Source organism: Mastigoproctus giganteus, chromosome 12 (genome assembly GCF_048544385.1).
Source record: "Mastigoproctus giganteus isolate SK-2022 chromosome 12, ASM4854438v1, whole genome shotgun sequence".
NCBI lineage: Eukaryota > Metazoa > Arthropoda > Arachnida > Uropygi > Thelyphonidae > Mastigoproctus > Mastigoproctus giganteus.
The window spans coordinates 111,887,288-112,031,466 of NC_143586.1; the positions used below are offsets into that span (position 1 = coordinate 111,887,288).

A 144,179-nucleotide genomic window follows, 5' to 3' on the forward strand; every position below is an offset into this window, starting at 1 on the left:
CACCGCTCCAAAATTTCTGAATCCAGCACTCTGCATTGAAGCTGCATCCACAGTCCCATGGAACATCTTAGATGGATGTGAACTGAGCCTCGCAATCGATCTAATGATCAAATGGATCAATACCATCGCCCTTCACACGGCTACCAAGACAGTCACCATCACTTCGCGCTCCAGAGCGTGGTGGACTCCTCAGCTCAACCAAAGTTTCCACTACAAACAATCACTACACGCCAAATGGAAAGCTTCCGGCGATGTTCAAGGCCGCATTTCATTCTCGAAAGCCAGGGTCGAATTCAACAGAAACAAATCAGCTGCAATTAAAAAGCACCTCGAAAGAACCTCAAAAAGGGAGAAACCATTATACAGAACAAAGGCTAGTTCTTCCAGCAACATCGACCCAGTTGACTGGCTCAACTACGTTGCCAGATTTTCTAATCAACCTCCAGCTCTACTTAACCTGCCACTCTTCAACCACTCTCATCCCACTGATAGTCTCGCTTCAATCCGAATTTCCAAGCAACAACTGATGCAGGCCATTAATACTCTCCTTCTTACAGCAACCACCGGTGACGATGGCATCCTCCAGTTCATAATCAAAATAAACTTAATATCATATGCTTAATGAATCAAAATGCTTAAGCGTCTTCATCATCGTTTCACTCCTCAACTTATACAACAAATGCCTCGAAGTTCATTTCTTTCCAGTGGAACAGTTACTTTGTTCGGCCCCTTCCTAAGCACCAACAATCGACGCTCCCAAACCAATATAGGCCCATCGTTTGCGCCTCTATATTGCTAAAAATTCTGGAGAAAGCACTGCTACCGTCTGTCGCCCATCAAATTCTCTGTGACAGTCCTCAGCAAATACACTATGGGATATCAGGATGGTCAACTATAACTAACCTTGCAACAACCACACTGCACATCTTAAAAGCCTTTGAACAAAGACAGGAATTGTCAGTTATACAGTATATCTTGGCATCCATTTCGCATTTGATGCCATCTATATACCTAATCTCCTACGTCTCAGAAAACTACTTCAATTTTCGCAGCGATGTTCTCTGGTTCCTATAATCTCTCCTATCCAAGAGGACCATTGTTCTAAAGATCGGAACAAAGACCTTCACGCGGCACATAACTGCCGGTGTGCCTAAAGGGGGGGGTTTCCTGTCTGGCGTTCTCTTCTCAGCAATCATGGTGCCGTTTGTGACCAACAAATGCAATTGGATCGTTTGTGAACAACAAATGCAATTATGCTGACGATGTCAAGCTCCTTACTAGGACATCGCCATCCAACTCGGCAGCCGAAACCACTCAGCAAATCACTAGCAAACTGCAGGACATGGCTGACTACTTGAATATTTCAACTTCCAAATCAACCCCCTAAAATCGGCACAAATAATTTATTCACTAAAGGGCAGCCCAACAACGTTGGAGCCTGTGCTTAACGGCTCCTCAGTTCTAAACGTTCAAACGCACAAAGATCTGGGGGTCGTTTTCGACTCCAAACTATCTTTCAACAATCACGTAAATCTCATACAGTCGAGGCTGAATTCACTACGCTGGGTCGCCAAACAACAGCCGCTCCACACCACCGACCCACAACTGGTAAAAAGATACATCGTATCAATCCTTTACCCGAGAATACTGTGTGCTTCAAAGATATGGGCCTCGGCTGCCAAATCTAACTTTAAAAGAATATTCTCTGCCGAATTCTGGCTTCTAAAATGGGACAACAGCAAACTCTACCTTCCCTCAGCTCTCAGATCAACGCAGTTGGCAGAAGCCCTTCAACTACGTAGGCTTCGATCCTACATCGGAGAAAGAAGGTTCACCATCAAGATAGCCACCGGTAAAATTACAGTAAAAAAACAAGTTCGTGCACTTGTTTCAACGCCAGAGGCCATCTCAAAGTCCAGTTTTAGATCAGGAGCACTAGCATGGCGATTGCGAAGACATAGCCGTTTCAAATATCGATCTTGGGATGGCGTAGTCACTCTCTTACGGCCTAATCCAGGTCTTCTCTTCACATCACCAGTTTCACGCTTTAATTTCAGCACCCAAGATACTGTTGACTGGTGGCAGCCTATTTTATCAGCGATAGCACGCGTAGAAAACCTTCCCTGGGACAGAGCAACAGCTACGCTTTTTTTCCCTGGTGTCAACTGAAGAAATGGAGCCATGCTTACACCTCCGCAAAATAGGATACTAATGAGCGTGTTGTAAGATGCAATCTTACATATACATAAGTATAGGGTAAGAATTAATAAATATAAATACAAATTAAAAAAAAAAAAGGGTCAGAAAGAATATATAACAGGGTTTCAGTATGCGACGGAAAACTGGGTTCAAATATTGCATGAAAATGGAATAGTAAATAAGTTCATTCTTGGAAAAAAAGAACAATCACGACGGAGTGGATTAACGGGAAGCGTTGCTCTAAGTGGAAGCAACAATGGATGGCAAACTACAGGGGGGGAGCTATACCGCATATACTGAGTAGGTAAGTTTAGAAGAGAGAGAGAAAACTTTCTAGAACTTGTAAATATTATACTGTCCTGAACTACGGAAGTTGTACTGTCCAATCGGAATGAATCCAAGAAAATGGTAGAAGGGCCGATGACCGATTAAGGAGGAAGTTGCTGAGGACTGGGGGGGGGGGGGGAAGTGATTGGCCAGAGAGAAAAGTTGAGAGAAACAAAGAAAAAGGCGCGAAAAAATAAACGGGTGAGGAAAGAGTTTTTGGGTTGAAGACAGAGAGAGAGAGTGCCGTCTTGTGAGAGTGTGGTGGTCACAAAGAAAGTGCGGTCTGGTTAGGGATGCAGTTAAATAAGTGGGATTAATTTTGGTAAAAGAGGCGAACACGGAAAGGACGAAATAAGAAATAGAATGAGGAAATGAAAAGCTCGAGCGATTTTCTTATGCAAGGAGAGGTAAAACGAGGAAGGAGAAGGTCAAACCAGTATTACACAGCAACCACAAAGAAGACAGAAAGCCATAGGAGTCTTGAAGGAGGGAATCTTATCGAGGTAACGTAAGGAAGGCATAATAAAGAAAGCGAATGTAAGTCATTTTTTGATTATGAGAAGATTATAATATGAGAAAGACTGATGGACCTATTCGCACCTGGAATTTATACAGGGCGAAGTAATATGTTAAATATAACTAATAGAATAAAAGCAAGGAAAGTAACCCTGTTAACTAATAGTAGAGAGAAATAATAAAGAATATGTAAGCCCTCTATGAATTAAAGGCATTGATAAGAAGAAAATTTTAATTCTGAATCTCATCAAGAGAAGTTTAGAGACTGTATGTTATGTTACCACTAGTATTAGAGGTTGAAGAATATATACATATGTATCTTAGGTATCATCCATAAGTATAAAGAGAGTGAAAGAGATTGCGTTATCGATTTTATATTTCTTAATTTATAAGGCAAAGGGAGCCATAAATGTATATACATATACGTAAATTTTGATAGCCTTTTGTGTGTGTGCGGAACTGGATAAGACAGGTAATTGTAGAACTATAAGTTTGTATTGTAGACAAACAACATTATATGTTTATGTACCTACAAGCAGATAAAATAAGTATCAAATATATGTATGGCGAGATTAATGAAGCATAGACTATCGAGGCGTCTATTTTGTTTCTGAACTGCTATGTATAAGTACAGCAGGTATATAGAGAAAGTTGTAACCTCCATTTGTATATATCCCAGTTAAATACTGTAATATATGTAAAAGTTTAGAAGTGAAAAATTAAATTTCTGTCATTATGATTACTGTTTCTAAGAGTCTCATTATTCAAGAGAAACACACTTCTTGAGGATAAAACTCTGATTCTATTTTGGCAGGGAAAATTAAGAAAGAAGCCTCAAGGACTAGGATCTTCTGATATATATATATATATATATATATGCAGACAGGTAGCTTGTGGGCTTTAGAGTTTGAGGTACCAGTTGCTTATTGAATGAATATCATATATAAAAGGGTTTAATGCAACTACTGTAGGTTCTAAAGCAGTCTGAGTATATAAGAAGGGCACACAAATAAAGTTAGGCCTAGACTCAGCTCCCGCAGTGTACACCCTTTCAACGCCGTATTTATATAAATGGCTGATGTAATACCTTGCAATTACTGTGTGATGTAATAGAAGCGTAATCTGACGCAACACCTTTGCTTTGAGACAAAAAATGACTGTAATCAAACAATATCTTATACTTTTCACTACAAATGTTACTTTTTTTTAAGGTGATGCAGTTTTTTGTCCGCCACTGTAGTTTACTGTTCCGCTGTAGAAGAGGCACGTATTCTGCGCGTCGTGATCCGTCGTTGCAGTTCTTCCCAAAGGTGTTCGATTGGATTGCTTTACTCTGGATCAGCCAAGCAAGTTAGTATTATTAAAACAAAGAGATGCAAGGAAGCCAAGCTTCTGCTGCAATCATCAAGAGATCTATAAAGGTATAGAAGTGAAAATAAAGTGGATCAATTAGTCGTTCTTTGGAGTGGTGTTCAAGGTCTTACCTTCTCTCTCCAGGAAACGGAGTCTTTTCGTCCTGGAAACAACCAAATCCATCATAAGAGGAGAATTGGCAGACGCTATACTCACATTAAAACATAATGTTATCTATCTTTGTTGAGATGTTCGAAATAATATCTTTATATTAATATTCTCGAAATAATAATCTAACAGAAATTTGCCACCTTTGATATGAGTTATAGATTGTCAGGCTTCCTTGCATCTGCTGGTCATAAATTCAAATTGCGGCGGTGGTGGGGGAAAAGTTAGGTTGTACTGGATCGCAGAAAACTTTCTTTCTAACTTTCCTTCTGGATCACAGGAAACTTTCTTCTAGCCAGCGAGATATTAATTATTGTAATAAGTTGCCTCCATAAGTGATTGAGACTGACAGTTTGGACAAATTGAAAGGTCAGCTGGATAAACACCTACGTGATAAGGGAAACACATTGGATGTTTATTTTATTTAATTCATTTATTATTATTTGTTAATTTTATTTAATTCATTTATTATTATTTGTTAATTTTATTTAATTCATTTATTATTATTTGTTAATTTTATTTAATTCATTTATTATTATTTGTTAATTTATTATTATTTTATTTTATTTATTTATTATTACAATAATTGATATCTCGTTAATTAATTATTGTTAAAATAACAATAATTATTATTATTATTTTTATTTTTATTTTTTTTTTTGGCTAGGTTAGCAAAAATCTAGACTTTTATGCACCATATGGCTAATAATAATTATTATTTTACCTGCTCCACCTCTGCACCATCATCAGTAAATCGGGCAAATTTCCCCTCTTACAGAATTATGTCAGAATTATTAGCTATTTTCTACTTCTTGAAATCTACCTGTGTAATTTATCATTACTTTCGTGGTTATACAGGGTTTCCAGATTAAGAAAAGCTACATTCATTTTGTGAGATGGCTTTTTAAGTCATCTCACAAAATGAAACGCTTAATTCTGAAAAGAATGCGTCGCTTTTAGTGATGCGAAGAAACAGTATTTCAGTTCAAATTGCCTGAATGGATTACTGCTACTATTCGCTTTTCCTGTCCCCATTATAACAGCTATTTTCACTTTCGCTACTGTCTACGCATGCTGCCCACTGACGCAAAAATAGAACTAGTCGTTAAGCTCATTAGTTACCGAACATAAGTTCTGAGACGTACACATTAGCATTAACATTAGTTGAGACATATGATGCAAGAAAGCAAGCTTATACAGCAAGTGCCTAGTCTCCAGATGCTGTAACTTGCAGAATCTAAGCCTTTCTTCGTAAGGCTTGAAATGAGGCTTCTAGACCTGTACGCAGTACTTAAGGCATGGCAAGACCATTGCCTTTTACAAAGGGATAATCACCTCCGTGTCTCTGTAGCAAAATTCCTATATATCATCGACAAAACTCCATGACCTGCTCTGTCAGCCCGTCTGCATTACTCAGAGAACTTCATATCTCACTGGACAATTACCCTTAGGTCATTTTCATTTTCCACGTCCCTGAGTGTAACACCACACAGTTAGTAAGTTTCTTTTGGGTTGCTACTACCCATATGCAGTACTTTGCATTTGTCAATGTTAAAATTCAGTTTTCACTTCTCAGCCCATCTACTAACTTTTCTAGACCCTGTTGCAGTAGCGTACTGTCTTTAGTGTCATTAACAACCCTGCCAACCTTTGCATCATCTGCAGACTTGAAAATTAAACCTGATAGGCCTTCGTCGATATCATTGATAAATACAGAAAACAACAATGGGCCCAACACCGAACCCTGTGGAACTCCACTAATAACATTTGTCCACGTAGAGCAGTATCCATTTATTATCACTCTCTGCCGTCTTCCACTCAACCATCCCTTTATCCATAGCAGCAATTTGCCCTTAATGCCATACTGCTCCAGTTTGTACAGTGGTCTACTATGTGCAACATTATCAAAAGCTTTCCTAAAATCCAAGTATATGATATCAAAATTATTTTTTGCATCCAGTTTCTTTGTGACAACATCATAGTATCCAATAAAATTGTTCAGACAAGTCTTCTCCTTAACAAACCCATGCTGTGTGTAAACTGTAACTGAAGTCTTGTCTAGATGATCCTGCAGTACTTCTTTAACTAGTGCCTCCGTTAATTTTCCCGGAACAGAAGTTAAACTAACAGGTTGGTAATCACTCGTGTCACTCTTTGTGAATAGGAGACACATTTATACCTCTCCAGTCCGTGAGGACCTCTCCTGAGTCAAAAAAAACCCTCTGATAATAATGGCTGAGGGTTTCTTACTTCCTTCACCCCTTCTTTAATATAACTGGATAGATTCCATCCACCCCAGGTGCTTTGCCTGCGTTTAAATTCAACAATTTCTCCTTCTCCACTTTGCTCTCAGTTATTACAAAATCACTTAGCCCCCTGTTAGAGTTTGATAAACTTCTGGAATTTCCCTCTTTGAATAACTCCTCATGTGTTAATGTAGATGCAAAATACGTATTCAATTTATCAGCTACTTGAGCAGGATAATCAATAGTCGAACCGTCTGTGTTAATGGAACCTATCGATTCATCCCCTTCCTTCTAGAGTTTACATAAGTAAAGAACTCTTTGCTATGTTTCTTTACATCCTTTGCCAAAGATTTCTCGTAATCTGCCTTTGCCTGCCTAACCTCCTTTGTGACTTGATTACAGACTGGCGTATATCTACCGTAGGCTTCTGTGTCGCCTGATAATTTATATGCATCCCATGCATTTTTCTTCTCTGCCACGAGCCTCATTAATTCACCTGACATCCATTTAGGCCTGAACCTTCCAAGAGTATGTGGACATGCATCTGATTCCGAGAAAGTGTCTTAGAAATACAGCAGAGGCATGTACCGAAATATCCAACTCGACACTGAACAAACTACACACCTTTCTTGTCGAATTTTTCTAATCGACTGCGTGATTAGAATAATTGTCAATATCGTCTTTGCGCATCGTGGTCTGTATTCATCAAATGCAAACTACTGAAAGGAAACGCGTGCGTGACAGAACTGCATGCTTAACAGAAATGGAACTAAAGTGGTCTCTTTTTTTTTGGAATGTGAGCATAGCGAGATTAGTCAATTGTATGCATCCATTGCAACACTCTTCTTTACCAAAGTCAAAAATATGAATGAAATACCAGTACATTATTTAACCTGCAATATGTTTTACACAATCACTGCATGCACGTGAAGTGGACCACACACTTCGTATTACTATAGCTCGGGAAAAAGAGGTCAACCCCCATCCCAAAGGACTACAATCATACTTAAGAAATATCTTGCGTGTTACATAGAAATATTTTCTAGAAATTTCCAGGAGTGATTTGCAGTTCTTCGTGACACGTATTGTTATTACAAACCACATAACTACAATTGTTGACGTACATATAAGCTTTCACTGCTGCTATGGGCAAAATTTGTATTTGTGTAACTACAACATGTTTGTGTACACTTTGGAGTGACCACCTATCAATTTCTTCGCTTCGCTTACTTGACCTTCACTTATTATACTGCACTTCGTCCTTTTCCCACGGTCCGCAATTATATTATTTGATATGATAAGATCTTATAGTGAAATACCGTGATAAAACGAGGTTCACAAAGCGTTTCCTCTATTTTACCGATTTCAGATCGCTTGAACATTTTTCATAATAACAGTTTATTCCTAGACCACTGTGAATCTACAATGCGGTCAATGGCGAAGTCAATTTTTAATTAAGTATATATACGAGCCAAATGTTCTTATTGTTGACCAACTAAAATTTAAGGTTGCAGATTCAACATTCATCGGTTATTTTTAAAAATGCACAACTGGAGAATGCACTGCGAGTAATATACGACCTCAAATTATGTTGTACTAATTTGTCAGATGACTTCAGTCTCCGGAATCCATCTTGGATTAACTATTAAAGTACATCGATTACAATTAAGATAACCATATTCATGATTTACAACATACATTACACATTTGTAAGTTACACAGTAACTTACATTAATTTGTTATTGTAATTGTTATTGTGCTTAGGCAGTTCCAGCCAATCTTTTGGCATCATCCCCTCCGTCTGTCGTCCAGACTAAAGCAGCATAAAGAACCACCATCTAGATCAGTCAAAGGCATTTCAAAAACTTCTTCCCTACATGTTTCGCTTGTGCAGGATCAATGTTCGGGTTACTGAACATCATTAATGGATTCGCACAAAAAATTTTTTGTAGGCTATTTAATTGACTGATAACACTTTAGAATTGTTCTTCTACTGTATGACATCTCTGCTTCAGTCTTCTTTTTTTCCCAGTATTCTGCTTTCAGTTAGAATGGGGGAAATTGTAAAGATGTTTCTCGTTATTATTATTATTCGTCTCCAAAGTGCGACTAAAAAAAAAAAAAACTATTATATTTAGGCCACCCGAATAATTAAATTCATCTACCGTGCTGTGTGTCTTATGTTTGTTAATTGCGTGTGTTCTATGGTCGAGTTGTCTGTTTTGCTGGACGAAAAACCCCAGTTTCTGAGGGGAAACCTTGCTATCTGCTCCTGAGACCGACTAACTCAGCCACGGAGTGAAAAAAAGCCCATTAAAGTTCCTAGGGTCATCGACGGGATTCGAACCCGGGCCTTTTCCACCCGGTGTGGGGAGGACGGTGACGATACCACTGTGCTACAAGCGCAGACTCCAAAGTGCGACTGCCGGATTGCTGTACAGAACAGCCCGTGAGATGTGAAAGGCTAAACTGTGATTCTATCAAGTCATCTCAAGAGCCAGTATTCCACGCCAAGAAAAGTTCTGATACTGCCTTTAGAGACGACTAAATTTGTGGTGCTTATCATGGGATGGGTTCGACACCTTTGTTTTTAATACACTATTTCATGAGCTTCTGATGCGAGTATTTTTTTCCTTATGTACTCGAAATGCAAAATGAAACTTTGTCCTTCATCCCATTTGAGTCCCAGTTCCACGTAAGGTTAATTTTTGGGCTAAGATGCCATTCGCCAGCACTGATATATTATATTTGTTTCTCTTGTTTTTAAAGACCATTTCTGTTGTCTTATTTCCATTTTGGCGTAATCCAATGCTGTCCAAGTATATCTCAAGTTCTTTTCTCCGATTATTTGCTTATTTAATACAGTATTTTTATTGATTCAATAAAAAAATTCATATTATCTGCATAAGTGACAAATTGTTTGAAGTTTTGTGCTATGAAAGGTTCTAATGCTAGTGGAAAGAAAGCGGAGAACAAGATGTGGGGGATTTCCATCACTTGTGAGACTCTTGATTGACTTGATAAGTGGAGCTCATGTTTCCTTTTTTCACTGTGATTTGCCGGTATCCCGAAGTACGCTTGTTAAAATTAAGGGGATTTACTGATTACCATTGAAACGGCAGCAGAATATCGTCAGTTTTCTCGAGACATTTTTCCTAGAAGCTTTTCCGGGAGCCGATCCTATTTGGAGGACCAGAACGCAATAACCCAAATTGATGAGTTGTTGGTGTGAGTCCAAAGCTGAATAAAGGAAATTAAAGCGATTGAATAATGTCCAAATATTGTAGTCAGTCAGTCAATTTTTCGCGAATTACTGTTTAAAATTAAAGTTTAAGGAAATATCCTTAAAATAATAACTGAAATCTCTGAAATCTCTTTTAAAAAGTTAAGGTTGAATAAATACAAGTGCGCTTGAATACAGACTTGAAGAACGTTGGTCATGCAGCACCTTCGGTATTGTTACCGTTTCGACATGGTTCTTGAGAACACAAATACCGAAATGTTTCTCTTGACACAGTTTCTATTTAAAATCCAAATAACGCAATTCGCTTTATATCTCTCAAGAAAGACTTCAACGCATTGACACGAGGTCGCTGTACTCTTTCAAGTAATGCGAATTATTTGACTGCAAGTTCACATTTACATTCTGTCTAACAAAATATCACTGTGTTTCTGGATTCTTGAATTTATGAGGTGTGGTCCATATATCCTGATTCTTCCCACATTTTTGACTCGCTTCTCTACCTCTCCAATATGGTTCGTTCAAACAAATTCTCATTAAAGTGGCTAGTTCATATGGGGAATCTGCCCACCAGAGACTTTTAGTTCCATAAATCTGATTTATGGAAAATTAAAATTATCTATTTAAAGCCAAAGAAATAAAATTAAATTTCGGAATAAAAAATCACGTCAATGGGTTACTAACAATTGTATTATTCAACTTTCGATAGCGGCAGGCGCAGGAGTATGAAAAAACTGTATGTACCACATCTCAATGTTCCTCAAGTCTTTGTCGAAATATCTTTCTACACAAATTTAGTTCATAGGAGAATAGGTCCCCACCCAACAAGGCCTTACTTTCTGGGTGTAGTTTAATTAATGCTTCAAATCAAATGACATAAACTTTTACACACTGAATTTCCAATTTTCATTAGCATATAATCGATAGATTAATATAACGCACCTTACAAACATTTATAACCCTCATACTGTAGTAATCAAATGAAGGCTGCAAAGATATATTATGTCAATGCCTGTTCGGATATACTGCACCTCTGTAAATCAAACGCTTTTGACATGATAAGTTCCATGAAACAGCATCTCTATTCTACCACAATGCCAAAGATCCTCATTCCTCTATTGCTGCTATAGTTACAACATTACGACGCATTCTTTGTAATACAATACGAAACTTTCACGGGAGAAATCAGAACCGCACGGCCGTTAAGAGGGAGGGTAGATTACTTTCCGCTGTTGGCAGTTTGGAGTCCAAAAGGGGTCACTGACTGATAGTTGGCAAAACCGAAGAGAGGGATCATTGGTAACAAAATGACGTCATCTCACGTTCTATGGCAACACGGAAGTAGCCGTCATCATTCCGTTATAATTTGCCGCACCGGTTGGAGGGGGTACACTTTCCTGTCCCAGATCGAATGGTGTTGCCTCAGCTGGCAGGGATATTAGTCAGTTTGTGGTACCTTTCTTAATGGATCGGATATACTGAGACCTGTTAATGAGGATTCCATATATGACTTAACTGTGTAGACAAACTTTGTTGTTTCACTGCATCACGAAAGACGGAAGATGGAAATATCGGATAACGTAGAGTAGCATGTTCAGTGAATGAGATGCAAATTACCTTTTCTTTTCATCACAATACAGTTTCATTTTTACCTGACCTCATGCGAAAATGAACCTCTCATTTGCCGGATGTGGCTATTTGGGTATATACCACATTGGGGTAGCAGCCTGCTTCCGCCAGCATTCTCCAAATGTGTTGAACAATAAAACTACCGGAGCTTCGGTTGGAGCCCTGGTTGCTGCTGCCATGTTATCAGGAGTTTCCCTGGGTAAGTTCTTTTTTTTCAAAAATGATCATTAAAGGATTAAAGATCACCGTCATTTTTTTTTCACTTGGTGTGTTACTTTCGTAGATTTTCAATACCTAACTGCTTAACTAAAAAAATGCAGAAATGATTTGTTATTCTTCTTAGTTCTTACATTTTCTTAATGATTTTATTTTTCATTCTAATAAAATATTGATTTGCAGTTATTTTTCTTATTGGCATCTTTGATATTTGTACTGTCTCTGACACTATTTTATCAGGGATAAAGGAACACTGTTCTATCAATGATTGGGGAACACTATTTTTTCAGGGATAAAGATGAATATAGAAATAAACTGTAATATGAATTTTAGTTTCAATAATCATCAGATTTGATTTTGACACGGTGTTTCTTATTTGTAAGTTCTTAATTCTTTGACGTTTGTTTTGTTACTAATTGTTTTATATTAATCAGAGTTTTAAAAGGGACTTTAACAACTTTCTGAAACGGTTTGCTTATAAATATCAATACCCTCTATAAATAACTATTGGAGCGTTTGAACAATTAACATTTTTAGCTAGAATTGCTGTATTATTCCAGCGTATAAGTCGACCATTGAAGCATTAAAAACTGATCGAAACGCTGAATTAAAGGCGTATGAGGGTCAGAAAGAAATGAATTAATACCAGTATATTTAATTGTGCAGTGTATTAAAATGTTATTATGTAAATGTTTAAAAGAAAGAGAAGAAATTATTGAATTACAAAGTGAACAGTGGTTCTTAATTTCTATTATTTATTCGTAATGTTTTTTTTTATTTATTCTTAATGCAGATTTTATGGTAATATACCACTAGCAAGGTACGAAAGATTACCGATTAATATCCAATTAAGCACGAATTTAAGGCTAAAATATAGGTCAACTTATCCGCCGGAATATACGGTACTCACTTTTTAATTTTAGATCTCCTCAGCCACAAGGAAAGCTATATTGTGCATGTATAAATAAAAGCAACAATTCGCGCCATTAAAAAAAAAAAAACCTTGATATTAACTATTTCCACTTTTCGTTTTGCTTACTTAGAATATTGTTTTTATATTAGTTTTTCTTAAACCTTTTTTAAGAAAAACAAATAATCTTTTCGTATTTTTTTAAACAAAACTCTTTCGCTTCATGATTAGCCATGTCTTTCAAAAAGAAAAGAGAACGTAAAAAGAATAAATATTTTATTGTATATATATATTATAGAATATTATATATAGAATATTAATTAATAGAATAAATATATTATTCTGTTTATGTAAAGTGCTCTTTCATTTATGATAAACTTTAGATATATAGGAAAAATGCCTTCTTAGTATTTGCATATCACTAACGCTATTATTCAAATACTGTATGTAATGAAATAATTTCTATTTATTTCAAACTCTTCTCTATTCCATATTCTTTATCACCTAATTATCTTCGTAGACGTCTATATTTTTTCTCACTGCACATAAGCTAGATTCTAATTGATGTGAACAACTTTAACAGATTCTCTTCACTTTCTGATTTTCTTTCTTTTTTACTCTTATTTAGGTCAATACCTTCTAAAGTAACTATCCACTAGAGTTTCACAAGTAATTTCACAAGGGTTCCTGTTTTCCTTGACCTAATAGTTTGCGTTATTCCTATTTCCGAACTTCCCGAAAGATTTCGTTCTGGTTCATTGCTTGGATACGAAAGAACCACTTTCTCTTTTGTCGGTTAATAGGTATATTAGATACCAACCACACTGAAATTGAATTAGAATTATAGGTGCGGTTTATAACATCCGAATTTTGCATTTAAGTTTTTTGCTAGGAGCATTTGTTTTTGTTGCTTGCATGACTTCTTATAGTCTTTACGTCCTTAAAGTACGCTGTCATTCTCTTTTATGTGCAACTCGTTTCTTTCCTTCCTTCTAGAGACAATATGATACTCTAGCTTTTTGACTCATTATCAGAGGCGGACTTAACGGCGGGCGCACCGGGCGCGCGCCCTGGGCCCCGACTTCTGAAGGGCCCAACGCAAAACCCCAACAAATTAGTTAAACTAATATGTTCAACTATTAGTTCAAAACTTTGTGATTATTATTATGCTATTATTAATTATATTATACATATATTCAAGTTTTATTGGAAATAAAACATTAATAGTACATAATATTTTTTACTTATTTAAAAAAATGGTTAACATGTATTTTTATTTTCCCTGTCTCTCTCTTTTTTTTAAGGGGCCCAATATTTTCTCTGCGCCCGGGGCCTCAACCGACCTTAATCCGCTGCTGCTCATTATGTCGTATACCGATTTTTCGAAGTTAATTCGATTTTCTACAATCGTTTTTTTTTTTTTTTTTTTTTTTTTTTTGTAGAACTTTTATTTCTATAAAATAATATTCGGAAGTCATTCTCAGGATTCTATAGACTGCTCAATTTCAGCAAGTGTAAGTTAATTCTACTTTTCTTTCGAACCGTTCATTTCACCCAGTAGCATAACTAGGATTTTTGACTCCTATGGCCAAATGGCAGAATGATGTCTGTTTACTTTCATCATTTTAATAAATTTTTTAATAATTTAATTTTATTATAATGTTAATTACTTTATAAAAGTACATTATCTTTATTAAATTATTATCAAAATCCTGGAGCTTTTCAAATGACCAATTTAGATAATAGCAGTGAAAGCCATCTTTTTAAAATTAAATATAAATTCCGTTATTCCTAACTCAAAATAATATTTTCGGGGATCGGCACCTATGGACTACGGTCATATTAGCCCTATCTTAAATCAGCCACTAGTCTCAGCCTTCAAAGAAAAATTAGTTGTCTGGTGTACTGTCTCTGCTGTGTTGTCCACGCTTTATATTTACATGCATTTCTTTCCGTGTTTCTAGTCTTCGCTTATAGGGCAGTTGTAGAGGTCAGTGGCATTGCTGACGTTAACGGGAATAGCAAATCAAAAATCTATTCTTCGAAAAACTGGCAGGCAAGAAATATATCTTAATCAAATCTTCGTCTTAATGATAATAAGAATTCTCATGGATAAAAGTGTTCCAGATGGTCTTTCTGGAACACTTTTATCCATGAACATTATAAACATTCAAAGATTATAGTAAAATAAGCTTTATTCAATTACATGAAATGTATCTCTCTCTCTTTGAATAACCACTAGTATACCACCTGTGTGTTTTTTTTAAATTTAGTTCATTCAGCCTATTGACTAAAAATATACCTGGGTTCGCCATTAAATTGGCCTAGTTCCTCAAAGGAATGCCTGAACTAAGGAGGACTATGGCTAGTAAAGACGCTGCTTTAGCTACATTCTGGGAGGAGAACCTTGATTTTTTTAAATATAAAAACAAACTTATTTTTATTTTATTTTTTATTATTTATTTATTATTTTTTTTTTTTTTGCACGATGAAATACAATTAAAACCGTTCTCAAAAGTGGCACAATTCAGGAATATGAAATGAGGATTAGTGAAATACAGGAATATGAAATACTATGCGATTCGTAATATTTATGTGGACATATATTATTACTATGGACGGCTCCTAGAATGTCAGTTCAAATCCGGCTCGTATCACTGTAATTTTACAAAAACTCTCTAAAAATAGGCCATACATGTAGGGGTGTTACGTTTGTGTAGTTGTTATTATTATTATCTGTTTATTTCTCTTTCCTGGGTGTCACAGCATGTAGCTAGAGGATGTGGTTACATTATTTCAGTATTTACAAGCATATTTACATGAACTTATTTACAGAATCTGGAAATGAAAAAACACAGAGCATGTGATTAATAAATTAATTATTAAGTAGTTTTAATTAATTACTAAATAATTGGTAAAAGCTAAATATTATATAAATTATTAAATTAGTTTTCTTATTATATTTGCACCTGCCGGTACACATTATCAAAGATTTCTGTCCTATACATTTTGTCTGTACATAGTTTCTCTGGATCTATGTTTAAATTATTAAATAACTTAACAGTATTTGCTGGGAAGAATCTCCCCAGAGAGTCCAACTGAGTCAATTCGCACTTGAGATAGGGAATTCTTCCCTATTTATTCTCGGTCGTATCATCCGAGGGCGAGTGATCACATTTCCAACTTTCGGCGCATCTATTCTCTTCGTTAGTAGCTTTGCCAGAGGTAAGATGTTTCTAGTTAAGATGATATACTTCCAGGGTGTGATGTCCAGATTGGCATACAAGACCACTCTTGAAATGGTAAACGATTTCCCTGCGATCCTATTTAGCCATCTCAGGCCCCAGTATTCCACCCCTAAGAAGGCCTTGATGTTGTTCTCGGGGGCCGATGACCAGATAGTCGATGCGTACAACGGATTGGTGTAACGCATTTAAGGATGTATTGATTCATAAGATGAGGGCTTCGGAGACCGGTAAGTTCCTGTCTAGTGGTCCAGAGTGCTGCGTATGTCTTTTTCCTAATGTGTTTAATCTTTCATCCCACTTAAGGCCAAGGTCAACATGTGCGGTGGCTCTTTGAACTCTGGTATTGTTCAAAAAGATTGTAATTCCGTTTATCTTATTTTTGTTGGTGAAGGTCATTTGGGCAGTTTTCTTTTCATTAAGTTTCAGACCAATGTAGTGTAGTTAATGCGTGTTTTGTTATTTTGTGCTGGCCGCTTGGCTACCCAGAAGAAGCAATCACTTGGAAGGCTGCTTCTGAGACTCGTCCACACCACCGGAAGGTGGGTCAGTTTCAGGTAGGACGCTTTGGGTCTCAGTTTATCAGACAACAACAAAAAAAAAAAAAAAAAGAAAAAGAAAGAAAAGAGAATTGAGGGAAATAAAAATAAAACTGAAAATAAAAGAAAGTAGAGAGTAGAACTCCATCATAAAATTCTTAACACTTCCCTCCACTGAACTCTTATGCACTCTCTTCAAAAGTTTTTATACTATACATATTCTCATTCCTTATATAAATTATTAACTATCCACTCAAAAAATTTAAAACACACTAGAACTATCCAAAGGCATTCGTTTCAGCAGAAATTTCCGCCTTTTAAACACCTGATTGGCGAACAAATGAGAGCATTTAGATTAAAGGGAGTTTCAATACGTTAGTGTCTTGACCAGGAGATATTGTTCCCACAGTAGTTTCAAGTTCTTTCCTGATGACTCCAACTATCGGCCTCTCCACAAACATGACTCCAACTATCGTCTTCTCCACAAAACAAGGGAGGCGTATCGCTCAATCCGAACTTATACAGTTTCTCATTTAAGTTGCACATAGGGTTCGAGGATCTGTTCTTGGTGTCTCTGAGTAGTTACGGTACCCCTTTCAAAAACATAAAGAGGGTATGGCCATTGATCAATATTCCGCCCAACGAGAACACCGCCTCCACCTAAGTGTCCCTTTCTCTAACGTTGGAGAGATGGTACAGCATTTCTCGTTTTCACCAGATGAAATAACGTCCAGAATCTGTTTGTAGGCTAAAACAGGACTCATCCGAGAACAGAACTGTAACCCATTTGTCAGGGCTCCAAGTCATATGTTCATGGAACCAGTTTCGACCAGCTCTGTGGTGGTTTGGGGTTAATGGGATACAAACCACTGGCTTCTTTACGTAGAGTACACTTGAGTTGAGCTTTCTTAACACAGTCCGGTTGGAAATGTTTTCACCGCAGCAACCTCAAGAGACAGTTGATGACAGGACATCGGTTCCCGATGTCCTGTCATCAACTGTCTTGCTGATAGCGGTCTGTTCTGGTCGATGTAGTCCTCGGGTGACCTTAGCCAGCTCTTTTAGTTCCTGTCTCCTGAAACTGCTTTCGTTGTGCTGAGACAAAGCTGCATGACACATTAAGTCAACGTGCTACCTCCGCCTGCATTTGCCAGGCTTCGAGTCTTCCAACGGCCTGCCATCTCAAAGAATCATCTAAAAGAGATGACTTGCCATCCTAAGTACTGGAAATGTGGCTATCCCACTGAACAAGCCAAAAAAACGGGAATGAAGTGATGTGGTCCCGTGTTTTTACTGGTATGAATAATTTGCATACGTTTGTTAATGCGATCCTCTGTAAGGTAGTAGATCGATTTCTATTGGATACTCGGAATTTGCATGCCAGGATGTCTGTTATATCAAGTATTCGCTTTCGGCAACACTGTTCGCAATAAAATATTCATGAAAAACGTTTTGATCTATTAATTTTGTCGAGCAGTGAGACAAAATTAATTGAATTAGTGAGAGAGTATTTATGATTGCTTTTGTATAAGTATTCTTAATATTAATATATTTTGTATGTAACTGCTCAACCTCAGTAAAAGGCCAATGCAGTTAGTATCTTCACCGATCCGCATGTATCTGTTTTCACAATTCACTAAACAGTGAGCTGTGAAACAGAAATTAGATAGTTCACTGAACCACCAAGAACAAACAAAGTCTATCTATAATTCTCTCCTTATATGTCGACATGTATGATTCTTTTATTCAAGATTCCTGAATGTAATTTGTCAGTTCAGCAGCCGTTTTATTTCAAAATAATTCCGGTGGATTCGGAAAATCCAAATTAACAGTGTCTTAAAAATTTGTCCAGTTAATTTTTCTGAGAGAAAATCTAATCAATTCTGGATGTGATGAGAATGAACATGTACCAGTGTGTTGATTTAACAAAATAAACTCTCGCACGATGATCGCTAATAAGTCCAATGTGTAATGACTGACCATTCTGATATCAGAGTTGCAAAAATGAGGAAACCAACTAAACATATATATTTGAATCGCCTGTTGAGGTACTATAGGTTGTATACTGGTTAGGTCTGTTACCCACATGTTCAATTGCGACTGATTAAAAAGTCTTCTAAATTACGACCTGGAAAATCTGGGTTGTTATTTATATCATAAGCTCAATTTGGCATTAACATCTGAGGCTATAAGAATCTTTTTATGACCTATAAGTGTAGTAGCATATTCCAAGTAATTAAAAGAGTCATTAAAATTCTCTCTAGGAGGACAATATAGAGAGATTAAATAAAACTACAAAATAGTACGAGTATGTTATTAGACCACAAGTAGCACATGCAAAGCAAGGCGTGTTGATCAGTGTAACATCGATCATTTGTTTAAAAACAATAATGCAAGTTTTTGGATTAACCGATACCGGTTAAATTACCCTTGCTTTTATTTTAGATTTCCAATTTTTTTATTTTAACAGAATACGGTTCTTGTATTACTGCAATATCAATAGAATTCTCCCCAGCAGATGCCATTATCTCATCAGCTACAACTCTGGAATGTTCGCAATTTATTCGTAAAATATTTAGTTGTAGAACTAGATTGATTTTCTCTATCAATTTTAGTGTGTACAAGCTTTTTCTAAAAAGCTTGTACACACTAAAATAGTAAAGATGTAAGCATGAGAAAAGACTAGTAGCAGATGGGTTACACTTCAGCTCCGAGCACACGGGAATAAACCAAAACAACGGGTGGCTGTTGGTGTGAAAATTGGTGGCTCTGAAAGAACAATACGGCAGTAGACCGAGTTTGTCGGAACATTCCTTTGATCGGTAACATCTGGAGACGAGATGGGAAGTGGATACTTGACAAATGCTCGGATTAGAATTAAAACTGGAGTCTGGCTGTCGGTAATGGTAAGTTTTGTGGATCTTATGAAGAAAAGGTGCTAAGGAACCTGAGGGTTGCGGAAATGGCGGCGGACTTCAAAGAAACAGGCAGCCTGAGAAATTTACAAATTCATTAAAATGAGAGGTTGGATCGAGCACTGAAGGGACAGCTTGGGAAAGGATAACATGGGCGAATAGGGCAGTGAGAAAGGTTTGATAAAATGAAAAGATTGGTTAAGACCTTGAACCAGGGTGGGCCTGAATTAGGAGCGGTACAGAATTGAGATGAGCAAAACGAGAGAACTGGGGGAGTGAAAGAGGAGACAAAGTTGAGTTTTTGTCGGTGTTAGTAAAAATGGTTTAGTGCGAGACAAAGTTGAGGTATTTGTCGGAGTTAGAATGAGTTAGTAGGGATAGAGTTGAGATTTTTGTGAGTGTTAGTGTAAATGAGTGTTGAACAGATTGGGCGGAGAAATGAGAGAGAGAGAGATGCCCTGTGAAATTTTCTTCTTGTGAATGAGTTTTTTAAAAGGATGGAGCAAGGTCGTAAGCGGAATTAGTAGCCCGATCAGACAGAGCAAAGCCGCGAATGGAAAGTAGCCCGACCAGAAGGACAAAGCCGCATAATTAGTAGCCCGATCAGACGAAGTGGAGCCACAGAATTAGTAACCCCATCAGACGGAATCAGGTAGCGAATGGAAAGTAGCCCGATTAGGTGGAGAAAGGCCGCAGAAGGAAAGATAGCAGTCGTAGTAGGACCGTACGACAAAGTGCCAGCCCAGTACAGACTGAACAGTGAGTTTAAGCAGAGTAGCAGAATTGTGACCCGCACGAAGATTCCCTGGAGCCCCTAAGATGAATGCCCTTGGCAAACGATGAGGACAGTCCCAAACAAGGAGCGGAAGGCCCCAAGAAAGAGAAGTTCGGTTCGTAAAAATTAAGTAAATGACTAGTTATATAGTATTCTCCCTCACAAGTAAAGGACTGTAGGAAACCTAGCATCCAATTAAGTAGAACGTTTATATATATATATATATATATATATATATATAATGTAGAGATAAGTTAAATAATAGTTGTAGTTTGACGGTTATAACTACGGAAATTGAGAAAAGAACTAAAGGGAAGGAAAGGGGTGCTTAATGATAGTTATGGTTTTGATTAATGTATAATTAGACATATGTAGAAAGGTAAAGAGAGAAATTTGATATGTGTTATTAGTTATTGTCTAACATATATATATGATATATTTTGGAAGGGAGGGATAGAGAAATACAGAGAAAGGAACAGCCTTCTGAATGTAGCTAACCCTTGGGACAAGCATTAGTCCAGAAATTGATGTTAAATGTACGATTTACCTTGATTAGAGAAAGTTTGTGAAATTATATTCCCCAAGACAAAAGGGGGACTCTAAATAAATCAGAAGTTAAGAGGGAAATTCCTAAATCAATTTATAAGGTAATAATTTGACTTACTTAGGAGAAAGGGTGTTAACTAAACCTTTTAAGTATTTATTGTTCATGTGTGAAGAAAGAAGAAACTAAAGCAGTTTTCTGTAAGGATATTAAGTTTTTTGTGTAGAAAGAAATAACCCTTCTAGTGTAAACCCAATGTACTAAATTGCATATATATCTGATGCTACATAGGCAAGTTTGAATAATATTAGTATGTGCTTGAGTTTTGATCACTTTGTCATGTTGTATATATATATATGTAAATAAACTATGTTATATATTAATTAGTGAGTTTGTCATTCTTGAGCACTCAGTCTTTCGAAAGGAATTATACGTAATTGAGAAGTTCCCTTGAACCTGAAATTCTCCCGTGAATCCAAAGTCAGATGTGTAAGTGGGGATAAAGACAAGGGGTCTATATATCTATTAGGGAACAAAACAAGAATACTTAATATTAATATTAAATAAAATCACAAAAAAAGAAGTAAAGACATTCCTCACCCCCACACTCTTTTATATTCGTAGCTGAAAGTTTCTTTCGCGCCTCTTACAATTTATACACAAGGGGATCCTCTTTATTCGGAAATTCGTGACAGCATGGTTTGTCTGTTCCACAGTTTGTTTCGACCGAAAACCTGGAAACTTCAGTTTTTGGTCGAAACAAATCTAGGACCCCTTTACTGGCCCTGTTTTGCTGGGGCAGTACGGGGCTCGTAGGTTTTGGTTTCGACCAAAGAACACTCGCAATTTATGGACATATTACACCTGTGCAGATGAGTTAGTTCTCGTGTGGCCGTAATATGACAGTTTCTTTTAACCGTTTCTGTAGTTTACTATTAATCTGTAAACGACAAAAGGAAATTGGCAATATTGGCTTTCAAAAAATTTAGGAAAATATACAGAGCTAAAACAAAAGCACGCAGAGGTGATATCTGTACTTGTAGTTAAAAATGACAATGATTTGGCAAACCATTTACCTTTTTATTTGTGATTGCCACTTACACGCTGTTTAAAAATGCACCCATGTGGTCGTACGTGACGACCACGTGGGTGTATGTTTCGTAGTGCAATTGCAAGTTCTAGTTTTTTTGCTAAAAATCAGTGTAGCGTTCAAATTTACTGAGGCAAGAAAGGGAATCGTCTCATTCAGTTCTGGAAAACGTATTCGATAAAGACTGCGACTCTAGACTTTAAAGCACTCTAACCTACAAAAACAAGAAAGAAACGCCGTAACTGACTTGATAAATTCTTTTTCCACAGATTTTCTTTAATTTTTTTCTAAAATTGAATTAAATGCAATATTTTCATTTATTTAAATTAAGTGGATAAAAATTATCTCATTAGAAATCTTAATTCTAAAAGATAAATGTTCACATTTCAGATAACTTTATGTTCGAAGAAATTTCACTTACGCTTTTATGACATTATTCAGGGATAATTACGAAAATTTTCTCTTCATCAGTGATATATTGCTAAGTATTTGTACTTATTTTTAAAATACGCAATTTTCTTTACTTGGTAAGGAACAAAAAAAAAAAAAAAAAAAAAAAAATGAAGAATTCGCATTCAGGAATGCGAAAACACAATTTTAACATACTTTTGAAGACTAGGGGTAAGACTAGAGGTTATGGGTTACATTAATACAGTCGTTATTTAACCCATGACTATTAATTGTTGAAATTTAAATTTCGCTAATTAATTAATTCATAAATTGATAATTTCTCAATGTCTTTCGAAAGTTTATTTAATATTAACATTTACGAAATCTACTTGTCGTTTCATAATATAATTTATTTCCAAGATTCAATAATTTATTATATGTTATTAAACGTTTTCAACGTATGTTGATTCATAGTGGCCTCGAGTTTTGCATCTATTAAGATAAATTAGATATAGTTTGAAAAGTCAAGTCTCAACTAGGAATCGAGATTTATCTTTGTCACCAGAGCAACCAAAGAGCAGCGTTATCATCTCAATCCCAAAGAAGGAGGATCACATAAAACTACTACAATAATTCCATTAGAAGCAGGCAACAGAATAATTGCTGTGCAAAATTCAAGCAGATTTCTTGGAGGAAATACAATAGAACGGATACCTTGTGTTTAATAGTTAATAGATGGTAACATAAGTAGCAATTGTTTGTTTGTTATTTGGCTTTCGCAACTAAGGCCATATGCTCCGGGGATATGCGGTGGTCATTTCCTGACCTTTCCGCATTCTCTGTATTTGGTTATAAGTAGCAACATCTTGTTCTTAATTTGATTGATTTTGCTAATGCCTTCTACTCCATAATAAGCGTTCCTCCTCAGAGACCATGGGATTACCGATAAGATTGTTGAGAGAGATTAACCAACCACACATAGTCCCAAATTAACCCTTCATGGCTTTAAGGCTTTGGGTTTCATAGAGAAGTTTCAAGATTGACTAAACATATTGAAAATACAAAAAAATGAGTAAATTTTAATAAATAATAATATTAATTAATAGTAATAATTAATAATAATGAGAAATAATAAATAACAGTAATCAAGTCAATCAATCCTATATTCAAACTCATGAATTCTAACTCCGGTAAACTGATCCTTTTTGAAATTACCACAGGTGTATTCCAACGTTTTAGCTGTCTCCCTCTTTATGATTACAATAGATTACATCTTTGAGAATCTGGAAGAAATTGGTTTCTTGCTATCATTGAAAATGTTCAGAATCATACCGAATAAAGGCGCTTTCCTTGCAAATGATGTTCTCATTGATCTTCCAGATGATCCATTGACATTCCAGATGATTCATTGATCTTTCAGGTGATCAGCGTCATTTTGATAGGACAGATATCTTAAAATTAATCCATCCAAATGCAAAGTGAAGCAAATCATCTTAATAACAGACTCAATGATATTCAAGAGAAAACTTCTTGATAAGGGTGATGAATTGAAAAGTTGAAAAACTAGCACTAATTTGGAAGTGAGTGTGATGACAACCACAACCAAATTAAGATTTCTGATGGGATCTAGTCTTGCGGTTTATTTATTTATTATTATTTATTCATTTATTTATTTTTATGATCCTGGTTACCATCATCAAACGAATGATAGCTAGCATAAATCAAAAATTTTGGAACAATCTGCTTGCGCTATCACTTTGTATACTCCTCTCAAGCCTATGTGTCTAAATTCAAGAATCCTTGAAGAAGCTCTTAGGAACCCCATATCAAGACCTTTGAAAAGAATCAGTTGAGCTTGCTCGGTCGTGAACTATAGCGTAAGTGCAAAGCGTGTTAGTTGTCTGACGGCACAAGGGGTTTCCCCATCTCCGCGTTGGGTACTTTGTGTGTGTAGCAAAGAACTCTGCGAAGGCCAGAGATTTAAAAAGTGTGTGGGGAGAGGACGGATGGCGTAATGGCATTCCACATTTCCTGGGCACGGCTTGTTATAATCCTCCCCTGCACAAACGAGATTGCAGAGATGACTCAACAATTAAGCCGATATATTAGTGTCCTACTTTCGACCAACGCATTTCTGAATCGAAAGTATAATTCGTGTCACATAATAGGCAGACATGGTATCAAAACTATCTTAGGTTGCTTGGCCGAAAACAATACTGACATATCCCTTCAAGGCTGACTTCTTTCTTTTCTTTTCTGTTTTTTTTTTTTTTTTATTTCTGACTTAAATTAATGAAAAATTTAAGCTAGTAATAAAAAGCGATATTATATAGAATTTCTATTTATTTTTATTCAAATAAAGCATTTAAAAGTCAGCTTGGGTTATGTTGCAATCTAATCTAAAAGATGCATAGGAAAGTCATTTTGTGACCAAATGGATACATCAACAGATAGGTTTAGATTTTCTTTTATGCCATTTTTAACCTGTTCTGTGGAACCAGTAGTGAAATGAACAGGCTTCTGCGAGTGAGTTGTTGGTCGCCATGTGCTGCTTTCCCGCTGTACTGGAGCCAGTTAGTTGGAGCTGTCCCAGTTATATGTGATCGTCTGGATCTCTTGTTTATTCCTGTCTGCGGTACTACCTTTGTCTCTTGTAATTTCCCTTAGCCGTGTTCCCTCTGGATATGTGGTGGGATCGCCTAGCGACAACCTCAGCCCATGAGTGTGGGCCAGAGTTAGTATGACAATAGGCTTCCGTATGGATTTCATGATAGTTTTTAATAACATAATTGGGATGTCTAGTAGGTGTAATCATGGATCCATCTGAGATTTGTTTTGGTGTGTCACTTTGGCGAGGTGTGCGTGTTAGACCAGCTATTGAATGAGCTGGGGGATTTTCACCCTCAACATTACTTTTATCAATTGGTTCTTCATAGGTTTTTTTCTGATTCCGCATTGGGTTCTTTGTCAGTGCGGGAGTGTAATGGTGTTCAGGTACATCACTTTCTTTAAGTGTCCTGCCATACTGATTGACAGGGGTTATCATTGGGCTGCCGCTGTAACTGAATAGTGAGATTTTGTTAATTTCTTTGGTTGGCAGAGAAGAGGCAAACGGGAGTCCTATATCTCGGCCAGGTTTCAAAGGGACACTGTAGCGGTACGTTTCTTCTGGCTGATTAAAGCCAACTTTTACCTATTACAACTTAAATTACAGTTTCAAGTGCAAACAGTCCCTCCATAAACAATGGAAACAGTCTGGTACAGTATATGACCGAACTCAGTACTCCAAAGCTAGAGCACTGTTTAACAGACTGAAATCGCAAGCCATTAAAGAATATACTGACAAGACCTTATCCAAAGGCAAAGTGCCATATACCCGTAACTCTGAACCAGATTCCAATTTCAATCCAGTTGAATGGATCAACTATGTAGCCAGATTCCAAGACAACATCACACAACCATATGATTACCAACCAGACCCCATTTCTAGTCCAGATGATGAGCTGTTTTCCATTCAAATCGATCGACAGCAGCTTCGTCAAGCCATCAACTCGCTGCGTCCGTCAGGCACCGCTGGCATCGATAAAGTCCCGCATTTCATCGTAAAGTGCCTCAGTCCATATATCCTTGATCCTCTGCTCTACCTGTTCAACTCCATCCTCTCTCATAGAGTGTTTCCTGCATCCTGGAGCAAATACAGTCTTGCCCCACTACCTAAAGTTCAACTACCAAGCCAGCCGAAGCACTATAGACCAATTTCCACTGCATCCACGCTCCTAAAGCTACTGGAAAAAGTCCTTCTTCCGCATATAACACGCCATCTTTTTCCACAATCATCAAAACAACTCCATTATGTTCTCCCTAATAGATCAACTGTCTCCAACCTTCTGGCAGTCCAAACGGAAATCTTAAATGCATTTGAGGCCAAATCAGAAATGGCGGTTGTTTATGCCGATATTGAAGCTGCTTTTGACAGCCTCAACATCTCAGCCCTTCTGAATCTCCTAACCAATTTCTTTCGGATCAAAGGTGACGTTTTCGCTTTTCTGCACTCGCTCCTCCGGAACAGAACAGTGTACTTCACTCATCGTAACCTCTGCTATACCCGATCCATCAATGCTGGTGTGCCGCAAGGTGGCGTTTTATCAGGGTTACTTTTTACCGCCCTCCTTATTCCGTTTGTGTGTAACAGAGATGATGTCATTACCTACGCCGACGATATAAAGTTCCTAACGGAAATACCACCATCAGCCGACAGAGGAGTGATCACATCGGAAATCTGTAATAAGATCACAGCTTTCTCTAGCCATCTCAACCATTTCGGTCTCACTGAACCCCCAAAAATCCGTTATTATGGTTTTTTCTCTGAAGAAGTGTCCCACATCCATACAACCCTCACTGCAGGGTGCAGTTATTCCAAGTGTTACTAAACACAAAGATCTCGGTGTAACCTTCGACCCAAACCTTAGGTTCAACTGTCACATCGAATGTGTTCTACGCAAGATCAACCGAATGCGCTGGATTGCCCGTCAACATCTTCTTCATAACACAGACGCAAGAACCACAATCAGATATCTGGAAACCATTGTGTATCCTACCTTTCTGTATGCCTCTGAAATATGGGCATCCGCATACCTTCTCTCATGAAGCCCATCTTCGCCAGTGAATACTGGATATTGAAGTGGGCAACCCACAAGCATCGACTCCCCCCTCAGCAGAGGACCACCAGCATGGCCGACCAACTCCAAATCCCGCGGCTGCCTCAAATAATCAGCATGAGGAGAACTGTGACCACAGCCAAAATGCTAGTTGGCAGAATCAACTCCCCCGACTTCTGGGATATATGCCAGTGGCATGTTCCACTTCCTTCCTTACGAGCCACCCCTCTTCTTCAGCTACAACGGAACAGGCTGAAGATCAGTGACAGATTCCTACCTGGACAAGTACTTCCTACAGTACAAGCCCTGCTAATGATCGGAGTTGACCTCCAGAAATTCGCTTCTGATCGCAATTACAGGCGCTCGTTGGCCGAACTTGTTCCCCTTTTGTTTGGCCCCTGATGTCGACTCATACTCATACTGATATCTCCATCTGCTATCTCCTATGAGGCGCATAACGGCACGTCGCAGGCAAATCCACGAACTGTTTCACAAGAAAATGCAATACCGAACATCAATTTGGCACTGTGAAATATTCTGACTTTTGTGAATATGCTTAAATATGTGCTTTGTACATATGAACGTGCACATACCTTGGTGTACTGTCTGCCTCACAACTATGTACATACTCATATCTATTGAATGGCTAATGCTACGTTTTTAATTGTTATGTTATCTTTTATACTGTACAAATTTTTATACTGTACATATTTTTATATTACCCCATATCATTGTCAAGCCCCTGGCCTCCTGGCTGTGGCGGGCACATTATTGTATCTGTATCTTTACTGTACAATAAAGATTTTCTTCTTACGCAAGGACTGCTGTATAATATTTGCTGTCCTACTTCATTTTAAATATGATAGGGCCTCTGACTGCATGGAAAAACTCCATGTCCCTTCAGAATACTTTTAGGATACAGAGTAGAGTGAAGACAAATAACTCCAGACACATGCTACTATCAAAGAACAATTTAATATACAGGTAATAATAATATTACTAGGTCTTGATCTTACATTTTCTTAATAAGACACAGTCCTCATCGGAAACATATACATTTTAAAATACAGTCTTCCTGAATAACATGGATATTTCAACACTCCACTTTGCAGGAGGGATCTACACAGTTATTAAAATATCTCGTACACTCCAAGTATAACACTCATACAAATTCCATAAAACTCGGCGCTCTAATGAGTTAATATATTCATCCTTAACAATAGTCTTATGAACATATAATATTCCTTAACAATCGTCTTATGTAACCCGTATTATTCCTTAAGAACACAATGCCTTCCGGGAGTTCCAGTTAGTACTAATTCCTTCTAGTTCGAATAATTTTGCGCGGGAGACATTATAAAAGAAAATTTGGCCACTTACTTTCAGATTCACTTGTTAAATATTCATCAGCCGAATTAATTTGTTTATCTGGATATCTATTTTCTTGTACCTTCTCCTCGAAATCTTTTCTTTAACGAACTTCGGCTTTAATTCCCAAAAGCGGGATCCCTTCCTCACGTTTTATACCATTTCTCTACCAAACACTTCCACGTGCACAACCCTCACTTCTCTACCTACCACCCGACGCCTCTACACAACGAAAAAAAACAAAGGACTCCCCTGGTTTCCCTTAATTCTTTTTTCCAGGAAAAACGGTCATGACCTACTTGGGGTCAAAATTCTCTTCCTTTTCTGCGAATTTCTCTCCTCCTCCTCCTCCTCCTTTCGTACCTTCTTAACCGATTAAATACACAATTCTATTTTATTTAAATTGTTGGCGTATTTAATTAAATGTATATATTATTATTATTATTAATTAAATTTATTTATTTTATTACTGGTAAGCCAAGGCTTACAGTACATTTCACGGTCGGGCTCTTAAATACTTCAAGTTGGCTTTTCAGTTGGGATACTTCTTGGAGGATCTCTACGTTTTGCGCCGTAGGAACTGGTTTTCCGAGAAGAGGTCAGTGAAGCTTTCAGAAATTCTTTCCATCTTGCCTAACATGATCCTTGAATTATCTGTTTGTCGGGCTGCGATAGTTCTCGTGTGCTCAGTGATAATGTCTGTAAGGCTTCTAGATATTAAATCATTGATGATTACTTGGTCTAGGTTGATCTTCGGTCTTTGGAGCGTACTGGTTTGTGTGCTAGACTCCTTAGATGCGATCTCGGTTCCATTGTCGTTAATAGCACAGTCATGAGGAGGTTGAGCAGGCGGTAATGATGTAATTGATGGGGATTTATCGAAGTCAGTGGCTAAGACGTCTACTTTCCGTGGATTTACAGATTCGTTATCTGCATTGATGATGCTCTTTCTGTTACAAAGATCGCATGTCCACTTTTCGCCCTTATTTATTCAATTTCCATACCACTGTACGGATGCACGGCTTACAAAAACCCCTCTTGCACAAAAGGCAGCTGAGAAATACAGTTGACCTCACCTTACAAATTGCACAGATACTTTGATTGTTTGTCATTTTAATGTTGTGTTCTTTTTCCAAAGCTTTTAAGTTCAGTTTCCACAAAGCGCGTGATCGAAGATAAAGCTATACCAAGTGTTCCTTAATGAGAATGCTGGAGGCAAAGATTAACTTTACTTCCTTTTAGTAGGTTACCCTTGGGAATTATTGTACTATATTAGGCACACCCTTGACAACGTACAGAGAAAGGGTTAGCTTGACGTTGTGCTATAGACAACACAATAGCCCAGCTTCTATACCCTTAGCAACGCCGACCGGGCTAGCCGGGTGAGTAAAGTGCCTGCCCAGCAACCCAAAGGTCGCGGGTTCGAAACCCGCCTCGGGCTTGGATCAAAGTACTGCAAAAAACCTTGGGAGATGCACTATGGCCACAGAAGCTGATGTGCCCACAACTACCCTTAGCAACAGTCTTAAATAAAATCTAGTATAAAAGATTACTTGGTAACCATCAAATTCAGTTCATAAAATTAGAGAAAGACATTAGCATTAATGTCTTTTATACTGTGCTTTTACCTTTCTCCGGAAATGAAGGAAGAAGGTTCAGAAGGGGTCACGCATTCTTCTTTCCCATATCCTGTCAGAATAAAGGAAGCGATGCCATTGTACCAAAGTCCTATAATATGATCTTGGATATCCTTACTAGTTTAGTGAGGGCGTCCAATTATAGTCTATTTTCTTTTTAATTTATTCCTGGTTTCAACAAATGAAAGTTCGTCTAGTTTCTGAAAGTAGCCACTTCATATGCTGAAATAACATGAAATAACAATGACTATGCGGTCGCCTTAGCTGAACGAATCGACTAAATTAAACTCGTCATCAACAGTTATTCTAGTTATGAAGGGCTGCTTTCAGAAAATAGAGCAAGTAAAAGGAAATGGATTACAAGTGAAATTGAATTACAGCGCAAACTAAACTGAGAAGGAGCGATGAAGAATGTTTATCTCAGAGGACGAACACGAGTTGAAACACAGGTTCTTCCGTTGAAAGGCGCCTCCGTAGCCAGGTGGGCAGGAGAAGTAGTGCATAGCGCACGCTTCTTGATTAGACTGGGGTTCGAGCCCGTGCCCACCAAATACGGAGGATGTGGAAAGGTCAGGGAATGACCACCGCATATCCCCGGAGCAATGTGGCTTTAGTTGGTATGTTCCTAAAAAAAAAACCAAATAACAATAACTTCCGTTGAAGATGAGGAAAATTGGTTGTGGTGTATGTATATCGTACTTTCTGGTTTGACTTTGCATTTTTCTGCGCATTTTTCCAGTCAACAACCACTGATTGAACACAACTGAGGCAGGCTGCATGGACATATAGACCTTTGAGATGTTCCCATAGGCACCAATAATCATGCATCGCATGAACTATGCTGCCCAAGGGAGGACGTTGTTTCCCCGGGCACACTCTCTCTCTTTGCGGGATTACTAACAATTATGCTGCTAATTAATTAATTGTCTCTTGTTTTTCGTACAGTAAAACATGAATTGCTAATGACACCACCGACGCTGTAGTCACGAGAAAAGAAATTGTTAATTCAAGGTCATTCGATAGCTTCTCTCCCCGCGTTGCACTCACGTTTACAATACCCTCCTCCGGCCCTGTTCATCAGCGAACCGTTGGTTTAAGAACAACGAATTATGTGGGTGGAAAGATATATGGAGTGAAAAGAAGGAGCGAATGGATGACCTTGAACCGCCATCGTTGATTTTCCCTCACTATTGCAGACAACTCTAATTAGAACTAAATTCTTTCCATACTAACTAATCCATCGTCATATTACTAAGTAACCACGAGTTATTTCGTTTAAATTTCTTGAGGGTTTCTTACATATCGGGAAGTCTTATTCTTCTGGTAATTTGATGGGGTAGTACATAAAAAAAAAAAAAAAAACCACTATTTTTTGACGGCAATTATAATAAATCAGCAGTTATCATATATCATGAGTCTCAAGTCAGGTAGTTTGAGTGGGATCAATTAGTTGACAGTGAGATGGAGTCTGTTCTTATCACTAAAGAAACACTAACAGAAACAGCGTATTAACTACCTCTAAAACACTAAGAAACAGCGTATTAACTCCCTCATGCCAACTAACACAGCTGGAGTTGATGGAGTCCCTCACTTCATGGTAAAGTGTCTCAGCCCTTACCTAATTGAACCACTCCAAGCAATTTATAGCTCTATACTTGCTTGCCGAGTTTTCCCCGAGAACTGAAATAAGTAAGCTGTAATTCCGATGGCGAAAATTACAAAGCTTAACCGTGTGGAGCACTATAGGCCAATATCTACTGCATCTACCCTGTTAAAAGTACTGGAGAAAGCTCTATTGCCAAAGTTGTCGAATCAGATACTGGCTGGGCAGCCTCAACAAATTCATTATTCAATAACTGCAAGATCTACTATTACTAACCTCCTCACAGTTCAAGCCGCAATACTAAATGCTTTTCAAGCCAGAAAGGAAATTGCTATAATTTATGCCGATATAAAAGCAGCCTTCGATGGTCTGGATGTACATGCCTTACTTCATCTGCTCCCAACATGCCTTCCAAATAAAAGGAAATTTGCTGAAGTTCCTACAGGCCCTAATTACTTGTCGGTCATTTTTTACCACACAGATAGTCAGATCCCCCAACGCCAACTCCATGCAGGAGTTCCACAGGGTGGAGTCTTATCTGGACTCCTCTTTACCGCCATTATGATCCCGTTCTGCAAAGGTAGGGATTATGTATGCACTTATGCAGACGATATTAAGATCCTAACACCATTCCAACCGTCCATGACCAATAGGGCATTGAGTGACCAGATTAATTATAAGCTTCTGAACTTATTCGTATACTTAGACAAATTTGGCTTGGCCCTAAATCCACAGAAGACTGTAATCATGGTGTACTCGCTCAAAATATCGCCTACGCTCGAACACCCGAAACTTAATGGCAAACCTATCCCAGTTGTTGAGACGCATAGAGACCTGGGAGTAACTTTTGATACTAAACTTACTTTCAAGTCTCATATTGACCTGATTGTAAAGAAAATGAACTACTTACGTTGGGCAACAAAACAGCACCTCTTGCACGTGAAACAGACTACAACAACCGCACGATATTTAAGAACCACGGTGTATTCGGCCATTTTGTATGGCGCAGAATTGTGGGCGTCAGCCCTCCCCACATTAGGAGATATATGCGAGTGAATTCTGGCTGCTGAAGTGGGCAAACCATAAGCACCATCTCCCTCAACAGTTAAGAACCACGCAGCTCTCTGAACAGCTTAAACTTCAGCGTTTACCAGACATCATTGCCTGGAAACGATTAATAACTACAATCAAAATGATGACTGGCACGATATCATCACCATGCTTCTGGCAGTTTTATGAGTGGCACATCCCGCCATCTGCATTAAGAGGTACAAAATCCTTGAGAATGAAGACCAACAGACTGAAGATGGCCGACAGATTTATACCCGCCAGTGCGTTAGAATCAATTCAGTTCCTAACACATATCGGAATTGACCTACTAAGGCTCATAGAAGATTCGAAATATAGGAAACAAACCGCAGTGTGGTTTACTGTTGCCTAGTAGTTGTGGGAATTTCTGTCAAGAACTGTCTGTACGCAATTGAATAATGTATATCTCGAGCAAGTTGATTCAGTGGGTGTGATGTTAAGATGAAATTGTATTATATTTGCCAGGACTCCAAACAGAAATGCAGCGATGAGTAATGCAGTTTATATTTCATCTGTTCCTGTATATTTAACCTTTCTTGTATATTTTAAACATTCTTTTATTCACATTTTATGGTAATCCCCTGGCATTTTCTGCCGTGAAGGGAATTTGTCTCTTACCAATGTACACCTATATTTTAAAATTGGTAGGACAAATAAAGATTTATTTATTTATTTATAAACAACTAACTGAAAACAAAGAGCTGCGAAATGTCTGCATGCTACATAAAAGTGGAAATATTTTATATTTCAATATAAGTTACTGATTTTATCTTTTATTTCTAGGGATAAGCAGCGCTTCCCTTTTACGTATCTCGCTGAGAGCACAAGCAAGAACACTGGGACCTCTTCATCCTGGTTTTGATATTATGCCGTTAATCCGAGAAGGTATGGACAATATACTGCCCGATGATGCTCATCTTCGATGTAACGGTAAACTGCATATTTCTGTTACCAGGGTAACTGACGGAGTAAATGTGTTGCTCAACCATTTCGATAGTAGGGAGGACCTTCTTCAGGTGACTGAATTACATGAATTTCCACGTCAACGTTTGCCATAACAAATAGCCATTTTAAACATGAATGAGCTCTAAAGCCTATGTGCTCACACAAACACACAAACATGCGCGCGTAGACATTAAAACTCATTCATGATTAAAATGTGTGTACAAACATAATACAAATTTAAAATATGTGTGTATGTACAAACATATTTAAAATATACATTCTTTTCCGTTTATATACTCTGTTTTACCAAATGTCACGGGACATGCTTTTGACTGCAGGAAACTGCGTGCAAATAGGAATTACGAAAGTGTGGTCCCAAAATTTATTTCAAACATGTACACCAAATAATGAGCGCAAGAAAAGAGCTAAAAGAGTTTCAGAGCGGAAATGATAATCGGATATCTTGTGGGGAAAATGTATGTATATTCAGGAATTAAATATTTCCAAATCAAGAATTGACAATATGTTGAAGAGTTAGGAATCCAATGGTCACAAGGTTGGAGTAGAATCAGGGTGCAAAATGAAAGGTTCGTTAATACAATCAGCTCCCACCCATCTTAGCATGGGTGGGAGCTGATCATGATTCGAACCCCCGCTACTGCGAAACACATGATTTTGTTCATGATTTTGTTTTTGTATGATTGCGTCCTCTGACTTGGTGGTCGTGCCGGAGTATAAACAGAACATTACCGATGCTCTCCAGTGGGCTCACGTCCACTCCGAGCCCTGAGTAAAATACTAACTGACAAGAGCTGACACATCTAAAGACTTCTTTAACCGATCTCGTCATCAGAGGTAAAAGATTCTGAAATTAGATCTGCGACCGGCTACAGGTGTTTCCACGAGACGTAAAGATTTGCACGTCATGTAATTTCACGGAACAGCTGCACCCCACAAACCTATGACAATAAAACAAATGTAAAAAGTGTGTATTTATGTTGTTCACACCTAACCTGGACGAGTTCAACAAAACTGGGTCCTATGGAATGAAGAGTTACATGGCTCCTCAGTCTGATGGATGCTGAGGACGCCTGGGAAACACTTACTATCCAAGTGTGTTGTTTCAACCGAAAAGATGGGAGGAAGCGATACTATGGTCTGGGACGTTTCTAATAGTTTGGACTAGGGCCACCGTTCGCACTGCATAGAACCATGAGCACCGCGACCTACAGCGATGTTCTGGACACCTTCCATCATGACAACGCCCCATGCCACAAAACGAAGAATGTGAATTCATAGCTAGAAGAAAATAACATCGGATAACTGCAGTAATCAAAACACAACGCAGTAATCCAATCCCAAATGAGTTTCTCTGGGACAGGGCAATGACAGCCCTCTGTCATTGCCCGTCTTTTAGTGAATGATGTAGAGGACGAGAGAAACACTGCGTTCTTCCAGAAATTAGTATAAAATCGCATTAAAGTAATCATTGTGATTAAAGATGGGCCAAAGTTAACCACTGATTTCTTTGAGTAAAAGCATGTTTGTGTCCCCGTAAATTTTCGTAAAACAGTGTATATTGTATGTGTGTATTAAAATGTAATATAAAAACTATAAATCAATTTTATTTATAAAAAAATTCAACTTTTATGGTTGAATTATAGTATTAATATATGATGATTCAAGGTAAAATATCAATTGGTTGTGTTTTGGAAACTGAATGAAAGAAATGTTCTCACAACCACACCGAAAAAATACTATACTTTCTCGGCGAAGTGTATTTTTAGCATTGTATTTACAATCCACAGCCTGTTAAAAGCGCTTAAGTATATTAACGAAACGTATATTAACTAAACAATGTTATAAAATAAATATTCTGGCAAATGATGCATAAACGAATGAATGCTTTTATCTGCATTGTGTATAATTTAAGTTTTTATGCATCATAATATTTTGTATTTTATTTTACGTCGCATCAATCACGTATTTTATTTGTATTTTTTATTATTGTTATTATTTGTATTTTGTATTTTATTTTATGTTACTTTTATCTCGTAAATAAGTAAGCCTATCTTTTAGTTAAGCTTTTTATTGATTATAAATTTCCAAGAATTCTTCACGGCTTTATGCGCCGCTAAAGTAATCAGAACAAAAATTTACGGGTTATTTACCTGCCGTGGATAGGACAGTGGTTGCGGTTGCTGTGATGGACTAGGTTCGAATCCTATCAGGATGGGAGTAATTTTATGTATTTTATTCACAGAATTAAATGTCGGGCGAGGGTTGCACAGCTTTACCCCTCAAGAAACTGGAATAAGTATTTCATTCGGCAGATCGACAACTGAATTATATTCGCGATTTACAGACACAATGCGCTTTCGTCTCCATTGTATGCTTTGGCTCAAAAACAAAACAATAACATAGACTTTTAAACAATTTTTCGAACTTCCAGGCAAGCACATTACCCATTTTGAATTTCTCAGGCAAGCACATTACCCATTGGTCAGTACGGGTTTGTCTTAATACTGATGACTGTCGTTCTGTGGATATTATTGGGATCAAAGCTATTGTATTATCTAATAAAAATGACGGATTACCCGTGAATATTTAGCATAACATTCAAAATCCAGACTTTTATTCAGAACGTGCTATGTCCCCGAAGATTCCTGATTTATGAGGTTCAACAACTTTCTACTTCTCCGTCGCTGTCAGATGATAGCGTCACTGGAATCTTTCACAGTTGATACGCCACGAGGGTAGCGCTATGACTCCTTGTAGCCAAACAATTTCTAACATTTCGGATTAGGAACTCATGATTCATTCGCAACAACTTTTCCCTTTTTCGCATTTCTGTATTTTGTTAAATGATTAGGTTCTCCTATGGAAGCGGACTTATGGAACCTCGGCATCGAATCGGAGGAATTTATTTGATCCACTTAATACGTGCGGGACACACGTCTACAAATGCGCATATAGGTGTGCAACATTGGGGGAAACAATATACTGTATATGAAAGTGAATGTTTGACAAAACTTGCTGTACAAACGCGTGAAGCGCGTATAACTGATTCCTACCCCCTTTCAAATCTGTACAGCTCAGCTTCAAACAGTTTCCTGATCGCGTAAGAATCCAGGTGTTTGCCGCAGGGAGTTCATCCGAGTGTTCTGTTGTCCGAGGCCAGCAAGGTTTACAAGTTTCGCAAATAATCCGAGGACGATTGTCGGTTCACTGCAGACATGCTTGGAGTTGTAAAACTATATCATGCAGTTAACGGAGAAATAATTACAAAGGTGAACGAAACCTGCAGGCAATCGTCGTGTTACACTTCGTGAAATAGTAGAAGTGGTGAACGTTAAGAGAAATAAATGAGATATTGTATGTACCGTGATGCTTTTTTGTGCGGATAAATTAATTTTCAACTTCTTTAAGCTGGCGATGTAGACTGTTGAGTTTATTTGTCCTTTTGGTTTGACATCTACTAAAATGACTCCTCCTCTTTGCGATATACTCACTATCGTGTCCAAGTATCATCGTAAAGGGGGCTGGCATGACTACCAGGTTTTGAGTGTTTTTTTTTTTTTTTTTTTGTTTAGGTAGACCTAGGAACACTTATGCACATGGTTAAGGGGTATATGTCCTCTCTGTTCCCCCCTGAATACGCCCCTGCGATGTACGTTACTTCGAAGCCAGTCTGTAGATTAATTGCTCTCAGTGCTGGGATGAGGTGTCGCGCAGAGGCATCTTCTCTGCGCAAGGTTGGAAAGTATTAAGAAATTTAATGGTGTGTATTCATGATATAGATAGTCGGAGCGGAGGAGGAGGAGGGGTGGCGTACTTTTGAATACCTGTCTCTGGCGTAGATAAATCTCGTCCCGTTTCTGACTACTCACCTTATTTGTAGAATGTTTTAAAAGTCCGCAACCAGAATGCTTACAGCATCGGATAAGGATTCATCCCTTATAATGTGAAAAGAATCAAATATTCCTTGTTAGCTAATGAATAAATATTTTTACACATTTTGAATCTCTTTCTGTATTTATTATATTATATTATATTATATTCAAAATTCTCTTTCTGTATTTATTATATTCGAATGGTCTAATATTTGAATTTCATATAACTGAAAATCTTCGATTTTTTTTTCACTCGGTATTGAATTAACTATTCTGAGATCAGCATTAACATTAACATTAGTTGAGGTTTATGATACAAGAAAGCAAGCTTATACAGACATACAGTCAGAAAAAAAAAAAAAAAAACCAACTTCCCATTTCACTCATCCGGTCACCCCAAATGTTTGTCCAGTTCGGCCTTAAATTTATTCAAGCTATCAACTTCCACAACATCAGATGGAAGTCTGTTCCACCAATCAAGTACCTGCTGGCCAAAAGCAAATCTATTCTACAACTGTCTTTCCTCAATTTGAATCTATGCCCCCTCATGTTCTTAATCTGAGCAAGCGGAAGTATTCCATCAGCAATGAGCCTACTCACACCATTCAAAACCTTATACACCTCAATCAGACCACCTCGCAGGTGCCTAGTCTCCAGACGCTACAACTTGCAGAATTTAAGCCTCTCTTGGTGAGAGCACCCCTTTGTTCCTCTCACCAAGTTTGTTGCCCTTCTCTGTACTCGTTCTAGCAACTTTACATTCTTCATGAAATGAGGCCTCCAAGACCTGTACACAGTACTCAAGGTGTGGCCTGACCATTACCTTATACAAAGGGATAATCACCTCCTTGTGTCTGCTAGCAAAATTCCTATAAATCATTTATAAAACTCCATGACTTGCCAGAGCAGGTCATGGAGTTTTATTCTCTGTCTCCTCCCACTCAACCATCCTCTTATCCCATTGTAGTAACTTGCCCTTAATGCCATACTGCTCCAATTTGTACATCAGTCTTCTATGTTCCACAGTATCAAAAGATTTCCTGAAATCCAAATATATGATATCAAAATTATTTTTTGCATCCAGTTCCTTTGTGACCACCTCGTAGTATCCAATCAAATTGGTCAGACAAGACCCCTTAACAAACCCATGTTGTGTCTGAACTGTTACTGAAGTCTTGTCTAGGTGATCCTGCAATGCTTCTTTAACCAGTGATTCCCTTATTTTCCCCTGAACACAAGTTAAACTAACAGATCTGTAATTACTCGTGTCCCCTTTGATCCACCTTTGAATTTGAGATACATTTGCACATCTCTAGTAAGTGGGGACTTCCCCCGAATCCAAGGATGCTCTCATAATTATGGCTAAGGGTTTGCTTACTTCCCTTGCTGCCCCATTCAATATAATTGGATAGATTCCATCCACCCCAGGTGCCTTTTTTACATTTAACTCTAACAAATTCTCCTCCACTTTGCTCTCCATTATTACAAAATATTTTAGCTCCCTATTGGAGTTTAGTAAACTACTGTCCGCCCATATCTTACAGAATTCCTCGTGTGTGAATGTAGATGCAAAATACTCATTCAGTTTGTCAGCTATCTGAGCAGGATCATCAACAGTCGAACAATATACATCAAGTGGACCAATCTGAATCGTCCCCTTCCTTCTAGAGTTTACATAAGTAAAGAAGTCTTTGTTGTTTTTCTTTGCATCCTTTACCAAGGATTTCTTGTAATCAGCCTTCGCTTGCCTAACCTCCTTTGTGACGATTACAGACTAGCGTATATCTGCCATAGGCTTCTGTGTCACATATGAGTTTTCAACCATAAAACCCTTATGCTCCCCGCAAAAAAAAAGTAAGCCAAACTTTAGAACAGATACATGATAGGAGCATCATGGGCTTGGTTTGTCTTTAAAGAAACCTAATGAAGAAATCCAAGGCTTCTAATTTAATCTAACCAAACGGCGTACTTTCTGTAATAAAGCATCTTTCCGAATTATTTCACAATTAATTAGTTTCCTGAGTTTATCAAGAATTAGCACAAGAAGGTGTTTGACATTTACCTTGTTTTATTGTCGGTATCCTAGAAGTAGTTCGTTATCCACTACGACTTTCCTCTGAGGTAGACAGCAAAACTTAGAGAACAATATTTCTATTATTATTATTCCCAAGGAATCGAAATTCTTTTGAAAGCGAAGCAAACAATAATTATCCAGGGAATTTGCTGCAGGAAGTATCAGGGATCGCTACTTAGATGCAGTGATGTAATGTCGTTATCGTTACGTTTACTGTGTACAAATTCTGAACTACAGTACTACTTAAGCGAGAAGGTGGGATCTCTATACGTTGAAATGTTCGTGACCGCGCGTGCAATGTGTAATGAATAAGGAAAGCACACTTATTGAAAAATACACGGCTAACATTAACAAAAGATCGTTTTTTGAGAACTACTGATCATCTTACGATTTCTAGCAAGGGAATGGAGTCTTGATTCTTTAAATGTTTTTATTAATGCCTTGAAACGTTGTTTGCATCCATTAATGTCCAATCGTTTTCATAATGTGTCAAACTGCATTTATTGTATAAACTCAGCCGAATGTCGTCGGGCTATAACGCTTTATTAATTAGTTTATTTTTGTAAATAAGGAAAAATATCTGGTTTTTTTAACATGTACAGATAAACAGATTTTTCTAAAAAATCTGTTTACCTGTACATGTTTTGTTCTATTGCTGCAGTACGTGTCCATCTTTATACTTCAAAGCTTATTTATAAAGGTGGGACCTCACTACAGCAGAACAAAATCCTGCAGTTTTTTAATATTTCTCAGAGGACCATAAAGGGCAGGGAGGAAAATAGGCTGGCCGAACTCAAAGAAGCATCCCAATGCCAAAGTTATACATTATATTTCATTATTTCATTGGGTCATTGAGGCTGTTGCAGACATTCTCTCAGATATGCCAGACAAGCAATACTTGCTACCTGGGAGTCTAAAACACTGATGGAACTGATATTCGGGTGACACTCAAGTCAAGTGTACCCAATTTCGGCAAAGTCTGGATGGTCTGTGACAGTCAAAATCCTCTGCTTGCACCTTCATGATGGTGGGACTGTTAGTAATCCTAAGTATAATCCCCATGCGCATGCACACTGTGGGTGACTACCCAGGTGTCAACCAACGTAAGCAAGGGTCGAAGTGTGGCGCCCACATCACACGGAGGAATGCCGCCCCTCTGTGTTACCAGGCAATACTAGGTGGCAGACAATTCTCATCAATCTGTGCAATACCACCACTTTGCTCGAAGTGGTGGAACCCATGTTTAGTCTCCAGATCTAAGATCCGATCAACCCTTCCCCATCTCTTCCATCATGCAGTATGACTGATGACTTTTGAGGTTATGATGAACATCGTCGTGAGATCCAATATTCCTTACATTTCGAGGGTACAGCTCTAAAACGGTGTTCGCAGATCGGCCGCTAGTTAGTACACCGGATCGAACCTATTGGTAACTCCCTAGGAGGCTTCCGGATCAGCTAGTCACGCAGTGGTTTTCAACCGGGGTGCCGCGGAAATCCTGGAATGTTGTTGCGGCATCCCATGGTGCCGCAACAATATTGCAGAAGTACCACGTAACTTGGGTTTAAGTTACTTAAACTTATTATTTTTTAACTGATATGTTTATTTAATTATAAAACGGTGTACGGTATCTTTTAATTTTCTGGTGACCTATAATTGATGTTTACTTAGTACCTCTATATAAAGAATAAAATTATTATATACTGTATACATATAATTTGAATTAATAATGTAATTTTTATAATTATATTATTCTAATAAGTATCATATAACATATATATATTTTTAATAATATATATATATATATATATATATATATATATATATTCGATTCTCTCTCTCTCTCTGAATATATATATACAGAGAGAGAGAGCGAGAGAGAATCGGATCTAACCGGCAGAAAATTGAGTAGGGGTGCCGCAAAATAAAATAAATTACTTAGGGGTGCCGTTATTAAAAAAAGGTTGAAACCACTGAGCTAGTGTATAATATTGCTACCTGTACTATACCAAATAGTGACTGGAGGGAGTCCAAGTACTGAGTATGCGGGGGCATTGTCGAGGCCACATTATATCAAGGATCTGGGTATATTCTTACCACATGTACGCCATATCCAAAAATTTCATTATTTCATACAGCATGACCCCCCCCCCCCCACTTTTTCTTACTATTAAATACACCACAAATTTTCAAACTAATAGAGCAAAAACCTATCTGCGAAAAGACTAAAACCTCCCAAACACTTCCTAGTCATTTCACAAATATATGTCGTCTCAGTTCTAATCTTGATGATGTCCCTTTCCACTTACAGTCTGCCAAACCATGTAGTTTTTCTCAGTTATCGGTTGATTCAACTACTGCTCATTTCAGTTGCCCAAATTATTCACTGTATGATTCTTTTCGCCTCAAAGTATATGTCCTCATATGTCCATCCGATATTCCCTGTCAGAGACTTGCCAATTTGGAATCTCCTCTCTTCAATCTTCTCTGGCTTAAAATCTATCTACCTCATTATTTCAAATTCATCTGTTGTCTCTACGGTTTTCTCAACTCCACCAATCACTTGGAACTCTTTGCAACTTGACTTTCTCCAATCCAAGTTTCCTAACAGTAAGGTAATTTTCCTAGGTGATTTTAATGTTTACAACACCAGCTGGCTTCCATTTTCTAGTCACACCGACCCAGCAGGTCGAAATGACGAGGCTTTTGCAATTACTAATGACGTCGCACAGATTGTTCATTTACCTACCAGAATACCGGACAATCCTAACCATACAGCCAACACACTTGATCTTTTTCTCACAAAGAACCATTCTAAGTAAACTGTCGAAGGGAATGGTCGTTTAGGCACCTCAGGTCACAATTTGGTGATTGTCTCTTCTCCAATGGAGCCTTTATCTCATGGCCATTCCCAACCTCGTGTTGTTTGACATTATAAGAATGAAAAATGGGATGACCTGCGAAATTTATTTTCTTCTTTTCCTTGATCGGATTTCTGTTTCAAAACTTCTGATGTCAACGTTTGTTCAGATCGTGTCAGTGAAATTATTCTTGCAGGAATGGAATCCTTTATTCCACACTCCACTTTAAAATCTCGTCCTTTATCTAAACCTTGGTTTTCCAATAAATGTGCTAAGGCTGTTCGAGAGAAGAATGTTGTATATCATAATTTGCTTGTTTTCCAACTCTTCCGTTTCGTTTTCTACCTACACCAAAGCTCGCAACTGCAATTGTCAGCGGAATAACTCCCAGTGAAAGTTTGCAGACTGTCTCAATGTGTTGCAGCTTGTATATAATAAGTATAAAACCTATATACTGTAATGCAATATAAGCTCTGTATAATCAATCTATTATAATAACTATAAAATCTATTTATTGCAATATTAGCTGTGTATATTGCACTGTATGTATTTGCTGTGTACCCACGTAGTTTTTTTATGTATTGAATGTAATGTGTCCAGTTAATTGTAAGATTCCTCTGGTTGCCTGTAGCGGGAATCATGTCCTACGTTTCTACGAATAAAGAATTTTATTATTATTATCAGTCACATGGACAGATGATTCTGGGTACTCGTCCCACGGGAAGGTGGACCAGTTCCAATAGTGCTCGTACTGTCCCAATTCGAGACGCTGACCCACCTGATGTAGTCAAAAGGTGGGCCAAATCCTTCTGGGGGCCCACTCCAGAGGGGGGAAAAACACTTTTTTTTTTTTTTTTTTTTTTGTTCAGTTATACATTATATACAAAATTAAGACAAACGAGGTTACAATCAGTATAAAATTAGGTCCTAATTGAGGTCCCATTTCAAGACCATGAGAACAATTATGAGGTAGTGATCCCGATCCGAGATGATCCAGAAGATAAAACTGTAGATAATAGCTGCCGTCTTTTCTCAAAAACTTCTCTGGCAAAAGTTTGAAACGCCCGAAAAATCTCAGAATTCTGGATAAGCAAAGATTCGTGGCCAGGCTGTAGAACAGAATAATTTGTGAGAGTTCTTCTCTGATTCTCGTAGTTAGTAGATGAATACAGTACATGATCCCAACTCTCTGTCTCACCGCAAAGACATAAATCTGTGGTAGCCAACTTGAACCTGAAGAGTCGCTGATTTAATGATCCGTGTCCTGTGATAAGACACCATGGGTCTTCCTTGCCACCTGTTACACTGCTCCGACCATGCTGTAACTCCAAATCCCTTTCTTCCTCTGCCGTTTTTAATTCAACCCGCCAATATAGTTGCCAGTTTTCTGACCATGCTTGAAACCTACCTATTCATATGGTCTTGAAGGGACCTTGCCTTGAGCCGATCATTAACCCCCCCCATCATATCATCTACAAACTTTGGCATTACGCCCTCCATCCCTTCGTCGATGGCATTTCGGAAAATCTAAAATAACAGTGGTGCTAGAACCAATCGTCAGGGGATCTCATGTTGCGCCAGTCTGAAGAGTAATATTAATCAGAACTTGCAGCCAGCCAGCCACCCACCCACCCTGTGATCAATCTCAGAATCTTACCTTTGATTTGAACATGTTTCAACCTTATAAGTAACCTCTCATGAGGGACTGAGTCAAATGTTTTGCTAAAATTAAAATAAACATTGTCGAAATTAATTCCTACTTCCAGCTCTTGAGTAATTGTCAAAATAACTATCAGTTTAGCAAAACATGACTTTCCCCTTAAAGGAAAATCTATTTTTTTCCCATTAAGATGGAAAAAAAATAATATTGTAGTCTAACCATACAATAATATTGTAATCAAGTGTCCTTTCTGGTGATTACTTGCAGTTCCGATGCTAGTCTTAAGTCTGTATAACATAATTTTGCCTAGAAACATCTCACCCCTTCTTGTCATTTATCAGCTGTTGCCGTTTTCATAACACTTCTTGATTGTTGTTAGCTAGGATATCTCATCTTACTTTCTCCGTGATAATCTCATAATTTACTGTTATGACTACGTTTCTGAGAATTCTGTTGGGCGTTGTACTGTCTTGTTGTCCGCTATAAGCGTAAACAGGATGATCCAGATTTGCTTATAAAACATTTATATACAAGTAGCGCTCTAATATATCATTTTGAACATAGCTGACTGAAATAAAGGAAAGTAGGTTTTTATATAACTTCCGCAGCCAGAAGCTTATTAATTTTAAATTTATACGGAGTAGCAGGTCATTGGTTTTGTGATCCAAAGTTGTACCCTGTGTGTGTGTGTGTGTGTGTGTGTGAAAAGTAATCTAAAAAGCAACGATTTATAGAGGTAGTTTTCAACTATCTCGAATTTATAAGCTTGTAGAATTCATAACCCATGCCTTATTGGGTTGCAGTAGTTTGCATCCCAGTAAAGCTTGTGATTAATCCTAGAATGCATTACTCTTCTGTCAATGAATGAATGAATCATCTTTGAACAATAATCCATAGACTTTGAGCCAATATTTTAGAACAATTTCTCGTTTGCGTTTGGATAAATTCTAATTTCCCTGTTTAAAGAAGTTATTAAGGGCAAAAACAACGTTATATTATAAATATAAGGCGTCTATTTTCATACTTCTCTTATGAATATATATATATAATATAAAGAAAAAATATATATACTGTATATGTATTTTTCTTTCTTTATAAATGTTTTCTTTACTTTTTACCCTCAGGCTTTGACTTGCAGCTGTTTCATTCCTTTCTACTGCGGGCTATTCCCTCCAAAGTTTCACGGAGTGGTAAGTGTATCTTTACTTTCTTCGTATACTGCACAATATCCTCTAAAAACAATTCCTTAAAAAGTACCTTAGGAAAAAAAAAAAACTTTGTATCTTCTGTTCTCTTACTTTTAGTATCATTATTTATTTATTTATTATTATTTTTTTATTTCACTGAGGTTTTATTTACAAATCTGTTAGCGCATACGAGGTGTGGCAATGAAGTTCCCGGACTAGACCTGTTGCGACCATGTTCGATGAGTTTGAAAATAATGCAAGTGGTATATCGTAATTCAAACTTCCTCCAACAGATGGCGGTACAGATATTATCCAATAGATCGACAGCTCGCAAATAACAAGCAGTTTCGTTAGTAATGCCACGTTAAGTTCACGATTTTGCAATGGAGCAACAAACGAATATCAATTTTTGCTTTAAACGAGAAAAATCTGCAATAGAAATGTATGAAATCTAAAAACAGTTTTTGGTGGTGAAACGTTAAGTCATGCTACTCTGTTTATACGTATAAGTGGTTCGAAGACGGATGCAAGGATGTTCGAGAATGTTACCAAAGAAGTGGACATCTGTAAACCTCTCGAAATGAACACAATGTTTAAAAATTCTGGAAATTGTGGCAAGATCGTTGTTTTAATCTCAGAATGATGGCTGATGAGTTGGATATATGAAAAAGGATACGATTAGTTAAATTCTGCATGAAAGTTTAGAGAAAAGGAAGGTTTGTGCAAATTTTGTTCTTCTTCGTTGCTTCTGCTCAACGGATGAGCAGAAGCAACGAAGAGTGTCATCATGCGAAGACTTCATCCAGACTTGTCAAGAAAATCCTAATTTCCTAGATTGTATTGTCACTGGAGATGAGCGTTGGATGTTTCAGTACGACCCAAAGATAAATAGTCAGAGCATGCAGTGGAATTCAAAATCATCACCAAGGTCCAAAATGTTTCGTTTACAGAAGTCCAGAATCAAGACGATGTTGATCGTGTTTTTCGACAGTCATTTTTTTTTTTTTTTTTTTTTTACACACTCAAATATTATGTACAATCTCAGGAAACATATTCAATAATTTATATACAATTTTATGCACATTCTCATATATAATTATCCTAGCACACACATATATATATATATATATATATATTGCCCAAACTACAGTAGAGAAATACAGCACAAAACACATATGTGTCCTGGTATCAAGGGTGACCCGTAGGCATAGCCCATCTCCACCTAGTGGATCTGTATTGAATGTAGGACCTCTGCAAAGGAGCAGCCAAAATCGGGGCAGCTGCTGCCTGGTGTCCGCCGTCCCCAGGCACGAGTTGCCGGGCCTGGGTTTTTTTCTCCTCTTACATGCTAAAACGCACATAATCCCGCACCCACTGGAGGTAGTGCAATATCAGTGGATGCGAACAATCAAACTCCCAGGCTGCCCAGGCCTGGGAGCACGCAAAAAAAAAAAAATAAATAAATAAAATAAATAAATAAAATAATTGAAAGACAAGGCCGAAACTTCAAAAACCCGTTGAAGTCATACAGCCGAGAAACGATTTTCAAAGAACCCTGCAGTTTTCAATAGCATTATATTTTTCGACGAACGGCGTGATTCATAAGGAATCACCTCTGCGTTCTACGTACAGGTACTTCAAAGACTATTGAAGCGTATTTCCCTGATGAGGCCGCAATTTCAAGAGAAAGGCACCCTGGTTCTTGCTGCACGAAAATGCCTCCGCCCCAATTCCGCACTTGTAGTGAAGATATTTCAGACGAAACATTGTAATATACAGTGTAATGCACAAGCAGATTAGCCGTCCACCTTACTCTTCGGATCTAGCACAATCAGACTTCTTCCTCTTCCCAAGGTGGAAACTACCATCAAAGAAAAAAAAAAAAAAAAAAAAAAATAGATTTCACGATGCCGAGGAAAAAAGAAAAACAAACGTAACCCGCCAACTGGATATCATGTTTTTGGACGCACCTTTGCTGACTCTTTTCAGAAACTTTTAAAACACTGTCATAAGTGGATTCAATCAATTAGTGATTGCTTTGGATGAAATTAAAACTATTTTGGGCTCCTCCACTTCGTGTTCTTTTTATTGCACCAGCCCGGGATTTTATTGCAATGTTTTGTATATTTGCAGAGCGACTTAAAATTTGGACACCATTCTGTGATGTAACATATAATAAAATTATACAGTGATCGTTTTAAAAAGAGCTATTGCAACTTGTAATAATAACTTTCCTTTCTCGGAAAACACGTATGAGGAAGCATTACTTTAAATCGAGGAAGGACAGTTACAGGATAGATGTGCGGAAGTTTAGTTTCAGCCAGGAGATGGTTGATTGTTGGAACAAACTTCCATCTCTTGCGAAAGTGAGGAGTTTTAAAAATTCAAGGAAGAAGGGATGGGACTTGATGTGTTTTTTTTTTTTTTTTGTTTTTTAAGGCTGATGTTGCATACACTTGCTTTGTTGCATCATTTACCACTGCTGGTACTAATGCTAACTTCGGGTATGATTAATTTTGTGAATTTGGATTTTTTTCTATGAAAACTTCAAACACGAGAGGTATTAGAACCTATAGTACTTAGTACCGTGCTTGGGTTGGAGGTTGAGAACATGAAAGAAGATATTTGTTGACATTGGACTTGAACTCCTGCAGACTGTAATTTTCATGAAAGACATATGGAGGAAGGTTGTTCCAGAAAACGGCAGTTGAATGAATAAATGAGGAAGATGAAAAGTTGGTTCTGTGAGTTTGAAGTTGGACAGTATATGGACGTTGGCTGGTGGCGGCACGTGTTCGGGCTGTTTTGAAAGAGTAAGCTGGAATTATAGAAGCCGATTCAGAAGAACAGTGCCCATGGAAATATCTGTAGAAAAGGCATGCAGCAGAAACAGTAAGTCTATGAGACAGAGAGTGAGAGACTCTGTTAGAGAGGGGTCATTAATTAACCTAAATGCTCTCTTCTGAATGGAATCAAGAAGCCTGAGAGAGGTTTTGGGGGCACCTCCCCAGATGTGGGAACAATATTTCATGGTAGGGCAGATTTGCGATTTGTACAGAGTGAACAGCTGTTTGTAAGAAAAGTAACGCCTAGAACGAAAGAGAAAACCAAGTTTTTTAGATGCAGAGGAAGCAATATTTGTAATGTGCTTGTGCAAAGAGAGATTAGAAGTCAGGGTAATTCCCAAAAGAGATATATCATTTTGCCTAGAAATCGGAGGGTCACCAAAAATAAGCATAGGAGTAGAAGAATCCTTTTTGCGAGATGTAAGACAAGACTGAGTTTAAGAAGGATTGAAATCAACTAAGTTGTCTTTGCCCCACTAGAGAATTACCTGGAGATCAGCATTTAAGGAATTGGTATCGGATATTTGAGAAGCTGAAGCTGATTGAGCAGGACAAGGTTTCTCAAAATGGAAAGTGAAATGCAATGTGCTATCATAGGCAAAATATAGATAGGATTTCCAGTCAATGGAAGAAGGTCATTAATATACAAGAGGAAAAGAGTGTGGGAAAGAACTGAACCTTGGGGAACACCAGTATTAGTGGAGAGGTTAGAAGACAGAACCATCTAACATAACCCTCAGTGAACGGTCAGAGAGAGTGAGAGAACTGGGCAAACAATTAAAAACAATAGTTGGCAAACAATAAGATGGATGCTTGTTTAGAAGACCTTTATGCCAAACAAGATCGAAAGCCTTTGAGATATCAAAAGCAACTGTTTGTGTTTCAGTAAACTTTCCCATTGAATTTGTCCATAAATGAGTAACATAACCCGGAATATCACCAGTGGATCGACACTGACGCAATCCATACTGGCGATCGTTGATTCTAAGTAGTTTAAGAGTTGGGATTAATTGATTTCTCCATTACTTTACAAAGCGTAGAACTAATTGCACTGTAATTAGTCCAATTGAACTAACTGGACGATAATTGGATGGGAGGGATTTGTCACACTTTTTAGGAACTGGCTGGATATGAGCAAATTTCCAAGCAGAAGGAAAAACAACTTTGGAATAAGAAAGTGAAAAAAGGCAGCAAAGAACAGGAGTAAGTTCAGGACCACAGGTTTGGAGAACAAGTGGAAAAATACCTTCTGGACCTGGAGCTTTCTTTGCATCAAGATTTGTCAAATTCCTTCTGACATTCTTTTGACGGAAGACCACAGGAGGCAGTGAATGGAGCGTGTGGTGAAAATCTGGAAACTAGGCACTTGAAGGAGATGCAATCAAAGTGTTTAAGGCATTAAATGGATTGAATAAATGCTGATGGCATCCTTACTTTTTCTGAGCCAACACACGCTAAGGGACATAATTTACAAGATCATTAATACATGAGTTGGAAGAAAAATGAGATGCTAGTAGGTCAGCTTTATCCTTGGCTGAAGTGACAACGGAACCATCCGATTTTGACAGAGGTGGGAGCAGAGATGGGCAAAAGTTGTGGCCAATAGCTTTGGCAAGAGACCAAAATGCTCGGCTACCATTAAGGGCAAGAAGCAAGTGTTCTACTCTTAGTCTGTTCAAAATCTAGTTCGGACTGATTAATAACTGCTTTACAATTGTTGCGAGCTGTGGTGTAGGCAGAAAATGAAACTGAAGAATTGGAAACAAGCCAATTACGATATGCAACGTAATTGGACAATCTCTGGAACAGCCGTAGCACATTTATTGGAAAACTAAGGTTTAGATAAAGGCCGAGATTTTAAAGTGGAGTGTGCAATAAAGGATTCCATTCCTACAAGAATAATTTCACTGACACGATCTGAGCAAACGTTGACATCAGAAGTTTTGAAACAATAATCCGACCAAGGAAAAGCAGAAATGAAATCTCGCAGGTCATCCCATTTTGCATTCTTGTAATGCCAAATAATACGAGGTTGGGAATAACCATGAGATAATGGGCGCCTCCGTAGCCAGGTGGGAAGGAGCAGCAGTGCGTAGCACACGCTTCTTGATTAGACCGGGGTTCGAGCCCGTGTCCACCAAATACGGAGGATGCGGAAAGGTCGGGGAATGACCACCGCATATCCCCGGAGCAATATGGCCTTAGTTGCTAATGCTCCTAAAAACCAAATAACAAACATTAACAACAAGCCTCCCGCATACACAATACTCGGACTCCCTCCAGTCACTATCTAGAAGAGTAGAGGTAGCAAGATTATACATTAGCTGATCCGGAAGCCTCCTAGAGGGTTACCATTAGGTTCGGTTCGGTGTACTAACTAGATTAATTTGTGGTTAACCATAGTCTGTTTTTTTTTTTACTTTTTATACTTAATTTTTTTACTTTTTATCCGTATTGCACTGTAGCATACAAAAAGAATTGCATTTTTATGCGCAAGAATGTGTGCTCATAATGCATATTGCCTGCTGTTTTCATTTGCGTTTAAAACAAGGCAAAACAATTTTTTCATACCATTTGAATATTTTAAACACCAACAAAATAAAATGAGCCATCTGGAAGATAGTGAAATGGTTCAAAAGAATCAGAATCTCCTAAAGCGTGAAAAGATGTCAACATATTTTCAAAGACGCTTAGACGTTATATTTCACTTCCTTCTCTGACGAAACATGGTTTCATTTTTAACTAAATATAAATTTAGAATACTGGTATATACAGTTAATATGGCCATAACTATATACTAATATGGAAAATTCTCATGAACCTCTCCTACATCCGGCCATGATCGGAGCTTGAGGAGAGATCGATCTATTGTACAAAAACCGTAACCTCAAAGTGGTAGAATGAAATAGCAAATAGCTCATCATTTCTTTGAATACCGACTCAAGAGGAAGTTGTTAGAGCTATATAGCGACATCTAGTCTCCCCCGTGTGATTTTTAACAACCATAGAATATTGATTTTTTTTCTAAACCGACCATCAGCCTCTGCATTACCCCTACCGCGCAATGTTGGACTTGGAGGTAAGCCTCTGCTATTTTCACTATTAATTTTATGGAGACAAATATGTCAATAGTTTCAAAAGTTCAAAACGATCGCTCTGTAGTTACAGTGAGTTGATATCTGCCATAAATTGAAGCCTAGTAAGGATCGAAAGCTAAAAGGAATCGAGATAAGGGCACTAATCCCTTCTCTCCTTTGCTATAGAGCAGGGGTTCTGCTGCCCCCTTCTTCCGCCTGGTGAGGCATGGGTCTGGCTCACTGACTTGCTGGGATCGCCTTCTCTATTGTCCCCATACTTTGTCTAATTCGCCAGTGTACGCTCCACACAATTTATCAATTAATAACTTTCAAATTTAAATCGCGCTTACATAAACCTCTCTCGGCCTTTTATATCCTACGGTTAATCCCCTCCCCCTTTTTTTTTTTTTTTTTCCACATAAGCCATTGTCACTGAAATCTTCGGAAACTAGGTGGCAGAGCCTGCCAGAGTACAAAATAAAATCTACTGGGCACCTGACCTGTCTCCCCGGGGCAAATTGCGGTAACGATGGATCCCAACAGGGGCCCAACGGCTAAATGATCAGAAGAACAACCATACACAACACCATCCTTCCACTCCCCACACTCTTTTGAATCTCTGGCCTACACAGAGTTCTGTGCTACACGAACAGAGTGCACAACGCGGAGATGGGGGGAACCCCGGTGGCGTCAGACAACTAACAAACACACTTGCACCTTGCACTTCTACCTGCATCCTGCGGGTACAAGCCTAAGGATCACAAAGATTTCAGACCCGTTTCTGTCAGTTGCTCTCTACTAAAATGTAACGATGTACAGTATATTTGTAGCTGTTCAGTATATTTCAGTATACTGTACTTGTATTTCCTGTTACTTTATACTGTGCGCAAAAGTATATTATATATAACTATGTATATTTGTAAACGTTATGATTGGTTGTTGGGTTTTAGGAGCACCGGCGACTAAGGCCAGGTTGCTCGTTGTATATTGTCTGTAAATTGCATGAGTTCTGCGGTCTATTTTCTGTTTGTTGGCCGAAAAATCCTAGTTTCCGGGAGAAAAAACCATGCTACCCTCGCCTGAGACCGATTAACTCAGACACGTTGTGAAAAAGGCCCGTAAAATTACTCCCGTCATTCGAACACAAGTCTTTTCGACCCGGTGTGGGGATGAAGGCGATTCTACCAACTGTGCTTCTTACGAGGGCTGTAAACGTTATGATGTACTTGTAGATACAACTATATATATATATATATATATATATATATATATATATATATATATATATATATATATATATATATATATATATATAGTCCTCATAGGCTGCATTCGAGGCAAGCCTTGGAGCTAATAAACGGATTTAATAATAATAATAACTTTGATAGCTAATATTTTATTGGGAATGAACAAAAAAATATCAAATTTGGAATCCTGTAGTATGAAATATAAATACGGTTAACTAATGAACTGACATGAAATAAAACTTCATTAACCTTAGATGATTTTACCACACCTTCACCCACCAACACTATGATAAAAAAAAAAAAAAAAAAAGAAACTTAATAGCATAAATAGCATGAGCGGGAAAGTGGGCTTGCGTCTGGTGATTTGGATAAAGGAGGCAAGTGTTAAATAACATACCCTCATTTTTACTATGAACGAATATGAATTTTTATGAGTTACATATTCAACTGTATCCAGCTGCGACCCCGTCTAAGATGCGTTTGACCTCCTGTGGGGGGGGGGGATTCGCGACACAGTTTGAGAAACCCTGCTATAGAGCAGAAATTAAGCAGTGTTCTATTTCGTAAAATAAATTAATAAGTAGAAGTTAACAACAATCAGAATAGAACATTTTCCGAAAACGACCGGCTATCTTGAATAAAAACATTACGAAGTAAAAATCCGACTGATAAAAATCATTATTGTGATAATTAAAAAAAAATCTCGCATTTTGAATCCGACAATAAAATTAAAGACCACCTTTATTGTATCGAAGAATGGATAATGAGTAATTTTTCTCGAATATCTTTCAAGAAATAACTGGGATATGGCGAAAAAGATAATGCCTAAATAGATACGCAATTTCCATACGTGGTAAATAAATTTATTTCCTATTTATCCCAACATTTTCTATTTTCTAATTAGCCCAAACATAATTATTTTCTGCATTGTTCGTTTTATTCCCGTTTGCTTATTTCTATTGGTTAACTTGGGTGTCTTTCTACCATTATGTCAAATTTCAAGCTCATTAAAACTAAGTAATAATTATCAGTTATATTAATAAAATAAATAATTAATTAAAACTAAAAATAAACATTAAATTTTAGAAAACAGACCTTGCGCGTCGGGCTGCATTATATCATCCAAGTTTCTTGCGACGACCGACTAACTGGTTAAAATAAATTTATTAAAACAAAAAATAAAAATGATATATTCATAAGACAAAACAGAAATAAAATAAGATAAAAGCGTTAAAATACAATAAGATAAAAGTGTTAAAATATAATATAATAAAAACATTAAAATACATAGTAGCCCTCAAAGCGAAGTGCCTCTTCATCAGCTAGTCTGTGAATGGTTTACTTCAGCATATATTAATGGTTACAATAGCTCAAGTCAGCTGGGCATGATCATGGATCACGAGTCTGGTGTCCGTAGAGCAGAATTACGTACACGTGATGGTCGCCAGCGCTTATCGCACTGCAATACAGTACATTCTATAATAGGGTGTACGTGTACTGCCCTCGTGCGATTCATAGTATTATTATCGGTGGCTATGCGCAGTGCTTCAAGCCATGAGCGCTGGCGGTAATCACGTGAATAGTCGACGATTTCAATATCCCGTTTGGGATCAAGATTGTGCTGCCCAACCCAATAACGCTCTAATAAACGTTAAATTTATTAATATCATTCCAAATATTGGATAGTATTTTCTGGTATCTAATCCACCACGCTTTCCCATTTCCACTTGTGAGTGGTTTTAAAGTGTTCCATTATTTTCCCCAATGACAGACTGTTTATTTTTGTAAATGACGCTGTTTGATGGAAATAACACTTTCAGGTATTTGTAATTATGGCAAACCCCCTTACGATAGATTATGGATTGTTAACTTGCTAAAATAATGCTGTGCATGATGGGATTTTTTATATGGAAATATAGGAGGACATAGCGTATAGTGTGTTTAGGGTCTAACGACACCAGGGGTTTCCCTCATCTCCGCGTAGTATACATTGTGGTGTGTTACAGAACGCTGTAGAGGCCAGAGGTTTAAAAGTGCATGGATATTGTGGTGTATAATGTTTTGTACCGTTGTTCATCTCGTATTTTAGCCGTTGGATCCCAAATGGTCCCATGTTTAAGAATTCCTAGATTAGCAATGAGGCGTCAATGTATGTTATGACTCTCAACTGTGTGTTCTAAGATCGCTTTCTCTGCTTACGGCAAAAAAAGAAAAAAAGTGCAATTCTTCCAGATGCTGGTTGATTCACCCTTTGAAATTGCCTCGGTATATACATTTCTGTAGTTGGCAATACCACATTAGAAATATAGAAACGATAACACCCGTACATCCGACAGTAAAATGTAATATTTAGTAAAATTAGGGGGAAAAAAATAAAAATTAAGATTTTATCGGAAAATCGAAATTGCACTTACCTTTCGAAATCAACCTTTTGCATTTGGTGGAGATTATTATTATTAGTAGCATATGACGAAAGGAAGTAAGCTTATAAAGCATTAGCCAAAAAAAAAAAAAAAAATCCACATCGTTTGTCTATCTCCTCCAATGATTTGGAGGAGATAGACAAACGATAAGTTCTTCATTGAGCTTATTCTAACTGTCCACTTTCGCAACACCAGGAAGTTCGTTCCAACAGTCAATCACCCACTGGCTGAAGGTAAACCTCCTCACATCTATCCTACAACCGTCCTTCCACAATTTCAATTTATGCCCCACCCCCCCCTCATGTGTGTGGTCTGAGCAAGAGGAAGAATGCCATCAGCACTGAGCTTGTTCAATCCATTCAAAGCCTTAAAAACCTCGATTAGATCTTTCAGGCGTCTCATCTCCAGATGCTACAATTTGCAAAAACGAAGCCTTTCCTGGTATGAGTACCCTTTTGTTCCCTTTGCCAATCTGGTTGCCCTTCTCTACACCCGTTCCAGCAGCTCTACATTCTTCCTAAAACGATGCTTCCAGACCTGTACTCAAAACGTGGCATAACTATTGTCTTGTACAAAGGGATAATCACTTCCTTGTCCCTGATAGCAGAGTTCCTATATATCATAGACAAATTCCATGAGCAGTCCTGGCAGCCTGTCTGCATTGCTCAGAGAACTTCACATCTGACCGCATCTCCCAAGTCTTTTCATTTTCTATTGCCCTGAGTGTAATACCACATGGTTTGGTTTGTTTATCTGGATTATTGCTACCCATATGCAGTATTCTTGCATTTATTTATTCCAAGGCACCCATTCGTCAGAGGATGGAAATGGGACCAACAAGCTTTCCCATAGTAATGTACAATGGGAAAGCGTGAGGGATAGACAACAAATGCCATCAAATATTAGCAAAATCTCATCAAAATCGTAACTGACAAATGGACATCAGATACCAGATGGATAGGTACCATCATTATTAATAAATGTCAATGAAATGTAAAACTTAAAATCGGGGAAATGCAAATGTACTGTCGGAAAAGCAAAACGTACCTGTCTGTTAAGTGAACTGTCGGCAAGTGAAACATGTCTGGCAAATCGTAGTTTTCGGGAAATCGTACCGTCAGGAATGGGATTGTCGGCAAATAGACTTGATCCGCATCTATTTTACAGGTGATGATTCTGAAATGCCGCACATACCACACGAGATTAGCTCTTGGTGGGGAGGAGGGAATGTCACGAGCGACTGTGTCATAGGAGCGGAAGCTGTTCAGATTAATTTCATTAAAGTAATTAAAGCGAAAGCCATTATGTAAAATTTCATCATATTTTTGTTTTTGTGTATGTATTAATAAACAATCCACATGCTTCGTTAAGCGAATTGTTTATATACTGTAGGCGTTGCTTTGTTTTTGCTATATTATATATATATATATATATATATTATTTATTTTATATATATTTTGTTCACCTACTGTTATTTATTTAGGTTAACTTTATGTTACCTTGGGCCACTGACTGCGTATAGGTGTCCAGGGATCTTAAGTTAAACTAGAGTGAAGTGAAACATCTGACATAGACACAAATATAATTTCAACATGTTTAATATAAAATTTTCAAGCATGAGGCTATACCATATTGTTACAGATAATAAGATTAACTTAACCGTGTTCTTTTAACTTCACAAGCAAGTTATTTATGACATATAAACCTCTCTCTCTCTTTTTTTTTTTGTAAACACAATTGCTACACTTTTACAATAAATCCAATTCTCAGCAAGGGGTCCTTGCTACTTCATTAAACATTTTTATTCTAGAAATCAGATAAAATCCCCTTTTTATTATCCTTATTAATTGAGTCTTTTTTTAGCAGGAACACAGAATTTTCCTTTAGTTCCTGTATATTTAGATTTAGTTCCTGTATATATTTAAATTTAATTCCTCTTCTCAGGACAAAACTAGACATAGTATGAATAAAGTGTACTTACAATACTTTTTCCCATCGCCAGGTTGGGCCAGTTCCGTTATCAAAGGACGATTTTACCATTCTGGGGCTTGCAATTCGGGGGATCCCTTTCTTATTCTTTCTCCTCCCTTTTAGTACTATCAGACCGGACTCAGGTGCTAGTGGACCATCTGGTTTTCATAACCTTACACGTGTACTTAACTACGGCTAGTCGAAAATCACCAAAACCCTTTTAGCCTAACTCTGCTCATACTCAGCTAATTTTCACTGATCCAAAATCCTTTTTGGCGTGCTCCCCGGTACACAACTACTACACAGCCTCCAGACACCACCAAAGCTTCAGCCAAAGACCAACTCATTTTCCCGCCACTGAATTCCTTTATATACCAAATTATGTTATACACATAGGTAAAGAATGGTCAGCATTATTCGTATTTTTTAAAAAATTGTAATAAAGGATAAAAAAATTAAAACTGCTTAAATTCATAACTATGAGGTAATTCTCTTTCTGTGGAAAAATTGTTGTACATAATGATTGTACAACAGTTGACTTGAGTTTTATTTCTATATTAATTCGAGAAATGTCACGATGGAGAATTTTAACAATCTTATTTGTTGTGTATTATCTATGACTCAAAGTATCAACTCATCCTTTCTTTGGTTCTCTGCAATACCTTTGCCGATAATTTTTGTCTCTTTTTCTTTCTTCAGCCATACATGGATGGAGGCTTCAGTGATAACCAACCTGTTTTGGATGACAACACAATTACAGTAGCACCTTTTACCGGTGAAAGCGACATCTGTCCTGAAGATGACAGCTTGAGTATACTGCAGATTAGTCTGGCTAACACGAGTATTTCGGTACGTAACACCTTGGTCCGCATTATTTTTCAAAGTCATGTGGGTCACTTTGAAATTAGTTAATTTTAAAGAGATGTTTTGCCTTGCAAAACCAAGCGAATCGCCATTTAACAGCTTGCATTAGCAGGTTTCATGCAAAGATTTCTAAAAATTTTCTTATAGTCACAAGGATTAAACTATTCTCTTTCAAAGCCTTTTTAAGCTAAGAAAAATTATAAACCAGCATTACTAGAAAAATAAGCTAATGCCTTACACAATATAAATGAAAAATCGTGGTTTAATTCTATGGAATTTAATTTCACAAGTATTGGGTTAAAGGATCTATTATGTGTTTAAAAAAATAGGAATAATTTATTTTATTTTTATATTGCGGAAATCTTCTATTACAACAGTTGGTAAACTTTAGGTGAGCGTTTCTCCAGAAGCAATGTAGGTATTCAACAATTTTTTCTTGTTGAATACCTACATTGCTCCTGGAGTAATATATCATACACCATTGTCTTCAGTGCGCCATTTTGAAAAAAAATAAAAAAATAAAAACTGTGTGTGTGTGCCGAGGAGGCATCATCATCATCAGCCATTTTCAATCCACTGCAGGATGAAGGCCTCTCCAGCAAGAGCGGAAGTTAAGTGAAACTTCTTCAGGCGAGCATTTATCACTTGACCGAGGATCTCGTATTGACCGTGTGTATGAATGCCACAGGGGACGAATCGGCATGAATGGGGGCTCGGAGATATGAGACATTCTGTTACCAAATCTGGTTTCGGCAAGTGCTGTTGCATCGGGTGATATTTAAAACCATTTGACTTCGATAGAGCAGGAATCACTTTGTTCTTGAGAGAGCCACAACAGCTGTTACAGGCCGACATTTGACTTACATCCTCATTTGGAAATGCTGTTTAAGAAGAGCGTGATCTCGAGCTGCTACAATCTTCACATCGTTCTTTAACCAAAGCAGATCACACACTGAACAGAAATCATTATCCACGAATGTACGTTTTAACTGTGTGTGGATGCTTCGGTGTTTCTTAAAATCGTTAAATACGTAGCGGGCGTAAGCCCGCTACGTATTTAACGATTTGATGGAGTACTTCTGGCAGCCAGTTTTGGCTTCTTCTTCCCTTTTCGTTTACGACCGGGCTTCGAGGATTCTACATCGTTTTCATTTGCAGTATCATCTTCCACGACTCCTTCCCAATTCACTTCTAACATTTGTGGGGCGAAGTAAGGCTCTGCAGATGTGGATGAATCTTCTCCAGCTTCTTTGTTCAACTCCATCACTCTCTAATTTTTCCGCTGTCGAAATAGCTTAGATCTCTCCTCTGTACTCAATGGAGGTGGTTTCGGTGGTCGCATTACACGTATACGTGCTCTGTACTCCTTACAACACTCACTATTAGTCTTCTGCATGTTGAATTATAAATTCTTTTCCGTCGAAATTTTTTTATTAAATACTGTGGACAATGAGGAAAGAAATAGCATGACGCAATCAGTAGGGCTACTGATTGGATAATGCGTTGCTGAGCAACTCATGTACCAACCGGAGTTGATGTACATGGATCATGTACCAACGAAGTGGTAAAATGGTTGGGGGGGGGATAAATCATTTCGTGTCGCATTTTCTTGGCGATTTTTGTCAATCCACGGACGCATTGAACGTGTACTTGCCCTATACGCCTTAACAACGCTCACTACAGTGGACTCCCGCTTTACGATTGGTTCACTGTACGATCAAATCACTTTATGATGGACACTCCATAACAAAATACCGTTCACTGTACGATATGTAGTAAGCACAGGTCATTGTGATCACGTTTACGAATTGAATTTTATTAACGGCGATTCCAATAAGTGAAAATAGGAGGAATATTATCCATGGGCTATAAAAGTAAAGGTATAAAGCACAGATTTACACTTTATAACCTTACCAACTAACAAAATTAAATGATAAGTGAAAATTGGAAAAATATTTTCCACAGATTAACAATAGAAAAAAAAAAAGGAAGGAAGGCAGAAAGTCATTTATGCCTGGTATTCCACGTGGTCACCCTCCCGATTACTAACCAGGCTTAACTTCTCTAATAAAATGAAAATATATACTTGTATGTCGTTAACTAATGCATAGCAGGCTCAGCACTTTCAAAAGACGCTTCTTGGGGCTTATTTTTAAGGATGCCAACATTAGAATGCCGAACGTTAAATGACATCGACCACTTTAAAGAATAAATCCTTCGAATGCAGACACTTCAAAACTCCGACACCATCAAAACATCGATGCCTAAAATGCCGACACTACAAAATGCTAACTGCTCTAAAGTATAACTGGTCCAAACATGAACTGGGCAGAATTCCACCAAAAATGCCGACAGTCTGTAAAATGTTAAAATGCCAACCGATTGGTCCACTTATTTAGTCTCACCTTCTGGGCAAACACAGTGGTGCAGTAATCCTATTGTGCAGGTGGCGATGCAGCACCACAGCCCTGAGCCCAGAGGAAGAGGCCTAAAAGGAGAAAGTTACATAAAAAATCAAATAAAAATTAGGAAGGGAAAGAGCAAAGAGCAAAAAACAAAGAGCAAATATATTACTAGGGTAGAAAATAAACTATTCTTTCCATATAATAACAATAATAATAATCGGTTGGTGAAGCATCCAGGTTTCGCCATGAAAACTTGGATTTATCATTTCATTATAACTCACCAACCTCATCAGAAAAACTTCCGTTCAGAAGTGTTTAAATAATAACATAACAACAATGTAATCTGATCCTTTGGCATTATTAATCTTTTGCAGTTTTGATGGGATGACATTTTGAAATGCCGGCGCATTGAACAGTCTGCCTTTTAGCAATTTGGTGTTCTGCTCCTTCAGGTGTTTTAACTGCGTCAGCGTTTCCAACTTTTGGTGTTCCGGAGAGTCGGTATGTTGACTGTCAGTATCTTGAAGGACCTATTCGATGTTTTGACTGTGGACATTTTTTATTTATGGTGTTTTGGTTGTCTGTAATTTTAACTAGACCCAATAAGGATAATAACTAGATTCATAAATTCATTTATCAGAAACATAAGATTTAATAAGTAAGGAAGGTTTCTCTTTCTGATAAAAGATAGGGGTCCGACTGCAATAGCACAATTATTGAATTTAGGGAGGAGAGGGGGAAAGAATAGGAAAAAATTTCTGAAACAGAACAGAACATGTAATAATGCTTTTATAATAATCTTAGGGAGGGGGAGAAATAATTATCTCTCTCTGAATCGCTCCTGTGAAAATTACAAGTTAGCTTCGTTTTGAACTTTCTTTAGTTTGGTTCAAATATGGCAGTCACCAACCTTGTAGAAACTGATTTTACACAATTTTGAGAGTTAAGATCCAATATTATTCTGCTTACAGTTGTTACTAACCATTTGAACAATTCCATTTCTGTACAGTACATTTCTCGCTCAGACCACGTATAGCATTCAAAAGGATGAGACATATTTTAACTGTTCATGTTTCCATAACTTGAATTTCTCTTTGAGCTTCCTGTTACAGCTTATAAATAGTATTCTTTCAGATCTGTGCAAGGCATAGAGTGGAAATGGAGGGCATACAGATATTGAACTTGCAATGTAATGTACGTGAATTCAAATCTTGGCAACTCTTACTGCGAAGTCTGCTGTGTTAGCCAGCAAACGACATCACTAGGATTTTCTTTCAGGTTTAAAAAAAAAACCCATACAGAAATGAATTTTGAAACAGTATATATGTATATTCATTTCTTGTTATTTCTCTATGAAAATTTCTGCTGGAGTAAAATACTGTCCAGTAAAACTGGATAACTGTAACATTTGAAGTGTTAATAGCATCTGGTGTTCAAATGATTTCAATAATATAAAAGATATCTAAAGAACTGTAAATTCGGGATGGGAGCGAACAATAAACCAGTAATCGAGCAAAATGTTATTTTCTCATTAACGAATTTGAAATACGTACGGGAAATAAATCCATCTACCATGAAAAAATTGATGTGGTTGTTTTTTAGCAACTGACTGTTAAAAAGAAATACCTCAATTCTCAATATGCGTGTGCCAAATAATCCTTTACTGTTCAAGTTGTGATTTGTACTTTACTTGTATAAGTCAGTCAAGGAATAACTGTTTCTGACATTCGTATCTACGTGTCTACGTGTAACGGCATTTATTGTATATATATTTAAAATGTTTTACTACGCTGACCATGAAGTTAATGAAGTACAGCTTTACACTGTATACACTTTTACGACTTTTTTAAATCCTTTTTAAATGTGGCCATAAAACAGTACCATAAATTCTTCTTTGTGAATTTCGTGTGTTCATAACACTTTATTTATTTAGCTAACTTCCTGATCATAGTCCAACGATAAAGTCTGCGATCCTCCAATTGTTCACGTTAGAGATCACTTTAAGTCTCTTTCAAAAACTTCCAAAGTTGGTTTCCTAATTGCACGCTTTTTCACATTAAGACAACATCGCTTCACGCATCAAAAATGAAATCCAAATAGAGCATTTCCACTTTTGTACCTAAGATCGTCGTTATGGTACGATTACAGAAAGCACTAGGCTTGCTTTATTGGAGTCGGCTTAAGCTATAAAAAAAATTAATCATACAAAGAGTCTAATTAATTTTCAGGATTATTCCGTGATTATTTTTAGTTTTAAAACTTATTGCATAAAGGCAGGCCAATCATCAGGAGTTATTGCTGGAAATGGGTAGTTGTGGAAGGCGTTTGGGTATTCGCAATTAAACAGCAATAGTTAAAATTCTCTGAAATATTTATCTGAACCAACCGCTCTGTTTTTTTTTTTTTTTTTTTTTTTTTTGATCCCAAGAATTGAAATACAACAGTCCGAAACAATTGGGACCGAGAGTATTTCGAATAATCGATTTTAAATTCATTTTATCTACATAAAAAAGCATAAAAGGAGAGCAGGAGGAAAATTAATGAAAGAAAATTAACTAATTTAATTTATATGATTTACCATTATTACGTACTGTACATACTTATAATGCTTTCAAATATATTGTCAATGTTTTTCTTCTTGAAAGATGTAGCTCTTTTTTAAACCTGCAAGATTTTGAATTTTCTTCAAATGTATCAATCGGTTCGCGATCAGCTCCTTTCCGTAGTGCGATTCATTATAATCGCCTTCATTTTTGTCTGATTTGAATTAATGTAATTAGTGGTAAAACTATTTCCTTTTCTGTCAGAAAGTGATAATGTGGGTCGTTACGAAAACAACAGCTAACACGCAGTCCATGTGTTAGCTGTCCTTAGTTTTGTGTATCTCTATCAAAATGCTCAAAAGATAAAAATGAAAAAAAACTGGATAATTGAAATTTTGGATAGCTGGAATTCTACCATACCAATTATGTTTATAATTTATTATTGGAAACTCTGGAAAATCCGGCACATTTTGTAAAAAAAAAAGTGATTGTACAGTTCCGGAACAACTGGCACTTTTATCAACGATCGTATTAGTCTTTAAGAATCCATACGAGAAAAAGGGTGGTTGTTGTGGCTGGTGATACAGAAAGTGTACGAACACGTGTGACCAGTTTGACCTCACTGTAGAACAGCTGAGAACGAAGAAAGACAGAAAATATCCAGTCTGAGTACAGATAAAAAAGTATGCCTCATTAAATCTGTGGTTAATCTCAGGTACACAAACAATAGATAAATTCTACACAACCAGGGTTGCGTAGAATTTATCGACTACTCATACAACTCGTCAGCTGCATGACAAAGTTATAATGGAGACAAAAACGAAACTTAATTTCCCCAAGTGTGCTATATTTTAAAAAGGTTTTTTTTAATACTTTTAAGCAAGAGAATGCAATAAGTAAATTTTTCTGTTTATACTCCGGCACGACAACCAAGTCAGTAGAGTTTACAATAAATCGTCAATACAAATATTTATCGTATTTAGTAGTCACGGGCTTGAACCCCGGTGCACTCAAGGAACGCGTGCTATGCACTCTCGCTCCTGACCACTGGGCTACGTCAGGTCTAGGACGTGCCAAAGTAAATAGGACTAACCTAAGGAATTTAAAATACATATAATTTTTGAAGAAGTGTTCTTTTCAAAGAGAAATAGTGGCGTTTGGGTGGCTTCACCGTATCTGATTATGCTCTGTTGAAAAAAATTTAAGATGGAAAAACCATTAAGAAATACTCGTATTAAATATTAAATATTGCCTAAAGACTTGAAGGAGATAAATATTGTCTTTAAATGTTTGAAGAGATGGAGACGCTAAATAATGTCTTTAAATATTGTCTGAAGACATGTAGGAGCTAGAAAAAGCCCATAACTAGATGCAGCAAACTTTAATAAGCCCGGAACTCAAGAACAACTCAAGTGGAAGCCCAAAAGAGGAAGTATAGTGAGGCCGAGAAATTTGAAGATCGCCGGCCAAAATTTAACAGTGAAAAATTGATTTTGATTGTTTTTCATGAGAAAGAACAATTTACTTTGTGTTCTTTTTTATTTACTTTGTCTTTCTTGATAATTTTAATATAATTAAGCGCGAAAATATTGCTAGAGATATAAATATAGAGATATTTCTCTTCATATTTCAGATTACACCAGGAAATATGTATCGATTCACTCGCATATTATTTCCTGGCCATCCAGAGCTTTTAAGCCAGCTTTGTCAACAAGGATTTGACGATGCTCTCAGGTTTCTGCAGAGAAAAAGTAAGTTATATTAAAACTAAATACTAATACATGAATTGAAATCCTGAATAATATTTTATGTACTTTCTGTGCTTTGTTGATTAGCTACCAACTATGCTCCGATGCTTTCGCTCATACTTTTTTTTGTTTATCAATTACTGTTAAATTACTTGGTTACTTTTAGTAAATTTATAATGGTTCTTAAATAGTATGCTAATAATATAATTTGTAACGAAGAATTTAATAAACAGTATAATTCAATGTGTTATGAAAGTAATATGCTCAAATTAATAAGAGGATGAATCAGTTTTAAAATTAAAAAGTAATTAATATGGCGATATACAAATAAAATGCAAAGTATTTCCTGTCCAATAGAAAATTTAGAAAAAAAGTATTGTTTTATTTATTTCTTTGATTCATAACCCTCATATATACAAAAATACAAAAAAAAACAGACACTATATAAAAAAATAATTTAAAAAAATTCATAAACGCTACCTCAATCTTTATCCTTCTGATTACTCTCTCCGAAACTATCCAACTCCGATCTTGATTACGCACGGCTTAAATTGATTATGACCAGAAACCCCCGGGATCACAGCGGAAGGCCCCAACCCGGCCTCAGCCCTTAAGGGACAAAACTTTTCGACACCGTCGTGATAACCCGGTAGGAAACAAACTGACTAATGTGAACTTTCCTCACGCTATTTATTACTGAGAGATTACTTGTTAATACGCATGCGCTCAAAGGTCCACGAATCAGAGATGAGAAGAGGTCTCCGTATGTTAATCGCGTTATTTTTGATTCTCATTTCTAAGGTTTCTGCAATTAAAAGTCTTGTGCTAAATGTGTTGTATGTTCAGAACCTTGGCTTCATTAAACAAGAAGAAGTGTCCTCGTTTATCGAATGTAATGACAGTTCAAACGCCGTGACCCTCGTTGCCCTAACCGACGCAGCATGTTGCTTAAGATGAGTGTCCAAAGGGCACCTTGTAGACCCCACATACGAAGAGTCACAGGGATATTCAGGGATATTCATGTGTTGTTGTGGCGGATCCCAGGGTTTCCCCCATAAGCTGCTATTGTACTTCTTGTGTTGAAGCTTATGCCAAAACCGGCCAATTGTATGTAGTGTGTTGGGCGTGTAAGTGTTATGATGTGTTCTGTTGTTATATACGAAGAGTCACAGGGGGATATTCAGGGATATTCATGTGTTGTTGTGGCGGATCCCAGGGTTCCCCCCATAAGCCGCTATTGTACTTCTTGTGTTGAAGCTTATGCCAAAACCGGCCAATTGTATGTAGTGTGTTGGACGTGTAAGTGTTATGATGTGTTCTGTTGTTATGTTATCGGCCGGTACCTGGCTCTTAGCAGGTAAGAAGCAGTAACACCTGGTCACTACGTCTCCCCCCCCCATCCCCGCCACGTGGAGGCGGCCAGGATCAATTATCTCCTGCTGGGCAAGCCCAGGGCATAACACCTGAGAGTGCCCGAAAAAGAGAATGAAGTGGAAAAAGAGGAATACAGAGGGAGAAGTTTGGGATCTGGGGAGGTAAATGGATAGAACAGAGGAGAATCAACAGAGGGACTCTCCAATAGTTAGAAGTGAGAAGAAGTAAAGCAAGAATAAAGTAGGAAGAAGTGGAGAAGTGGACTAACTTCTCTAACCATGGAGACCTATCTCATGGAAAATCCCATCCTAGGAAGTAGGATCAGCAAAACATCTTAATTTACAGTTTGCCTAACCCCTTGTAGGCAGAACGTCTTCAGTTGTTGAAGAAATAATTGATCTTCTAACAAAAAATACAGTGAAAGCAAATTCCACGAAATCTGGAAAGCTCCACAGAAAGACACTATGTGCAATATGTACAATATCCTCTTCTTCAGGAACACAGCAGAATATACACTATTTACAGATTCGTCCAATGTAATGCCAGGGTAATGCCATAACCTGGCCCAATAAATAAAATGTTTCAGGGTTAACGCAAAAGTAATATACATGTTCAAATCCTAGATGAGATCACATTAGGCAGGGTTCAAAATTATGTTTTAAAAATTTCTTGCCTAAATACAAGCTCTAAGAGAGCCAAAAAAGTCTAAGATAATCATCCAAGATAGTTAATAACAGAGTTACTAGGAAAAGTCTGTAATATGAAAAGTCACAGTGGTAACATGTCACTCACAAAGAAATATTAATTCCAAAAACTATGAAACGCTAAAGGCCAAATAATATCTCGATGAGTAGAGCAAAATTCCTTATACAATAAATACCTATTCTGCTGAAAACAGTTCCACATCAAGAACAAGTCTATTATAAAATCCAGGAAAGTATAGTGTAGCACTTAATGATACTAATCAGTTGCAAATATAGAATCCAATCAAAAATGAGAGATATTTCTTTCCTAATCCAATAAAGGATCCAAGAAATCGCAGGAACAGTAAAATTAGGACCTAATTTCGGTTCTTCTTTTAAATGCACGAGAAGCAAACACATTCATAGCATTAAAAGCTGTCTGAGACTCAACCAGAATTTTATTGTTGCTGGAGTCCAAGTTAGGAACTACACTAAGTAGGTCACGTCGAAGATCGTTATAATAATGACATTGATGAAGAATATGGTTAACAGTTTCTTCCTGGCCACACAAACAAGATGTTGTTGGTGAAAGTCCCAGTTTGTGAAGTTTACTATTTATACTTCCGTGGCCAGTTAATATAAACATACCATATAAGCCCGGCGAAAACCACTTTAACTCCTCCTTTTTAATTTCCCTTGCTACAGGCAGAAAGTCCCTTGTGACTGCACCAATATCAGATGAAGACCACTCCTGCTGCCATTTTGCAATAAATATTTGCCTTAATCTTGTCTTCTCAGTCTTAATGGGAGCACTTAGATCTAATTGGATGTTATCATAGGTCAATGGTATTTTCTTCAAAAGGTGATACTTAAGGTAGCGGTACTGAACTTCAAAATGGACAGGTAGTTTCCCAAGCAAAGCCTGAAGAGCCATCGTGGAGGTAGTTCGACAAGCTCTTGACATGGTTAGGAGGGCAGCCCTCTGTGCTTGTAACAGTTGCTTTACTACAGCAACCTTATTAGCTCTAAAGCCCCATGCACCAGCTCCATAAGAAATTATCGACAAAAACACACAATTATAGTGAAGTCGTAAGGTTTGACCTCTAAGACCCCAGTCTTGTCTTGTTATCTGTTTAATTCGGCTCAGGAACAATTTAGCCTTTTCTTTCACATACTGAACATGTGGTAGGAAACTGAGAGCATCATCAATATAAATGCCTAGGTATTTGGTCTTCGATAAGTACTTAATGGTTTGTTCCCTATATTTAATAACTGGAGGTCTTCCATGGTCAAGCTTTCCCTTAAGCAACATCTGAGACGTTTTTGCAATAGAAACCTGCAATTTATGTGTACGAAGAGTCACAGGGGGGGATATTCAGGGGATATTCATGTGTTGTTGTGGCGGATCCCAGGGTTTCCCCCATAAGCCGCTATTGTACTTCTTGTGTTGAAGCTTATGCCAAAACCGGCCAATTGTATGTAGTGTGTTGGTCGTGTAAGTGTTATGATGTGTTCTGTTGTTATGTTATCGGCCGGTGCCTGGCTCTTAGCAGATAAGAAGCAGTAACACCTGGTCACTACGTCTCACCCCCCATCCCCGCCACGTGGAGGCGGCCAGGATCAATTATCTCCTGCTGGGCAAGCCCAGGGCATAACACCTGAGAGTGCCCGAAAAAGAGAGTGAAGTGGAAAAAGAGGAATACAGAGGGAGAAGTTTGGGATCTGGGGAGGTAAATGGATAGAATAGAGGAGAATCAACAGAGGGACTCTCCAATAGTTAGAAGTGAGAAGAAGTTAAGCAAGAATAAAGTAGGAAGAAGTGGAGAAGTGGACTAACTTCTCTAACCATGGAGACCTATCTCATGGAAAATCCCATCCTAGGAACTAGGATCAGCAAAACAACTTAATTACAGTTTGCCTAACCCCTTGTAGGCAGAACGTCTTCAGTTGTTGAAGAAATGATTGATCTTCTAACAAAAAAAAAAAAAAAAAAAAAAAAAGTGAAAGCAAATTCCACGAATTCTGAAAAGCTCCACAGAAAGACACTATGTGCAATATGTACAATATCTTCTTCTTCAGGAACACAGCAGAATATACACTATGTACAGATTCGTCCAATGTAATGCCAGGGTAATGCCATAACCTGGCCCAATAAATAAAATGTTTCAGGGTAAACGCAAAAGTAATATACATGTCCAAATCCTAGATGAGATCACATTAGGCAGGGTTCAAAATTATGTTTTAAAAAGTTCTTGCCTAAATACAATTTATGTGTGGTATTCACTCACAAAGTAATATTAATTCCCAAAACTATGAGACGCAAAAGGCCAAATAGTATCTCGATGAGTAGAGCAAAATTCCTTATACAGTAAAAACCTATTCTGCAGAAAACAGTTTCACATCAAGAACAAGTCTATTATAAAATCCAGGAAAGTATAGTGTAGCACTTTATGATACTAATCAGTTGCAGATATATAGAATCCAATCAAAAATGAGAGATATTTCTTTCCTAATCCAATAAAGGATCCAAGAACTCGCAGGAACAGTAAAACTAGGACCTAATTTCGGTTCTTCTTTTAAATGCACAAGAAGCAAACACATTCATAGCATTAAAAGCTGTCTGAGACTCAACCAGAATTTTATTGTTGCTGGAGTCCAAGTTAGGAACTACACTAAGTAGGTCACGTCGAAGATCGTTATAATAATGACACTGATGAAGAATATGGTTAACAGTTTCTTCCTGGCCACACAAACAAGATGTTGTTGGTGAAAGTCCCAGTTTGTGAAGTTTACTATTTATACTTCCGTGGCCAGTTAATATAAACATACCATATAAGCCCGGCGAAAACCACTTTAACTCCTCCTTTTTAATTTCCCTTGCTACAGGCAGAAAGTCCCTTGTGACTGCACCAATATCAGATGAAGACCACTCCTGCTGCCATTTTGCAATAAATATTTGCCTTAATCTTGTCTTCTCGGTCTTAATGGGAGCACTTAGATCTAATTGGATGTTATCATAGGTCAACGGTATTTTCTTCAAAAGGTGATACTTAAGGTAGCGGTACTGAACTTCGAAATGGACAGGTAGTTTCCCAAGCAAAACCTGAAGAGCCATGGTGGAGGTGGTTCGACAAGCTCTTGACATGGTCAGGAGGGCAGCCCTCTGTGCTTGTAACAGTTGCTTTACTACAGCAACTTTATTAGCTCTAAAGCCCCATGCACCCGCTCCATAAGAAATTATCGACAAAAATACACAATTATAATGAAGTCGTAAGAGTCACAGTTACCACCTGGAATATTGCTGACCGGGCTAGCCGGGTGGGTAAAGTACCTGCCTGGCAACCCAAAGATGGCGGGTTCGAATCCCGCCTTGGGCTTGGATCAGAGTAGTGTAAAAACTTTGTGAGGTGCATTATGGCCACAGAAGCCGATGCACCAACAACTAACAAAAAAAAAAAAAAAAAATTGCATGATGTTAGTATTATATACTAACATCATGCAATTCCATAGCTGAAGAGGAGAATGTGGAACGCCTTTTCAGTACGGAATGAGGTTTTTGAGTGGCTTCGCTATTACTCTAAAATCAGCGTCCCCCAGAAAAGAATATTGAGCTGTTTGTACCACTGACATGGAATCGTAATAATTTTTTTCCCAAGCCTATTGCTATTTCCTGTACTATCTATCCTATCTTTGGCTTGTAACCTAATTTTGTTCATATTATCTTGTTCATATAATCTATCCTATCTTTCGCCTGTAACCTAATTTCGTTCATCAAAACTCAATGAATACCCCCTGTTTAAAAACCTGTACGTAAGCTCTTCAATTTCATAATTTAATACAATCTGCGACGTCGTATATTTATATGCATGTGAGAATAGATTTAAAATAAAGGTCGGAGTTGGAGAGTTTCGAAGAGAAGTAATCCTATGGATAAAGATTGAGGTAACTCTTATGAAATTTTTTAAAATCTCATTTAAACATAGGACATATTGAGCCTTAGTTGTTCATGGTTTTATAGTTATTAAAATTTAAAAATTCCGAATAGTTTTAGCATTTAGTATTAGTTTAGGAATATGATGCAAGAAAGAAAGCTTATACAGTACAGTATTAGGCTAATACAACCTGTATCGATAGGTGAAGGACTCTTCATCTATCATTTGTAAGCCCTATCTATCATTGATAGTGCAATATAATATGGTGTATGAGCTGATTTAGCTAGAGTTCTGTACACTTGGCTTGCGCCGCTTTGCATTAATGGAGTCATGAATTTATGTAGGGGAATCCAAATAGTGGTCACATGGAAATCCTTATCTCTTCTGGCAGAAGTAGATCTACCAATCGCGAAAATTGGGGGATGGGGGGGGTCCCTCGTGGTGGAATATGACACTGCGATAGATCACGCTATTGTGATCAGGAGGTGAGAATCTTGATACACTTTTGAATTCAGCTGAGAATGCAGGTATGGAGGATGTGTGCAGTTACAATACTATCCTACACAGTTCATAGTTCTGAAATGAAGGGATTGTGCTGTGACGGAACAGAATGAATTCGTTTTGGTGGAAGTGGACGAGGATGTGGTATTCTGTTCCTGAATTGGGGTGGGTGTCCACTCCTACTTCCGCATCCACATGATCGACCCTTCGTTTTCACTTAACATCCTCTGGTAGTTCTACACATGGTGTGGTCAACATTGTTGTGACGGGCAGCTCCTTGTGCTAGTTCATGATACCTGCAGAACTCCAGCTCCTTGGGCAGGCAGTTTTATTCTAGGTGTAGAATATACTGGTACCGTCACAAGGTACAAGCTTTTTCTCAGCCAAGTACCTGGTGCATACAGACTCTGAGATTCTTGAAGACTTCTTCGACGTCGTGGGGGCTTCCTTATTCAATGCCTGTGAAAAACATTTCCTTCTGCTGCTGAAATAAAAAGGTGTAAATTGAGGTATTTGAAGGAGTCTTTTTTTTTTTTTTTTTACTGTGTTTTGTGGTTTGGTATGGTTTGCCGCCGTGGACGTTGAAATGGACTGACAGTTATTTATAACTTGGACTTTGGACTGTTTTCTATATGTATCTATTTTTGTGTCGCTTTAATGTATATATTTTTTGTTTCATCTTAGAGGGTATTTCCCACCCTGTAATTGGGCAAAAACAGGGCGGAATATATCAGAGTTATGTAAATTATTTGTATGTAGACATGTATAGTATCTTATGTAGGACGGCACCTGAACGAAAGTTCAACTCCGTCTTTGTACACTGTGATGGTTACAGAGCACTGTAACAGGCCAGAAATGTGTGTAACGTTATGTTCGTGCAGTGTGTGTGTTGTTATGTTGTTTAGTTGTTTCTGGCCGTTTTGTCACCAGGCAGGCGATCACCTGGAAAGCCTGCCCAGTGTCCGTCTACACCACGGGGAGGTAGGCCACAACTGCGCAGGAACCATGGCCAACCTCAACAGTCACGTACTGAATGTCCAAACCCAAAGAGGGACTGGACTGAATACAAAATTATTTGTATATTAGGCAGCGGTATTGCCAAACTTTGCCAATATCGCTGCCTAATACTATAAATAAACTGTCGCAGAAGCACAGTTGATATAAGCGCCGATCTCTCCACACCGGGTGGAAAAGAACTGAGTTAGAATCACGTCGATGATGTGAGGGATTTTTATTATTATTATCTTTATTTTCTCCTAAGAGACACCCGCTTACGGCTATTAACCAGGGGGTGCACATTCATATACAAATATAAGATATCATCATCATCATCAGCCATTTTCAATCCACTGCAGGATGAAGGCCTCTCCAGCAACTTTCCAGTTCCTTCTGTTTTGAGCACTGGCCATCCATTTACTACTCAAAAACTCATGAATTTCATCTATCCATCTCCGCCTTTGTCTTCCAGGTTTTCTTCTAGCCCCTCTTGGGTACCATTCTGTTATTTTCTTAGTCCATCTGTCATCATGTCTTCGAGCTATGTGTCCTGCCCAAGACCATTTTAGTTCTTTAGTTTTGATAAGAATGTCCTTTACTTGAGTTTGCTGCCTAATCCATGTGTTTCTCTTCTTATCTAACAGTCTGATTCCCAATATAATTCGTTCCATTCTTCGCTGTGTAGTTCTTAGCTTCTTTTCCATTCTTTTGGTGAGTGCCCAAGTTTCACTTCCATAAGTCATGGTGGGGAGTATACATTGATTCATTATTTTACGTTTCAGACAAACTGGGATATTGCTCTTCAGTATGTGGCTATATTTCCTGAATGCTATCCATCCAAAATTTATTCTTCTCTTGACTTCCAGCCATTTATCATTATTACAGCTAATAACTTGTCCCAGATAAGTATATGACTCCACCTTTTCAATTACTGCTCCTTCAATCATTATTTCCCTTTCCGTGGCATACTTGTTCATCATTACTTTTGTTTTAGCCATATTCATCTTTAGTCCAAAATCCTTACTAACTGTGCATAACTGATTAAGATTTTCCTCTAATTCTTTGGGATCGTGGCTTATGACCACAATGTCATCTGCAAATCGTAAATGGTTTAGGTACTCTCCGTTCACATTGACTCCTTTCTGCGACCAGTCTAATCTTCTGAAAGCTTCCTCAAGGGCAGCAGTAAACAGCTTCGGAGATATTGTGTCTCCTTGTCGAACTCCTTTCTCGATTTTAAATTTGCTACTGTCTTTGTCTAGTCTAATAAAGGATGTAGCACTCTCATATATTTTCTTCAAAATCATAATATATGGAGTATCTATGCCTTGTCTTTCCAGTGCCCGAAACATTGCCTTATGCTGTATGGAGTCAAATGCCTTTTCATAATCCACAAATGCCAGGCATAATGGTGTTTTATATTCATTTGCTTTCTCCATTAGCTGTGATATTACGTGAAGGTGATCCATAGTTGAGAATCCTGTCCTAAAGCCAGCTTGCTCTTTCGGTTGATTCTCATCAAGTATTCTTTCTAATCTGTTAGTAATGACCCTTGTGAACAACTTGTAGATATGGGATAACAAGCTAATTGGTCTATAATTTCCAATTTCTGATTTATCTCCTTTCTTATGCAGCAAAACTATGATTGCATTATTCCACTGCTTAGGCATCACACCTTTTCTAATGCACTTTGTGAAGAGCCTTGCCAGTTTTTGTGTTATGTCTCTTCCTCCCAATTTTAACAACTCTACAGTAACTTCATCTTCCCCCGGGGCTTTCCGATTCTTCATTTTCTTCAATGCATGTTCTACCTCATCAGGAAGAATATCAGGTATGTCGTATGTGTTGCTACTTTGCAATACATGTTCCCCACTGCTGGTATCATTCCCTCGCTCCTTGTATAATTCTCTATAGTAGTCTTCTGCTATTTGAATTATGCCTTCTCTGCTGTTTATAAGTACACCATTGCTATTCTTCAGTTTCAGTATCATTTGTCTTTCTGTATTACTGCTCATGGCTGCTGATTTAAATCCTTTGTTTTCCCTTAATGCTTTTTCTACTTTTCTTGTGTTAAATCTTCTTATGTCCTCTCTGAGTCTCTTTCTAATGGCTTTGCATAACTCAGTATACTCAATTTTCTCCCTGTCAGTGTTTTTCTTGCTCTTCATTTGTCGTCTTTGGTTCATCATGACAAGTGTTTCTTGACTAATTTTTTCTTCTTTGGATTTCTGTTTCCCTATAGGTTTCTTGGGCTTTATCACTTTCAGAAAGTTGTAATATTCCTCGTCAATATCTTGGTCCTGAGCAGTCTGCAGAAGCTCAAACTTGTTCTTAAGTTCCAGTACATACTGCTTTTTCTCCTCCTCTGTTATTTCAAAGACCTTTGTATTATTTACTCGAGTCAGTTTTTTCCTTTCCTTTCCTACATCTATTGCAAGTGTACATCTTACCATTCTGTGATCACTTCCAACATTTACCTTATTCAGGACGGTAACATCATTCACAATATATCTTCTGTTAGTGAGGATGAAGTCGATTTCATTAGTTGTTAATCCATTTGGGCTCTTCCATGTCCACTTTCTGTTCACCCTTTTCTTGAAAAAAGTGTTCATTACTGACAGTCCTTGAGATTCTGCAAATTCCACAAGTTTTTCACCTCTTTTATTTCTTTCACCAATTCCAAAATTTCCTATAGTTCCTCTTTCTGCGCTGTTTTGCCTTTTTCCAACCTTAGCATTGAAGTCCCCCATAATAATAGTGTAGTGGGTTTTCTGCTCATCTAGAAGACTCTCAATTTCAGTGTACATTTCTTCAACCTCTTCATCATCATGGCTCGATGTTGGTGCATAAATCATTATAATCTTTAGCTTGTACCTCTTAGAAATCTTGAGTATTAGTCTTGACACCCTTGGTGATGTACTTTTGAATTCCAAAATGTTGTTTTTTAAATCTTTATGGACCAGAAACCCAACTCCACCTTCACTCCTTTCACTGTTTCCATTGGTGTACAGCAGATTTCCACTTGATAGACTTATAAGTGACTCATTTCTTCTTCTTGTTTCAGCCAAACCGATGATATTCCAATTCACATTTTCTAGTTCCTTTTCCAGCTCTAATATCCATTTATAATTATCCATTTATAATTTATACATATCATTGTCTTAAATTATACAAATCATACATTGTCTAATTAATTATAATATACATAGCATTGTCTAATGAATTATAATATACATAGCATTGCCTTATCTTTACATGACAGGCAGATAGAAATAGAGCACAAGCATAATTTGCAATTTTACAAGGAATTAGAGAATGTTCACATCTACACCACTATTTACAGCGAGATAATAGAAAGACGAGACGTATAATGTAAACATAACAGGAACACCAGTGGGGAGCAAAAACAGTTCCGACCAGTTCATTCTTCATTTCCTGCATTCTGTTTTGTTTTCATCTGTGGGCTTCACTCAACATTTATAGGTGGAGTAATGCATTCTGAAATATTTCAGTCCTGTACCTCTTCTCTGTGCAAAGCTTTTCTGGGTCTGCTTGAAGATCGTTGTACATCTTAATGGTGTTAGAAGGAAAAAATCGCTAAAGGCTTCCCAGCTGCGTGAGCGCGCTACTGATTGGAGGGGATGGTGTCCTATTCGCCCACCCATGGGCCTTCTCACAACGTAATTGGACGTAAACCCGTGGAAACCCCAGGGGCTCACATCTGGTGAGTATGGGCTTGCCACACCCAGGGTCCTGAGCTGGATATCCTCATTCTTCTCTTTCTTGGTGATTCCCTTGCACCATATAGCTAATAATAATAAACTCGAATTTTTGTCCAGCAAACCACGCAATTTACAGACATGATATATGCGGTGTAATATGGCCTAGGTAGCTGATGCGCCTAGAACTCCTACAACAACAACAATAAATAAATAAATATATTAAACTGAACAGGAGAATTTACATGATTGTTCATCATTGTGAGATAATTAATTATTTGAGACTGCATTATGCGATGAACTTTTATGGGTTCTTTTCATTGAGTTAGTCAGGTCTCAGGCGAGGATATCAAAATTTTTCCGGTGAAAGTTCTGTAATTTTTTTGTCCAGCAAAGCAGTCAGATCGACCAAAGAATACATCCAATTATGGACATAATATGCCTTTTTTTTCTTTTGTTTTCAAACCATACGCAGCTTCACTTTTTACACAAAGTACAAGAAAAATAAATTTTTATCATAAAATTTATTTAAGTTCAGTAAAATTCTGTGATTTGTATTTCTAGACCTCTTATCGTGTACAAGATGCTTTTCAGCCCAGTCAAGTCCTGTAGTGTCAGAGACTGAGACAGAAGAAGAAGCAGAAGTTATCGCACTTACTGACGATAGTGAATCTTACGATGTTTTCTTAGACTGTAAGCAATGTCAGCAAATCACGACACTCACGATGCCAGAAACCTTAGTGAAAGGTAAGTTATTTCCCTGGTTAATAGTAAGCTGCTTCTTTTTGAAGTTGTTAACGTAATGAAACAGTTCCAAAGGACAATTTACCATGATTCCATATAGTATTAACAATACAAATTAAATTTGCGAAATGTATGACATTGATATGATTATGGTCGTAATCAGTGGTGGCTCGTGACTCTGATGTATGGGGGTGCTGCTTATTAAAGTGCCATTAAATTGCCTCGGTTATAAAACATGTAGACATAGATAATAATAATAATAATAATAATAATAAGCAAGTTAAAAATACTACAAAACATTAACTTGACACTTACCATTCACAGACTTGGATAATCTTGAAATTTTATTTAAAAACAAAATCCATTCTTCGGTTTTTAATTGTTGAAAATAGATTGATAACTTTTTCATTCAAGTTTAGTGCACTTGATGACCAAGCTTTTCTCTATTGAAAGCATTGCTTGAGCATTTAGCCTTTCCTGATTCATAGTGCTCCTTAAAAATGTTTTTATTCTTTTTAATTTCGAATGGCAGCGTTCGGGCTCTGAAGTAATCATCAGAATGGCCAAAAGAATTTTTATGAGTTTTGGGAGTTCACCAAGAACTTCAGCTAGATTATTTTCTGAGATAAATTTCAACAAGTGAGTTAATTTGCAATAATTATGTAGATCATGTCTGCTATTGAAAACTTTTAATTCCGTCAGAAGTTTTTCCTCTTTCAATCATGGGATATGCCTCAGCAGTCTCCCGTACCTCTTCCATGGGCATTTTCGTTCGAAAAATAATAAAGTTTTCCTTGTTAAACGATTTAACAGCAATTAATTGCTTAAAAGAATATCTCTCACCTATGACAACACTTACATAGTTGCATACTTCCTTCGCTTCAATCATGAGTGTTTTTGAAGGATTTTCACATTTTGGAATGGCATTCTTAAAGTTTGCTATATATTCATGTATTTTAAATGCGTCAATTTCTCGAGATTGCATTTGATTATAAATAACTTTCACATGAGGCATATATTATCTGATGGTAAAGTTCTAACCAGAACCTGAATTTTTCATTATTCAAGATGTGCAAAGTTCCAGTTGCTTCTGAAATCGTCTTATCTGCGTTTGCTGTCGCTTGTATTTCCTCCATGCACCTTTTAAGGATTCAAAATTTTCACCTCTAAAAATTGCGTATTGACAACCAGGCATCGACTCAAGCACTGGGAACAAAATGGAGAACTGTCTAGTACACAGTTCTGCCTACGGTTAAACTTCAAAGTTAAAAACGATTTCGTGTTTTTATTGGTTTATTATTGAAATGAATATTGGAAATAGTTGCTTTCTCATGAACCAAAAGCCTTAGGCTATGGTTGGGCCTGGATAGCCAGGGCTCTTTTTAATACTTGTATTAAATAAAGCAATTTTTTTAATTTGTTTTTTTATTATTAATATTATTTTTATTTGTATTTTTGATTATTGGAAATACAGTATACTATATGCGGGACCTGTTAATAAAAATATTTATTGCGTTGCATTGTTCTTCACAAAATTTCATATAACTCCGTTGACTGTATATCTAGATTTAAAAATCTGGGGATGCTGCATAGTGTGCATAGTATTAGGGTCAGGCGCCACCTGTGGTTTCCCACATCTGCGCCATATGTTCGCTGTGAAGGAATACAGAACTACTGTAAATGCCAGAAAAGTGTTGTGTGTTGTATATGACATATTGCGTTAGGTTCTGTTGTGTGTCCTGGCATTTGGCCGCAGGGCCCCTAGTGGGACTCCACGTTGCCCGCACACACCACTAGGAGGTAGCCAGTCTGCCCATTATTCTCTGGCTTGTCTCCGCCAGGGTCGCCAGAGCTTCCTGGACGGAGACAAAAAAAAAAAAAAAAAAAAAAAAAATGTAGAGTCGGGGAAGTACAGAGTGTACGCAAGAAAGGAGGGTATAGCTAGAAATATGGAGGATGTAGGCGAAGGTATCCTCCAGGTTATCAATGGAGCAATAAGCGCCATCAGTTGAAAGGGGAACCCGGGAAGGACAATAAATAAGGCAGCAAGAGAGCCGTGTGCAATTTGCCACTGAGGAATGAGATGGTCCATACGTCAGTTGATCCTATCCAGGTTAAGATCGGTTGGCCAGTTAGGTTAGGATCAGATGTTTGGGTTGTTCCTATTTTGTGTTGGCAATAGGGTGCTCCGTCTTGTGAAGAGGGCTTGTGCAAACTTGGTAAACTCATAGTAGTAGTTTTCTTCTGTGATGAATAAGTGTTCGTTTCCTTGAGGGTTATCTTGTATACGAGTAAACAGGATGCTGCGGAGGTCCTCATAGTGTTGGCAGGTATATACTAGATGGTTCCAGTCTTCTATTTCACCACATGCACAGTAGGGGTTGTCAATGATTCCCATGGATGTTAATTTATGGTTTATTGATCCGTGTCCAGTAATGAGGTAGGTGGTATGAAGACCAGGAGAAAACCAAGTTGGAGATTTAGGAAATACGGCATTCACATAAGGTATAAATTTCTTGGTGATTGGGCCCTTGTCGGTAGCAGTCCATCTGTCCTGCCAGGTCTGAAGTAGTAGGATGGCAATTTTTTTCTTTTCCTGCCTGATTTCATTCAGGTTATTGATGGAGTGTCCAAGGATAGTTGCTGGTATACCCCTGGATAGACAGTAGTGGAGGCCCCTTCGAATAACCTCCAGATCAAGCGGAAGGACGCCCGCAAGAACCTGAAGGGCTGGGTTGCTAACTGTGCAGCATGCCCTTGTAATAGTAAGAAGGATGGTGCGCTGGATGGTTCCCAGTTTACGTTTGTTGTTGTACAGAGTTGCCCTGCGAAACCAGACCCCTGATCCATACGTTATGAAGGGAAGGAAGATTGATTTGTACAGAATCTTAAGGGTGCGTCGGTTCAATCCCCAATCGCGACGACTTACCCGTGCGATGAGAGCAGTGTAGTTTCTCACTTTCGCGTGGAGGTGTGCAAGATGCGGAGAGAAAGTGAGCTTAGAGTCAAGTACTATTCCCAGTAGTTTTAACGTAGAAACTAGCTTGACGGTTTGGCCTAGAAGTTTGATAGTGGGGTTTCTAGTAGGCTGCAGTGATCCCTTCAGGAGAATGGATTGTGTCTTTTGGGGTGAGAGTCTTAGTTTGTGTAGGGCTGCCCAGTTCTGAAGGATTTGAAGTGCCTGGTTTCCTCTGGCTTCCAGAGAAGCTCTGCTGTCAGCCTCAATCGAAATGGTCACATCATCAGCAAAGGCTTGTATACCTACAGGACCTAGGTCCAGTCCAAGGAGCTCATCCAGGACAATGTTCCACAAAAAAGGACCAAGGACTGAACCCTGGGGGCAACCTCTGTAGATTGACCTGGTAATTCTTCGGTACGTTGAGAAGATTGTAATTTTCCTATTTGATAAGTAGTTTTCGATGCATTTGTATAAATTTAATGGTATATTTGCTTGCCTAAGTCTGCGAAGGATACTTGCCCACCAGAGCCGGTCAAATGCTCCTGCGAAATCTATTGCTATTAGTAGGTAGTATTTGGAGGTAGAAGTTGAGACTGCAGAGATGATCCTTTGCAGTGCGTCTTCTGTGCTGGGGATGCTGCAGTTCCGCAGTGCCTACCAACGAGCCGCCCATGCTAGTAATCCTCGTATGTGATAACCGCAAAGCCAATTTTAATTTTCGAACTCAGCCGTGATGCTGTTGTTTATGCCATCTCGGTTTATTACCATGATTTATTTATGCTTTAAAATTCATCTTTTCTTTGAATGATTATTGTCATTTGGAATATTAATTATTCTTTGAAATGAGATGATACGCGGTACTCCATAATAAATGATATTAATGATCCAAAGAAGGGCACTACTAAACAACGTGCAGAACCTATTTCGTTTGATATCTCTGATTCGGGTACTTGGCCCTGCGGCCTAAAAAAAAGAACTATTGAAATAATTATTGAAACGGATCCAATGCAAATGGAAAATTTTAATTTTGCAAGAGATCATACAGGAATATTCTATTCAGTTAATTATTACGAACACAAACTGACGAATGGAGAAATTCTCAAACGACAAATTTATTTTATTAAATTAAACAGCATGTTTTGTTTTTGTTGCAAACTGTTTAATGAAAGGAATATGAAGTTAACCGATCCAAAAGGTTTCTGCGATTGGAATCATTTGTCTTTTGTATTAGCAAAACATGAACAAACCAAAATTCATTAGGTTAGTAGTGTGTATGCTACCCGTATACACACTACTCTGACTCCCTTCAGTCGCTATCTGGCAGAGCAGAGGTAGCAAGATTAATGATAATACACAAAGTTTAATATTCCGTATTAAATATTATGTCAGTCCTCATGTTGCAGTATTCTTTTAAAGATGAATAGAGTAGTGTGTAAATTAATATACATTTTGGTCACATTTCCATTTTTTTCCCTTTAATTTTACGGATTATCTTGGATATCGATTATCTGAGATAAATAATTTTTAAACCGCTCTGGATAATGATTAATCTGTTGGAACGGGGTGGAATAGGCAGCCATACAAACCAACTCCGACTAATAAAGACCACCTAGGTTGGTGATCTTTATTAGTCGTAGGCTACACTAAAAAATTAGAAACCCCTTACAGGTTAAGAAATTGATTCACAGTACTAATTGTAGCCGTTTCCAACTTTATTTCGGGTTTGTTCATCATGTGATATTCCTTCAGTGCAGTTTTATAAGAAACTTCGAATATTTTACATTCTCTATCAGAGTTGCTTATGAAGAGTATAACTGCAGCAGCAAAATTATTTCCTCAGAAATAGGGTTCAATAACTGGTTGATGCAGAGTGTTAATGGAAAAAAATGTTCTTCGAAAATATGTTTTTATGAAAAATGTGATTTTTTAAGGAGTCCTTAAGTGCTGTAATGTAATAACTAGAGCGTATGTATAGCTTAGCTTAATTTTCAGCACTCACCTTTGGTGGGTGCTGAAAATTAAGGTGAGTGCTAAAAATTAAGCTAAGCTATACATACGATCTAGAAAAATGTATCCTTAATTGATAGTAGAATGTATTATAATGATAATGAAAATCTTCCCAATTTATTTCTGCAGTTCTCAGGGATACATGTGATCAAGTAAACAAAGGAATTATCAACTGGCTGTTCCGCTATCGTTCCATCAAGTTTCTCTCTTTCCTCTCACTTCCCTGCGTACTTCCAGTTGACATCACAGTTGTGATTATGTGCAAGTAAGTCAATGAAAATAATGTTCAATCTCCTTTAGTTCAGGTATTATATCATCGTAAGTATTCTTGTATACATTTTCCGTAAACACTCATTTTATAATTTCTCTTAACAACTTCTACTTTTTGGTGCTCGACTTAAAATAAAAATTAAGCCAAAAGGAATTTTAATGATAGATAATATTCAATGTCAACAAAATTTGCATGCAGGGGTGCTTATGCAGGGTGTGTCAATTTATAAAAAGGACTGGATAAGAAGAATTACAGCATTTAAATTTTATCGTTGATGTTCTTTTTTCCAAGGATATATTTTTTTTTTTAAAGAGAAAAATCTTTATTGTAGAGTAAAGATACAATAATGTGCCCGCTACAGCCAGGAGGGCAGGGGCTTGAGAATGATATAGGTAATATAAAAATATGTACAGTATAACAAAAAGATAACATAACATGAAATTAACTTAAAAACGTAGCATTAATCATTCAATAGATATGAGTATATACATAGTTCTGAGGCAGACAGTACACCGAGGTGTGTACACGTTCATATGTACAAAGCAGATATTTCACAGATATTTCAGAATATTTCACAGGCGTGCATTAAGTTGTTCTGTATATGGTCGCGCATTTTCTTGTGAAACAGTTCGTCGATTTGTCTGCGACATGCCATTCTGCGCCTCATAGCAGATAGCAAGTGGAGATACCGGTAAGAGTCGACATCAGGGGTCAAACAAAAGGGGAACAAGTTCGGCCAACGAGCGCCTGTAATTCCGATCCGAAACGAATTTCTGGAGGTCAACTCCGATCATTAGCAGGGCTTGTATTGTAGGAAGTACTTGGCCAGGTAGGACTCTGTCACTGATCTTCAGCCTGTTCTGTTGTAGCTGAAGAAGAGGGGTGGCTCGTAAGGAAGGAAGTGGAACATGTCACTGGCATATATCCCAGAAGTCAGGGGAGTTGATTTTGTCAACCAGCATTTTGACTGTGGTCACAGTTCTCCTCATGCCGATTATTTGAGGCAGCCGCGGGATTTGAAATTGGTCGACCATGCTGGTGTCCTCTGGTGGGGGTGGGGGAGTCGATGTTTGCGGGTCGCCCACTTCAGTATCCAGTATTCGCTGGCGAGGATGGGCTTCATGAGAGAAGGTACTGCGGAGGCCCATATTTCAGAGGCATACAGAAAGGTAAGATACACAATGGTTTCCAGATATCTGATTGTGGTTCTTGCGTCTGTGTTATGAAGAAGATGTTGACCGGCAATCCAGCGCATTCGGCTGATCTTGCGTAGAACACATTCGATGTGACAGTTGAACCTAAGGTTTGGGTCGAAGATTACACTGAGATCTTTGTGTTTAGTTACACTTGGAATAACTGCACTCTCCAGTGAGGGTTATATGAATATGGGACACTTCTTAAGAGAAAAAAACCATAATAACGGATTTTTGGGGATTCAGTTTAATACCGAAATGGTTGAGATGGCTACATAAAGCTGTGATCTTATTACAGATTTCCGATGTGATCACTCCTCTGTCGGCTGATGGTGGTATTTCAGTTAGGAACTTTATATCGTCGGCGTAGGTAATATCCCTGTTACACACAAACGGAATAAGGAGGGCGGTAAAAAGTAGCCCCCATAAAACGCCACCTTGCGGCACACGTGCATTGATGGATCGGGTATAGGAGCGGTTGCGATTAGTGAGGTACACTGTTCTATTCCAGAGGAACAAGTGCAGAAAAGCGAAAACGTCACCTTTGATCCGAAAGAAATTGGTTAGGAGATTCAGAAGGGCTGAGATGTTGAGGCTATCAAAGGCAGCTTCGATATCGGCATAAACAACCGCCATTTCTGATCTGGCCTCAAATGCATTTAGAATTGCCGTTTGGACTGCCAGAAGGTTGGAGACAGTTGATCTACTAGGGAGAACATAATGGAGTTGCTTTTATGGTTGTGGAAGAAGATGGCGTGTTATATGCGGAAGAAGAACTTTTTACAGAAGCCTTAGGAGCGTAGATGCAGTGGATATCGGTCTATAGTGCTTCGGCTGGCTTGGTAGTTGAACTTTAGGTAGTGGAGCAAGACTGTATTTGCTCCAGAATGCAGGAAACACTCTATGAGAGAGGATGGAGTTGAACAAGTAGATCAGAGGATCAAGGATATATGGGCTGAGGCACTTTACGATGAAATTATTATTATTTTATTATTAGCCATATGGTACAAGGAAGCCTGAGGCTTATGCTGCACCAGGCAAAAAAGAAAAATATTCCCGAGTTACCCCCTGTGTGTTTGTGTGTGAGAGAGAGAGAGAGAGAGAGAGAGAGAGAAGCAGAAAGGCATCACCAAGAAAGAGAAGAATGATGATATCCAGCTCAGCACCCTGGGTTTGCCAAGCCCATACTCACCAGATGTGAGCGCCCCTGGGTAATGGGGGACTTTATCGACGCCAGCGGTGCATGACGCACGCAGCGAGTTGATGGCTTGAAGGAGCTGCTGTCGATCGATTTGAATTGAAAACAGCTCATCATCTGGACCAGAAATGGGGTCTGGTTGGTAATCATATTGTTATGTGGTGTTGTCTTGGAATCTGGCTACATAGTTGATCCATTCAACTGGATTGAAGTTGGAACCTGGTTCAGAGTTACGGGTATATGGCACTTTGCCTTTTGATAAGGTCTTGTCAGTATATTTTTTTAATGGCTTGAGATTTCAGTCTCTTAAACAGTGCTCTAGCTTTGGAGTACTGAGTTCGGGCATATGCTGTACCAGACTGTTTCCATTGTTTATGGAGAGACTGTTTGCACTTTTAACTGCTTCTATTAGAATGAGCAGAAACCTGAAAAACAAGATGCATGGTATTTCAGAGACTGCTGGTAGCCATTGCGGTACAAGTAAACACATGGGTTGTGTTAGGGTAGCTAAGAATAGAAACAGGTGCAGGTATACTTGCGTGTACACCAATGCTAGGAGTTTAGTAAATAAATTTGATGAATTTGAGGTATTGCTCAAAACATCAAAGGCAGATATTGTTGGGATATCAGAGACGTGGTGTCACACAGATATAAGGGATGCAGAACTGGAATTTGGGTAGTACAACGTCTACAGAAAGGATAGACAGGATAGGAAGGGGGGAGGGGTTATGCTATTAGTTAAGATACACATAAAAACCAAGGAAGTGAATCCAGTCGACATCGCTGGACAGTGCAATGTTCAGTCAGTTTGGTGTGACATAAGCATTGGGAGATCAAAATTGAGAGTAGGAGTGTGCTATAGGCCTAATGACTCTGATGAGTATAATAAGGAACTGTACAGGGAAATAGAGTAGGCCAGTAAATCAGAGAGTCTTATAATGGGAGATTTTAATTTCCCAGATATTGACTGGAATTTGGGGGCTGGTTACTCACACACTAGTAGGGCTTTTGTGGATTTATTGGATGATTGTTTTCTACATCAGCATGTTCGGGAGGCAACTAGAGGGATTAATACTCTTGATTTGATTATCAGTAGTGATTCTTCATGCATTAAGAATCTGCAGATAAATGAACCACTAGGTGGCAGTGATCACAGTGTGCTGAAGTGGGATTTACTCAAAGAGGTAACTACCATTAGGGGTAAAGGGAAGGGTTATTGCTTCCGTAAAGGCGACTACGATGGACTGAGACAGTATTTAAATTCTATACAGTGGGACCAACTGATGATGTTACCAACAGCAAATTCAAAGAACTTATCTTGGAAGCTACTAGGCTTTACATACCAACTAAGAAATATTGTTCAAGGTTTAGGCCAAAATGGATGTCAGATGAACTAATGAGGCATACGGCAGAGAAGAAAAATGCGTGGGATACTTACAAATTAACACATGACACAGAAGCCTATGATAGATACAAGTTGATATGCAACCAAGTTACAAAGGAGGTTAGGCAGGCGAAGGCAGATTACGAGAAATATTTGGCAAGGGATGCAAAGAAAAACAGCAAAGAGTTCTTTACTTATGTAAACTCTAGAAGGAAGGGGATGAATCAGATTGGTCCACTTGATATTGATGGGTCAACTGTTGATGATCCTGCTCAGGTACCTAACAAACTAAATGAATATTTTGCATCGACATTCACACATGAGGAGTTATTCAGCAAGGGGAAAGCCAGAGGTGTATTCAACTCTAGCAGTAAGCTACAGAATCTTGAAATAACTGGGAGTAAAGTGGAGGAGAAACTGTTGAAGATAAACACAAGAAAGGCACCCGGGGTGGATGGGATCTATCCAGTTATATTAAAGGAGGCAGCAAAGGAAGTAAGCAAACCCTTAGCTATAATTATGAGAGCTTCCTTGGACTCAGGGGAGGTACCCATAGACTGGAAAATGTGCAAATGTTTCCCCCAATTCACAAAGGAGGATCAAAGGCTGACACAAGTAATTATAGACCTGTGAGCTTAACTTCTGTTCCAGGAAAATTAATGGAGGCACTGGTTAAAGACGCACTGCAGGATCATTTAGACAAGACTTCATTTATAGCTCAGACACAGCATGGTTTTGTTAAGGGGAAGTCTTGCCTGACCAACTTGATTGGATACTATGATGCAGTCACAAAAGAACTGGATGCAGGGAATAACTTTGATATTATATACTTGGATCTTAGAAAGGCTTTTGATACTGTTGCATATTGAAGACTGCTACACAAATTGGAGCAGTGTGACATTGGAGGCAAATTGCTGCTATGGATAAAGGGGTGGTTGAGCGGGAGAAGACAGAGAGTGGTAATCAATGGACACTGCTCATCGTGGACTAATGTTATTAGTGGAGTCCCTCAGAGCTCAGTGTTGGGTCCATTATTGTTTTCTGTATTTATAAATGATATTGATGATGGTATATCAAGCTTAATGTCCAAGTTTGCAGATGATACAAAGGTTGGCAGGGTTGTCAAGGACACTACTGACACTATGCTACTACAACAGGATCTGGAAAGGTTGAGCAGATGGGCTGAGAGTTGGCAAATGAAGTTTAACATTGACAAATGTAAAGTACTACACATGGGAAACAGCAACCCCAGAGCAACGTATCAACTCTGTAGTACTACACTGACAGTGGTAGAGAATGAAAGGGACTTGGGGGTGGTTGTGCAGGCAGATATGAAGTTCTCTGAGCAGTGCAGACGGGCTGCAAGACTAGCTCATGGAGTATTGTCAATGATATACAGGAATTTTTCCAGCAGGGATAAGGAGGTGATTATTCCATTGTATAAGGTAATGGTCAGGCCACACCTAGAGTACTGTATACAGGTCTGGAGGCCTCATTTCAAGAAGGATGTAGAGCTGCTGGAACGAGTACAGAGAAGGGCAACAAGATTAGTGAATGGAACAAAGGGGTGCTCTTACGAAGAGAGGCTTAAAGTTTGCAAATTACAGTGTCTGGAGACTAGGCACCAGCGAGGTGATCTGATAGAGGTGTATAAAGCCTTGAATGGTTTAAGCATGCTCAATGCTGATGGGATTCTTCCTCTAGCTCAGAAAAATCACCTGAGAGGGCATAAATTCAAATTGAGGAAAGACAGATGTAGGATAGATGTGCGGAAATTTGCCTTTAGCCAGCGGGTGGTTGGTTGGTGGAACAGACTCCCATCCCTTGTGGTGGAGGTTGATAGCCTAAATAAGTTTAAGGCTCAGCTGGACAGGTATTTTGAACGAACAGAGGGGTGAAGTGGAAGCGGGTTTTTTTTTTTTTTTTTGGCTGATGCTGCATAAGCTTGCTTTCTTGCATCAAATGCCTCTACTAATGCTAATGCTAACTGTAATTTAGCTCCTAAGACCATCAAGCATTAATTCTAGCAGAGATACCGACCTGTTTAGCTGCTGAAAACATGGTAACAGTGTGCAACCATCTAGTTAATATGTCTAGAGCCAGTTCCGGATCTCCTGATTCAAGAACTCCCCAGGGAATTAATTTTGTTGCATAAAGGCATCTGTTCGGTTGTAGGAAGGTGGGAGAGACGATGATCTTCCTTTTAACGTTGTGGAAGACATTAAAGTTGGGCGTTGGGAGCTGCAATAGGAGTACGATGGGTTCATGATGATTCAAAGTGAGTTTCAGGTTTAATGTCGACGCTACAGGTACCAGACGATAATATGAGATCCAGGCGATGAAGACCTCTAGCCTGGCCTTCATTTATGACCTTGAGGCCACTGGGTGCAATTTTAGCCATAAGTGACTCGTGAAGATTTTCGTGACTTGGTGGTAACTTAAAATCTCCACAGATGAGTTGGATGGCAAAATGTGTGGAGCGTATTTATTAGCCAGGACGCAATATCATTGATTTTCTGAGCATCGGGTATTGGGGGTGTATATATTGCATCGAGATCTAATAAGCAGGAGTTGATCTTGACAGTTACAATCAATGCTTCGAATAGGTTGGATTTGCTGGAGACTACATGTACGAACTCAAGTCTTTTGGTTTTTAAACAGAACATTCTACAGCATACATCAGGGCAGCAAAAAGCATATTCCTCTACATGATGCTTGAAATATAATCATATAAATTAGAATAAGGATTAAAATAAAAATAAAATAATGCCAGCAATACGGCAAGACAAGAGCGAAAAGACAAAATTAAACCTAAATTTAAGTCAAGCAGGGAGGGAAGAGAGGGGTAACAAGAGTAAAAATATTGCAGCAGAAACTCTAAATTAATTTAGAAAATCTAAATATACGAATAATAATTCTTTGAAATTTAAAAGCCAATTAAATAGAAATTTAACAGTGCCCCCTCTGACGGACACAAGGTGCAAATTAATATGAAATATCACCAAACAGAGATTTAAACCACTACAATAAAACAAAACAAAAATAAACAAAAATAGACTGACCATTATGCCCCATCTCGACAGGGGACCACAAGGCCAATAATGACCAGGGAATCGCTGCATTTCGATCCCCAGATCGGTGTGGCGGACTGATTTTATTGTAGTGGTTTAAATCTCTGTTTGGTGATACTTCACATAAATTTGGACCTGGTTTCCGTCAGAGGGGGCACCGTTAAATTTCTATTTAATTGGCTTTTAAATTTCAAAGAATTATTATTCGTATATTTAGATTTTCTAAATTAATTTAGAGTTTCTGCTGCAATATTTTTACTCTTGTTACCCCTCTCTTCCCTCCCTGCTTGATTTGAATTTAGGTTTATATATGTAACAAACTAATTAACAAATAAAAATAGGTAAAAACAAAGAGTAAGAAATAAAATTGGTAAAACAAGCATCAGAGGCAGCAACATAGCATAATCCTCTGCATGTTGCGTGTTGTATAAAACAGGAAAAATAATAGTAATGATAAAACTTAAACCAGCAGTATGGCAAACCAATAGAGCGAAAGATAGATTGAAACTAAAGGTAAATGGAAATAATGGGGAGGGGGAAAAGGTAGAAAGACAGAAAGTATTGTATAAGTTACGCTCCAAGCGTAATTCTAAAAAACCGTAAGAAATAAAATTGGTAAAGCTTGCTTTACAATTTTATTTCTTACTCTTTATTTTTACTTGTTAATTAATTTGTTACATCTATATCACATGGTAGTAGCGGGGCAATATGCTAACGCTGTGCCTGTATTGCACTCTATACCTTAATTCTGCCTATTTAAATCTGGTCGTGTTAATCTTGTCAGTAGTGTGGTTGTTTCATTACGAGTGCTATTATCTATCCTGTTTATATTTTTCACAGCATAAGGACCACCACTATTCAAATCCTTTGCACAGGAGTGTCGATCTATCGATCGGACATGGGGCTGATTTTTTGACCGACTCGCTCCTGCGACCGTTTGTCTAGTGTTCGAAATGCTGTGATTCCCTGACCGTTATTGGCCTCGTGCTCCTCCGACGAGATGGGCCATAGGTCAGACTATTTTTGTTTATTTAGTTGTATAATCTTGTATTTTAATTTTGTATTGTAGTTGGTTTCTGACTCTGCTAATAGTGATATTTCACGCAATTTGGACCTGGTGCTGTAGGAGGGCGCCGCTAAATTTTGTCTAATTCGATTTTTTATTATAAATTCTTTGGAGCGTAACTTCTACAATACTTTCTGTCTTGCTACCTTTCCCACCTCCCCACTGTTTGCATTTACCTTTAGTTTCAATTTATTTTTCGCTCTATTGGTTTGCTAGCTTAAGTTTTTATTATTATTATTATTTTTTTTTTCCTGTTATATTTATATAAATATGGATATTCAATGTAACCCCTTAAAGATAATATTTAAAGCGTTACATATGAAAAGAGGCATACAGTTGATGAAATTGTTTCAGTGAATGCAAGATTAATAAATCAGGTATGACAGATGCATCTAAAAAGCGCACACCAGCATTAAAGGATGCAAGAGCAGGGCCACCGCAAGTGGGTAGGCGAGGTAAGCGTCGCTTACGAGAGGCAGTTCAGGAGGGCGCAAAAAAAAATTGACCTATACAAGTCGGACCTCTGTTTAACGAACTTCTTTATAGAGAAATTTGATATTTGCGATTTTTTTTTAAATTCCCGTGAGTAATTACATTTATAATAGTTTCAGTAGAACGAAGAAAAATTCTATAAAACGAACGAATTACGAGAGAATTTACTGGGAACGCATTGTTCGCACCTATTGAGTTAATTGAGGCTATTGAGTCATTTAGTGCTGCTGCTAAGCACGAATTAATTGCCAAATGGATTACCATTCTGCAACTTCGGGTTACTCTTAAAACCTATTCAACCGCTTGTCCCACATAGCCAGAAGTCGCACTGGTCATCTGATTGGTTTTATACAATCAGCGCGACTTCCATCGTTTACCAGTATTCAACACGACATGCAAATAATTCATTTTAAATAAATGCAGTACATGAAATTGCAGGCACATTAATTTGTTTATCCGGATCTGTGCTTCTTATTATATTTGGCAGTTATAAAACCTTTTTCTTCAAGTTCTCTGCCTTCAGGCAGGTTGATTCCAATTCTCCTTCTCCCAACAGTTCTCCTCTCGCACATCTACCCCTCAATCCCTTTCCTCAGCATGCTTTCTCTTCTCAATACATGTCATATAAAGTTATTTTGTCACCTTAATTCTTTATAAACGTTCTCTCTTATCTTTCCGCAAAATTTCATTCTCACTCTGTCCAGCCATTTCACCCTTTCCATTCTCTTCCACGCCCACATTTCGAAAGCTTCTAGGTGTCTAATCTCCTCTTTCCCAGTGTCCTGTCTCGGAGCCATATAGCACAACAGACTCATATTAATGTTTTCATCATTTGCTTTCTTAATTCCTCCTTGAAATTTCTTCTCAATAGTTCTTTTCTATTACTAAATGCTTCTTTCCCATTGTAATTTTTGTTTTTATTTCTTCCAGGCATTTCCCAATTTCTGTCATTATGCTTCCCAAGTATCTGTATCGATCGACCTGTTCCAGTATTATTCCATCTAATGTTGTATTGATTCTTCTTCTCGGCCACGTTGAAATTATCATTACCTTGGTTTTATTGCTGTTAATGTTCATATTTTACTCCTTTAATGTGCTGTTGAAGATGTCAAAGGAGCTCTGTAATTCTTCATTATTAGCAATCAATATCTAGTCATCTGCAAATCTTATTGTCTTTATCTTCCCCTTTCCTACTTTTACACCTCCTTTCTGCTCGTCTTTGAACTCTTTCATCAGTGCTTCTGCGTATAAATCAAACAGTACGGGGGACACGGAACATCCTTGCCTTACGCCCCTACCAATGGGAAATCACGGAATATTTTCAAGAAAATAGAACAGAGGAAGCATTCAAAAAATTAATAATAGGGTTCCTATCACTGGCATTGCCGCTTCGTTTCCAGAAGTAAGCGCTGTAAACAAAAGATTGAAAAGACATCATTTCTATTATGAACGTAGAGAGGGAGCTATTCAGAATCAGCAACAAAATTTCAAAATTAATTTTTTCTTTCAAATTATGGACACAAAAATTTTCTCGTTAAATGAAAGGTTTAGAAATATGAAAGAACACGTAGAAATATTTAAAATATTTTATAATATTTCTGAATTTAAAAAAAAAATGGTAATAACGATAATAAATATTTACGTAATAAATTAAGTGACATTGATCATAACTAGTCTGATATTGATGGTTTCGCATTATTTGAAGAACTTAAAGTGAATTCACTTTAAGAATGCGCAATCCAGCATTCTTAAAGTGAATGATTGCATTCACTTTAACATCTTCTTCATAACACAGATGCAAAAACTACAATCAAATATCTGAAAACCTTTGTGTATCCTACCTTTATGTATGCCTATGAAATATGAGCCTCCGCGGTTCCTTCTCTCATGAAGCCCATCCTCGCCAGCGAATACTGGATACTGAAGTGCGCAAACATCGACTTCCCCCCTCCAACAGAGGACCACCAGCATGGCCGACCATCCTCAAATAATCAGCATGAGGAGAACTGCGACCACAGTCAAAATGCTGGTTGGAAAAATCAACTCCCCTGACTTCTGGGATATATGCCAGTGACATGTTCCACTTCCTTCCTTACGAGCCACCCCTCTTCTTCAGCTACAACAGAACAGGCTGAAGATCAGTGACAGAGTCCTACCTGGCCAAGTACTTCCTACAATACAAGCCCTGCTAATGATCGGAGTTGACCTCCAGAAATTCGTTTCGGATCGGAATTACAGGCGCTCGTTGGCCGAACTTGTTCCCCTTTTGTTTGACCCCTGATGTCGACTCTTACCGGTATCTCCACTTGCTATCTGCTATGAGGCGCAGAACGGCACGTCGCAAGCACATCGACGAACTGTTTCACAAGAAAATGCGAGACCATATACCGAACAACTTAATGCACGCCTATGAAATATTCTGAAATATCTGCTTTGTACATATGAACGTGTACACACCTTGGTGTACTGTCTGCCTCAGAACTATGTATATACTCATATCTATTGAATGATTAATGCTACTTTTTTAAGTTAATTTCATGTTATGTTTTCTTTTTGTTATACTGTACATATTTTAATATTACCCCATATCATTGTCAAGCTCCTGGCTGTGGCGGACACATTATTGTATCTTTACTGTACAATAAAGCTTTCTTTCCTTACTTCGAATTTATATTAAAGACAACGTTGCACCATTTGAAGTGTTACAATCTCTTTTTAAAAACAATTTTACAGATACTTTTTCAGCAGTTGCATTAAAAATTTATGCAAATGAAGGGAACAAAGCTGCTCTTACCAAGAAAGGCTTAAGTGCTGCAAATTGCAGCTTCTGGAGACTAGGCTCCTGCGAGGTGATCGGATTGAGGTGTACGAGACCTTGAATGGGTTGAGCAGGCTCAATGTTGATGGGATTCTTCCTCTTTACTCAGATTATGCACTTGTGAGAACATAAATTCAAATTGAGGAAAGACACTTGTTGAACAGTTGTTCCGAAATTTGCATTTAGCCAGAGAGTGGTTGAATGTGGAAAAAACTTCGATTCGTTTTTGTGGAAATTGATAGCTTAAATAAATTCAGCAAGAACTGTACAAACTTTTGGAGCAGATGGGGAGATGAATGGATTTTTTCCCCTTTATTTATTTATTATTATTTTATTTATTTATTTATTATTATTATTTTTTTTTGCTGTATAAGCTTACTTTCTTGCATCATATGCCAGTACTAATGCTAATTTTGCTGACATTTTTTGCAGTTTCAGTTGGCTCAGATGAACGAAGTTTTTCAAAATTAAAATTAATGAAAAATTATTTACGATCGACAATGTTACAACGACTCTCTAATTTGGCAATAATTTCAATGGAAAATGATCATTTGGAACAAACAAACATAAATGAAATAATTAATAAATTCGCATCTCTTAAAGCAAGGAAACAGAGATTTGTAATTTTTTTTTAACATTATAATTTTCCTTTTATTTTATTATTGTGATAGAGTAGAATTACTGTGATTTAGAATTTAAAGTTTATTTACAGAATTTCGGAATAATTTTGTTATTTTTGTTTTTGTTTCACTATATTATATGTGAGATATGTTGTAATTGTTTTCTTTTTCAATAAATTAATAACAATTATTTACGTCTTATTTAATTTTTTTAATGGAAATATTTTGGGGCGGTAAATTGGATTTCGCTTACTGGCGGCACATAAGGTCGCAGCGGCCCTGTGCAAGAGAATATATAGGTCGTATTAATATATTAAATTAAGTATGCTTAAATGAATGTGAAAGTTACTCAAGGCGCCAGTAACTACAAGGGTGAGGAAAGTATAAAAAAAAAAAGAGTAGTAGATTTTGGAAAGATGAAAGACTGTTAATATCCTAGAGGTAATGATGAATTAAGTAAATTATGGGTTGAATTGCCAAGCCAATATTTGGTATAATTTGGTAAAGTAAAATTAGTACAACAAAATACTAATAAAATGAAAAAAAAAATGAAGATGGTATAGCTGCCATCAGATATGGGGGTAGGGAGAACATTTTTAGTAAATGGTGTAATACAGGTAATGCAAAAATGCTTGATTTGATGTCAGCTGAAATAAATATTGATACATATTCAGGTATTTCATCGGGGGCCTACACCTCAAGTATAGAAACGCAGTTCCTGCGTTTCTATACTTGAGGTGTAGTTTCTATACTTGTCCATAAAAATTTTGATATTAGGGTCCTCCGTAAATGACTACGTCTACCCATGTATTTATTTGTCTGTAAATTGCGTGTGTTCTCTGGTCGAGTTGCCTGTTTGCTGGACAAAAAAGCTCCAGTTTCTGGGGTGGAAAACCTTGCTATCTACGCCTGAGACCGACTAACTGAACCACGGAGTGTTTTTTCACTAAAGTTCCTCGCGTCATCGACGGGAGTCGAAGCCGGCGGCACATAAGGTCGCAGCGACCCTGTGCAAGAATATATATAAGGTGTATTAATATATTAAATTAAGTATGCTTAAATGAATGTGAAAGTTAGGGCCTTTTCCAGCCGGTGTGGGAAGGACGGTGACGATACCACTGCATTTTTTTTTTGTCACTGTCCAGCAAGCACTAGCGACCCTGGCGGAGACAAGCCAGAGAATAATTGGCAGCCTGGCTACCGCCTAGTGGTGTATGCGGGCAACGTGGAGTCCCATCAGGGGCCCTGCGGCCAAATGCCAGGACACACAACAGAACCTAATGCAATATGTCATATACAACATACAACACTTTTCTGGCATTTACAGTAGTACTGTATTCCTTCACAGCGTACATATGGCGCAGATATGGGAAACCACCGGTGGCACCTGACTCTAATACTATGCACACTAATTTCAATGACGTCCATTTCCCTCTACAATCTGTTAAGGCGCACTTAATTTTTATGACAGGATCTCATTGACATAACATGACCACTCACCTCAGTTATCCTAATTATTCGAACTAATTAATTGATTCCTTTCGCTTCAATTGTGGTATTTGTGCATATCCTAAACTGTAATCTTCTCTGGCTTAAAATCTCTCTACCCCCACTCTATCAAATTTCATCTATTACCTCTACCGTTCTCCCAATCGTTCAGAAAATTTAAGTTCCTTTCTTTGAAATTCGACTTTTTCCAATCTAACTTTCCTAACAGTGGTGTAATTTTCTTTCGTGTTTTTAATGTCCACAATTCCTATTGGCTTCAATTTTATAATTCATCATCATCATCATCAGCCATTTTCAATCCACTGCAGGATGAAGGCCTCTCCAGCAACTTTCCAGTTCCTTCTGTTTTGAGCACTGGCCATCCATTTACTACTCGAAAACTCATGAATTTCATCTATCCATCTCCGCCTTTGTCTTCCAGGTTTTCTTCTAGCTCCTCTTGGGTACCATTCCGTTATTTTCTTAGTCCATCTGTCATCATGTCTTCGAGCTATGTGTCCTGCCCAAGACCATTTTAGTTCTTTAGTTTTGATAAGAATGTCCTTTACTTGAGTTTGCTGCCTAATCCATGTGTTTCTCTTCTTATCTAACAGTCTGATTCCCAATATGATTCGTTCCATTCTTCGCTGTGTAGTTCTCAGCTTCTCTTCCATTCTTTTGGTGAGTGCCCAAGTTTCACTTCCATAAGTCATGGTGGGGAGTATAGTTCATGGTGGGGAGTATTGATTCATTATTTTACGTTTCAGACAAACTGGAATATTGCCCTTCAGTATGTGACTCTATTTCCTGAATGCTATCCATCCAAAACTTATTCTTCTCTTGACTTCCAGCCATTTATCATTATTACAGCTAATAACTTGTCCCAGATAAGTATATGACTCCACCTTTTCAATTACTGCTCCTTCAATCATTATTTCCCTTTCCGTGGCATACTTGTTCATCATTACTTTTGTTTTAGCCATATTCATCTTTAGTCCAAAATCCTTACTAACTGTGCATAACTGATTAAGATTTTCCTCTAATTCTTTGGGATCGTGGCTTATGACCACAATGTCATCTGCAAATCGTAAATGGTTTAGGTACTCTCCGTTCACATTGACTCCTTTCTGCGACCAGTCTAATCTTCTGAAAGCTTCTTCAAGGGCAGCAGTAAACAGCTTCGGAGATATTGTGTCTCCTTGTCGAACTCCTTTCTCGATTTTAAATTTGCTACTGTCTTTGTCTAGTCTAATAAAGGATGTAGCACTCTCATATATTTTCTTCAAAATCATAATATATGGAGTATCTATGCCTTGTCTTTCCAGTGCCCGAAACATTGCCTTATGCTGTATGGAGTCAAATGCCTTTTCATAATCCACAAATGCCAGGCATAATGGTGTTTTATATTCATTTGCTTTCTCCATTAGCTGTGATATTACGTGAAGGTGATCCATAGTTGAGAATCCTGTCCTAAAGCCAGCTTGCTCTTTCGGTTGATTCTCATCAAGTATTCTTTCTAATCTGTTAGTAATGACCCTTGTGAACAACTTGTAGATATGGGATAACAAGCTAATTGGTCTATAATTTCCAATTTCTGATTTATTTCCTTTCTTATGCAGCAAAACTATGATTGCATTATTCCACTGCTTAGGCATCACACCTTTTCTAGTGCACTTTGTGAAGAGCCTTGCCAGTTTTTGTGTTATGTCTCTTCCTCCCAATTTTAACAACTCTACAGTAACTTCATCTTCCCCCGGGGCTTTCCGATTCTTCATTTTCTTCAATGCATGTTCTACCTCATCAGGAAGAATATCGGGTATGTCGTATGTGTTGCTACTTTGCAATCCATCTTCCCCACTGCTGGTATCATTCCCTCGCTCCTTGTATAATTCTCTATAGTAGTCTTCTGCTATTTGAATTATGCCTTCTCTGCTGTTTATAAGTACGCCATCGCTATTCTTCAGTTTCAGTATCATTTGTCTTTCTGTATTACTGCTCATGGCTGCTGATTTAAATCCTTTGTTTTCTCTTAATGCTTGTTCTACTTTTCTTGTGTTAAATCTTCTTATGTCCTCTCTGAGTCTCTTTCTAATGGCTTTGCATAACTCAGTATACTCAATTTTCTCCCTGTCAGTGTTTTTCTTGCTCTTCATTTGTCGTCTTTGGTTCATCATGACAAGTGTTTCTTGACTAATTTTTTCTTCTTTGGATTTCTGTTTCCCTATAGGTTTCTTGGGCTTTATCACTTTCAGAAAGTTGTAATATTCCTCCTCGATATCTTGGTCCTGAGCAGTCTGCAGAAGCTCAAACTTGTTCTTAAGTTCCAGTACATACTGCTTTTTCTCCTCCTCTGTTATTTCAAAGACCTTTGTATTATTTACTCGAGTCAGTTTTTTCCTTTCCTTTCCTACATCTATATCAAGTGTACATCTTACCATTCTGTGATCACTTCCAACATTTACCTTATTCAGGACGGTAACATCATTCACAATATATCTTCTGTTAGTGAGGATGAAGTCGATTTCATTAGTTGTTAATCCATTTGGACTCTTCCATGTCCACTTTCTGTTCACCCTTTTCTTGAAAAAAGTGTTCATTACTGACATTCCTTGAGATTCTGCAAATTCCACAAGTCTTTCACCTCTTTTATTTCTTTCACCAATTCCAAAATTTCCTATAGTTCCTCTTTCTGCGCTGTTTTGCCTTTTTCCAACCTTAGCATTGAAGTCCCCCATGATAATAGTGTAGTGGGTTTTCTGCTCATCTACAAGACTCTCAATTTCAGTGTACATTTCTTCAACCTCTTCATCATCATGGCTCGATGTTGGTGCATAAATCATTATAATCTTTAGCTTGTACCTCTTAGAAATCTTGAGTATTAGTCTTGACACCCTTGGTGATGTACTTTTGAATTCCAAAATGTTGTTTTTAAAATCTTTATGGACCAGAAACCCAACTCCACCTTCACTCCTTTCACTGTTTCCATTGGTGTACAGCAGATTTCCACTTGATAAACTTATAAGTGATTCATTTCTTCTTCTTGTTTCAGCCAAACCGATGATATTCCAATTCACATTTTCTAGTTCCTTTTCCAGTTCTAATATCCTGTCTTCACCGATGAGTGATCGTACGTTATAACAGGCCAAGTTCAATTTCCGTGCATGGCAGCCTGGTCGTACCCAGAGATTCTTAGCACCCTCTGCTTCCACTCTGATCCTCTCGCTGCCGTAAGAGGGAGAGTGAAAGCTGCTGGGGACTGAGGGCCATTTGTATTGTTGTGCTCTCATTGCTGGAGGGTTTGGTCTTTTCCTCTTCACGCTGACCAGGCGTCATGAAGAGAACCACTCTACACGTTCGTTGCCACCTAAGTGACGTAACAGGGCTTACCATCGAGAAGGTGTGCATGAGTGGATTTTAGGGAGGCAGGCCAACCGGACTTCTCCTAAATCTTCTGTAATAGAGAGATATTGGACCAATCAGTGTTTTAGGCTGAGTGTCTCATAACACACAGGATACCTGTTCCCCTCTAAGCCCCTTATATTATAATTACAGATACTAAACCGGTAGAGATGCTGCGATTTTGAGTTGACCAATAACCTTGCACAATTTGTGGGTTTATTTACTTGCAAGGGTATTACACATTCCTAATAACAACATACCTGAAACCTTTTATCTTTTCCTCACCTACAACACTTCTCTAGCTAATAGTAATGGAGGCATATGATGCAAGAAAGCGTATGACCATATGTAGCATCAGCCAAAAAAAAAAGAAACAATTTCGCACATCCATTCCCCGTAAAAGTTTGACCAGTTGCTCCTTGAATTTTCTAAACTATCAACTTCCACGACAGAAGGAAGTATATTCCAGCAATTAATCACCCTCTCCCCCTGGCTAAAGGCAAATTTTCGCACATCTATTCAACAACTCTTTCCTCAATTTGAATTTATGCTCCCTCAGGTTCATAATCTAAGTAAGCGGAAGAATCCCATCAGAATTCAGCGTGCTCAACACCTCGCCTCACCTTATACACCTCAATCAGATCACCTCGCAGGTGTCTAGTCTCCAGGCGTTGCAATTTGCAGAACTTAAGCCTTTCTTCGTAAAGGCAAGGGTATGTTCCCCTCACCAGTTTTGTTGCCATCCTCTGTGCTTGTCCTAGGAACTCTACATCTTTCCTAAAGTGAGGTTTCCAGACCTGTACGCAGTACTCAAGATGTGGCATCACCATTGCCTTATACACGGGGATAAGGCAATGGTCATGCCACATCGCCTTATACACGGGGATAATGACCTTCTTATCCCTGCTAGAAAAATTCCTCTATATCATTGACAAGATCCGATGACCTATTTTGGCAGCCTGTCTACACTGCTCAGAAACTTCACATTTCAGTGCACAATTACCCCCAGGTCCCTTTCATTCTCCACTACCCTGAATGTAACACCACCCAGTTGGTACATTTCTCTGTGGTTACTGTCACCTATATGCAGTACTTTTCATTTGTCAATGTTAAATTTCATTGCCACTTCTCAGCCCACCTGCCCAAATTTTGTAGATCCTGTTGCAGTAGCACACTGCCATTACTGTCATTAACAACCCTACCAACCTTTGTACCATCTGCAAACTTCGACATTAAGCCATATATATCTTCATCAGTATCATTGATAAATATACAAAACAACAATGGGCCCAACACCGAACCCTGAGGGACACCACCAATAACGTTTGTCCACGAAGAGCAACGTCCATTGATTACCACTCACTGTCTTCTCCCACTCAATTACCCTTTTCTCCATAGAAGTTCACTAACTGGTTTGTAATTACTCGTGTCACCCTTAGATCTCCCTTTGTGAATTGGGGATATATTTTCACATCTCCAGTCCGTGGGGACTTCCCCTGAGTCCAAGGATGCTTTCATAATTATGGCTAAGAGTTTGCCTACTTTCTTTTAATACAGCTGGATAGATCCCATCTATCGCAGGTACCTTTCTTATGTTTAACTTCAACAATCTCTCCTCCACTTTGCTCTCAGTTATTATAAAATCATTTAGCACCCATTTAGTTATTATAAAATCATTTTACAGTTTGATAAACTTCTGACATTTTCCTCCCATTAATAACGCCTTATGTGTGAACCTAGATGCAAAATACTCATTCAGATTATCAGCTATCTGAGCAGGATCATCAACAGCCGAACCATCGATATCAGGTGGACCAATCAGATTCATACCCTTCCTTCTAGAATTTATATAAATAAACGAGTCATTGCTGTTTTTCTTATTATCATTTGTCAAAGATTCCTCGTAATCCGCCATCGCTTACCTTACCACCTTTTGTGACTTGATTGCAGGCTTCTGTGTCACCTGATAATTCATTAGCATCCCAATGCATTTTTCTTCTCTGCCACGAGTCTCATTAGTTCATCTGACATCCATTCAGGCAGAAACCTTGAACAATATTTCTTAATCGGTATGAAAAGCCTAGTAGCTTCCACGATTCGTTCCTTTTAGAATCATCAGTTGGTCACAATGTACATTTAAAAACTGCCTGAGAGCACTGTAGTCACCTTTACGGAAGCAAAACTCTTCCCTTTACCCCTGATGGTAATTATATTTAAGTAAATCCCACATCAGTGCACTGTGATCACTTCCACCTAGTGGTTCCTTTATCTACAAATTCTTAATGCATGAATAACCACTGCTGATAACCAGATCAAGAGTATTACACTCTCTGGTTGCCTCTCGAACATGCTACTGCGAAAACAATCATCCAATAAATCCACAAAAGTTTTTCTAGTGGGCGAGTGATCAACCCACAAATTCCATCCAATATCTGGAAAGTTAAAATCTCCCCCATTATAACACAATTTGATTTACTGGCCCCTTGTATTTCTCTGTACAATTGCTCGTTTTACTCATTAGAGTCATTAGGCCTATAACACACTTGTACTCTCATTTTTGCTTTCCCAGTGCTTATGTCACACCAAACGGACTCAACATTGCACTGTCCATCTAAGTCAACTGGATGCACTTCCTTAGATTTTATGTTTTTCTGAATCTATAGCATAACCCCTCCTCCCTTTCTATCCTCTCTATCCTTTATGTACACATTGTAGTCCCCAAATTCCAATTCCGCTCTGCTTATATCTGTGTGACACCATGTCTCTGATGTCCCAACAATATCTGCCTTTGATGTTTTGACCAGCACTTCAAATTCATCAAATTTATTTACGATATTGCATTAGAGGAAACTTACTGACACTACTGCGAGATTTACTTACAGAGAGGATTATAATAGTAGCGCATGAAGATTTTAGCGTAAATTACACAGTAAACAGAGGAGTTCCCCAAGGAGGAGTGCTCTCTGCGACACTTTTCGCCGTAGCCCTCAATCCTTTCCTCTCAACCTACAATAACATCCTAACCTACGTGGACGACCTGAAAATATTCTTCCCATCCAGCAGTGATGATAGTGAGCATACTGTTGCTTTACAAGCCACACAACAGTTAACTAATCTGGCCAACTTCCTCGCCTCGATTGGGTTCGAAATTAACTAAACCTCCTAAACATAGAATATTGGATACTCTTAAAACTGCCCAGATGTCCTTCTCCACAAAGCACAAAAATCATAACATCACCATTCTCTTAAATGGCGAAACCATCAAAAAATTCGATCATCACAAGGATCTGGGATTTACCTGGAACAATTTATCCTTCACTAAGCATTTCACTACTACCAGAAAGGAAGAAAACACTAGCCGGAATTTGGCGCTCAATATAAGAATTGGCTGGGGTTCAAAATGCTCAACTGGTGAAGGAATACATTGTTAGGTGCGTTGCCCCGGTTGCCTTATACGTCATCTGGTCCTAAGCTCCCGAAACGTACGTTAAAACCCTCCTAAACATAGAATATTGGATACTCAGGTGACTAAACAAGATTTTCCAATTCCCCTTCACTGTATCCAGAGGCATTTTGTATGCAAAAACCAAACTATTATTTGTAGGTCAACCCGAATAATTAAATTCATCTGCCGTGCATTGGGTATTATGTACGTACGTTGCGTGTATTCTATGGTCGATTTGTCTGTTTTGATGGACGAAAAACCCTAGTTGCCGGGGTAAAAAAACTTGCTATCTACGCCTGAGACCGACTAACTCAGCCACGGAGTGAAAAAAGCCCACTAAAGTTCCTCGCGTCATCGAGGGGATTCGAACCGGGGCCTTTTCCACCCGGTGTAGGGAGGACGGTGACGATACCACAGTGTCGCGCAGACCATTTTGTAAGTGTAAGTGTAAGTGTGTGTTGTTGTCTTACAGCACCAGGGGTTTCCCCCATCTCCGCGTTGCTTTCATTGTGGTGAACCAGTTCACTGGGAAATGCCAGAGATTTAAAAGTGTGTGGGAATTGTTCATGTGTTGTGTTCTGTACCGTTGTTCATCTGGTCATTTAGCCGTTGGACCCCTATTGAGGCCCAACGTTGTCCCACTTACGCCCCGTGGAGGCAGACCAGGAACCCAGTAGCTGTAGATTCACTCTGGCAGGTCCTGCCGCTTAATTTCCTGGGATTTCGTCGGCTAGGACCTTAAAAAAATAAAAAAATAAAAAAATAAATAAAATAAATAAATAAAAAAATAATAATAAAATAAAATAAAGTAAATAAATAAAAAAAAAATAATAAAATAAAATAAAATAAATAAATAAAAAAATAATAAAATAAAATAAATAAAATAAATAAATAAAAAAATAATAATAAAATAAAATAAAATAAATAAATAAATAAAAAATAATAAAATAAAATAAAATAAATAAAATAAATAAATAAAAAAATAATAATAAAATAAAATAAATAAATAAAAAAATAATAATACAAAATAAAAAAATATATATAAAAATAAATTTTGTATGGAGTGGACACCGTGGATGTTTATTGTCATTTGAACAAATATTCATATCCTGGCTAGGCTACTGACAGGAAGATATGATGCGCCAATAATTACAGGCATCATCTCGCACCCACGAAGTCAGAGGCAATCGTGCAGCCTGCAAATAGGCCACTTCGCTCTAATCTGAACTCCTTGAAAAGTTTAAGCAGAATGTCTCCACTTAATACCATAGAAACCCTAAACTGGTTTCAGGTTAACTGTGAAAAACTGTGCTCCAATAAGGCCTACAGAAAGACTATCGACCAAGAAACAACTGAGTTGCAACACTATTAGCTGGAACACATCATGTTTTAGTTACTCTGAGTTATGTTGTCATCGCGACATTCGGGTACGAAGTTAATAAATTTTAGTATTGCGAATGCTCCTCTACGAAGACATCCAGCAACGAAGAACAAATGTTTTACATTAATATACATATTTCCTTTATTACTAAACCGTAAATATTTTTGGAAAATTTAGCCTCTGCATTCTAAATATACCCCTCTGGCTTGCACGCCGTACAAGGGGTGATTGTAACTTGCAACCCACTGAATAAATAAATAATATTTGACCCATTTATGTCCGGAATTTGTTTACGAAAACGAAATTGAAGTTAAAAGAAAAGGGATTCAGATAAAATCACAGGTGACACTTCAGAGTATTACGACGTGAGAGAGAGAGAGAGAGAGAGAGAGAGAGATGTTGTTGTGCATTAACTGTCTTTTGATCATAATTAAGAGTGCCAGTTAGCTGTATTTATGATAGCAGTTTTATTTATGTTTTGAAATTTTTAATCTTATTTTAAGATCCAATGAAAACTTACTTTTTCTCAAAAACAAAAGAAACCAAGTATAAAAAAAAAAAAAAAAAACAGTTGAATAGTTACATTAACGAGTAGTGGAATAAACACAATTACTTAATGACAAGAGGTCAACAGAATCAGTTCCTAAACCTCCTGTACGTCCAGGAGGAAGACCATCAAGTATAACATACTGGGATAATTCTTAAAATTTCATTAATAATCAAATTATTTTAATTCAATCAATTGGTTTGCACGTACACATTAATTCAGTTTTTTCTTATTAATGTGTTATAAATCGAATAAATGTAAACTGTAAGCAAATTAGATAGGAATAACAGTCGGTCTATAAAGCTGAGACCACACAGAGCGCTACGTACGCTATGTACGCTACGTTTGATATGCGTTGGAAAAATAGTTCCCTTTACAGACAACGTAAGGGGCCACACAGAACTGCGTACGCTATGTACCCTATGTTCGCTGTCTAGCTACGTCGCCGTATTGTTTGATTTGTGGCTATATTTTTAAGTGTCGCTGACGACGGGCATGCAAGAAATTTAGTTCTTTTTCTCTGCTGAAGTCTCGTACGAATTGTAGCCAGTGTGGCCATTTGGTGTAGCGTACAAAGCATACGTAACGTACATAATAGCGTAGCGTTCTGTGTGGCCTCGGCTTTATACAAGGTGGTCCATAAGTAAGGAAATTATTTTGAATGACTGCTGATGTAAATATGTATAAGTTATTTGAAAAATAGTTCATAATATATATATTTTTTATTGTTTCATATGATATGGAAATTTGAACATAGGAAAAGTATGAACAGATTTGAAATGAATTGCATGCCACCTTACTGAACTTGTAAGGTGGCATGCAAAATATGAAAATGCTGCAGAAGTTGCAAGCCAGTTCAAAATATTTTTTGGATATAAATCACCAAAAATAAAGACTATACAGCAAATGACGGAGAAGATTGAAGTGCGCGATCTACTAAAACCTGGCGGACATTGTCTCTCAAAGACATCTGCCAATTTGGAACTGTTAAAAGAGAATATCGAAGGAAGTCCGAAAAAAATCTCAAAGAAAGCGAAGTTTGGAACTTAAAATACCTAAAACAAGCTAAAAATAGACTCATAAAGAAACTTAAATATAAAGTTTATCATCCCATGTTGCTATAAATTTTGAATGAGGACGATTCAGGTGAAAGATTGGAATTTTCCGATCGGTATTGGGCCGTAAGTATTACAAACCCAGATATTGATAATGTTTTGTGGACTGATGAAACTCGATTAATTGTTGTAGGGTTTTAGGCGCATCCATACTGCGCCGTATATAATATACAGGGTGATTCACTACCAGTGCGACAAACTTACAGGAGGTGTAGGGGGCACAAAGACGAATCGGAATCACATAGCATTGCAGGGTCTGAAATGCCTTCGTCATGCGGTAGAGGACGTTGAACGGGAGGTCGCGTGAACAGCGATCCCGCTGGAAGTCAGCATTTGCGAACCGTTTCTGTTGAAGAAACCAAGTAGCAAAAGTCTTCAGGAGTGGATGATCCGCAGGCTCCAATGATTGGACGCGTTGCAGATGGTATGAACTCATTTAGTTTGTTGACAGTATCCTACATACAGTGGATTGGGAAATACCCAATCGTTGGCCTATCACTCGAGTACTCGTACGCGGATTGCCTTCTGCAAGACGTAGGACATTCTCCTCATTGTCTGGCGTCCTCGTCGTTCGCTCTCGATTCATGGTACCTCTCGTGAAACAACCAGTCTCAGTAACCAGTCTCAGTGCACACGTGCGAAAATCGTATGATGAGGAGCACGCCTGTGCGGGAAATGTTCCTGGTACAAGCACAGAGCGGCGCGCCCGTTACAGTCTGCAGCTCCATACGCGAGGTGCATGTCGGCCAGTTCAACGTTTGACTACCCGTCCATCCTACTGTCTCGGGAACCGGTTCGCAAATGCTGACTTCCAGCGGGATCGCTGTTCACGCGACCTCCCGTTCAACGTCCTCTACCGCATGACGAAGGCATTTCGGACCCTGCAATGCTATGTGATTCCGATTCGTCTTTGTGCCCCCTACACCTCCTGCAAGTTTGTCGCACTGGTAGTGAATCACCCTGTATATCTGTAAATTGCATGTGTTCTGCGGTTGATTTTCTGGACGAAAAACACGAGTTTCTGGTAGAAAAACATACTATCCTCGCCTGAGACCAACTAATTCATCTACGTTATGAAAAAGATCCACAAAAACTCATCGTGTCATTGATGGGATTCGAACTGAGGTCTTTTATATCCGTTGTTGAGAGGACAGCGATTCTACCAAGTGTACTCACGAGGGCGACTGATAAAGTCACATTTAATCTAAATGGAACTGTTTATTTCCACAATGGTATTTATTACGCTCTTAAGAACTCCCATTTATTCTTTAACAAGGAATTAAACACTCCTGGCTTGATAGTGTGGTCTGGAATTTGGAGAGGAAGTGCTCTATGACCTTTTTTTATTTGAGGGAACAGTGAAACGAGAAAGTTAACTGTGACTACCAAAAGACAAAGTCATTCCATTAATGAAGTCCAGATTAATTTTCAGCATTGATTTTTTTTATGCAGTATACAGATGACTTTTCTCGTCAGGATTAGTAGCACATTGCCCAAGAAAGAGGGAGCACCAGTTCACTGTGCAAATATTGTCTGCGGATTCTTGAAGAAAAGTTCCTAGGTTGAAGGGTCGGATGGCGGGGATCCATTGAATGGCCACTGAGTTCCACAGAATAACATCCTGTGATTGCTTTTTTGTGAGGATTATTAAAGGATACATATTTAGTAATAAGCATAGTCTGCTCCAGGAACACAGTGATTATAATCACCGTCCTCCCCACACCAAATGGAAAAGGTCCGCTCCGAATCCCGTCATTTATGCGAGGAACTTTTATGGGCTTATTTACTCTGTGGCTGAACAGTGGATCTCAGGCGTTGATACAAATTTGTACTAAGGTTTCCCCCCGCGAAAACTGGTGTTTTTCGTCCAGAAAAACAGGGAAACCGACCATAGAACTCAGCTTTTTACATAATACACTTGGGTAGATGAGGTAATTCTCGAGTGTCCCTAATATGATAGGTGTTTTTTTTTTTTTTTTTAGTAATAAGCACATGTCTCTGCTGGAGATTCAACAGTCAAGAATCAGAGAAGCTGAGAACATTTCTTCATTGTTCCTTGCTCTGTACCCAAAAGACTACAGTTTTGTAAAGACCAAAAGTGTGGCCATATTGAAGATGTAATTTTTGTTAAAATTTATGTGTACCTTTCTGTTGTACTAGCATCAATTAAAATGTATATTTAAAAGTGTTGTCATTTACAGTCAAATATGTTTCCTTATTTATGGACCACCTGTATACAGATTATTAGCAATGGAATTTAAAAATATATAAATAAACTGACCTTAATAAACAAAAAAAAAAAACATCGTCAAAAATTATGAAATTTAAATTTGTCCGTAAATGATTTTTTTAGGAAATAACTTGACATTAAAACGGAATCTGAGAATTCAAATGTGGCAACAACAATTAGTTTTTTGTGAGAAGAAAGATCCGTGGATCTTCATTTTGTATATAACGAATGAACAAACTGAATTTGTTGCTAAATGATCTCCTATTATGAATGCCTCCAAGTTGCCATAATAATTAAAGTAATTCGATGCCGATGAAACAAGAGCCTCCGCAATATGAGATCGATGCATTTCGTATGAAGTCCAGTTTTCTCACTGGAATATACAAAATGAGACGTTGACCTACCTGTACAGCCTATGCTTCACTTAAACATTTAAGCCTAGAAAAATCAAGCGATATTCATATTTCATCAAAATAATATGAGAGCATATACAATATTTAAAATCTACTGAGTCCAAAAATTTCTAAGTACACCTTTACATTATTGATGTAGATTTAGGCTTGCAGATTAATTAATTAATTATTATTTTATTTTATTTTATTTTTTTGAAGATGTGAGGATTAGATTCAAGAATAGGGGAAGGAGAATCCTCCCATGCTGAAAGGGAACAGTTATTTAATTTCCAAAAGTTCGAGAATAACGAAGTGTTTATTACATTCGCCTGTTCTCAAATCTAAAATTAATTACCTTTCAGAGTAATATTATAAAATTAACACGGCTCTACATAAAAAAATATTAATCTATATTCTATAAGGAAACTAAAACGTTTGAAACGCCCCACGCCTTCACTTCTAAAAGTTATCGATGTCAGTGAGCCAGAAAAAAATTATCGCGTTGTTCTCAATTGAAAGAGAATAACTGAATTCATTGCGGTTATTTCGTGTGGATTCATGACATCACACGAAATGTTCATTGACTACTAAGTGTATTTGCATTCACTCCGGAAGGAACGAATGAAAATAGTTTGAAAACTTGGATGATACGACAGCTAATCAGTTCATTTCAACGTGGATATTCGAGACGGATTTGTGTGTGGCCTTTGCCAAAATGAATTAACCATCAAATATCAAAACAGTGTTGAGATCAAGCATCGTACTATTCTATTACAGCTGATAATCTCAAAGATCTTGTCAACAAAAGTGGTAACCAGCCTACTTTATAACGAAATCAATGACCGTACAGTTCATTGCGCATAAATCTGATTGTTAATCGATGTTGAAATTTTATATCCATGATTATAAAAATATACTTTTTAATTCTACAATTATCAATTGTATCAATTAAAAATTTTTGAAAAAGAGCTATCTACTTGATATATAATTTAAAATTGATATTAGTGAACTTTATTCTCTATATATGTTTATATATATTCTCTCTCTCTATATATTTTTATATTAAAAATATAAAAATATTTTAAATAAAATTTGCCTATTTATCGCCCATGCACAAAGGTCATTCCCGAGATCTTAATATGATCAGTAAAAGTTACAGGTACAAGTAATCAATAAAACGATATATGACAACAACTTACTGTACACCTTGCTCAATGTAATCTTTATGAAGGCCAACTCAAATCTCTCATCGGTGAGGCAGAAGATCAATCGCACGGTGTAATCAACGGGATCGGGCGATGCAGTAATCCTCTGACAGTCGTGTTGCAGATTCAGAGTGATGTATCCTAAATGACTCCTTGACACGAGCAAACTGAAAGTAATCACGAGTGGATAGGACCTGAGAAAAATGACAGTGCCAACATCTCCAAACTACAGATTTTCAAGAATTATCGGTGGTGAAGGAATGTTATCCTGGAGGCAAATCAATCCACATTCCCACCATTTGCTTCCGACCCAGTTTTCATAGAAATTTAAGGAAATGCATTTTTATTCCACAATTTAAGTCCTTCTTTAGAATATTATTCAAACTGAGACACTATAAAAATTATTTTTATAGTGTCTTATTATTTTTATAGTTGATATACCCGCAGCGTTTGGCAACCCTGAAACAACACTTTGACGACCCCAAAACACCCGTGTCAAAATTCAGCAATGCTCCGAATTTCATGAGATGATTATATTTAATCATCTAAACGAAGAAATGTCACAAACGTTGTCCATACAGGTGTGCCCCATTCCACTTTAAAATCAAAATGAAGCTGCCACCCACCCTGTGTGCAGTTTTCTGTGAAAAATAACAGGTAGTTTCTTGACACAGACCACCTAATTGCAAAAATTTATTACTAACACAAATACCTCAAACACCAGAGGGAACTTGACAAGTCACTCCCTGCTCAGAGGTAAAAATGAAATAAACAGCTTAATCAAACAATCACTGTTTCTAATTGCTTCTCTTTTGATTCATTTCATTTATAATTTACCGTAATATTTTTCGATGGACGTTTTATTATTTTCATTAATTTATGCTTAACTTCTAAGAGACAATGATTCTGTTATCATGAACTGTTCATTTTTATTATCCAGATTTTGGCGTTCAATACCAAAAATGAAGAATGATTTCCGACATTTTCGGTCAGTTGGAAGGCATCTACTCAATAAATTCAAACCGAGTGAACATTACACTGCCAAGTAAGTAAACAAAAGATCTTATTCCTTTCCAAAACTTCTCTTACTGTTGCAATTGTACTATCATTACTTTAATTTCTTCAGTACTCCTTATATTTTTAAAGGAACATAACACCGAACAACAAATTTTGAGTCATATATTGTTACGGTCATGTTATGGTTTACTTTATAGATTTTGGGGTGCTAAACACGGAAATACTGCTTAAAATGGCATATGGCTCTTGTTTTTGAAAAAGAGTAGCTTTTTACAAGGTGTTTTTTTTTAATTTTTTATTTTATTTATATAGGCGTAAAGATGTATCTTCGAACATACCTGTATCAAACACAGGACCTTTTCGCTTGTACCCAGCTTCGGAGCATCCCTTTTCACCATCCAACAATATTATTAATTTTATTATTATGATTATATTATGGTTACCTGTATTTGTGTGTCTGTAAATTGCGTGTGTTCTCAGGTCGATTTGCCTGTTTTGCTGGACGAAAAAACCCGAGTTGCCAGGGGAAAATACCATACTATCTACGCCTGAGACCGACTAACTCAGTCACGGAGTGAAAAAAGCCTATTAAAGTTCCTCTCGTCATCGACCGAATTCGAACCCGGGCCTTTTCCACCCGGTGTGGGGGAGGATGGTAAAGATACTACTGTGCTACCAGCGCAGACAAAACAGTTTGTGACGTGATTTGTTGGCTCCCTCCATATCCTAGGCACTGCAAAAGGCATAAAACGCAGGACTGTAGTGGGGGAGGGGGGGTATAGGCCGTATACCCTCTGGAATTCGATTAATAAGCCTGATATGCATAGTATTCTTTCTGCTTTTTGTAGCATTCATAGAGTATATCCTCTGCTAATTTTAGGACTACAGCAATGATAAAACATCCTTTTCGATTCACCCACGCGTTGAGTTTTGATGAACAGGTAGTGCAGAATATGTGTATGTGCGGAGCCCAGTTCTTGTCCTGGTCGTCTACTTTACACCCAAAGTACAAGAAGTCTGTACTTGTTAACAGGAGAGACTGCTTCTACAGGGATGGGATACACTTAAATAGAAAGGGTGCAAGAATATTTGCTGATGCTATCGAGGCAGTGTTAGGTGGGTCGGAAAACTGCTAGCTTGTGGGGATACAAGGACTAATACATTAACAGTAGCCACTGGCAGAGGTGAAAGTGATTCTTGCACTGCTTCTATTGGAATGAGCCGCAGCCTGGAAAATAAGATGCAGGATATTTCAGAGACTGCTGGGAATCATTGGAGTACAAATAAACACATAGGTTGTGTTAGGGTAGCTAAGAAAAAGAACAGGTGCATGTATACTTGCGTGTACGCCAATGCTAGAAGCTTGGTAAATAAATTTCATGAATTTGAGGTATTGCTCAAAGCATCAAAGGCGGATATTGTTGGGATATCAGAGACTTGGTGTCACACAGAAATAAGGAATGCAGAACTGGAATTTGGGGAGTACAACGTCTACAGAAAGGATAGACAGGATAGGAAGGGAGGAGAGGTTATGCTTTTAATTAAGAAACACATAAAATCCAAGGAAGTGAAGCCAGTCGATATCGATGGACAATGAAGTGTCGAGTCAGTTTGGTGTGACATAAGCACTGGGAGATCAAAATTGAGAGAAGGAGTGTGCTACAGACCTAATGACTCTGATGAGTATATTAAGAAAATGTACAGGGAAATAGAGTGGGCCAGTAATTCAGAGAGTCTTATAATGGGGGATTTTAATTTCCCAGATATTGACTGGAATTTGTGGGTTGGTCACTCACACACTAGCAAGGCTTTTGTGGATTTATTGGATGATTGTTTTCTACATCAGCATGTTCGGGAGACAACTAGAGGAAGTAATACTCTTGATTTGATTATCAGTAGTGATTCTTCATGCATTAAGAATCTGCAGATAGAGGAACCACTAGGTGACAGTGATCACAGTGTGCTGAAGTGGGATTTACTCAAAGAGGTAACTACCATCAGGGGTAAAGGGAAGGGTTTTTGCTTTCGTAAAGGTGACAACGGTGGTCTGAGACAGTATTTAAATTCTATACAGTGGGACCAACTGAAGATGTTACCAACAGCAAATTCAAAATGGGAAGAATTCAAAGAACTTATCATGGAAGCTACTAGGCTTTACATACCAACTAAGAAATATCTGCAAGGCTTTAGGTGGTAAATTTCTATCAGCATGGCCCACACTTGTAGGTAGAAGGAATTTGTTTTGTAGAGACGGGATACACTTAAACAAAGGTGGTGCAAACGTTTTTGCCAGTATTATTGAGGATACCTTAAAGGTTCAGGGAAACTGCTAGCTAGGGGGGATGTGGGTAATACTGACATGCGTTTATCTGATAATATTGGTCAAAGTAACTCTTGCACATATCTTAAGAGTTCTTATCTGCTACCCCAGTTAGACGTATTATCTAGATGTTCTGGGGGGCAGAAACGTTTCACGTGAGCGGGTAGCTAATATCAGGGAAGAGAGCCTAAAAAACTTCAAGGGTTGTGTTAGGGTTGTTAAATATACAAGAACAGTAAATCTTAATTGTTTATACAGTAACGTTAGAAGTGTCGTCAATAAAATGAGCGAATTTGAACTGCTGGTTAAAACAAGTAACGCGGACATAATAGGGCTTACAGAGACTTGGTGCCACCCGGAAATTGGGGACGATGAGTTTAAGTACGGCTGTTATAATGTATTTAGGAAGGATAGGGTAGATAGAAGGGGTGGTGAGGTAATGCTTCTTATCAGAAGCAGCCTGAGTGGGACGATAGCTTTACCGGATTCAGACATTTCACATGCTAGTATAGAGTCTGTATGGTGTGAGATAGTTGGAAACAAAGGTATAATGCGAGTAGGAGTAATCTACAGACCAGGTTATTGTGAAGATTATGGCAAAAGCCTCTACATGCAAATGAAATGGGCAAGTAAGTGTCAATGTCTTATTATGGGTGATTTCAATTTGCCTCTAATTGATTGCAGTAAATGGGAAGGAAACTCGACATGGGGAACGAAATTTTTAAATCAACTAGATGACTGTTATTTGTATCAACATGTCAGGGAAAGTACTAGAGAAAAGAATATCCTAGACCTCATCATCATCCATGAATCAGATGACATAACAGGGCTACCAGTAGAGGAACCAGTAGCAGGAAGTGATCACGGAGTTCCACGGTGGATGATGACGAGAGAGGTAGCAGAAGTAAAAGGCAAAGGAATGGGTTATAATTTCAGAAAAGGAAATTACGATGCCTAAAGGTACTACATGGCCTCTATTAACTGCGTAGATATCGTGCAGAAAATGAATACATTTGAACTGTGGTACGCTTTTAAAACATTAATCACAGATGCCTTGAATGCATATATACCATTAAAAAAATACTCCACGAGAAGGGTTCCAAGTTGGATGAATAGTGAAGTTGTCGCATTACTTGAGCAGAAAAAGGTGGCATGGAAAGGTTACAGAGCAATAAAAAGTACTGAAGCCTATAACAGCTACAAGGTGATGTGTAATAGAGCCGCAGAAAAGGTTCGACAGGCAAAGGCAGTTTATGAGAAATCACTAGCAAACAGAGCAAAGAGGGGGAATAAAGAATTCTTCACATATATAAATGCCAAGAAGAGAAGGACAAACCAGATCGGACCTTTACGTAAGGGAAAGGGGATAGTATTAAATACACCAGCTGCCGTTACAGCTGGTGTATTTGTACTATCTACTCAACAGTTATTTTGCATCGATATTTACAAATGAAAAACCTTTTGTTGCAATAGGAAATTGAGGGAGCGAAGTTAAAAAATATGTAATTAATGATATTGAAATTTCGCAATATTATTTAATGAAAAACCTTTCGAGCCTACAGACCAGTAAGGCTGCTGGAGTTGATGGAATATACCCTATAATCTTAAGGGAGGCCGCAAATGAGTGCATTGAACCATTGAGGCTAATTATGCGAGCATCACTAGACTCTGGGGAGATTCCCTTGGATTGGAAAAGTGCAAATGTATCTCCCATACATGAGGGTGGCTCTAAACGTGAAGTTGGAAATTATCGACCTGTCAGTCTGACTTCAGTAGTAGGGAAAATCATGGAGGCAATGATCAAGGGTGGAATTCAGGATCATTTGGAACGAATTGAAATTCTCAAGGATACTCAGCATGGTTTTGTAAAGGGAAAATCATGTCTAACAAATCTGGTTCGCTATTTCGAAAGGATCACTCACGAGTTGGATTTAGGGAATAATTTCGACATTGTTTATTTAGATTTCAGCAAAGCTTTTGACTCAGTCCCACATGAGCGGTTGCTTTATAAGCTGGAACAGGTTGGAATCAATGGGAAAATCTTTAGATGGATAGAAGGATGGCTTCAGGGTAGGAGGCAGAGGGTTGTGATAAATGGCTATTCCTCAGATTGGGTTGATGTAAGAAGTGGGGTTCCCCAAAGATCAGTATTAGGACCACTGTTGTTTTTAATTTTCATAAACGACATTGATGAAGGGATAGAGGGCGTGATGTATAAATTTGCAGATGATTTTAAAATTGGTAGAGTAGTTAATGATCACTGTCAAGCTGAGCTTCTTCAGAGAGACCTAGATAGACTTCAGGAATGGTCAGAAAAATGGCAGCTATGCTTTAATCCAACACATGGAAGAACATCACAGAGTAAGTCCGAAACCCTGCAGCACCTACAGCAGCTTACTGATTGCGTGGCCAACCGCCTCCTCCAGCCGCCAGCTAAGGACCAAAGAAGAAGAAGAAGAATCCAACAAAGTGTAAGGTAAACAGTAATCCCAAAATAACTTATTCACTTGGTGGAGTTCAACTAAACCCAGTACTGGAGGAAAGGGACTTGGCTGTTACGATACGGTCAGACATGAAATTCTCTGAGCATTGTAAACAGGTTGCAAGGAAGGCCCATGGTGTCCTATCGATGATCTATCGAACTTTTGCAAGTAGAGATAGGGACGTGATAATCCCATTATATAAGGCTTATGTTAGACCACACTTGGAATACTGTGTTCAAGTATGGAGACCGCACCTAAAGAAACACATCGAGCTTCTTGAAAGGTTGCAAAGACGGGTAACTCGCCTGGTGAGATCTGCAAAAGGGCGTCCTTATGAAGAAAGACTTCGAATATGTTTGTTGCAGAGTTTGGAAACTAGACACCTTAGAGGAGATTTGATTGAGGTGTTTAAGGCTCTGAGAGGCATCAGTAAAATGAATGAGGACGAAATTTTCAAGATTATAAATGATGCTAGAACTTGGGAACATAAATTCAAGTTACGGGCGGGGAAATGTTTAGATTGGACTGCAGGAAGTTTTATTTTAGCCAGCGAGTTATAAATTACTGGAATAAGTTGCCTTCATGGGTAGTAGAGGCCAACAGTTTGGGGAAATTCAAGGGTCATCTGGATGGTGCCTTAGGGTAGGGGAGGCGCGTGGGATGATAGGTTTAATTTCCTTTTGTTTTATTAATTATTATGATTTTTTTATTTATTTATTTTGTTTTTATCATTGTTTTGTTCGGATATTTTTTTTTTTTTTTTTTGGCTGGTGCAGCATAAGCTTTCTTGGAAACTAGACACCTTAGAGGAGATTTGATTGAGGCCATTAATACTGATACTAATACTAATATTGTTCAAAGTTTAGGCCTAAATGGACGTCAGATGAAATAATGAGACATGTTGTTGTTATTTGGTTTTTAGGAGCATTAACAACTAAGGCCATATTGCTCCGGGATATGCAGTGGTCATTCCCTGACCTTTCCGCATCCACCGTATTTGGTGGTGACGGGCTCGAGCCCCGGTCTAATCAAGAAGCGTGTGCTACGCACTGCTGATCCTTCCCACCTGGCTACGGAGGCGCCATAATGAGACATATGGCAGAGAAGAAAAATGCAGAAAAATACATATAAATTAATGGGTGACATGGAAGCCTATGTTAGATATAAGCTGTTCTGTAACCAAGTCACAAGAAAGGAGATTAGACAGGCAAAGGCAGATTATGAAAAATCCATGGCAAAGGATGCAAAGAAAAACAACAAAGAATTCTTTACCTATGTAAAATCTAGAAGGAAAGGGATGAATCAGATTGGTCCACTGGATATTGATGGTTTAACTGTTGATGATCCTGCTCAGGTGGCTAACAAACTAAATGAGTATTTTGCATCTACATTCACCCATGATGAGTTATTCAGGGAGGGAAATGCCAGAGGTGATTTAAACTCTGCAGTGAGCTGGATGATTTTGTAATAACTGCGAGGAAAGTGGAAGAGAAATTGTTGAAGTTAAGCATAAAAAAGGCACCCGGGGTGGACGGGATCTATCCAGTTATATTAAAGGAGGCAGCAAAGGAAGTAAGCAAACCCTTAGCCACAATTATGAGAGCTTCTTTGGACTCAGGGGAGGTACCCATGGACCGGAGATGTGCAAATGTGACCACAACTCACAAAGCAGGATCAAAGGGCAACGCAAGTAATTATAGACCTGTTTGTTTAACTTCTGTTCCAGGAAAATTAGTGGAGGCACTGGTTAAAGAAGCACTGCAGGATCATCTAGACAAGACTTCAGTTATAGCTCGGACAGAGCATGGTTTTGTTAACGGAAAGTCTTGCCTGACCAATTTGATTGGACACTATGATGTGGTCACAAAGGAACTGGATACAGGGAATAACTTTGATATCATATGTTTGGATCATAGAAAGGCTTTTGATACTGTTGCACATGGAAGACTGCTGCACAAATTGGAGCAGTGTGGCATTGGAGAAAAATTGCTGCTATGGATAAAGGGATGGTTGAGTGGAGAAGACAGAGAGTGGTAATTAATGGACACTGCTCATCGTGGACTAATGTTATTAGTGGAGTCCCTCAGGGTTCAGTATTGGGTTCATTGTTGTTTTCTGTAATTATAAATGATATTGATGATGGTATATCAAGTTTAATGTCCAAGTTTGCAGACGATACGAAGGTTGGCAGGGTTGTTAAGCACACTAATGACAGTACGCTGCTGCAACAGGATCTAGAAAAGTTGAGCAGATGGGCTGGACAAATGTAAAGTACTACCTATGGGGAGCTGCAATCTCAGAGTGACGCATAAGCTCTGTGGTACTACACTGACATAGTGTGCATAGTATTAGGGTCAGGCGCCACCTGTGGTTTCCCACATCTGCGCCATATGTTCGCTGTGAAGGAATACAGTACTACTGTAAATGCCAGAAAAGTGTTGTGTGTTGTATATGACATATTGCGTTAGGTTCTGTTGTGTGTCCTGGCATTTGGCCGCAGGGCCCCTAGTGGGACTCCACGTTGCCCGCACACACCACTAGGAGGTAGCCAGTCTGCCCATTATTCTCTGGCTTGTCTCCGCCAGGGTCGCCAGAGCTTCCTGGACGGAGACAAAAAAAAAAAAAAAAAAAAAAAAAAATGTAGAGTCGGGGAAGTACAGAGTGTACGCAAGAAAGGAGGGTATAGCTAGAAAAATGGAGGATGTAGGCGAAGGTATCCTCCAGGTTATCAATGGAGCAATAAGTGCCATCAGTTGAAAGGAAAACCCGGGAAGGACGATAAATAAGACAGCAAGAGAGCCGTGTGCAAGTTGCTACTGAAGAATGAGGTGGTCCATACGCCAGTTGATCCTATCCAGGTTAAGATCGGTTTGCCAGTTAGGTTAGGATCAGATGTTTGGGTTGTTCCTATTTTGTGTTGGCAATAGGGTGCTCCGTCTTGTGAAGAGGGCTTGTGCAAACTTGGTAAACTGATAGTAGTAGTTTTCTTCTGTGATGAATAAGTGTTCATTTCCTTGAGGGTTTTCTTGGATACGAGTAAACAGGATGCTGCTGAGGTCCTCATAGTGTTGACAGGTATATACTAGATGGTTCTAGTCTTCTATTTCACCACATGCACAGTAGGGGTTGTCAATGATTCCCATGGATGTTAATTTATGGTTTATTGATCCGTGTCCAGTGATGAGGTAGGTGGTATGAAGACCAGGAGAAAACCAAGTGGGAGATTTAGGAAATACGGCATTCATATACGGTATAAATTTCTTGGTGATTGGGCCCTTGTCGGTAGCAGTCCATCTGTCCTGCCAGGTCTGAAGTAGTAGAATGGCAATTTTTTTCTTTTCCTGCCTGATTTCATTCAGGTTATTGATGGAGTGTCCAAGGATAGTTGCTGGTATACCCCTGGATAGACAGTAGTGGAGGCCCCTTCGAATAACCTCCAGATCAAGCGGAAGGACGCCCGCACTGACAGTGGTAGAGAACGAAAAGGACCTGGCGTTAATTGTGCAGGCAGATATGAAGTTTTCTGAGCAGTGCAGACGGTCTGCAAGAGTAGCTCATAGTGTCTTGTCAATGATATACTGGAATTTTTCAAGCAGGGATAAGGAGGAGATTATCCCCTTATTTAAGGCAATGGTCAGGCCACATGTTGAGTACTGTATACAGGTCTGGAGGCCTCATTTTAAGACGGATGTAGAGCTGTTGAAACGAGTACAGAGAAGGGCAACAAGATTAGTGAATGGAACAAACGGTTGCTCTTACGAAGGAAGGCTAAAATTTTGCAAATTACAGTGTCTGGAGAGTAGGCTCCTGCGAGGTGATCTGATTGAATTGAGGTGTATAAAGCATTGAATGGTTTGAGCATGCTCAATGCTGATGGAATTCTTCCTCTTGCTCAGAATAATCATTTGAGAGGGCATAAATTCAAATTGAGGAAAGACAGATGTAGGATAGACGTGCGGAAATTTGCCTTTAGCCAGCGGGTGGTTGATTGTTGGAACACACTTCCATCCTTTGTTGTGGAAGTTGAAAGCCTAAATAAATTTAAGGCTGAGCTGGACAGGTACTTGGAACGAACGGAGGGGTGAAATGGAAGTGGTTTTTTTTTTTTTTTGGCTGATGCTGCATAAGCTTGCTTTCTTGCATCATATGGCTCTACTAATGCTAATGCTAAAGTAGGCTTTTTTATGGCTCAAGTTAAAGGACGCTTTCTTGAAGCTAGCGTGACTTCGCTACATAAGTTACAGAAGTCATCTGGACTATTCACTCAATTACGGGTCATATTAATCTTACACGATATAAATACTGCGCAAAAAGTAAGAATCGCACAGCGAACAACTGTTAATAAATCATCCACTATCAGCCGTATTTGGGAATTACTGCAACAGAATTGAAGACGCATTTGAGGCGACAACAATTTATCACGTGATGCCGATAGGCGGCCGTTGCCGACCACGTGATAAGGGTGTTGTGGTACCAAAACTGCCGTGTAGTCCTGCGTTTTGCCAAGAGCCGTATTTGATAATGTAGAGCAACTCGATAATAAGAGACCCCAATTGTAATTCGAAAACAAGAGCCAAAGGACAAATTTTAATGTGATTTTCGTGTTCAGCAGCATAAAATTAATGAAGATTGGGTATTTTCGTTTTCGTAACATTTTACTTGTTGACCAATGTAATATGACTTCAAAAAATCTTGAAATAATGAATATCATAAATGCAGCTACTCGAAAACCTTGGACTGTCTTTAAAGAAATGATTAAAAAAAAAAAAACTTTGCATCAGAACGTGTTTTAAACATTTCTACAGCAAAAAAGAACCAATAACGCTAAAGAATCCCTTTCAGGTTCTCAAAAAAAAAAAAAATTGGCGGGACGATATTAAGTTAACCGAATGAAATATGCTCTTAGTCTCTTGCCTTGGTATATTTACTGGTTAGTTGGTTGTTATAGGATTTTAAGCGCATCAGAAACTTAGCTGATGTGCCTAAAACCGTATGTATAACATGTCAGTAAATTGCGTGTGTTCTGTGGTCGATTTGCTGTTTGCTGGACGAAAATTCGAGTTTCCCCGAGAAAACAGCCATGCTGTCGACTAACCCAACCACGTTATGAAAAAAGGTCCATAAAAATTCCTCGCGTCATTGACAGGATTCTCAGGTCTTTTCCACCCGATGTGGGAAGGACGGTGGATTATGCGAACTGTACTACCCACAAGGGCTATATTTACTGAAAGATTCCTCTAAGATTTTCTTGGATTAATACTGAGGCTCGACCTTGGCAGAACCAGCAGGAGCACTTATCCTCTTCTATTAAACGATTCTTCATCTAAAAGTATCATTACTTCTGAAATATAATGAAATGTGATTGATGAGGGGAGGACCTACTAGCTTTGAGACATTGAAAATATAAAAGTATGGACTATTTTCCTTGATAACATTAAGAATTGGACAGGATTTAACACAGAGCTGTTCAGAGCTACCAAAGAAAGAGAGATATTTTCCGTGGTGGTCGCCGACCTCCGTTAGGAGATGGCACACTGCCATCTTCTAACTTCTTCTGTACCTGCCATCTTCTAACTTCTTCTGTACCTCATGAGGTACAGAAAACGTCTTCTGTACCTCATGAGGTACAGAAGAAGATGGACTATTTCAACAAAATGATTCAGTTTCGTGGCTAAGAGCTCTCATATATATATAATATATATAATTATGAATAAAAATTAAAATTAAGTAAAGAAAGAAAATGGGATTTGAATTTGAATAGAGATAAAATGGAATATCAATAATATGAATTATGGATCAGGGACACTGCAAGAGCAAAGGTACCCTACAACCATAATGTATATATAGAAAATTATTTTAATGTTATGTGCAAATCTTTAATTTAACTTATGCTAATAATGAAAATACCGTGTACCCTGGGAGCGATGTATGTTGAATAAAGGGGGGAAGAACGGAAAAGAGTAACGTTATAAACAAAGTGCGAATTTTGAAAAATGCAAAATTTGAAAAGAACGAAAAATAGAAATAGCAGATTATTGAAAAGAACGACCAAAGTAGAAATAGCATTGCAGTATCTTTCATAATTTTCTGTGTCTTCTTCAGAGGCCATCCACCTAAATTATGAAAAAGAACAGCAATACTCTTACTTCTGTTTCTGACATGTTCTGTATGTCAAAAAACACGTGTACGCGGACACGTTGTAAAAAATAATTTAGAATATAAATTTTGAAAACAAGTTAAGCAAAAATATTATGCCGAAGTATAACATGCAGAACATGAATATATGAATATATATATATATATATATATATATATATATATTCATATATTATTTATTATTATTGTTTTTCATCCAATAGTATCGTTATGTATGACTGAACTTTTTAGCATCATTCCATTTGATACATTCCAACGTTTTGACTCCTAATTGTTATACTTCATTTGTTTGCCAATACAAGAATTTCATTGAATGTAGATGTTAAAATTAAATTTAAAACGCTTCAGTACATTTCCTACAAGCATCAAAAATATTTTGGAATCAGTATTTGCAAATGAACTAATTTCTCCAAATACAGGATGGTACAAGAATACATTGTGTAGACACTATTAGCTACACCTCCCATCATTCAATAAATTGATCGCTCTCTCAGAGACCGGTTTACATACCTGACTTACTGCTTTATATACTATGGTACTACACTGGTGTGCAAAACTTAAGGACCAGTCATCACCTGTAGCTTGTGGCCTGGATAAGGGGAAAAGCATACCAAAGGAACCTCGTGAGCTACAGAAATGATGAAGGAAACCACACCGACACAACAACGGAAACAAAACGGTACAGAGCGACTTTATTCAAATATGGCAATGTAACATTGGCTGCCATGATACAGATGCATCACTGCCAAAGATGGAACAGAGGGAAGAGGTGGTCCTGAGTAGGGGCCTAACGTAGCCGAGTGGTGAGGAGCGCAAGTGCAGTAACACCCGCTCTTCGAGTGGACAGGGGCTAAGCCCGTGACTGCTAAATGCGATTGACATTTGTATTGATGATTTATTGTAAACTCCGCTGACCTGGTGGTCGTGCCGGAGTATGAACATCGCAGGTTTCCTTGAATTCAACAAACATTGATATACTGTATTTGCTAATTGAAGTTTGCATTGCAATATTCAGAGAATTTTAAATAGGTGAAAGGAAGTGAAAATAAAACAGATTCCAAATAAAAATATGAAGAAGGAAAGTGATAATTTATTAGTACTCGTTTTCCTTCGTCTATATGTGTAAATAGCCTTTTTGTATAAAAAAATGTTTTGTTATACAAGTCTATTTACATAATTATAATAAATATTTTATTCTGTGTTAGCCACAGTTGCTCATGAGATATATGTAGGTTAGTTCAAATGCATCATTTTAACATAGCTATCCACCAAAGTAGTTAAATGAATTAAGTTGTCATAATTAATTAAATTAATTAATTTAACTACTTTTGGTAGATGTTAAAATGATGCATTTGCACTAACCTACATATTAGTCATTCTACCTCATACATGAGGCCTTTGCCCTTAAATACTTTATAGTTATGAGTTATATACAATTCTGTCGAACATACATTGATTCGCATTTATTTATTAGAAAAATAAATGGGAGTATTTTATATTGGCGAGATTTTACAGGTATTTGACAAGTTGTAGAAAGTAGATAATCCTTAGTTCTGATCTTCTGATCATATCGAGAATTAATGTAGCAGTCAGGTTGCATTGTGGCCCTTAGTACTTGGTCTTGGCGCATTATAGCCTTAGTAGCTGATGCGCCAATAAAACCAAACCAAACCAAACCCTTAGTACTTTGAGGAGAGTTGTTGTCTCAATAGTAGACATAAATTGTCAGAGAAAAATACTAAGAAAACTCGTATTCGTATTACACTCGTTTTGAGTGTAGAACAAAATAAATAAAAGTATAATGTAGAGAAAAAGGTTGCAAAGCAATAGATAATTTGAAAAGAAAAAAGATACAAGAAAATAAATATATAAAAAGATTTTAAAAAAGTTCTCTAATAATAAAATATACCCCACACCCTTAATGCAAACCGAAAGAGAAAATCCTTGTATAGAATAACGCTGAAATTATAGTATTAGTATTAGCATGATATTTTTTTAGCCATATAGTGCAAAGAAAAACCGTAAGTAGATAGGAGGTGCAACGGGCGACATGTACGGCGCCCCTCTCCTGTACATGTCGCTTTCTCGCATATACTTTCTCGCTGGAAAACAAGCAATCAAAACAGTTTAATATCGCTTTACACATATCAATACCTCGGGCAGTTAGAAACATGTACACCAAGGAAATTCGTAGGTGTAAGAAGGAATCATGGCACACCCTGGTCTCTACTATTGGCAATGAAGACCCATGGGGCATCGTGTTCCGCATCGTCACCAATAGGCTGCCTAGAGGTGAGGTTCTTAGTACAACTCTCAAACCGGATGGCTCTTCAACCTTTACCTGGTCTGACTCAATAAACAATATTCTTTATTCCATTTACCCTACTGAATTTTTCAGCGATGTCACTGGAGCAACAGCAGTTCATCGACAGTAATCAAGCTTATCAGCCAGAGGCTACGGAACCACCCTTCACTATGTTAGAGATGAATATGGCTCTGGCTAAAATGAAAGATGGCAAAACGCCAGGTGCTGACTTACTCGAAGTCGACGTAGTCAAGAAATTCGCTGAAGGCTACCCCACCACTCTCTTGAGCCTCCTCAACAGGTGCCTTGCTGAAGGAACTTTCCCTGTACCCTGGAAGACTGCTACTCTCAAGCTGATCCTGAAAAATCCAGATAAACCACCCCAACTTCCTGCCTCCTACCGACCAATTGCTCTGCTCTCTGTTTTGGCCAAGCTTCTAGAACGACTTCTGCCGTATCGCCTTTCCACCTGCTATACAGATAAGCAACTCACCTCACCATGTCAGTTTGGATTCAAGACAGGCTCCAGCACTGAAGACGCTATACACAACTTGATTACCCCCACACAACATACAACTTCAAAGTATACTCTAGCTATCATTGTGGACTTTGCTGGTGCCTTCGATCGACTGTGGTGGCCCAGTGTCCTTCGGAGGCTTCGGCAGGCAAACACGTCCAAAAACCTATACAATAGTCTAAAATCCTATCTTAGCAATAGAAAATTACAAGTTGTATACAAATACCAGATTATGACAGGATGCGTTACCGGGGTTGCCCCCAGGGCTCTGTCCTTGGGCCATTCCTCTGGTCCATTGTTCTGGACGAGTTCCTGGGGTTTGACCTGGGTGGAGCTAGACCCTTAGCCTTCGCTGATGATCTTGTTCTGGTGGTTCAAGGTGACAAGAGCGGCACTGGAAGCAAAAGCAAATACAGCTCTGGAAAAGCTCCAAAACTGGGCAGCACTCCATAACCTCTCAATTTCTGGTGAGAAAACAAAATCGATTCTCCTCAAGGGAAAGCTACAAATACGCAGGCCTCCAACAATGAAGTTAAATAACATCCCTATACGGCTCTACACAGAAGTCCAATACCTGGGAATCTACATTGACACCGGCCTTACTTTTCACCCTCATCTGAAGTACTTATCCACAAAAATCCGAAAGTATACGGCTATGATAAGAAGAGTCAGCAGAGCAGACTGGAGTTTGAAGCATAAAGCTTTGTCTCTCATCTATAAAGCGGCGTTTCTCCCAATTGTGTGTTATGGAGCCTCAGTTTGGTGTACAAAGGCCATCCTGGAAAAGAACAAGCGTAAACTTGACTCAATACAAAGATTCATGCTGTTGTCTATCTGCAGGGCATGTCGCACTGTCAGCACCCCTGCCCTACAGATTATTACTGAATGCTTGCCACTCTATCTTGAGGTGATTAAAAGGGGACTTTACCATCGATTAAAGAAGGGAATTCCGATACAGTTGTTAAATCTTCAACTGCAGCTTACCAATGACCTGAAACAAGAAAGAAAACGTATCTTCGAATACCTTCCAGGACTTTGGCAGCATTCATGGGAAACCACACCCAAAGGAGAAATTACCAGAAGATTCCTCTCATCCATTGACATGACTTTCCCAAAGTCTCCTTCCTGGTTTTAACCTGGTCTGCAAGTTACATTCCTGATCACAGGACATGGGCCCTTTCAACAGAAATTGACAGCAATGGGAATTTAAAGCAATCCATTCTGCCACTGTGGCGAAGAGGAGTCATGGGGGCATCTCATGTATGAGTGCCCTGCTTACGATGATTGTAGGCTCAATTTTTTTACTGAAATCCAGGATAATCCTCGTAACCATGAAACATACCTGCTTCAATATGAAACAACATACAAAGCTTTAACGAGTTACGCACAAGCTGTCTTTACCATCAGACGGGCAAAGTTTGCTGAACTTAGAGCTGCTCAGAACAACAACCCTCAAGTGCAAACACAAACTGGGGTCGGATAGCATTTTCCCAACTGATAAAAGAGTAAGACTGAAGATTAAAATACAATGCTGGCATCATGGTTGGCACTCCTTGAAAAGCTGACTCCCAGAGAGTGCTTGGCCTTTGGCACTCGCACAGTGGCTCCTGCCCCTGTGACTTTTGACCCTCTACCCATCCCCTATTTCTCCTTACTCGGGTGGACTGCCTTCTCTATCTGTCCACTTTAGCTTGTTCCTCACATTCAGGCCCCCTTCCTCTTGTTCCCCAGGCCTTCTCTTCTCTTCTCTTACTTTTTTTTTTTTTTTTTTTTTCTTTTTTAACTTGGTCTTCGTCCAGGACCCTCAGGCGACCCTGGCGGAGACCAGCCAGAGAATAAAGGGCAGCCTGGCTACCGCCTAGCGGTGTGTGCGGGCAACGTGAGGTCCCACCAGGGGGTCCCGTGGCCAAATGCCAGGACACCCAACAGAACCTAACGCAATATGTCATATACAAGAGACAACACTTTTCTGGCATTTACAGTAGTTCTGTATTTCTTCACAGCGTACATATGGCGCAGATGTGAGAAATCACAGGTGGCGCCTGACCCTAACACTATGCACACTATATCAATACATATTCGAAAACTCATCCTAAGATGTATATGGTCTTTACATAATAATATGGATTTTATTATGTAAAAATAAAGAATATTTTTTATTCATAGCAGCAAATCTAGTACAGAGCACAAAGGACAGAGCACAATATATTCTTTAGTAACGGTATTTGAATAAAATTCATTAATTTTTTTCGCTGTCTCTTTTTAAGATCTTTGGAACTATATTTATTTGATAAAAATCCTGGAGATACCTTTACTTTTCGAATCGGCTTTACGTCTTCGCGAAAGATTTCGAATTTGAATGTTTAAGACTTAGAAACTTGACGATATAGTCTCCGATAAAACTCTCTTGGTTTAAATCTGAATGGATACCACACTTCAAATATTTTGACAAAACGATAATTTTACTGATCTGCCTCACCATATCAATTTATGTGCCAGTATTTTATGATGTTAGTTTAACGAAAACACTTTTTACTGATCACTGCAGACAAACTCTGATAGGGATAAAAACAACTTTATGCAAATAAGATATAAGAAAAGAACATTTTTAAATGAACACACAGCCTGCCAACGACAGCTGAATGGTTGACACTACCCAAGTATCGCCAAAAGCATCATCAATGAATAAACAGGTACGGCTTTTTTTTAAAACGGCTTCCTAAATCTGTTGCCATATACAGATAAACATCGGCCTTAATGATCATTGATTGACAAAAATAGATGAGTTGTGAAAAAACACGCCAGAGGAGCGAGGGAATTTTGATGTGAGTGATGAAAAGTTTTATTTATCATGTAAATATTATTAAGTATATGAACCTGTATTTATTCATCAAATGAAAACCTCCTTTCTGGTAGCTTAGTAGTATTAAGACATAGCAGAAATAATGCATCTTTCAATCCTCACTATATAACTAGAAAATTAGTTTTCTATTTGCGAGAATACTTTCTTTTGTGAGTAAACGACTGTATACAATTCATCTGCCATTTCAGCAAAAGAAAAACTAAAATTGAAGATGGCGTCACACAAGAAACATTAAAACTAACTTACTGAAAGTTACTGCAGAACAAACTCTGATTTCGAATATTGAAAAAGCATTCCCTTCTGACATTATTTCGTATAAATAAACTGCCAGCAAAATCCCGGAGTTCTTTTTTAGGGGAATGCTGCAAATCCTCCAAAAAGACGGTCTCATCTATTGAATTGCTAGAAGCAAACACCTGCCAGACCTCTAAGTCCATGACACTCCGAAAGGATCTGTCTCACGGGAACTTAGGGGCAAGTAATGACAATGAAATACTGTGTGGGGTGGCAAAAAACCACAACAACAACAACAACAACAACAACATTGCAGACAGAAGTACACTAAAGGACCAGACGGCAGAAAAAACACGGAGCGATCACGAAAGCATGAAAATAGCCAACGAGCATAAAACACCTTCCTCCTCCAAACCAATTCACTATAATAATTATATCACGCAGGTAAAATCGCTTGCAAATGACATCGCCGAAATTAATGACAACTACGAAGTAGCATCCATTAATATAGTTACTTCGCGACAGCAAGTTTTAAATAACGGGATTAGAAGGCGACACGTCAGTGACAGTCACGTATATATCAGCCAGCTTGGTAAACAAAGCCAAGCTGAAGCTAGCACTAAGCAAGAAGAGTACTCAGTTCAGGTAAATATAACCTCCGACGATGACCTAGGCAATAATGAAGATGCAAAGACAGGCCCTGCCTGTAACACTGACCGAGAGACCAGGAGTGCTAGTGGATTGAAAGAAGTACAAGACAACCAGTGCTCACAAACGGAAAAAGCTGAGAAAGGAACAAAGCAAGACAACATCTCATCCCTGGATCCCTCACTACCGGAAGGAACAGCATTCGAACAGATGTTTGCGCTGCGCACTCAACTAGAGAATTTAATGTTCAAATCAAACAATAGAATCACCACCGGACTCCATTGTGAAATCGTGACAATTTGGACAAAACTGGAGACTATAATAGTAAACCAGCACGTAGAACAGTAAAGGGATAAGGCCAAGTTGGAGGCCTACCTGGACGCCTCGTATGCAGACGCGATGAAGACTGCACCCAGTGGGACACAGCTACCAAAAGCAAGTGAACCCCCCTTGGAGAAGAAGACATTGATCAAACAGCCAAACCTGGTCATTTTAAGACCAAAGACGCATGATACTGCGCAAACAAGCAAAGACATCAAAACACGTTAAGAAAAATCTAAATGAAGAACTGAAAAATACTAAAATCAAAAGTATAAGGTCAATCAAAAGTGGGAGTGGTCACAGAGACTGAAACCAGGGAGGAAGCCCAAGAAATTATGGAAAACCCAAAGATCCAAACTCTAGGCCTCACTGCTGCGATCCCAAAAGAAAAGGGCCGTCAATTATCATCTTTGACATAGATAAAGATATAACTCCCTCTGAGATCACCGATGAAATATACCGACGTAATGTACAAGATCATCTCCCGGACCTGGACAAGAGTGACCTTATTAAGCCCAGATACTCAACCAAGCCAAGAGTCGAAAATGGAGTAAACTGGACAGTGGAACTAGCGCCGATTGTCTGGCCAATCTTTAAAGACCAAATGAGGATCTATAATAACTGGGGCAGTCACCGCTTCAGGGAGCACGTGGCTGTACTAAGATGCTATAAATGCTGCAAATTCGGGCACACTTCAGACACCTGTGGCCACTGTGCTGAGAAAGGGCATGAACACAACACAACGCCCTAACAAGGAATCTGAGCCCGTCTGTGCAAATTGTAAAAGTAATAAACTAGATCACCACCACTCTATTCGGGACAATACGTGTCCGTCCTGTACAAACGCCAAGAGTTTATACCAGATGAAAACCGATTATGAACTCACAGCACAAAAGATATAACTACGAAGGTAATAATTTTTTACAAATCAAAGCACAGCGGGCCAGGGCAGTGGCCGACCAGATAAGAATCAAGGCAGACGAAGAAAATGCAGATATTCTCATTATACAGGAACCATACACTCACACGAGGTAGGTGAGAGGTTACCCCCGACCTACAAAATAATTCAAACGGACCAGGATATCCCCTGGGCTGCAATAGTTATTCGAAATCCAGAAATCACAGCAACTAAAATCTCTGCACTATGTACAGCCTGGGCTGCGTGTGCCCACTTGATCAGCTCCACAGGATCTTTTTACGTGATCTCCTTATACAGTAGACCAGGCGAAGAGATTACCTATGCTATCAGATACCTGGAAGATGTCCCGAGAACTCTGCCAAACGCAAAAATCATATCGGAGCCAATGTCAATTGCCGATCACCGGTCTAGCATAGTTTGACACCAGACAGGCGGAGCACTGCTATTGGACAACGCCTGGAAGACTTCCTGGCAAACTCGACTATGACAGTTATTAATCAACCGAACAGTCTTACCACCTTCTCAAACACTCTATGGGAAGCCACTATTGATATCACTATGGCCTCAAGGAACATTGTCGGCAACATTTCAAACTGGAAGGTCAACGAAGCGTGGACTACCTCGGATCACAGGGCTATTTCCTTCCAGCTAAACAGATCTCTAGCTAGATCCATGCCATACGAGTCATGTTGAATAGATATGCAATTGAAAAGGCGAACTGGGACGTCTTCAAGACAACCCTAACCAATGAGACCCAACCACATCTACTTCCTGACAACGCAGATGCCCTCCAAAGACAAGTCACTGATCTGATTACAACCGCCTGCAACTTGGAATCAAAAGGAAAATCCCTGCCCCGGGCGCAAAGTCCTGGTGGAGCCCAGAGCTGCATAGGCTGTGCCGAGAAGTCATTATAAGAAAAAAGACTTTCCAGCATACCCGGAGGACCTGGCCGGCACTGGAAGTGGAGGCGCTCAAAACCACGGCCCTGATCCGCAAACGAAAACAAGAATCCTGGCAACACCTGGTCACCATCACTGGCAATACCGACCCCTGGGGGAGTGGTGTACAAGATCACAACAAACAAACTACCCAGGGGAGAGGTCACCACTGCAACCAAGTCATTACAAGGTATGGAAGCAACCACCTGGCAGCAATCCATAACAAACATTTTGGACGCCATCCTACAACCAGCAACGGACCCAATCATTCAGGAACAAAAATCCCTCTTTGCAGAGAATGGGACTTACCACACTGAAGAGCAGAATCTCCCTTTGACTAGGAGAACTACAAACTGCTGCGGCCCTAATCAAAGACAGGAAATGCCCAGGACCAGACCTGCTGGAGCTAGAGATTATAAAGAAAACAGTGTGCCCCAGAGTTAATACTTCATCTATTTAATACCTGTCTACGTGATGGTCACTACCCAACATATTGGAAATCGGCCAAAGTAAAATTAATCCTGAAGAACCCGACGAAACCACCTGAACTCCTGAACTCCTACCGTTCCATCGCTCTCCTGTCGGTACTTAGTAAACTCTATGAAAGGCTACTCTACTATAGACTTCTCAAACACTACAACAATGCAAACATGGCTTCTCACAGACAATTTGGATTCAAAACGGGGCACTCCACTATGGATGCACTCCACAATCTCCTTGAAGCAGTAGGAACTACCCAAAATAAATAATTTCTGGTCATCGCTGTCGACTTTGCTGGGGCGTTCGACTCTCACTTTGGTGGCCGAGCGTCTCGGGCAGACTGCGCCAATTAAAGCTTCCAGTAAACATATATAACTCAATCAAAAGCTACCTTTCCAACAAGTCAATCACTGTCAATGCTCCATATATGGAAATCACCAGACAGGTGTACAGAGGGTGCCCGCAGGGCTCAGTTCTGGGCCATTCTTGTGGAATCTTGTCCTTCATGAATTCCTTGGCATGGACCTGGGAGAGAGAGATCACCTCTAAGGCCTATGCAGATGATCTTATTATCACCGTTACCAGCGATTCTAGGGCACAGCTGGACACTTTGGCGAATAATGCACTACAGAAGCTACAGAACTGGGCTAAACAGCACAACCTCACCATCTCTGTCACCAAAACAGATTCTATTCTTCTCAAAGGAAGTGTCAATGAAGCCAGACCGCCACAGATAAAAATCGACAACAGGACCATAAAATTCTCCACTCAACTTAAGTATCTAGGACTTATCCTTGACAGCAAACTAAATTTCCAGCCACATCTTAAATACCTAAGAAGACAGATATGCAATTACACAGCCCTTGTCACCAGGGTCTTCAGACGGGTCTGGGGACTCAATAGGCACACTCTGTCCTTATTCTACAAAGCGGTATTTACCCCGATTTTAACGTACACAGCAGGCACCTGGTACCCGAAAGCCATCACTGTTAGTGGTAGAAGAATCCTCAACTCTGCAAAGAAACATCCTGCTCGCTACTACCCGTGCCTGCTGCACTGTCAGTACCCATTCTCTGCAAATCCTGGCAGGCGCCATGGCACTGGACCTGGAGGTAGTCCGCTGTGGACTACTCTTCCACCTCTCCAAAGCAAATTCCAAGACCATCCTCGACTTCACAACAGACCCCGCAAACGACAGAACAGCAGAAAAGAAGCGTCTCCTCACGCATCTGCAGCAGACGTGGCAAGCGAGATGGACTACTTCCAACAAAGGCGAAATCACTAGAAAGTTCTTCCCTTACATTAACAGGGTGTTCCCCAGAATTCTTTCCCGTGGTTTTCACCTGGCCTTTATGTTACATACCTGTTAACTGGCCATGGATCATTAAAAGGCAAACTGACGGCCCTGGGGATCATCGATGATCCCACTTGCACTTGTGGTGGGGACTGAGAGTTGGTCGCACCTTATGTACGACTGCCCCCTGTATGAGGATCTCCGCTGCAACTTCATCACTTCCTTGAGCCACATACCCAAAGACCAAGAAACATACTTGCTTGATAGTAGGGAGGAATGTACAGCTTTTACGCGTTTCACAAAAGAGCTCTTCAGCCGAAGAAAATCCTTATCTACAGTTCCTGTACCGGCACCACAACGGTCCCAAGAAAGACTACAGACGGCGATTGGAGTTTGAAAGCTACCATTGGATTGACTTGAACACTTGGATTGGACACCACCCGGCTTGACAGAGGCGCCAAATGGTGATCCTATCTGTGCTCCCTTGCACAGTCACTTTCCGACCCAGTTCCTATCCCTTTCTTCGCCTTCGCCTGATGGACTGAGTGTCCATTGACTGGTTGGGGTGTCTTCGTCTATATCCTCTTACTCTTACTTTCATTCCCCTTCTTCTTCCGTACAACCTGTACTACCACACTCTATCTAATCGCTTTATTTTTATTATTATTTGTCTTTTTTTATTATTATTATTTCTTTTTTTATTATTATTATTATTTATTTATTTTTATTATTATTTATTTTATTTTTTTATTATTATTATTTATTTTATTTTTTTATTATTATTATTTATTTTCTCTTTTTTCTTTTACTATTATTTTTTTATTATTTTATTTTATTTATTTATTTTTTTTAACTTGGTCTCCGCTCATGAAGCTGAGGCGACCCTGACGGAGACTAGCCAGAGAATTACGGGCAGCCTGGCTACCTCGTAGTGGTGTGTGCGGGCAACGTGGGGCTCCATCAGCGGCCCTGTGGCTAAATGACAGGATACACAACTGAACCCAACACAATACTGCACATTAACACACAACACTCTTCTGGCATTTACAGTAGTACAGTACTGTATTTCTTCACAGTGTATATATGGCGCAGATGTGGGAAACCACAGGTGGCGCTTGACCCTAACACTATGCACACTATGACATTATTTCAGTTCCCCAGATGCAAATAATTCCATCAATGAATAAACAGCTATGTGTTTTTAAAACCGACTTCCTAAATCTGTCGACAGATACAGATAAACATCGCATTTTAGCTATTTTTCTTTACTAAGTTCTTTGGAGGAAAGTTATGCCACAGCATTGAACGAACAGCGAAACCTCATTAATTCATAGATGCCACTTATTTCTTTGAAATTATGGAAATAATTATCCACATGCAGTACAATGGGTGTAGAGACGAGTGCTGCATTTGAAGATGGTGTCACACAAGAAACATTAAAAACTAACTTACTGAAAGTCACCGAGAACAAAATTCTGATTTCGAATTATTGAAAACTCATACCTTTCTGACAAGACACCTGTTTTTTTTTTTCTCCTCTCTGCATTGCTGCTGTAATTTCGGTTGTTGTCACTAGATGGCACCAGCTACTGGATACTGAATACTGAAAAAAAAAAAAAAAAAAAAAAAAAAAAAGATTTACCATTTTTAATTGGGTTGATATTATTATTTGATAAGAATAAAGTCTGCTTTTCACCCATCTATATACCATCTCCCAGTTCATTGTCATCAAGGAAAAACGTGTGTTTTAAATCAAATATATTTGATTTTAAAAAATAGACTCAAATATTTTTGCTAATGCGATAATTATGTCGAACTGGTTCGTAAAACTCGTAGGGCACACAGCTTAAGTCTATGTTCTCTCGCTTTTCAGACTCGAGAATAAAATTTATCCTAAAAAGCCATAATCAAGAATAGTGCACAGTTGACATATTGATGTTTTTTTTTTTTTTTTGTTTTTTTTTTTTAATAAATGTGATATATATTGTTTTTATTATGCCAAAATAAAGACTATTTTTTTTTAATTAGGACTGTGTTAAAAACACAATCCTAGGAGTGACCATACATGCCATATATAAACTGATGCATCTTACTTTAAAAGCTTCCTCAAAGTCCCATCTCCGACGTGTCAGCAGACAGAATAACAAACCATCTTAACACGCCCTAAGAGGAGGGCTGTGTCTTCAGTCATAAATAACAAAACAGGTCTCTTACAGATGCACAAGGGCATACTGATAGCAGATATGTGTTTTTTAAAACCATCTTTTCCTAACAAGCATCCCCTAATGGCTCTTAAAACTCAGCATCTCCTACAAGGAGACAGAAAATCTAGCTCTTCACCACGAATTCGTCGCTTGCCACTACTAGTGGGGAGTGGGGTCTGATCTAGTGATAAAACCACTTCACACAATTAAGATAAGTACATTTTTAATTGAACACATGGGATCCTCTCCAATCCCATCGATTGGTTGATATTTGAATTACTAATAACTAACTCCACCAGTCAATCATCACGTGTTTGGGATGACTAACTGGTGGATGCCAGATGACCTACTGCAGCGATTTTTTAACCTGCGGAGCCCTTTTTAGAATCAATTTCTATGGAGGAGCCACTATGCCGGTGCTCCGCTTTGCCTCGTCGTCTGTCCGTCTGGTACTACAATAATTTTGAAGCTAATGGCAGCAAAATGACTGAATGTCGTCTGCTAGAGAATGCGAAAAATTCAACTTGGCAGTTTTTTATTCAGAATGTGATTTCTAGTTTTCTAATTTATGTTTCTAATTCTTTAATTTCATTCAATTTTTAGCTATTTTATTTTCCTGGAGCAGCCGCGGAGCCCTTAGGGCTCCGCGGAGCATAGGTTGGGAACCACTGACCTACTGGCATCACCTGGAACAGGTTTACAAGAGAGGGCGGCCCTGTACATATAGTTGGTCGTGGAAAGGCACATAGAAAGAAGCTGTCATAAGGCAAAAAAAATAACATTATGCTTAAACCCAGAAAATGCATTTGCAACCTGCTATATGAAAAACGAAATCAATGGACGTTTCATTAAAATAACTCCGCAAGGACTTTGTACCATCAGATAAGAACAATCTATAATCGATGAATATGTTCTGCGACATATGTCATCCCAGCCATCACCTGCCAAACAGGTAATGGCTTTTGCTGAACCAGCCAGAAAATAATTAATTAATTAAAATATAATACTAATAATATTTTCGGCAGCAAGCTTCAAACTATGCAAAATTCAAAGTATGACATTAGTTGGTGCATTTGAATCATTACTACATGGTGAGGTTTTTTAGACAAACCGAAGTTTGTACATTGACTATTGTAACATCTCATATTGCGCAGTCCTTCACAACGAGTTTCTCTCCTTATACATCAAATAAGACCACTCAACTTTAAATAAGTTGAGTGGTGGTGCATGCTCGACTTTAAATAGAGTGGCGATGTGTGATCAACTTTAAATAAATAACAGCAGTCTGCTCTAATGGGAAGCGTTACTTATATGAATTCCCCCCGGCAACTCGGGTTTTTCGTCCAGCAAAACAGGCAAATCAACCAAGGAACACACGCAATTTAAGGACATAATACACGATGCACGGCAGATGAATTTAATTATTCGGGTGGCCTAAAAATAATATTTTTGTTTAGTTACTTATTTGAAGTATAAGGAGGGCAACTCGTTGTGAACGATTTTACAATACGAGACGTTACAATAATGAGGCAGATGTAAAAATTTCGGTTTGTCAAAAAAATTAAACTATGTAGTAATGATGCAAATACACTAACTAATGTCATAGGTTAAAAATAAATAAATAATTAAATAAATGATAATAAATAATTAAATAAATGATAATAAATAATTAAATAAATGATAATAAATAATTAAATAAATAATAATTAAATAAATAATAATAAAATAAGGTAGAATAAATACCGATTTGAATCCTTGCTCATGTAAGTGTCTATTCATCTCAACCTTTAAGTTCCCCAAGATGTCAGCCTCAACCATCCATTGAGATAATTTATTCCAATAATTAATAACTGGCTAGCTAAAAGAATGGAGCTAGTAAACAGCCTAAACTATTTTTACTTTTAAGATGATTTAAAACTTCCCATTTTCTTTTGTCTTTTTGTTTAGGTTATCTTGTCATTTAGCAGTAAGAGAATATGCATATGCAGAAAGGTCATCATGGACAGCGAAGAAGTACGTTCGTGGGAAAAAGATTTTGAATAAAGAAAAGAATGCCCAGATTGACAATTACAGCTGCGGAGACATCCATCAGTCATCAGAAAGTAGTTGGTTGGATAGAACATTTCATAACTGCAACGATTCCATGAGAACACTTCAAACTTCCGAACGTGTTATCAGTAATGTAAAGTTTGATCTTACTGTAGATTTACATTCCAGTTCATCTTCGGGGGAAACCGAACAGAGACAATTTACAGATACTTTAGAATGTTTACATGCAAGTCAAGGAGGAATTAGTAACAGTATGGAGAGAGCTAATAGAGCTCTTTCTCTGAAACAACATTGTATGGATTCCTGCAGTAGCGTACAATTTCAAACTACTGATCCATTTAACAAAATTTTGGACATCACCAACGAACAAGAGCCACTCATGATGTTGTATTATGTGAATGATGACAGAAAAATGAAAATGACTGAAATTTTTAACGTCACCGATCAGGGATCAGGGTTTTATAGTGCGGGATAAAGCAGTGATAACATCATATGTAGAACATAATCAATGTGTATAAATTCCCAAATCAACTTAATGTTATTTAACGTAACATTTTAAAACTTTGACTATGAGTTTCTTTTATAAGAACAAGATATCGCGAATTGTATATGCCAATAAATATGTAGATATACATTTTGTTTCTGCACCACTGTTTATGCATCCTAGAAAGTCCTTATTAAGAATTAAGAACTTTTATAATAACCCCCGGAAGGCTAATATTCGGATATGCTTCCAATTTCGAAATTAATTATTCTCTAATAGGCATTGGAAGCATAACTGAAAGTAATTCTATTGTAATCCATTGGAAGCATATCAGAAAGCAATTCTATTGTAATCTATTATTGTTGACAAAATATCAATTTGTTACTCTTATACACTTGCAAAGATCAAACAAGACAAAACTATAATGAAAAAGACATAAACTGCGTATCAGGGACAAAGAGCAGGAAAATAAAAGCTAACGTGAAGGGGAGAAATCATGTCTGGTTCGATGTTACGAATAAACATTAAGTTATAGGGGCTATACCACTCCGGGTAACCACATGTCTTCTAACGGATAGTCTGTTTTGTTTTGTTTTCTTTTCTTTCTTTCTTTTTTTTTTTTTTTTTTTTAACATCTTTGGCGGCACTTACTAAATTTTGTACTGAAGTATGACGAAAATGTGAAGCGGAAATGACGCAAATTACGCCATTTTCTAAATGACGCTAACTCAGTTACTAACGAGTATTTGATAAAGTAGCGGGCGTGAGCGAACTTCTGTTCGATTTTAAAACGGTTATGATTTTCGTCAAAGATAAATTAAAAATAAAAAATAAAATTAAAAATAAATAAATTTTCTGTTTATACTCCGGGACGACCAAACGGTCAGAGGAGTTTACAAGATACACAGAATACAAGAAACAGCACCGCATTCAGCAGTCACGGGCTTGATCCCAGTCACTCAAGGCACGTGTACTTATGCACCCACGCGCCTGACCACTAGGCTACGGCTGCTGAAAGATGTTTTCACATAAAACATCTTTCGTGCGTAAAGGTTACACACGCTATTTTTTTTTTTTTGTGTCAATTGTCTTTTGAGTTGAATAAGCAAGGGATTTTGGCAACAGATCCTGTAACTTAATGTTTATTGTTCTGCTGTAATGTATAACTCTTCAGAGAATAAATTAATTATTAATGTGTATAACTGTGTAATTTAAACAGTATATTAGAAGTACAGGGTCATAAAAAACTCTCTTGTTTGAATTGCTTATATTTATTGAAGCTGGCTTTGTTTCTTACAAGTATGTCTTAATACTCAAAAGCATTAATCTTCCCAATATGGAAGGGAGGGGGGCGGAAACCAAAGTCCTGCAGGCCATATCAAAATCTTGACTTTATTTTTCAAGCATTCATCCGACTGCCGAAATTTTTGATGGTACCATTCTATTCAGTCATACAGTAAACTATTATATTACAGACACCCGGAATGTTAATTCATTTACCCATGTGTTTGCGTCTGTAAATTGAATGTGTTCTCTGTCGATTTGCTAGCTTTGCTGGACGAAAAACCCCAGTTTTTCCGGGGGTAAAAAAATCTAACTTGGCAAGATGAAGAAGGCAGTATAGTGATTCAATATTTGTGATTTGATGCAATTTCACAGAGTGTGTGGTCAGAATGTATAATGGCTACTCCGTCTCCACGAGATCCTCTGTCTTTTCTATGGATTATATATTGCCCATCTATTATTTCCTGGTCATCAATATCTACGGAGAGACAGGTTTCAGTGAGCTGGTAAATGTCATAAATATGTGAGCCTTGGATTGCTCTAAAGTGGTTAAAATTGTTCAACATGAAAGAGACAACCCCCCCCCCCCGGGTGCCTCTGGTCATCCGTAACCCCCGACCTCACGGTGACAAATATAACACATATTTGAAATAAATTGGCTGCTTTAGCCCATATCATTTCCCCATTAGGAGAACTTTACGCAATCTCACTATATTTCCGACCGGGAGAAGACATCCTCCCTGCAGTTAACTACTTGCAATACACCCTACACGAGTTTCCAAATGCTAAAATTATCATCTGTGCTGATTTTAACTGCAAGTCGCTGACCTGATACAGTACAACTCCTGAACGACGTGGAACCAGGAACGGTCAGCGTCTCGAAGAATTTCTCACCGACAACTGCTTAGCAACATTATGGGAAGCTACAATAGATATTAGCCTAGCCAGAAGCTCTATTGCCGGACATCTGTCCTCGTGGAAGGTCAGAGAAGATTGAACTACTTCTGATCACAGAGTTATCACCTTCCAACTGCACCGTGCTCTCAATAGACAACCCATACCCAGAGTAACCCTCAAAAAGTTCGCAGTGGACAATGCCAACTGGACCTATTAAAAGAGACACTGACTGGATCTGCTCAAACCTTTGACTATGCAAGCCTCTCTCCGGACCACCACCAACATGATATTGTTGCCATCATTAAAGAGACCGCCAATACAACTGTCAAAAGAAAGAAACCATCCCCAGGCGCTGTTCTCTGGTGGTGTCCGGAGTTCCAAAGACTCCGACGCGAAGTGAACACTCGACGTAAAAACTTCCAACGTGCACATAGATCCTGGCTGGAGGCAGGGCTGTAGTGGAGGATATAGGCGGGTATATGCTGTATATCCTCTGAATTTTTTTTAGGAGAATAGCATATACGTTATGGTTTTTGAAAGACTTGAAAAAACTAATACACGTATTATAAAAATTTAATTTCATTGACTATCAAAAGTTTTCATATGCTGATTACCAAAATACAGAATATTATGTTGAAAAATCGCTTGTTTTATTCTATGCGACCGAAGAGAATTCGATTAATAAGCTTAATATGCACAGTATACTTTCTGCTTTTCGTAACATTCATGGAGTATACCTTCTGCTAATTTTACAACTACAGCACTAAGACAAAGGTACCGAGAGATCAGAATTGAGTACACTGCTCTAATAAAAACCCCGAAGAGACGGCCCTTTGGAAACCCTGGTCTCAACTAGCGGGAATGACTATCCCTGGTGAGTTGTATACAAGATAACGACGAACAAACTAACCAGATGAGAGACAATTCAGGCTACCAAATCGCCCACGGGTGCTAATACCAAAACATGGCAGCAATCAATTAATAACATTCTAGATCAGGCCTGGGCAAATTTTTTGGCTGAAGGGCCACATTAAGAATTCAAAAGGAAGGCGGACCGCACGTAAAATACTATTTTTAGATATATATTATTTGTTATCATGAAGAATAAATATAACATAAAAAAATATATATTCTCTAACAACCAAGAATTTAATGAGATGAATGGAACTGTTTTACATCTTTTAACATTTTTTTAAATTTCGGGTGTTAATTTTGTAGATCAGATTCTTAAAACTGCTTGTAAATGTTCATCGGTAATGCTTGATCGTAAAGAATTTTTATTTAGATTCATGATGGAAAATGTTTGTTCACATATGTAGGTTGATCCAAAAATAACAAAATCTTTAAATTCGTCGAATTGATCCGAATTAAGAGTATTGTAAAATTTACAGATTTCCTCACGACTGTGCAATTCCCTTAAATCGGTATCACACTGCAGATTTATAATCTGAAGTTGTATTTCACTCGGTGCACTATCAATTTCTATTGAAAATGTCGCGCACTATTGCCAAACTTGTCTCAATTTTTCGGACTTGTCCCAAATCTTCGTGAAAAGTCGTCATTCAAAGCATTGATAATTTCACAATATTTTTCAAATTTACTTTCTGGAATCTTCAGCAACTTCATGGTTGGAAAGTGATCTACCTTGTTAATCAATAAATGTCGAAGGAACAAATGGAATTTTAATTGAAATCCATTCAAACTTTTTACCATATCATGGGCGTATAAATTTTTCCCTTGTAACACGTGTTGAAAGTATTTAAGTGTGTCACGATGTTCAGGGTAAAGGCAAATTCACAAATCTAGTTATTATCAGTTAATTCGGGAAAGTCCATAATATTTTTCAGTTTTAAAAATAGAATGCTGTTACCTTAAAATCATATACACGCCGAAGAACTTTTCCTAAGCTAAGCCATCGAATTTGGCTTAAGGAATATCTGTGTAATCGGATTCAATATCTTAAAGAAAATTAACGAATTGTCTGTGTTTCAGGCCCCTCGATCGTATTAAATTTACTAGTTTAGTTACTAGTTAATTTTACTAGTAAATAAACTTTTACTAGTTAAATTTTACTAGATTTACTAGAATTACTAAATTTTACTAGTTAATTTACTAAGATGTGACATGTTCAACTTTTAACACTTTTTTACATAATACTTGTTGATGTATAATACAGTATTATTTATCAATGATATTGATGAAGGTATATCAGGCTTAATGTCGAAGTTTGCAGATGATACAAAGGTTGGCAGGGTTGTTAATGACAGTAATGGCAGTGTGCTACTGCAACAGGATCTAGATAATTTGGGCAGATGGGCTAAGAAGTAGCAACTGAAGTTTAACCTTGACAAATGCAAAGTACTGCATATGGGTAGAAGTAACCCCAGAGAAACGTACCAACTGTGTGGTACTACACTTAAGGTGGTAGAAAATGAAAAAGACCTGGGAGTAATTGTGCAGGCAGATATGAAGTTTTTTGAGCAATGCAGACAGGCTGCCAGGGCAGGTCATGGGGTTTTGTCAATGATATATAGGAATTTTGCTAGCAGGGAAAAGGAGGTGATTATCCCTCTGTATAAGGCAATGGTCAGGCCACGCCTTGAGTACTGCGTACAGGTCTGGAGGCCTCATTTTAGGAAGGATGAAGATTTACTTGAGCGTGTACAGAGAAGGGCAACAAGATTGGTGAGGGGAATGAAGGGATCCTCTTACCAAGAGAGGCTTAAGTTCTGCAAATTGCAGTGGGTGGAGACTAGGCACCTGCGTGGTGATCTGATTGAGGTATATAAGGCCTTGAATGGGTTGAGCACGCTGAATTCTGATGGGATCCTTCCACTTGTTCAGGTTACGGACCTAAGGGGGCATAAATTCAAATTAAGAAAAGACAGATGCAGAATAGATGTGCGGAAATTTGCCTTTAGCCAGCGGGTGGTTAATTGCTGGAACAAACTTCCATCTGTCGTTGTGGAAGTTGATAGGTTGAAGGTTGTTGTTGTTGTTGTTTTTGGTTTTTAGGAGCATTAGCAACTAAGGCCATATTGCTCTCATTCCTTAACCTTTCCGCATCCTCCGTATTTGGTGGTGACGGGCTCGAACCCCGGTCTAATCAAGAAGCGTGTGCTACGCACTGCTGCTCCTTCCCACCTAGCTACGGAGGCGCCTAAATTTAAGGAGTAACCGGACAGGCATTTGGAGGGAATGGTGTGATTTTTTTTTTTTTTTTTTTTTTTGTTGGCTGATGCTGCATAAGCTCATACATTTGCTTTCTTGCATCACATGCCACTACTACTACTACTACTACAGTGAATTGTAATTAAATTATAATCAGGATAATTTTCACAAATTTTATTCTGAATTTTCTTTAACGCTCCAACATTTTTACCTGTCAAACTTGGTGCTCCGTCAGTTGTTACGCTTACCATTTTGTTCCATTGTATCTTGTTAAGCATTTTTCAACTTTTTCAAATATATCAGCTCGCGTTGTTTGGTCTTTAAGAGATTCCATTGAAAGAAGAAGCTCTTCAATAATTTCAAAATTAGGGGTACATCCACGTATGAAAATTAATAACTGCGCAGAATTCTTTTGGTCGTTACTTTTGTCGAGAGCTATCGAGTACTATGTTATGGATTCTAATACTGATAATAATTGCTCGTTCAAATTTGTATCGTTACATTCAATTCTTCTTACTACGGTTCGCCGAGATAAATTTATATTCTCAAATTTGTGTTTAATGGTAGGACATATAATTCCACAAGCTTCAGTCATACATTCTTTAATTTAGTCTCCATCAGAAAAATGCTCGTTGCTTTTTGCAATTATATGAGAAATAACAAAACTTGCCCCTACAGTAGCTTCTTTTTCCTTAGTTAGCCGCGTAAACACATTTTGTTGTCTATAGATAAATTTTGAATCAATCCATCAGCAGTTTTCTTTCTCGCTTCCGGAGTTAAATTGGCACCATATTCGGAATGTTTAGTAGTGAAATGTCTTTTAATATTGTACTCTTTCAACACTGAGACACTCTCCCGGCAGATGAGACGAATAGGCTCGTTATTTATGTTAGCAAAAAAATATTTTGTGTTCCACTCTTCATTGAAGACACGATGCTCTTGTTGAATTTTTCGTTTTTATTCATTTTTTAAAAGGGCGTAAATATTATTTTTATCGCTACTGGCACCAAGATAATAACCGAAGAGAACGCAAAAAAAAACTTAACTGCGGGATGACTGTCAGAGAAAACAGATTGGAACTGCTGCCGGTCAGCGGTCCTATCCTATTATTCCGCCACCGCAGCAAAGCCGTTGTCGGCATCACGGGTTGTCTGTTACCGTAGTTTCGCGCAGTTAGTTTATAATCGCAAATTATACCGTTATAAAAGCGCCCGTTGGCTCGCTCCGGTTCGCGCACAATTTCAAATTCTATCTCAATTTGAACAATACAGAGATGATAAAACAATTTACAAGTCGACAAATTCTATAATATATTACATATACAAATTTATTTTTCAAAAAGGCGTCGCAAAAGGCGTAAAATAAGTAAACTTTTTTCGAAAATACAATTAAAGCTCGCGGGCCACACAAAAATGTGCGGCGAGCCGCATACGACCCGTGGGCCATAGTTTGCCTTGGCCTGCTCCAGGCTACCTTCCAACAACTCCCGACCGCTCATTCCCTGGAGGAGACGCGTCTATGCGAGGACAGCATGAATTGCAGTCCTGCACACCAGGAGAACCCCTTCATCCAAGCAGATCTCTTCATGGCAACAGCTAAGATACAAAATAAGAAGACACCCGACGAGCACTACCTTGAATCGGAAATTGTCAAAAAGACCATAGAATACATTCTGGAAACTATACTAAATATTTTCAGCCGCTGTGTCATCTCACTCTGCAGGCAACTTCCCAATTGATTGGAGATCCTCTGGAGTTAAGGCTGATTTTGAAGAACTCGACAAAACCACAAGGACTCCCAGAGAGAGTCCTACAGACCAATAGCACTATTATCAGTACTGAGCAAATTATTTGAACATCTACTCCACAGTAAAACAGAAGCACATTACCTCAGTGCAGGCCTCTCCTCTCCCAAACAGTTTGGCTTTTGGCGGGGATGCTGAACCGTCTTTCTTTAATTTTTTTTTTTTTTTTTTTTTGTTAGTAGTTGTTGGCCGTAATGCACCTCCCAAAGTTTTTGAATTTTACTTTGATCCAAGCCCAAGGCGGGATTCCAAACCGCGACTTTTGGCCGTCCACGCTCTGGAATGCATAACAACTGCAGCTAACAATTGCAACCCCAAGTATTTTCTGGGCATCTCCATAGATTTCAAGGAGCATTTGACTCACTTTGGTGGTCAAGTGTCCTTGGCAGGCCCCGGGAGGCAAACATCCCTAATAACCTTTACCACCACATCCAAACTTACCTCTCGAACAGAAGGATCTCAGTATGTGCTCCATATTACCAAGTCACCCACCCTGTCTTCCAGGGCGTCCTCAGGGCTCAGTTCTGGGGCAACTTCTCTGGAACCTAGTGAGGGACAGTTTCCTGAATTTGGACCTCAACGGGATTGACATGCAGGCTCATACAGATGACCTTGTCCTGATACAAGAGGCGACAACAGAGTACAACTGGAAGCTATCGCAAATCGGGCCATCGATATCCCGGAAACATGGGCATGACTAAATCATCTAAGAATATTATCAACCAAGACATCCTCAATATTCCTCAAAGGCCCCCTCAACATCTGGAGACCCCACAAATAAATCAAAATAGAGGGGACGAAGATCAACCTAGCAACAGAAATGAAATATCTTGGACTTGTCTTAGACAAAAACTTATCCTTTACTCCACACCTCGGCTATCTCCAGAAAAAGATAAAGAACTATTCAGATTTAATTGCCAGGATCGCCCAGACTGGGCCTGAGCAAGGGAACTCTGTCCTTCTTTTATAAGGCGATTTTCATCCCTGCTCTCTAATATACTGCAGGTGTCTGGTTTACCAAAGCAATCACTGCCATCAACAAAAGAAAATTAGAAACCATACAGTGTACCATGCTACACGATCAGCTCGCTTACACTTCAGGTCCTGTTGGGATCCACCCCCCCCCCCTGGATTTAGAGATCGTCCGATGCAGCCT

General features: G+C 38.3%; 1 protein-coding gene across 1 annotated transcript; it reads left to right on the top strand.

The window, feature by feature from the left end:
* Positions 1-11,718: 11,718 nt before the first annotated feature.
* LOC150077343 (patatin-like phospholipase domain-containing protein 2) lies at positions 11,719-109,108 on the top strand. Its single transcript, XM_090385862.1, has 7 exons — positions 11,719-11,878; positions 33,442-33,674; positions 45,216-45,281; positions 57,542-57,691; positions 64,288-64,405; positions 76,172-76,354; positions 109,065-109,108. Exons 1-7 carry the CDS (start codon positions 11,719-11,721, stop codon positions 109,106-109,108), a joined length of 954 nt encoding a protein of 317 aa, XP_090241988.1.
* Positions 109,109-144,179: the final 35,071 nt, after the last annotated feature.

Excerpts from the sequence above, each read along its gene's own strand:
- LOC150077343 (XM_090385862.1), top strand. The coding sequence starts at position 11,719 with ATGAACCTCTCATTTGCCGGATGTGGCTATTTGGGTATATACCACATT. Across the intron at positions 11,879-33,441 it reads GTTATCAGGAGTTTCCCTGG|GGATAAGCAGCGCTTCCCTT; the intron begins GTAAGTTCTTTT and ends TTTTATTTCTAG. Across the intron at positions 33,675-45,215 it reads GTAGGGAGGACCTTCTTCAG|GCTTTGACTTGCAGCTGTTT; the intron begins GTGACTGAATTA and ends TTTTACCCTCAG.